The 142,275-nt window shown below is 46.4% G+C and overlaps 3 protein-coding genes and 1 long non-coding RNA gene across 13 annotated transcripts; 1 reads left to right on the top strand and 3 right to left on the bottom strand.

The window, feature by feature from the left end:
* Positions 1-4,243: 4,243 nt before the first annotated feature.
* Positions 4,244-35,362, bottom strand: LOC101084417 (solute carrier family 22 member 5). 6 transcript variants are annotated; one of them, XM_023254993.2, is made up of 11 exons: positions 34,763-35,337; positions 27,261-27,364; positions 20,572-20,726; positions 19,399-19,570; positions 18,072-18,198; positions 16,264-16,364; positions 14,388-14,602; positions 12,038-12,220; positions 10,873-11,008; positions 10,398-10,508; positions 4,244-6,481 (listed from the first exon to the last, which is right to left on the bottom strand). In XM_023254993.2, exons 1-10 carry the CDS (start codon positions 35,153-35,155, stop codon positions 10,421-10,423), a joined length of 1,674 nt encoding a protein of 557 aa, XP_023110761.2. In that variant the 5' UTR covers positions 35,156-35,337; the 3' UTR covers positions 4,244-6,481; positions 10,398-10,420. The 6 variants fall into 6 exon arrangements, 5 of the variants coding, with proteins under 5 accessions (XP_023110761.2, XP_044914664.1, XP_006927754.4 ...); XM_045058729.1 differs by lacking the exon at positions 4,244-6,481 and having other exon boundaries at positions 9,076-10,508; positions 19,399-19,461; positions 20,553-20,726; positions 34,763-35,341; XM_006927692.4 differs by lacking the exon at positions 4,244-6,481 and having other exon boundaries at positions 9,076-10,508; positions 34,763-35,335.
* A 13,372-nt stretch (positions 35,363-48,734) lies between these two features.
* On the bottom strand, positions 48,735-92,225 carry LOC101095395 (solute carrier family 22 member 4). Of its 2 annotated transcripts, XM_006927585.4 has the most exons (10): positions 91,622-92,225; positions 79,580-79,683; positions 77,984-78,138; positions 69,091-69,262; positions 64,594-64,720; positions 60,538-60,638; positions 58,692-58,906; positions 55,933-56,115; positions 52,780-52,915; positions 48,735-50,649 (listed from the first exon to the last, which is right to left on the bottom strand). In XM_006927585.4, the coding sequence occupies exons 1-10, from the start codon at positions 92,012-92,014 to the stop codon at positions 50,574-50,576; spliced, it is 1,662 nt and encodes a 553-aa protein (XP_006927647.2). In that variant the 5' UTR covers positions 92,015-92,225; the 3' UTR covers positions 48,735-50,573. The 2 variants fall into 2 exon arrangements, with proteins under 2 accessions (XP_006927647.2, XP_019687317.2); XM_019831758.3 differs by lacking the exon at positions 55,933-56,115.
* Positions 92,226-92,348: 123 nt separating this feature from the next.
* LOC109500470 lies at positions 92,349-128,107 on the top strand. Of its 3 annotated transcripts, none has more exons than XR_006598777.1 (4): positions 92,349-92,909; positions 93,879-93,983; positions 117,496-117,658; positions 127,497-128,107. It is a non-coding gene; the product is annotated as an uncharacterized LOC109500470 (long non-coding RNA). The 3 variants fall into 3 exon arrangements; XR_002158025.3 differs by lacking the exon at positions 127,497-128,107 and adding an exon at positions 125,218-125,759; XR_006598780.1 differs by lacking the exon at positions 127,497-128,107 and adding an exon at positions 118,589-120,534.
* Positions 105,969-120,664, bottom strand: PDLIM4 (PDZ and LIM domain 4). Of its 2 annotated transcripts, XM_003980749.5 has the most exons (7): positions 120,532-120,664; positions 115,030-115,181; positions 111,844-111,922; positions 107,248-107,429; positions 106,880-107,043; positions 106,426-106,543; positions 105,969-106,284 (listed from the first exon to the last, which is right to left on the bottom strand). In XM_003980749.5, exons 1-7 carry the CDS (start codon positions 120,622-120,624, stop codon positions 106,080-106,082), a joined length of 993 nt encoding a protein of 330 aa, XP_003980798.2. In that variant the 5' UTR covers positions 120,625-120,664; the 3' UTR covers positions 105,969-106,079. The 2 variants fall into 2 exon arrangements, with proteins under 2 accessions (XP_003980798.2, XP_003980799.1); XM_003980750.5 differs by lacking the exon at positions 106,426-106,543 and having other exon boundaries at positions 106,214-106,284.
* Positions 128,108-142,275: the final 14,168 nt, after the last annotated feature.

The following is a 142,275-nucleotide window of genomic DNA, read 5'->3' as shown; positions in this document are numbered from 1 at the left end:
GACCGCGAGATCGTGACCTGGCTGAAGTCGGACGCTTAACCGACTGCGCCACCCAGGCGCCCCTATAATTTAACTTTCAAAGCGCAACTTTGTATCCCAACTCTTGGGGGGCAACTCACTTTCTTTTCCTTCCTACCTCCCTAGCCTTCTAACTCTAGAATAAAATCTTGTGCTACAGTAAGTTTTGCAACAAGCACATTATCCAGACCTGCAGTGCTCATCAGCGAAGACCCAAAATCCAAGTCCAAGGCCAGCCCTCAGAGATTTTACCATGGGCGAAGGGTGGGAGTAGACGTGAGGAGAGATCATGCAACACAGCTGGATAACAATACAAAGGGAAAGAAATAGAATTCGCTGGTTAGAAAATAAAACGCTTGGAGTGACTCAGATAAAAAGGAAAAATTATATATCAACTAACCCTTTTAGATACTTCCTTTATTCAACAAATATTTTGTTGCCACTACAAAATGCAACCACTTTGCTAATGCTGGCAATGCAATAATGAGCAAAAATACACATAGTTTCTGCTATCAGAAAACACACTTTATAGTGAAGTAGTCAATCAGATAATTAGTCAAATTTAGAATACCATCCTAAATGCTGCAAAAGTGCATTTAATTCACTTATGAGAGAGAATGACAAAGGATTTGGATTTGTGTGAGGGTCAAAGAAGGCAGAAAGAAATGATATTTGAACTGGTAGCAAAGGAATGAGGGTTAGTTAACTGAGTAAAGGGGCATAGGGTTGGAGAAGAGATGGCTGGGAGAGGGAACAACATATGCAAGGGTCCAGAGGCAGGAAAGAACTTGGAACATTTGGGGAACTGGAAGCAGGTTAGATTGTCTCTCTGATATCTATCAGATATCTATCTGATGCTCAGAGGGAGCAGAGAGAGGAAGGACAACCCAAGTCCACAGGAGGCTAAAGCTGTAACAGGGCCTTGAAGGTCATGCTAAGGACTTAGGTCCTTATCCTATGATCACTGATGTTGTTTAAGCAGATCTGATTTGTATTTTTTTTGTTTTTATTTATCTATTTTAAGAGAGACAGAGTGAGTGGGGGAGGGGCAGAGATAGAGGGAGAGGGAGAATCCCAAGCAGGCTCCACACTGCCAGCGCAGAGCCTAATGCAGAGCTCCATCTCACAAAACTGAGATCATGATCTGAGCTGAAACCAAGAGTTGGAAGTTTAACCAATTGAGCCACCCGGCTACCCTGATTTCTATTTTTAAAAGACTGTTCTGGGGGCGCCTGGGTGGCTCAGTCGGTTAAGCATCCACTTCGGTTCAGGTCATGATCTCACGGTCCATGGGTTCGAGCCCCATGTGGGGCTCTGTGCTGACAGCTCAGAGCCTGGAGCCTGCTTTGGATTCTGTGTCTGCCTCTCTCTCTCCCCCTCCCCTGCTCACAGTCTCTCTCTCTCTCTCTCTCTCTCTCTCTCTCTCTCTCTCTCTCTCTCTCAAAAATAAACATTAAAAAAGAAAAGAAAAGAAAAGAAAAGAAAAGAAAAGAAAAGAAAAGAAAAGAAAAGAAAAGAAAGATGGCCACCAGATGGGAGCAAGATGATGGTGGTAGTGGTGAAGGAGATAGAAATGGACAGACATGAAGGATATTTAGGAGGTAAAATGGTTAGGAACTTGCCAGTAGATTGGGTCTTAGAGATAGGGATAAGATAAGAGTCATGACTCCCAGGATGCATATTTGAGTGAATGATTGTGGTAGCTGTATACTTATACAGATCACTCTTCCAGAGAACCTTCTACCAAGAACATAGCTGAGAGCCACTGGTCGCCACACCTTTATTTATTTTTAAAAAATTTTTTTAATGTTTATTTATTTATGAGACAGAGAGAGACAGAGAATGAACAGGGGAGGGTCAGAGAGAGAGGGAGACACAGAATCTGAAGCAAGCTCCAGGCTCTGAGCTGTCAGCACAGAGCCCAACGCGGGGCTCAAACTCACCGACCGTGAGATCATGACCTAAGCCGAAGTCAGACGCTTAACCGACTGAGCCACCCAGGCGCCTGGGCCGCCACACCTTTAGCTGTGCTGCAACATTCACACAAGGCTACACGCTCTCTGGCTGCTCCTAGCCAATGAATGAACACAGTGGGGGTACCAGAGCCAGGCCATTTCTGCCCAAGGTGGGCCTCCTCTAACAGGCAATCTGTACTGCGGGAATTTCCATCAGTGTGGTCAATAATTTCTCAGAACTCATCTGCAGTTTGAAGCTCTTGCTGTCCAATCTTCCTTCCTTCCCTTTCCCTTTTCACAGGAGACAGACCTGTGTCATAATCTGAGTCTGACTATTCCTGTTCGTTCTCCCCTTCACCCTTCATAAACATGTTTCTCAATAAGTTCTTGCATGTTGAATCCCATCTTGGCATATGCTCTAGGAGGACCTGAACTGACACAATGACCCCTTTCTTTGAGCTGGAGAACTGTGTTAAAGGATCACATTTTGCAGGGGTTCGATTCTGCACATCTTGGATGAGGTGTCAGGTGGACAGGGAAATTCCATGTCTGCTTTCCTACTGCTGAGATGTGTTTGTGCTTTGCTACTGAACTATCCAACTATGTCCTCTGCGTGAGCTCGTGTCTGGTCTTCTTTGTAAAATGCTTGTTCCACGGACAGTCTCCAAACCTTAGTTTAGAACTCAAAACTAAAACTGTTTGCCTCTGGAAAAATACAACCTACCACTAGCAAAAATATCCTTTAAATTTCTTATGGAGGAGGAAAAAGTAAACAAATAGAAAGAGAGTGGGCAATTGTTCTTAAACAGTTAAAGGTGAAGATTTCTGCTTTGGGTGGCCCTGGTTTCCTGTGAAAACGTAGTCTTTCATAAGTGTTCCTAAAGGAAAGTACTTACATATTTGGCAACACCGATGGAAATCTGTCTTTCAGTGAGGAAAAGAAGCTGGGACTCCGAAAGGCACTCTTACTTTGATGTCTGTCTCCCTGAGCAAGGTGCCCTTTGAGAGCTGGCTGCCAGAGGATGACCCTGTCATGAAGACTGCAGTCCCCAGTAGCTTGCAGGAGTAAAGAGTGATAGGGCAGATATGTTCAAGTCCAACATTGGTTCATCCTGCTGACCTCAGGCTTGAACAGAAATCATGACTACAATATGAGTATTTGAACACTGACCTCTCTGATAAGTCAATGTTTCCTTCACTAAGTACAGACCCCAGACAGCCCATACCCATCTCATTGTGAAGTGTGGAGGCTGATAGTAGATGAGATTACCTTTTCTCTTCTCCTCCTCCTTCTTCCTCTTCCTCCTCCTCCTCTTCCCCATCTCCTTCTTCCTTTTTTTGTTATTTTATTTTTTTTAATGTTTTATTTTTGAGACAGAGAGAGACAGAGCATGAACAGGGGAGGGGCAGAGAGAGACACACACACACAGTCCGAAGCAGGCTCCAGGCTCTGAGCTGTCAGCACAGAGCCCGACGCGGGGCTCGAACTCATGGATGGTGACATCACAACCTGAGCTGAAGTTGGGTGCCTAACCGACTGAGCCACCCAGGCACCCCATCCTTCTTCCTTTTTTTAAACCAAGCTTTCAAGAAGCCTAGATACCATTAGTTTGCTTGGACTAAAAAGAGGAAGAAGCAGGTTTGGGCATCATGAAGTATGTTTTCCTGAGGGCTCTGGCTTTCATTAAGGGATGAATGGGTAAAACTATTTCTCCCAAAGGTGGTTATAATTTCGCACATGGAACCAAATTGAATTAATAAGGACTATTTGTAGAGCTAATGATTGCTTTAGGGAGGTCTGGAGGAATAACAGTATTATTATCGTCAACACAAATTTATTATTGTTGAGCACTTTACATATTATGATCTAATTTAATTCTTTAAAAACCCCAGTGAGATAGATCATCTGTTCTATTATAGAGGAGGAAACCGAGTCTCAGAAAGATTAAGTGACTTGCCTAAAGTCATAGAGCTAGTAATTGGAGAAACCTACTTTTGGGCCCGCTGGACCGCACATCTGCTCCAGCAGTGTCCCACTGTGGGCACTTAGCCAATACGCTCCAGTGCCGCCCAAGAAGAGGATGTGTTTGAGCTGAACCTAGAACATGGGTAGGACTGGGAAATCAGAGATAAGGATGGATGCAGGAATGTGAAGGAAAAATGCAAAACTGGAAGTGTGCTATTTCAAGAATCAAAATACACTAAAAAATAGGTGATGGTTTGGGAGAGGGTTGAGGGGTGGTTAAAAAATACTGAAAAGTACAAAGAAGAAGAAAAAATTCCTCTTTATTGTCATCTTGCATATTTACTTCCACTTTTATTTTTTAACTAAAACCACTTCAAAACTTATACATGCTCATTATAAGAAATGCAAACACTATACAAAGTATAATAAATGCCTGAAAAGCTTTCCTAAATCTTACCACCTAAAACATTGCTATTAATATTAGAAAAATATTCTATGCATTTCTTTGCATTTATACAGAGAGGAGGATAGGTAGGTAAAAATGATATTTCAATATTGTTTTCATTGATGAAAAGACTATCCTTTCCCCCTTGAATTATCTTGGAACTTTCTTTGCAAATCACCTTCTTGACCACATATGTGAAGGTTTATTTCTGGACCCTCTATTCTGTTTTATTTGTCTCTATGTCTGTCATTCTGCCAGTACCACATTGTTTTGATTACTGTAGCTTCTTCCTTCTCAACTGGCTACCTTTTGTTTCTTTTTCTTGCCTAATTGCTATGGCCAGAAGTTCCAATACAATTCCAGGAGTAGCAAGTGGCTTCCTTGTCTTGTTCCTGATCTTAGGGAGAGAGCTTTGTTTCAACAGTGAGTATAATGTTAACTATAGGGTTTTCACAGGTGTCATTTATCATGTTGAGGAAGTTCCCTTCTATTTCTAGTTTGATGAGTGTCTTTTATCATGAAAGTGGGTTGAATATTATCAAATAATTTTCTGCATCAATTGGTATGATCTTTATTTAAACCTTCATTTTATTCATGTGTTGTATTATGTTATTAATATTTTTTCATTGAACTATATTTGTGTTCCTGGGATAGATCCCACAGGTCACAATATATAATCCTCCTAGTATGCTGCTGGATTTGGTTTGTTGGTATTTTATGGAATATTTCACATTTATGCTCATAAGGGATATTGATGTATAGTTTTCTTTTCTTTTGAAGTCTTCGTCTGGGTTTGGTCTCAGGGTAATGCTGGCCTCATAGAATGAGTCAGGAAGTATTTTCTCCTCTTCTATTTTTGTGAAGAATTTGACAAGGACTGGTATTAATTCTTCTTTAAATGTTTGGTAGAACCATCTGGTTCAGCATTTCTTTTTTGGGGAGGTTTTTGATTATTAATTCAATCTCTCTACTTCAGTTTGTTTGGATTTTCTGTTTCTTCCTGAGTCATTTTTGGTAATCTTTGTGTTTCTAGGAATTTATACAGTTCATCTACATTGTCGAATTTATTGGCATACAGTTGTTGATAGTATTCTCTTATAGTCCTTATTATTTCTGTAGGGTTGGCAATAATTTCCTCATTTTCATTGATTGATGTCTTTTATATTTACTTAGGTTGTTCACTTTATCCATGTGCTGTATTCCTTCATGTGGATTTGAGTTGCTGTGTAGTATTCTTTCATTTCAGCCTGAAGGGCTCTCTGTAACATTTCTCATAGGGCAGGCCTCACTTCTTTCAGTGATTAGCCCCATTATCCACTTTCTCCATTTCATCTATTTGTTTTCTATAGCAGTTGCCAAAAATCTTTGAAGAGGGAAATAGAGGCCTTCATCCAGTCTGCTGTTGCCCAGACTTGGGAGGATTAGACTTCCAGATGTTGATGAATTTTTAGTATGGCTAAAGAGTTTAGGGGTTATTATGTTGTATTACAATGGTTAGAATGTAGATACAATGTTCTACATTGTATACAGTGTTAGAATTTTCTACTTCCTTTCACCAATTTTTAAAGTGTGTTGTATATCATGCTGCTTTCTTGTTTGGTTAATGACATTTGGAATTTTCAGAATTATTTTGTTCCTAATCAAAGGTTGCATGGTAATTAAATGTTTCCAAGCTCTTCAGTAGACAAGCCCTGGGGAATGCTGCTACCATTGCATGCACTTAGTACTGTATCCTTGATGCGTGCAGCCTATTCCCACACCCCCACACATTCATGAGAAGAGCTTCTCATATGAGACTTCCTCTGAGGTAAAAAGAGCTAATCCGGTGCCTGGCTGCTGCCCTTTGGCTGGCCCAGCAGAGAGATGATGTTCCAGTGTCTCTGACAGCTTCTTGAGCAATTATACTTGAGTTAAGTCTCTTCTTCCCAAGGTGAGACTTTCTGGGGTGGGTCCTTCTGAGACTCCAGGAAGACATGTGACTTCTGAGAAACCTCTCAATTTGTCATCCTATATCAATCTCATGGGCTTTTTATAAGGATCAAATGAGAAAACAGGTGTATAGGCATACCTTGAGATACTGCAGGTTTGGTCAGACCCCTGCAATAAAGCAAATATCACAAAAAAGCAAGTCAAATGAATTTTTTGGTTTCTTGGTACATAATAAGAGTTATGTTTACACTGTAGTCTATTAGGTTTGCAATAGAATTATATGTAAAAAAAATGTTCACACCTTAATTTAAAAATACTTTGTTGCTGTGGAGCCTGGATGGCTCAGTTGGTTTAAGCATTCAACTTCAGCTCAGGTCATGATCTCACAGTTCGTGAGTTCCAGCCCCACATTGGGCTTGCTGCTGACAGCACAGAGTCTGCTTTGGATCCTCTGCCCCCTCTCTCTCTGCCCCTGCCCTGCTTGTGCACATGCTCTCTGGCTCTCAAAAATAAAAAATAAACATTAAAAAAATACTTTGCTGCTAAAAAACTGCTAACCGTTGTCTGAGCTTTCAGCCAATCACAGACAGCAGCTGACTGATCAGGATGGAGGTTATTGTAGGTTGGGGAGCTGTGGCAATTTCTTAAAGTAGGACAACAATGAAGTCTGCCGCATTCAGTGACTCTTCCTTCCCATACTGTTTCTCTGCAGCACGTGATGCTGTTTGATAGCATTTTACCCACAGAACTTCTTTTGAAATTGGAGTCAATTCTCTCAAACCCTACTGCTGCTTGATTGACTAAGTTTAAATCGTATTCTAAATCCTTCGTTGTCATTTCAACAATCTTCAGCTTCATGGCATCTTCCCCAGGAGTACATTCCATCTCAAGAAACCACTTTCTTTGTTCATCAGCAAGAAGCAACTCCTCATCCATCAAGTTTTACCAGGAGATGGTAGAAATTCAGTCATACTTTCAGGCTCCACACCTGATTCTAGTTCTCTTGCTATTTCCACCACAGCTGCTGTTACTTCCTCTGCTAACATCTTGAACCTTCAATTTGTAAAAAGCACAACAAAGTGAAGTTCAATAAAACAAGATATGCCTGCATTTTTCCAACCTGATTTTAGGGCAATGGCACACAACCTCAGGTACTGCTAATACTGTGTTGCGTCCAGCCTCCATCAACCTAAAAACCTTTTAGGAAAAGCAATTAAATGATAAACACTTAGGGGAAAGATTTCTTGCACTTACTTCTTGACAGAGAACAGGGCCCTCTGCCCGACTTCATTCACCATCACTTCGACTAGGTGTTAAGTAGAATAATTCTCTTTGGCAAACATAGCCCTTCTGGAATTTATGAGAATGTTTAGGGAACTCTGAGAGAGAGGAGCTATTGCCAAGAATAAGAAAGATCATAGGTTTACTCTTGCTTTCATCTTTATCTGTGGTAGAAAAGTTATTATTTTTAAAATCTGAATTGCTCATTGACTTTGTTTTGTCCTTTGTATTTCTGTGGCGATCCTGGTTTCTAATTCTTATGGGCTTTAACTGAGCACCAATTGTCCCTGTGACTTCAGATGATGCACCCCTCTCTCCTTGAGAGGAGGTCCCTGGTCAGGATAACTTGCTTAGTATTCCCAAAGCCATTGCTCTGATGGAAACAAGTCCAGCAGGCCCAGAGGGCTTGGATTTTCAGATACTTGGCTCAGTCCTGGAAGCAGTGACATGGGCTATTGCCTGGCCACAGGAAGAGCTCTAAGCGTTCAGGTAATTATGATTTTTGTCTGCAGAAGGCCACAAATGATTGGGATCAGTGGCATGGAGAATAAGAGAGAAAACTTTGTTAATCAGGAGTCCAGCCCAGAACCACATTTGAGGAGGGTGGAGAAGCCAGTAGGATTACATGAGATGAGCTTCCTTCCTTCCCACTGGAATTTGATGCTACTTGTTATGTTATGCAACAGGCCTTTTGAGTTATCTGTCCAACACTGGAGCTTTTTCACCCAGATCTATCTACACGTTCTAGCTCAAATCGCCCTGTGGCATGTTTTACGTATATATGTATTATGGACTGTGCCCAACCCACAGTCTTCCTGGCCCCACCACTTACTCCAGCCACTCTTGCAGTGACCAGTTCACACAAGCTTTGACCATCTCCACTGAAGTGCAACCTGACATTGCCTCACCTCGGGTCTGCAATATATTACCTCTTGCTTTCTAACCAGAGGAAAGGCCCTGCTCAGGACTCACACATGTGCAACCTGGAAACCTGGGGGCCTGACACCTATGGGGCTGCCTTTGATGCATGTGGAAAGGAAGCCGATGTATACATGCTTCCCCCTTTTATCCACGAGGCAGATCAGATGGTTTTGAGATGCAGAGGGCTCCTCAGAAGTTCTGGCTGGCTGGAGCAGTGCCTTTGGTGGTGGCCATCCTGAGCGTGCATCCTTGTACTGGGTGTCCCTCCTTCCCTGTTTCCTCCCCCTTGGAATCTTGTTCCCAAATATACTACCTAACTGCACAGAAGCACTGGTCTCAGGCCCTGCTTTCAGGAGAACCCAGGCACTTGTGCAAGAAGGCTGGCTCATTCCACTGTCAATTAATAAAGTAAAGGTTTCCGGCACACAGGGATTAAATCTTAGCCTGAGAGACTAATCACCGATCACTGCAACAACGAGCCCAAGCTGACCCAGACAAAAGTCAGGCGGTGGTGTGGCATGACTCACCAAATTGTGGAAATAAAGGTTGTAGGCAGCAGCTGTTATTTAAAAAATCATTTTATTTATTAAAACATCTTCATTTACCAAGGCACTTCAGTAGCTTTCACAAAAATATGGTTTTTATCCAGGTGAAGCATCTGCTTTTGGAGTACCGTGGTAACATAATCATAAAAGACAGTTACACTGAACACAAAATATCTCCCAATGTTACACGACTGAAGTGAGCAACTCTGAAAGACTGTGAACACAGTTTAACTTTCTTCTTTGTAATTTTTTCCCATGATTAGGTATCACAAAAGGAACTCTTATAGTGACGTCATTTTTGGCACTCAGAGAAGTGCTTGTGGCTAAGGCTGATTTCTTTGCACAAAGGGCAATGGCAGGCCATCGCCAGAGTGATTCTGGGTTGGAAAAAAAACAACAAAGACACAAACCAGGAGGCTGAAGAACAAGCCTTTCCTAAAGTCTATTCTGAAGGGCAAATAACTTAAGCAGAAAAAGACATAACAAACAACAAATGAACAAACAAAACACAAATATACAAAATCTACATTATAGTTTTGAGAAAAGAGATGAGTTTGCTTGCCTCTCTTTCTCACTGATACACTTCCTTCCAATCATACATCAGAAACCACAGAAGCTAAGAGATGTGATTCACACAGCAGTGGAAAACAAGAATAAAAGATTCAATGATGCACCTTGTATGGGCCTGGACAAGCCCAAGGCTTTGATCAGATGTAAACAAGTCAACCCAGTAGTCACACTGAGTGGCACCAGAACTCACAAATCAATGCACTTGCCCTTCTTCCATTATCTGCTCAGTTCCCTCTGTATTAATTACCTTTAGGTTTCCCCAGATCTGTGCTCTCCTGCCTGGGGGAGCAACAATCCCACTTAATACCCCTTAAGACTAAGAAAGTGTGAGAAAGCAAACTCTGTGCAATTATTTGTTTTCCTCTAAAGTGCACCACTAGAGGGAAATGGGGAGAAGATTTGGGGGGATAATTAGACCTCCAGTTTTGTCAGGAGTCTTTTCAGGTGGCCTGAAATTAAGATGTAAATTTAGCATGTGCCTCTCTTATTCTTCCAAGTCCCATTGGTTCTGGCGAACAGTTAACTTCTTAGGGAGTGCCAAGTCCACCATCCACCAAATCCGGGAGTTAAGATGTATCTAAATTTGTCACTCTGGAGGGAAGGTAATGCCCTAGGGCCACATGCAACCTCTGAGTCTGGGTGTCCAGCCAGGAGCAAGTCAGACACAGAGGCAAGAGCATGAAGGGTGGAGATGTCCACTGCTGAAGGGCTCAGTGTCTGCACAACAGCACAAGCTGTTTCTGACAAGACCCTGTCCCTCTCCTCACCTTCTCCCCCACTGGATGCTGTGTTATAAGGCTGTACTTTTAAGCACTTTGGAGCTTTCTTCACCATCTTTTAACATCCTTGTGTGGCTTGGAGTTTGCCTGTACTTTATCCTACAAAAACAAACAAAACTAGTGTTAGCAATGAATCTTTAAAAAAATGTCTACCAGTCTCTGAATAGTCAAACAAAACCCAGAACTGAGATGATCTCACTAAGGGGGAAAAAATCTTACAGCAGATTCTAAAAGGTTTCTCCTGGTCTCTTGCTGTCCCAGAGCTTCTGGGGTGGTGGAGATGCACATGGTGACACTGTGGTCTGTCTCAGACCAGACAGGACAGTCTCTAAGCACCTTGCCATTTCTAACCCTCTGATGGCTAAACTAGCCCACGGTGTCTGGGAGAGTTTGTAGGGAACTCTCAGCCAGGCCTGGACCCAGTGCATCAACACTGCAACCCAGCAACCCAGCACAACCTTACCCTTTGACCCTCAGCATCTGGTCAATGGTGTCTGGGAGAGGGGTGCCAAAGCTCTCTGGGAGGAACAAGGTGAGAATGGCTGTCAGGATAGTCAGACTTCCCATGAGAATGTAGGGCAGGAAGCGGTCGTAGGCACCTATGGCAAAGACAGAACTCTAAGCGAGGGATGCAGTCAGACTTGGCCTCCCTTCCTCCCTTTGTGCTCCCAGGACTCTAAAGGGGACCACGTGCCTTCTCAGCCTCTGCATCTCCCACAGTCTGAGCTACCAGATTGAAACCTGGCACCTGGACAGGTCTCAGAACCCAGAGTTGGCACAGACGTGCCCAGAGGTCCTGCAGTGCCTCACGGTACAGGGGAGGGGTGCGGGCCGGGAGGAGGGCACTATTCCTATCTCCCAATGCTGCATTTCCATGGAACTCGAGGTTCTCATCCAGGTACAGCAGTAACTCCTCCACCTCTCTAGATATGTCACAACCCGCTCACTTTGCCTTAAGGCCAGATAATGTGTTTCTGCTTGTCAGGTTCATGTAGCATGTTCACAACATGTTCTGGGTACTTTCAAGGCGGCCGCCAACCCTCCCCAAAGATGTGCAGGCTGGGGGTGTGCAGGAGGGAGAAGCTGCCATGGGGAAATAATTCCAAAGAAGAGAAAAATTATGCCTTGTTACATAAATTGGCACAAGGCATATCTTTACACAGTATAGAACCATGGTGTAAAACCAAAGTGTTCCAAATTACGGTAATTCTCAGTTCATCCATCAGACGTCTTGAATGGACATCCTTCCCTCCATGTTCCTTTTATACTCTGATTCCAAGAAGAAATTTCTTCAATTAAGTACATGGGCTCCCTATACCATGCTGCAGTTTCTTAGGACAAGGGAACTAGATTCTTTGATGGAAGGCCTGGGATAGCCAGAGCAGAAACAAAACTCTACTTATCTCACTGATTTCTAGCTAGTGCGTAGGTCGTTTTCTGTTTACAAGTGAGTGCCTCCTCTACAGTGTGCCTGGACACAGGCCCTCTCTAGGCATAGATCTGGTACTGGACGGATCCCATCTGCTGTGTGTGCCTGCTTTGCTGTTAACAACCCACCAGAGCTCACATTAAAGGCAATCAGTGCTTCCACGCCACGGCTCCTGCATGCCCCAGCCCACAGGACTTACCGAGGTAAACAAAGTAGGGGGACAGGATGCTCCCCAGGCGGGATGCTGTGGAGCTGACCCCCACACCCATGTTTCTGACCACTGTGGGATACAGCTCGGCTGTGTACACGTAAACCATGGAAAAGGCAGCAGTGATTCCAAACTTGCCCACCATCACCAGGACAGTGGCCAAGTAATACAAATCTGGAAAGGCAAAGGGAAGGAAGTAGAAGGCACCAACCCACGGTACGCTGCTATTAGGCATTTTGTATCTTTTTTCCCGAAGCAAACATATTTTCTCCTTTCTGGAATATGGGGGACAGTTTCTCTAATGACCTTCTGTGGGATAAGAAGCTGTAGCCAAGATATCCCTCCAAGTTGCTTCCTGAGAGGAGGCTGGGACCCACAGCTCTGTGAGGACATGCCCTTCTCAGCCTATAGACCACCGAAGTGACCCTCTCAATAGCCCAAGTAAACCTGCTCTAGTCCAGAAGTCACTAAAGACATGCCTGGCGAGGGGTCAGGTGGCACCCCAGAACCGCACACTGCAGGCACTGTGGAATCAATGAACGACCTGTGGATGAATGGGGTTCCATTCTAACTCATTTCATGCTTTCCCTCACATAGACCTTGACAATTCATAGGACAGCAGATCCCTAGGAATAATCCTATCTATCCTGCTCGCTGTACCAATGAGGCACAGTGGCCTGTGGGTCACCCTGAGCTCTGGTGTGAGCTCTATGTATATATGCCATGCCTGTGCAGAACAGTGCCAGGCTCAGGCACCCACAAACAACCACCAGAGGCCCCCGTATTCATGTATCTGGATACCATGATGGAATACGAAGGTCCACACACTGTTCTGTGAATTCTGGAAAAAGGTTGCCTCCTTATCCCATCAGTAGGATACCAAGATGGTTTTAAAAATAAAATCCACTTGAGGCACCTGAGTGGCTCAGCTGGTGAAGCATCTGACTTCAGCTCAGGTCATGATCTCATGGTTTGTGAGTTCAAGCCCCACATCGGGCTGTGTGCTGACAGTGCTGAGTGCTGCTCTCTCTTTCCGTACCCCACTCACGTGCATGCACATGCTCTCTCCCTCTCTCTCTGTCTCTCTCTCTCTCTCAAAAAAAATTGGGGCTCCTGGGTGGCTCAGTCAGTTGAGTATCCAACTCTTGGCTTTGGCTCAGGTCATGATCTTATGGTTTGTGAGTCTGAGCCCCACATTGGGCTCTGCACAGATAGCATGTAGCCTGCTTGGGATTCTCTCTCCCTCTCTTTCTCTCTTCCACTTCCCCACACATGCTCACTTTCTCTCTCTCAAATATAAATAAGATAAACATTAAAAAAAAAATCCAGCTAGGGGCGCCTGGGTGGCTCAGTCGGTTAAGCTTCCAACTTCAGCTCAGGTCACGATCTCACGGTCCGCGAGTTCGAGCCCCACGTCGGGCTCTGGGCTGATGGCTCAGAGCCTGGAGCCTGCTTCCGATTCTGTGTCTCCCTCTCTCTCTGCCCCTCCCCCATTCATGCTCTGTCTCTCTCTGTCTCAAAAATAAATAAACGTTAAAAAAAAAAAATTAAAAAAAAATCCAGCTAATGGCCTGTGAAACCCATGCGGTGCCTGGCCCGTTCCTTTTCCATCCCTTCACCTCTTACCGGCTCCCTCCTTCTCAGACATACCAGAGTTATTCCCTCCTCAGGGTCTCTGCCTCTGCTGTTTCTTCAGCCTGAAATGCTCTATGTGTAGACCCTCTCACGGTCTTCTCCATCATTCCATCTACGTCCTTGCTCACTTGCAAATGCCTGTTCTTCAGGGACACTGTCCATGACTGCTCTATTTAAACTAGCTCTCCACTGTCTTTTATTGTTATTATCAAAGGTGACCCAGTCTGCACCATATTAACCATTTTATTTACTGGTTTGTTGTCTTCACAACTAGATTGCAAACTCCAGGAGGGCCTGGGGTTCTGTCTGACTTGTTTAATTCTGCGTCTTTAGCCCCAAGCACAGCACCTGGTCCACAGAGGCACTCCGGAGCTACTTATTGAATACATGATTAACATAGGCCCAGGTTCAAGAGTAATGGGGTTGGCTCTTTCTTCCCCCTTACTCTGCAGAGGACACATATGCACACCTTAACTTGGGAGAGTTAATGCTCACCACCAGCTCTCACCACTCCCCCAAAGCCCAAGCCATGATGAGTGTCTGGTCCCAGGAGACACTTTCTCTTGATTTTTTTGATGGAGGATGCAGATATGCAAGTAAGCTGTTTCTGCGTGATTTCATTTTCTTCATTGATGGGGGGACACAGCCTGGTAGAGAATGAGTGAGTCAGCAAAAACTCCAGACCACAGATGCATGTGGCCCCTACCTGGAGGCACCAGCTGCATGAAGAGGAGGACGCTACCGCCCAGGAAGAGGGCAGTGGCCATGGAGTAGCGCCGGGGCAGGTGCTGTAGCAGCAGCCAGGCCAGCACGTATGCCGGGACTTCAACCACTGCCGACAGGAAGCAGTTCACATAGACATCCCCATGCAAGTTAGGAGTGTCAAGGGATAGCCCAAAATAGCCCACTGAGATGGTCATCCTGGAAAAGAGTGCGGGAGAAAGCTGGAGAAATAGCATCCACGTGCCTCCCAACCTCAACAACTTTTAAAGTACAATTAGCGCAGGAAATTTAAAACTATCCTCGCCAGGAGGACAGCGGGTTTAACCCTGAGCCTTATTTCTTAGAACAAAAGATAATTTCCTCCTAACCCCATGTTAACCCTGGACCACACCAATTTCAGAGCATTCCAAATAGAAAGAGTCCCAGCAAAAAGGCTTATATAATTCAGGTAGATTTACTTTGTTGAGAAAAAACAAAAACAATAACCACCTCCAACGTGCTTCTCAGCTTTAAAAACCCTAAGCCAAAGTACTCACAAAAGCTACTTCCCTACCCTGTGACCCCCCCGCCCCTAAATCCAGCAAGTGCAGAAGGAGGGAGAGAATGAGAAAAGAGGCATGTGTCAAGTAAGGTGTGACAGGACTGGAGGGATAAGATAAAACAATCATTAGGTCAAACATTTGGAGAAAGACCTCCTAGCAGACCCGCCATCTGTGGCTCTCAGCCCAGAGGAGGATGGACAGAAGCGGCTGACCGCAGCCCCACTGTACTTGTGGACAAGGGGAGGAGCTCCCGATGGCAGGGCCACATCATCTCTCATCTACAAGCTTCCCAATGTCCCTGGTAGGCATTCTCTCTGCTGATGACCAACACTCTGGCAAACCAGACCTTTAGGCATTAGGATGTTTCGACTCATCTGCATGTTGAAACCACAGCTGGGACAATCAGGAAAAAGGAAGTGTCCAGGAGTCCCTGGGAAATCCAGAGGTGGAAGAGCACCTGGGTGAACCACAGAATAGGTGACTCATCATAGGCTGGCAAGTCTGTGGTGCAGGATGAACACCGGTCCTGTCTGAGGCCAACACAGGTGTGGTGCACTGCCCTGAGGGGTCCTGGGCAATTCCTTGGAAGTGAGTGACTCACAGTATCCCCCAGGGAGCAAAATAGCTGGCTGCCTCAAAACTGACAGCTCCAGTAACAAAGGACACTGAGATGAAGCCTGCTGTTCTCACCCAGCAAGTTCAGGTATTCTACAATCCCAAGGGTCTGGCCACTGAGCCAATGCTACCAAGGCACTAGGCTGTGCCCCCTGCTCTGGTAACTCACAAATGCCCTCCTGACACGCTTGGTGAAATGCCTCATTAAAAGGAGCCTGAGGACATCTTGGCTATGGGCCCTGCCTTCAGGACAATCTGTGAACATCTCAAAGGGAGGATGTTCTGCTTCCACATTCCCAGACAGTACTTAGCAGTCTCTGTAATGGGAAGGACATAACGTTTTCACTTAGCTCCTTCTTAAAGGCCTCCCCTGTCCTCGTCAGTCACTGTCTGAGGTGCAGGGGACAGAAACAAACTAGGGCCCACAGTGATCAAGGATCTGCCTCAGGACCTGGACGGTTTCCCCAAAGACCCCACAGCTTCCCAAAAAGCCCCCACAACAGATTTCATTCTCCTTTTCTGAGATTCCATCAAGCTAAAAATTGTGACATGCCCACTTCTTTCACTGCAAGGCAGATCCCTTACGCTTTCTGATGACACAGGCTTTCAATTTGGTCTGAGACACACATTTGCAAATGAGAGGCCTGACAGCCACTGCCAGAAGCTTTGTCAGGAAGCCTCAGGTAGGTCTCACTTACGCACCACAGAATTATGGACATGACAGTGACCATTCGGATATTCCGGGTTTGAAGCAGATCCAGAATGCTGTGGGACTGTTGTTTCTTGGAACTCAGGTCTTGTAGCTGCAGGAATGATATGACAAGGGTATGGGATGGAGAGGCTGGAGACTCAGAGATTCAATAACACGCCTGAACCCTATCATCTTAGCTTTCTGCGTCTCCAAGTTGGTGAGTGTTTTATGTTTCTTTCTTGAAAAGAAAAAGTGTGCTGAGTGTATCTTACGCTGCTGCAGAAGGCATCCCCAGGCCTTGTTGATGACACATTAGTGAGCAAGAATAAGGAAAAGTAGGTGACCTGTCCCTCAGGGGATGCAGCCAAGGCAGAGGCCCAGGCTGACAGCTCCTTCTCTGCCCCACCCCCAGCCACCATCAGTGGCCACATTCCAGGGAGGCCTCCCGAGCATTCCTTCCTGAGGCTGGCTCCCTGCCCTCTGGGTCAGAGAGAGAAACTGGCTGTGCACTTTATTGATTTGATATTTTTAAAGAATTAATGTTTTGAGTCCTCATACCATGTAGTTATTGGGTTACTTCCAAGGAAAAAAATTTCAGATAGAAAAACAGGAAAATTGACCTCAGCTTCACCCAGAGTAACTTCCTATGAAATTTGGCACAGCCAAGGACATTAATAAACCACACGTCTAAACACACTGATGTTGCTTTCTTAAGCAAACCCAGCTTTGGAGTTTGTTTTTCTCAAGTTAGCAGTTCAACCAAAGGTCAAATTTTGACTTTAATGGAGCCCCTGAAATAGCCTCATTTCCTCAAAGATGCCAGTGGGGCTTATGGGTTCACCCAGACTGACCCCTCACTGAAAAGCCACCAAAGCTACCACACTTAAAAGCCCTCCCTGCCATCTACTCCCGCCCTGCCATCTGTGTGTCAGAGGCCCTTCCAGTACGTGCTGGGTGGGAGCTGTTGCTGGGCCAGCACTTAACTGTGAGGCAGGCAGGGCTGTTGGTGGCCAGCAGCTTCTCTGATGCCTGTAATAACTGGTCTCCCTTTCCTAAGCCCTGGTCTGCACCTGAGTCCTGAGTGTTTCTCACGTTCCTTCTGCACACACTTCAGCATGACTGCTAGTGGCTGTTCTCACAGCCTTGTCTTCCCATCAGATCAGAGACACATTCCAGGACCCCATCAGCCAGCAATTACAACTTCTAACCTCTTGTGGTAGTCATGAGACTAAGGAAAACTGCCTGCTCTAGATGGTGGAAGGAGAGGGAACAGGAGGGAGAATCAAGACCCAGGAATAAGGCAGAGCCAGGAAATTACCCATGGCACATGAGAATAGGGTTTGCAGAGAGGGGTGGCATAGGCGGAAGAGGCGGATATCAAAAAGGAGCTGGCTCCAAGATGATATGCAACACGAATGACTGGTGGGTGGAAGGACACTGGACATTTCTAACTCCAAACCTACTTTTGCTCCACATTTTATGTACTATTTTTTTTAAGATGAGAAACTACCTAAGACATGAGAAACAATAATTTCCCATGATGCCAACTTCATGCAAGTCCTATTACTCAGAGTGTTTATTATTCAAATTAATGGTTTAACTATATGATTGCCTAGAAGAGAATTACATAAGTGTGACAACCAAAGGTGAAGGTGAAGAGATTTGGACAACTGGTACCTTCTCCTCAACATGTGAATTTGAACAGGACCTGCTGCAGGGCAGCTGGGGCTTGGGCAGAGAGAGGGCTGGGCTCCTGCGTGGTGCTGGCCTAAAATCATGGTCACGGACACCCTCTGCCCAGCTCCCTCATGGCGCTTACCTCACTTGAGTCAAAGATAGTTGAGGGTGCAACAATTCCATTGATTTTGGCAGCCCTGCGGATGATGACCTCTGCCTCTTCAAATCGTCCCTGAGAGATGAGCCATCGGGGGGACTCTGGGATGAACCTGGATGTATAAGCAATAATCTCACTGGGACAGTCCTGCCCAACAGACCAGGTGCAGCATAAGTGGAAGTGGGAAATGGGGTTTTAGAGTCTACATTTGGGGAATGTCTGGTGTTTCCAAGCGAGAAGCAAAGAGATGGTTGACACTATACCCACTAATGACCTGAACTGTGAGCTTTTGAGTAACCTCAAGAGTGCACAAAATTTGGAGGGTCCTGCACACCGGGACGAGATTCCTTCTTAGGCTGGCCACCTCCATTTCTAAAGAATGGTGGTGCCACCTGCTGGACACTGAGGAGAAAGGCACAAGATAAGTTCCTGAAGCCTGGCTTCTGTCCTGGGCCTGGCCCAGCCCAGACTCTTGCCCTGTTGTACTTTCCTACTTGTCCCCAGCATCCACGGAAGCTTCTGCACTGGCTTCTTAGCCTGTAGTTTTTCCTCACTTCCCACCCCTGCTGCATCCAAATGACTTGTCAGATCCCCTGCCTATGTTTATCAAAGCACCTGGGACTTTAAGACTTTATGGATCTTATTTTCTACCTCACCAAATGGACTCTGCCCTTTGGTCATGACCAGGAAGGACTCATGCTCTGCTCTGTGTCCTCTCCCACTATGCTCTGTAATGCTCTCTGCTCTAAGGGGAGCAGTGATCTCACCAACCCCACCTGCAAGGGGCAATTCCTGCCTCAGCCGCTCTGCTGTGTTCCCACTCTTGGTATGGACAGCCTCCTCTTTGCCTGTCCAAGTCCTCTATCTTGGAAGCCCATATGGAGCCTGGCTTCCTCCGTGTAAGCCAGGGGACTCTCACTTCCAGTGCTCTCCCTCTTCTCCCAGTGCCTGTGGTGTGAGGTCTTGGCAACACACAGCTGGAACCAGGGCCTAGGCAGTCTTGTCAGTCTGATAACTTCCTGAAGCTCATACTAGACCCCATCGTCTCCCGGCTACAACTTCTTCCTCTCCTTGCGCTTCAATAAACCCAGCACAGGACTGAGAACAAGTCTGTTGATGTCTGGGGATTTTGTTTTGTTGCCTTTTTGGCTTTTCCGGTAGGGAAAAAACATTCTGAAACAACTTACAACTAATTTACACTCCCTGTCTCTGGGAGCCCAAATAGGGATTTGTGGCTTGCTGCTGCCCCCTAGTGAAGGCCAGGTGGAAGACATCCTGCGGAAGGGCACCCCTGGGCACAGGCGACACTCACCACCAGAGCGCGGCACACAGCACCCCCGGCACCGTCAGCGCCAGCAGCAGCATCCGCCAGTCTCTGATGAAGTAAGCAAACAGTGGCAGCAGCATGTAGCCAAATGCATAAAATATGCACACTCCTAACGTGGAGAATATAATACGAACCGACTTGCCAAGGATTTCTGTTCCTGTTCAAAACAAGGGAGGAGTCATGTTAGCACTTTAATTTAAGTAATTTCCTTTTTGATTTTCTCTTACGTAATTTTCAACAGAAATGGAAGCAGCCACGCCCTAGGAAACGGTGGGATTCTGAACCCCGTGCAGTCTGGGCGCCCACTGGGGGTGCCCCACGCTGGCCTCTTAGGCTCCTCAAGGACAGTTCTACCTTGAAAATTTTATCACTTCCCCAAGCTGTAAACTAAAGATGCCATGTTAGGCCTCAAAATGTAATCCTCATGTGAGGAAGAATTTATTAAAGGGGACGTCACTATGAAGGATGCACATGGGGGCTTAAAGGAAATATTTTTAAGAAAAGATTATTCTATTAGACGTGAAGAGAAAGAAATAATCCTTTCAGCATACAACCCAAGGAACCCAAAGACCAATAAGCTAGAGTTGGATTCCTCCAAACAGTGAGAGTGGGACTTTCAGTGAGAACAGGCCAAAGTACTGCAGTGTGTTCTTGGAATTAAAATCCTAAACATCACGAGACTAAAGTCCATTCATATCAATTCGTTCTTTCCAGTCAGTTTCCCTGGACACAATGCTTTACAGAAGAGGCAGTTTTCTTCCTTGGCAAGCCTACCATTCATGGCCCTTGCTCCTCACATCATGTCTCCATCTTTCCTTAGCAACCTTAGCTCTGGGAAGGCTCTTTTTTTTTTAACAGATGATCTTGGGTGAATTCTAGTAAAGTGGCTATTGAATACTAATGGGGCCAAGGTCCACATCTCAGAGACCAGAAAAGAACTGGAATTCAGCCTTCAGGCTACCATGCTCCTAGTGACTCAAGGGTGGGCACTCAGAGGACTCAATTTCACTGCCTACAAAACTAGGTTCAAGCAGTGCTGGTTGGTATTGCTAGAGACCACTTCCCCTTGGGGGACATCATAGCTATCTCCAGAGAGTGGGTGGTGGGATGATGGTGAAACACAGGATCAAGTACTCAACTCCAACTTGATGGCCATACCCAGGACAAATGCTGCCACATAGTTGGAGATCTGGCCCATGCCCACAAGGACAAACAGTACAGCAAACATCTCAAAGTTCTTCGAGAAGACCTGTAGGAAGCTGAAGCCTGTCTGCATGCCCATGGTCACAAACAGCACGTTCTTCCGACCAAACCTGGGAAGAGAGTGACAGAGATCCAGCTGGGAGGAGGTGGCAGAAATGGGCTCCACCAAGATGGGCTTCCCCCAGAGCTCTCCAGGGAGGGGCTGTGGACAGTGCTGCTAGGGTGCAGTACAAGGACAGTCCTGGTCTCCAGTCCCTGTGCTGTTACTTGCCCTCCCCACTCCCCAGGACCAATGTTCAGCCCAGGCACCAGGACTGCCCCCAAGGTAGTGCCAGAAATATGATAATGATTGCAAGGGATTGAAATGTATTCATTATGCTTACACCCATACATTCAGAATGTAGCTTTTTACAAGAGAACTGGTTTACTTTGGAGGATGATGGAGAAACAAGTCATTTTAAATGAAGACTGGTAAATAAAGGAAAAGAAACAATTGTCACATATCCAAAGAATGTCAATAGGAACCAATAATAGGTGAGGGGAAATATCATTTTATGAAAGTATTCCAACTATTAAATGAAAGAGAAGTGATAAAATTAGAATATCACCATATTATAATCTTTAATAAATGGACAGATTTGGGAATTATGTTTCAGTGACTGCTAATAGTCTTTTTATGAAAAGATAACTGAATATTGCATGCATGATTTCTAGTCTCACTAAAGAGTATGAACCTGAATCTGATCAAGTCTCTATATCCAACTACCAATATGCAAGAGACACAGAGAAAAAAGGAATATGCTGAAGTGCACCATGAGTATGCAATCAGCAAAATCCAGACGAGAAAATTCTACAGACGAACAATCCAGAGTGCAAGAGATAAAATATATGGTAAAGAAAAGGATGGAGGCAGAATCCCTTAATCAAAGTAGACTAAAAGACATATCAAAAACTTTTTAAGTGGCCAAGACTAGACTTGTGTTTAAGGATGCACATCGGGAGGATAAAACTACAAAAAACCCACAAGGAAGTAATTAGTATAAAAGTCAGGCTGAGGGACACGTGGGTGGCTCAGTCAGTTAAGCATCTGACTTCGGCTCAGGTCATGATCTCACGGTTTGTGAGTTTGAGCCCTGCATTGGGCTCTGTGCTGACAGCTCAAAACCTGGAGCCTGCTTCAGATTCTGTGTCTCCCTCTCTCTTTGCTCCTCCTCCACTCATGCTCTGTCTCTCAAAAATAAATAAATGTTAAAAAATTTTTTTAAGTGAGCCTGGTGGTTACCTATGGTGGAGAGAGGCTGTTGTACTTGAGACGGGACATGTGCATGGGGGCTCCTGGGTGGCCAGCAAGGTTCTATTTCTTGACTCAGTGGTAGTTACAAGGTTATTTCCCTGGAATAAGTCATCAATCCACCACACACTTGTTCTGTGTGGTTTTCTCTATGTTCATTTAAAAAAATTTTTTTAACTGTTGGTTTTTTGGGGGGTTTGTTCTGTTTTAAAGATAGTATCACAGTCAGAGAAGAACAAGTCAACGTATTTCAACCAACCTAGCAGGTTCAGCTGGAGTCTGGCCAGGGCTGGCTGATACCCATTTTCATTCGATGAATGTTTACTTGAACCTCAATTATATACTAGGCACTAGGGATACTTCTGGATTATAAAAAAAAAAAAAAAATTGTTGTTTCTACCCTCAAGGGACTTACAGTCTACAGTTGGTGGGACAGACAGTAATCACATTCTAATCAAACAACCACACTACTGAAAGTACAATTACACATGGACACAAGCGCACTGAATGATCACCACTCAGGTTCACAAGGGATACAACAAAAGAAACTACTCTGGCCTGGGACTAGGGGTTGGGGATGTGGGCATTCAGGGAAGGGATCCCCGATGATGGGGAGCTGATGAGGCCCGAAAAAGAAGTTATTACTGACAAAGGGAAGTAGGCAAAAGGGACCAAGCATTCACAGTATAGTGGAGGAGACCAACATTAATCAGATGATAACACCTCTTAATTACCAATTTCTGACCAGTGCAATGGAGAAAAGGCACAAGGAAGCATGAGTTGGCCTTCATGGTTGAGGAAGGTTGGGGTGATTGGGGAACACAGAGAAGAGCATACACAAGTGCAGCTGGAGGAGACAGGAGGACATGCGCAGCCAGCAGCCAGCCTGAGTGGCGTCAGCTGTTCAACAGAAGGCTGCCGGGGTCGGTGTGTGTGGGGGGGAACCAAACCGCACAAGGCCTTGGTGCCATGTTAAAGAGTTTGGTGCTTATCTCCAATGAAACAGGTTTAATCTTTGTTTTTGGTGCTAATGGCATCCAGTAGGTAGAGGCCAGAGATGCTCTAAACATCCTAAAATGCCCAGGATAGTCTCCCACAACACAGAATTTTCTGGCTCAAAATATCAATAGTGCCAAGGTTGAGAACCTCTGGTCTAGAAGGAGACCATCTCCCCCTGCATTGTTCCATAACAAGAGTACCCTACACACAAACCTAGGGATGGCCCCTTCCTATAAGGAGACAGGGATAACCTTTACCCATGCCTTCCCTTCCCATGGGTTCCCTGGGATGGTAGGGAAGAGAAAGACCCAGGGAATCCTTACATAGCACCAGTTTTTGGCAGTTCAGGGCTGGGACCAGAAATGCTCGCTGTTAAACTCTGTCAACAAAATGTCAACCACACATATGTTAGAAAACCAGGAAATATCTGACTACTTCTTTCTAGGGCTATGCCCTCTTGTAATTCACACACAAGAAGGTAACTCGGTATCTTCAGGTAAAATGCTGCGACAACCCAGGATTATTTTAACTGCTCTTGAATTTCAGGCTTATTAACATTCTAGAAAGGAGACTAAATCTTTGCCCTATACAAAAAGTTACTGTTGATACTCTAGACAAGTTGAGGGCATGAATCTACTGCTCTGAGGTCATTTCTTTGGCATGAGGTCACTTTTTTGAGCCAGCTTACTTAGAAGTAATGAGATCAGAAACTGTCCATCCCGGCGAGCCTGGTGCCTCCCATAGGGGTGCAGACAAACTTGAGAGGTGATGCTAGGAGCTGAAGGCAGGGCTGCACCTACAACAGCTACACTTTTAGCTGCTTCATTTACTTGACATAGATGACCCTACTTAAAAGAAGTCTGCTCACATTTTTTACGTTTTTAAAATACTGCACTTGCCGTTTCGAAGGCTAAGGTAGTCCTCAATGTACTCATTAATTTTCCTTCTACTGTTTGCTTGGGATCACATCTGTGGAACTTGAACACTTTCCTCAGTCATTCATGGTGTTCCTGGTAATCAGGTTCTCAGGCTAGCCCACAAAGATCTACTTAACCCATGACATAGTTGACCCAGAAAAATGCACTGAGTTTCAACTTTGAACTTGGGGTACTTCCTCCTTGATTTTTACATCAAGGAAATTCCTCTGAGTCTTAGCTGCCACTCAACCCCGTGAGAGGAGATTTCCTACCGACCAGCCCATTTGGAAGGTCTCAAAGAGCAGTCCTGGGCAGCCCCTGTTCTCACTCTACACCCTTCCCAGGCAATCTCCTCCACACTTGGGGGCTTTGCCAAGGGTTCTGCGGAGCTGACGATTCCCAAATGTGTTTCTCTGGCTCAAACCTCTCATGGAGCACCATAGCTGTACATCCAACTGCAGGCTCATTTCATCCACTCAGGCCTCTCCCAGTCACACCAGATTCAGAACACTCAAACTGAGCTCCACTCTTCTCCTACAGACATGGTCCTCTTCCAGAGTCCTTTGTTTCAGAGAAGGGCTCTGTTGTACAGGCCCCAAATCTTCCTTCTTCTCCTGCATCCAACACACAGCCAAGGGCTGTTGGTTGGACCTCCTACCTCTCTTCTCCATTTCTACCACTGTCAGCCTGGTCCAAGCCATCATTTCCCACATAAATACTGTGACAGTCTCTTATGTGGTCTCTCCACAACCCCTCTTTCTCCCTTTCAGTCCTTTCTCTGCAAAATTATCAGATAATCGTAAAAAAAAAAAAAAATACAAATCTGATTATACCACACTCCTGTTTTTACAAAACTCTCAGCTCCCCACTACTCTGTGACTAAAGCCCAAATTCCTGTCCATCAGCTAAGCTTGGCCTGCTCTTCTGCTTGGGCCTCCATGTGTCACGCTTCCTCTTCATACCACTCTCCACACATCCACCAAAGAGGACTTTTTTCCAGGTTCTAAAGTGTGCCGTCTCTTCTGGAGTCTAGGCTTAAGTACAGCTCTCTTTGCCCAGAGTGCTCCTTCCTCTCTGCACCCCTTTATCGCTGGCCAGTTTCTACTCCTCTTTCAACTCCCAGCACATTGTCATCTCGTCGGGGTAGCTTCTCCTGGCCTCCTCTGTCAGACTCTCTCTTAGCTTCCTGTACTACTTCTCTGTATTACTTACACCACAAAGGACAAGTACATGCCTCAATTAGTTGTTTAGTACATTCTGCCTTGATAGAAGGCAAATTCTGGAAGAGCAAGGCCCGAGAACAGTAGTCCACACAAAACAGAGCATCAAGGCTCTAAGGGCCCAAATCCTAGCTCTGCCACTTGCTGGCTTTGTGACCGTACAAGCGATTTAACTCCTGTGGGTTTCATTTTCCCTGTCTGTAAAAATAAGAGTAAGAATACTTCCTACTTCATAGGGTTATGATGAGATTATTTGTTCTTTCTTTTAAATTTGTACAGTGCTGGGGCGCCTGGGTGGCGCAGTCGGTTAAGCGTCCGACTTCAGCCAGGTCACGATCTCGCGGTCCGTGAGTTCAAGCCCCGCGTCAGGCTCTGGGCTGATGGCTCAGAGCCTGGAGCCTGTTTCCGATTCTGTGTCTCCCTCTCTCTCTCTGCCCCTCCCCCGTTCATGCTCTGTCTCTCTCTGTCCCAAAAATAAATAAACGTTGAAAAAAAAATTTAAATTTGTACAGTGCTTATGAGAGTGTCTAGTACATCTTAGGTGCCATGTATTTGTTAGATAAATATAAGTAATCAACTGATGCTTGCTGCTAGATTAAAGATCTAGGGAAGCAAGGTCTTTCCTCCAAAAGAGCAAGTGTCTCAGGCTCGTCTAGAATTGTCAATCAGTGGTCATGGCCCACCTGACTCTTTAATGCTCACTGGTGACTGCGGGAATTTGATCCTTTTCTAATTTTTTTTTTAACTTTATTTATTTATTTTTGAGGCAGAGACAAAGAGCATGAGAGAGAGAAGGGCAGAGAGAAAGAGAAGGAGGGAATCTGCACTGTCAGCACGGAACCGGATGTGCTCAAACTCACAAACCGTGAGATCATGACCTGAGACGAAACCAAGGGTTGGACACTCAACCAAGCCACCCAGGCACTCCGACCCTTTTCTAATGGCTAGATGACACTTGGAAAACACAAATCTAGTGAGAAATGCATTTATTTCTCATGAAGAAAGGATTCTCAGGTAAAAACAATAATCTAAACATGCCAGAACACCACCCTGAGTTTGTGCTATGGGACAATATGACTTTGTTCTTTAAAAAAATTTTTTTTTAATTTATTTTTGAGACAGAAAGAGACAGAGCACGAGCAGGGGAGGGGCAGAGAGAGAGGGAGGCATAGAATCCAAAGCAGGCTCCAGGCTTGGAGCTGTCCGCACAGAGCCCAACGTGGGGCTCGAACACATAAAACATGAGATCATGACCTAAGCCGAAGTGGGACACTTAACTGACTGAGCCACCCAGACACCCCTGACTTTGTTCTTAAGGTAGGATGACATTCTCATCCTGAACTTCTCTATTAAACCCCAACCAGCTAGGAGAATGCTGGGACTCCACTGGGTGATCCAGTACAGCCAAGGACCTTGGGTGAAGGCTATTCTTCTCACTGTGGACTTCTCCAACAGACCTTGGAGCCCTAGAGTAAAAAGACAGGGTATAATGGATCCCTCTGAGGTCTTCATGGAAACTATGGACCTTCCTCCACAAAAAAAATGCTCATATACAATCTCTAAAATTTTGCACATAATTTCAAGAGTAGGTGAACTCCCTAAGCCATGAATGGAACTTGAGTTAAAAACCTTGGAATTACACAAATAAGCTGCTTACGGGCCAAAATAGCACATTTTCTGCTTGTTGTGAAGTAGGTAAGATAACCAAAGGTCTCTTAGCTAAGAGGCACCATCCCCATGAACCCAAGAGTTCTGCCTGTTATGCCACTACCAGCTAGTGAGATCTCCTCTCACCATGCAGAGAGAATGATGGTTTGGAAAATACAGAGGTGGTCATTCATTGTAGGCCTTAAGATCTACGAAAAATTCATCTGCAGGTGTGTGGTGTCTACCTCTCCAAAGCTCAGGGACACGAAAGAGTTACCTAGGGAAAGCCAACTAGGCTGGTACAAGAAGTGAATTATGGCATATTTCTGGTTCAGTGGGATCATGGATATAATTCGCTCAGATTGTTCTGCTAAGCAAGAATTAGAGAGGAGGTTGTTGGGTCTCTTTACCTGGTATGGAGTATATACTATAGACACAGCTTCCTCTTCTTTTAAAACACAAGGCCCTGGGCTGAGAGACTATCATATGAAGTCAAGCGCCAGGCACGTACATGCTCCTTGCTCGGTCCCATGGTCCCCTGCAGCTGCAGGAGACAGACACCCACCTTACCTGTCTGAGAGCTGCCCCGAAATGAAGGAGCCCACCAGCACACCCACGAAAAACAAGGAGACCGTGAGTGGGGCCTTCCAGTCGTCCTCACACACCAGGTTCCACTGTAAGGGAGCAAAGGGACATATCACTCACTTCTTTTGTTAAATGTTTTAAATTTAAGACTTCTTGTTAAATTAAATGAGAATATCCTGCATCCCTGGAGGTTCTGTTTACATTACTGCACCGGTGCATGACCTCATTCAGGCAGGCAAAGGCTCATGTGGGCAGCGAAGCAGAGAGGAGGTTGCCCCTCACAGGGAGAGTGGGCCCCTCCCATCCTGTTTTTCATGGCTTTCAGCTCCATTGTTTTGCTACCAATTTGAGGAGGGGGGGACAGGTAGGGAGCAAATACTGTGGCCTTTCATGGTCACTTCTAAGAATCTGTGGATGGGGCAGGGTACTCTTTCAGTGGGGTTGAGGCCATTAGGATGAATGGCACAGGAATGGGTCTAGAGTGGGACTCTGGGGCTCTAAGAGTCAAGGCATCCAGCAAAGGACTGAGGCCAGAGGGCCCGGAATGCATCATGTGGATCTGTTCTTGCAGCTGGACCCAGGTCCCCACTCTGGGCCAGTGAGCCCTGGGATCCTTAATGCTGTGCTAAAAACACTAGGCCAAATTACAGCCAAGAGCTCTGAGCTGGGAATCAAGAAACTGGGTTTAGCTTCTGCTCTACTGTTAAGTGGTTATCCAATGTCAGGTAAGATTTTCCTCCCTCATTGTGCCTTAATTTCCCCATGTGTAAAACAGGGATCGAGGTACCGAACAGGCTGCTCCGTTTGAGTTTCCCAGCTCCCAGTGCATAGTTCCATCTATAGTTACCATGAAAAGAGATCTGCAGGCATGGGGAAGCAGCTGAACATTCATATGGTGGGTTGCCCCAGCCTAACAAGGAGCCAAAAAAAAGAGAGGAAAGGACAAAACAAAAAGCTTAGTGGTTCCCAGAAAAATGTTTCCCAGAACAGAGAAAGATGGTGCTCAGTAATCACCAAGAAGGCTGCCCTCCAGGAATGCAGACCCTTGCCTGTCTGGTGCCAGGCTGCTGGCCTGCCCTCCATGGAGCCTGCTGGCTCCCCAGTAACAAAGGGGTGGGGCGATGTGCAGCTTCCAGGAAAGCATTTCTTCCAGGCCAGTGACAGGGGGAAAAACAAGTCTGCTTCCCTGCCCCACTGGGCATGTGTGCACATAGCCTCCGGGCACCTCAGAGGGGTGTGAGGCAGTCCATGAAGAACCCCCACAGCTAACAATAAGGGTCACTTGGCCACATAACTGGCTCTCCACTCTGGAATAAGCATGCACCTTGGATGGGCTGAGAATGGTGTGGTGATCCTCACTGCAAGGAAGAGGTAGCAATCTGAAACTCAAATCTAGAGAAGTTTAGGGGCGCCTGAGTGGCTCAGTTGGTTAAGCATCTGACTTTGGCTCAGGTAATGATCTCACGGTTTGTGAGTCTGAGCCCCCCTTCTCTCTCTCTCTCTCTCTCTCTCTCTCTCTCTCTCTCTCTCTCTGTTCCTCATGGGATTCTCTCTCTCTGCCACTCGTTTACTTGTGCGCGCTCTCTCTCTCTCTCTCTCTCTCTCACACACACACACACACACACACACACACACACACACACACACACACAAATCTAGAGGAAGTCCAGATTAGCAGCAGGCAAGAATAGAGGAGCACCAAGGTCCAAATACTCAGGCAGCCCTCCTACCCCCGCAGCCTCAGTGGTGCTAGCATCTAGATACCATCTCTCTTCTAGGAGGGTGAGTGCTCCCAGGGCAGTCCTCATACAGACACGGCTGCTACAGTCAGGATGGGAGTGACCAGGGAGTGAGAGCTGGGGGACTCGGTAATGGGGTGCGAGCCTCTGGCTCTTAGGTGTTAGAGCTTCAGGGGCCAGATTACGACTACCACCGCAGCTCCTGACTATGATGGGCTCTATTCCCAGCCAGCACGCATTACTTTTGTAGCAATGGAGATGCAAAACTGAAGAGTCAGTAGCTGCTTCTCAACAGGATTCACATGAGGGGTGGGGACTGATACAGGTGAGCTAGACTGGAAATCCACAGGGGCTTCTATAGTGAGTTCTGGAGCAGTAGACCCCTCCCCCAACAATGTCAGGTCTCCTGATATAGGCTTATAGGGAATTCTGTGCTGACACGGCCAGGTGTTACCTGAAACCAGGTCAGACTATCCCCTGCAGGAGACAAGGTGTCTGTCATGCTCATCTTGGGATAGATTCCCAGGGCATCTCTCCAGTACCTGCAGCCTCAATCCCGCCACTTGGTCCAGGCTGTCCTTACTCTGGGCAAGTGTGTAACTCCTTGGAGTAACTGGGCCCTTTATCCACCACTGAAGATTCTTAACAATCCTCAGGACCTGGTTTTGGGCCTCCAAAAGCAAACCTGGGTTGACACTTCCTTCATACTGGCCACAGACAGCCTATGAGTAGGGTCAGGAAAGATAATAGGTCTCAAAAAATGAACACAAGGGCAGCCATGGACTAGATCCTACCCAGCCAACCCATTCAGCCAACCCAACGTGTCAGCCACCAGGATTGCAGTGGGCTCCAGGATTTGGCTTGCATCCTCTTTAGCAGAGGTGGGCTGAGAAGCCCTTAGAGTCCAGGCTACGTATCAAGATTTGTGTTTGCAGAGGAATCTAGTGTTCCTGTCCTGAGCTCGTGGCTCCCCAGCCGTGACTAAAGCAGCTATAGACTAGCTCATGGATGCTTCCTCTTGGTTCGTGGGATAGGCTGGTACTGGCTGATGATAGTAAGTCTCAGTGTTAGAACTAAATGTGTGTTTAAGATTCAGGTCATGAGTCTAGCATTGTGACCCCTCAGCTGGGTGAGCTGTGAAAACAGACAGCCTGAAAAAATCTAAGAGCCACTCTGGCAAGGGTCCAGACTTGCCATCCTTCCTGTTCAGAAATGTGCCTCTCTACTGGTGATAGTTTCATGGATCTCTCTCTCTCAAAGCTTTTCAAATTGTACACTTTACTTATGTGCCATTTATTTTCTGTTATTTACACCTCAACAAAGCTGTTAATGTTTTTTTGTTTTAATGTTTATTTATTTTTGACAGAGAGAGACAGGGCATGAGCGGGGGAGGGGCAGAGAGAGAGGGAGACACAGAATCCAAAGCAGGCTCCAGGCTCTGAGCTGTCAGCACAGAGCCAGATGTGGGGCTGGAACTCACAGCAAGATCATGACCGCGAGATCATGACCGCAAGATCATGACCTGAGCCAAAGTTGGATGCTCAACCAACTGAGCCACCCAGGCGCCCCAAAGCTGTCAATGTTTTTAAGAAGAGAGAGAACTGTGTCTCTTGTATGCAGTATATAATTATAGCTGCTTCTCAGTTATGGGAAATAGAGATGTGATGTAGATCCCTGGGACTAAATGTTCTAACCTGTGAGTTGGCTGGAAGGGAAAAAGACAGGGTCTGTACCCATATGGCAGAAATTCTTCCTGTGATGTACCTGGCCTGACTGCATCAATGGTCAGACACGCTATGCTGGTAAGCACCACCTGTTACTGAATGCCATGTGTTCCTACACACATTTCATCCTGCCTCCTGCTGCAGTTAATGGCAGATCCTTGCCCCAAGGCTGTCTGGGCAAGGAGACAAAGAATTTGCTGCCATATCTTCTATAATGCCTGGCAGTGCTCTACAGAGGAGAGGCTATTTGGTACATAGTTGAGTGAGGGAATAGATAAATACAAGGGCTGTTAACTTGTAACACCACAGTATCTTTTGGGCTTGGACCTTAGGCTTGGCTGCTCAAGGCCCAGATGAACCCTGAGCTTCAATCTCTTGAATTTTTTTTCTTTTTTTTTTTTCTTTTTTTTTCTATTTAACCCCCTCTCTGTGTCAGCTCTAAGAACTTTAACCTAGGGTGTCGGTTCTCAGCCAGCTAGAGCAGGGCTCAATCTGACCACTCATGTCTAGATGGTTCTACTAAGACTGTGTGTACAGGGGCCTCAGGGACCCAACAAGTAACTTCTCTGGTTGCCAAGAGCTCCAAAGGCAGGGCTGAGGGTCTGCTCACTCACTCTCCCTTGAGTGAGACATGTCAGCAAAGACCTAACAGTGAGGCACAAGCTCTGGGTCTTTCCACACTGAGTCAGCCCAGCCCTGCCTCCCCGGTTGATGTGGTTTTTCCTTCAGGCAGGCTTGTAGATAGCAGTGAGGGCTGTCCTATCTTCCAAGACTTGGTACCTGAGATAAGACTGACAGAAAAGCCAGTCCAGAGGAAGAGACTTTCCAGGACAATAAGGAGTGAGTCAAAGTATTGCCATGGGCTGGGGCAGGAGGCTTCAGAGAAGCAGAGAATGGCCAGAAGCAAGGAAACACACATGACTCCCAGGTCTTAGCTGAAGACACCCTAACTGATGGGTGCCAGAAGAGCTAGAAGTTTCTCAAAGAATCTTTCTGGCTGCTAGCTGGGCTAGAGAAATATCAAAAAGCAGGTGGGCCAGGCAGCCTGAGAAATCACCCAGGTTTCAGAAGAGGGGTAGTTCTGAATCAAGAAGCACTCAGATATTGGAGCAACACTGCAAGGTGGGGTGGCTGATTCTCTAGTACTCCAGGAATGACTGAGGGGCAGGGAAGAGGCCAGTCTAGAAGCACAGGGACCACCAAACTATTCCCGAAACATTCCCTTTCATCGCATTCCTTTTTACCTCCTTTCCGCCAATCCCAACACTTTGTCGCAGATCCATTTAGGGGCAAGCCACAGTTTGTGGGCTGGGAGGTTACATTTTCTTTAAAATATTTTGGTCAATGCTTTCTGACCACCTCCAAGTTTCCCTTCTATGAATTAAACTGTCCTTTCCTTCTTTAGCTCTCAAACTTTAGACAACATTTCTTAAGTTGTTCATTAATCCATTCACCAAAAATTTCCTTCAGTACCCTGTCTATATCCAGCCTCATGTCAGGGAGATGCAAAGAGGTAAATCTACCACAACGTTTAGTACTACATGTACATACTTGATAACTTCAACAAGGAAAAACAATTAAACAGGAGACCTATGGTCTTCATCTTCTGTTGAAAAACAAATAGGAATTCAATACCAATGTACTTATAAACACCTCTATGTATGATTTGGGGCTGAGGGCAGGCTTGAAACTTTATCAGACATGGAACTGGCTGCAGTGATCAGCAGGCCAGGTCCAGGTTGGAAGAAAATGGGTCTTAGAAAAATGGAGCCATCAGAATGTTAATGCAATAGCTTCCAGGGGTGACTGTTCACCTAAGAGGAACAAACAGCCTTGGGCTTAAGAGTCAGACATTCCAGAATCCCAAGACAAAGGGCTAAGTAATGTATTAACCTTGTCTCCTTGCAAAGGTTGAAAATGTATATGTAGGTAAAAGGGCAGGCAGCTCTTATGAAACTGCCAAGACAGCTAAATAAATAGGCTAAATACAAAAAAGGAAAAGACTGACAATGGCAGCAATGTAGGTCAAGGACCCTTCCACTATAGCCGACCTTTGGGAGCTCATCAGTGCCACCACCAGTCTTAGCCCAAGACAGGATAGGGGCAGTGAAGCAAGAGCAAATGAGTAGGGTAAGCCAAGGGACTCTAGAAGTCAGGGTAAAATCCAAAGAGATGCCATGAGCTTCTCGTGAATTCACTGCTTCCCCTTTCATTGGGCAGCCAGAAGCAGAATTTGCAGGGACTCCTGTGTCATGAAGTATGGCTTCCCCTTGGTGGCCTCAGCAAGCAACCTGAGGGACAGCCTCTGCTTTCACAATTCACTGGCTTCCAGGGGTGTGACAGACTTGCTTGTGACGCTAGGAGCGAGGACTTGTAATGACTAGGAGTTTTGATTCTCTGTAGACTCTTGGGTCACAAAGCACTGTCAGCTACCTCCATTCAGTGCCTCTCTTGTCAAGTATCAATACCTCAGGACAGTGGAATGATATCACTAGCTGAGAGATCCCAGTGGGGCTCAGATCACACTCCTATTACATATACATGGCAGTAAGGAAGCACAGATGCTGGGGACATCAAACATCCAAACATACAGAGCACAAGCGTGCACATCCATGGACACAAGAGGCTCAAGGCAGTGATCAGACTCCCTTGAAGGGTGACAGCCTCCAGAAGCAACATAAAAGGGGCCTCCAGAACCCCTGTGGGCTTACAGGAGGGTTTGATGCCATATCAGGACCTGTGCACACTCCCTTTTAGAACTCTCCCTGTGAACCCTGCCCTCCTTCCAGGTTGTTTCCAGCTGTTCCAGACTGGAGCTAAACATTCCAGATTCAGCAAGATGCCATTGCCAGGAAGCTTTCTCTCATCTGTGAATCCCTGATCCTGACACTTTGTGAACCTGGGCACCTAGGTGCCTATGGAGGACTCTTTTCACTGCTCTGCTAGTTCATTTCTGCTTGAGACCCCAGGGAGTCCAGTGTCTGAATAAGATGCAAAGCACATCTACAAGCATCCGTTAACGTGATGCCATACATGTAGTACTAATGACTGCAGGGTCACTGGGAGAGACAAAGCTACCCAAAAAGGAAAATCCAAGGGGTTGGGGAATAAGAAGCACCCCCCCCCCATGCTTCCTATGAACTAAAGTTGTATGCTTTAAATCTGCCCAACGACATGGCCTTCGAATATTCTAAAGCATTCCAGGTGAACAAGTCAACCTGAATCGATGTTCAGATGAATGGGTCCTATAATTCTGGTAACTAAACATAAGCAAAAGGTAAACAATCTCTGATAGGGTATGACTAGACCGACATTTTGGGTGAGGGTGGGTGAGGAAAGAGTAACTGGAGAAAGGAGCACCGTGACTATTTTATACACATGCTTCCCTTAGTTTTACAAGTTCTTTTTTTTTTTTTTTTAACATTTTTATTTATTTTTGCGACAGAGAGAGACAGAGCATGAATGGGGGAGGGGCAGAGACAGAAGGAGACACAGAATCCGAAGCAGGCTCCAGGCTCTGAGCCATCAGCCCAGAGCCCGACGTGGGGCTCCAACTCACAGACCGTGAGATGGTGACCTGAGCTGAAGTCGGACGCTCAACCGACTGAGCCACCCAGGCGCCCCTACAAGTTCTTAAGAAAGGAGTGTTTCTCTCTGAACAGATGCCAAGAGGCTAGAGAAAAAGCGGTGACAGCCCCTTGGCCCAAGCTCTGAATTTGCTCAACACCCCCATCTCCATCTAGAAAAAGTCTTTGATTATTCACGGTCTTAGAGTATCTTAGGGACCACTGTGGCCTTCTTGGCACCCTCTTCAAGGTGGCCATTAACAGGCGGCTAATAGGACACTCGTGCTGGTAGGGGCATGGTCTGGTTGGAAGTCACTTCTCAAAGCGTTGCCTGGAGGATGCCCACTTTGAGGTGGATAGTGTATTGGGGGAGAGAGTGTGACCGCATCCAGCGCACACCTTGTGGGGTGCAGTGCGAAGGTCCTCCCCACGTCCTCGGCCCCGGGGCTAGTACGCACCTCAGTCACGATGGTGGACAGGTAGATGTCCTGGCTGAACTCCCAGCCATCCAGGCAGCTCTCCTGCTCCAGTTGCTCCAGATCCAAGTCGCGCCCCGGCTCCAGCCCCAGTGCCGAGAAGTTGGCGATCGCCGCCAGCCGGTAGCGCCGGCAGCTGTGAGGCACCTCGCGACCGTCCTGCAGCCGCAGCGGGATACTGTGGTTGCGCCACGCGCTGCTCAGGTTCGCGGTGTCGGGCACCCGGCAGCGGTGCTCCGGGGTGGCGGCCAGGAACACGACTGACATTCCATTGAAGCCATTGGGGATGATGCTGGCGCTGAGCAGGAAGAAGATGAGGCGCTGGAAGGGCCCCCACTCGCCCAGGAAGGCCGTCACCTCGTCGTAGTCCCGCATGCCGCCTTCAGCGGCCAGCGGCGCGCTGCCCCGGGTCGAAGGACGCGGGGGCGCGCGGCAGCGCGCGGGGGCGGGGGCGGGGAGGTGGAGCGTGCGCGTGCGCGCCAGGCCCTCGCCGCGCGACCCAGAGAGGGAGGGGCGGTTTGTGGGCCCTCTGACTGAACGGGCTGTCGCGCTCCAGACGCCATAGCGGCCTGCCTGCAGAGACCTGCTTTACATGGAGCTCGAGGCTGGGGCGGGCTCTGGGCTTAGCGGCGCAGACGGAGAGGCGGGACTGGGTCTGTGCGTGACGGCGGGTGGGCGGGCCCCAGCCGCTGCGTGCACCGGTGGCTCTCACGGGGCGCAGATCTGGGGTCTAGCTGGTTGGCGCCGGACCTTTGCAGGAACAGTCTTGGTCTTGCAACCCAGGTAGCCGTGGTTCGGCTTAGGAAGGCAGTGAGACTCGACGCCTTGGCGTCTGGCCCAGCGCGGAGCCAGGGGAGGGGATGGCTAGACCACCGGAGTGCGAGGGTCAAGTATAAAAATACCGTCCCTCCACCCCCGCCAACTTTTTACTGACTTCTCTTGAGGGACTGTGACTGGCCCAGAGTCTCCCTGCCAGTTAACTGACCTTGACACCGCCCATCCTTGTAACAGTGGCAGGGATTGTTTTGAAAGTGGAACCGTTAACTACCCTAATGGAGAGGCTGGGAGCAATGACTTTTAATTCTAATCCGAATGCCCTTTCCATACTTTGGTCTGCGTCAAGCCACTTTGTTGTCCTTTAACTTGTTAAAACAAATGTAAAAATTTAACTTCGAGAGTATTGACGATCCCAGTCTAGGATTAAATGTTCCTTCAGATTAGGTGTTTCTGCACAATTGGCTCAATAGCTGGTAAAACAAAACAAAACTAGATGCTTCTAAAGTTTCACTGTCCAATAGATTACGTTTATAATTTAAGTTTTTCTAGTAGTCATATTAATAAAGTTACCAGCTTTAGCAAATAAAAATATAAGATACCCAGTGAAAATTTGAATTTCATTTAAAAGAGGGATAATTTTATAGTGTTAAAATATAAGCAGGAACATACGAAATTCACATGTAACTGGGTGTCCCATGTTTTATCTGGAAACACTACATATTAAGAAAAGTAAAAAGGAATGGATGAAGTTAGTTTTAATAATATGTTTAATAATATTCAGTCTGAGATTTCCAACATTATCATTTCATCATGTAATCAACATAGAAATTAATGAGATATTTTATATTCTAATATAAAAAATCATTGATCTTACTTTTCTTTTTCATACTAATATTAAGAATCCAGTGTGTATTTTACGGCACACTTCAATTTGGATTAACCACATTTTAAGTGCTCTGTAGCCACATGTAGCTTTAGTGGCTATCTTATTGGACAGCACTGTTATAAAGCCTTTAAAAATTAGGGCTGCTAAATTTAACATTGCAGCATATTCCTTTTTTTATAACAGTGGCTTGGTGATAGAGAACTAAATGTATATTGTTTAAATGTAATCTCTTGGATAAACACTCTTTAATAGTGATTATATTCTAAATTGAAAATAAAAATAGAGGACAAGCCAGCATGTTTTATGCAAGAAAATATAAACATTTTCCTAAAACATAAAAACATAGATTTTTAAAACTTGAGATAAGAGTGTTAACACAGATACTAGTCATTTTGTTTATATGTACAATATTCCTGCCTCCTGAAGATGTCTGGCTTTGCCTTCAAAAGTGCACTTAATCCTTTCTAACATCTTATCTCAAGTAACAGTCCTTTTCTGGAACTAACTGAAAAGGAAAACCAAGCTTCTTGAAAATAAACTTTTTTTGTATCAATTCTCAAAATTGTTTCAATATTTCAAAATAAACTAAAGCTTCTCTGAGAAGAATGCTGACCTGCGCCCAGACCAAAAAAAGTGAAAAGGTCTTAACTTAAGAAATATCACTTGGACATCAGAAAACACTCCTGAAGGGTCTGAAAACAATTCAGTAGGTTACCAAAAAAGATTTTAAGAAAACAAATCTTTTGCCAAAAAAGGCTTGTCTATGTGTACAAAGCAAAGAGCAACCTGTAGCAGCGGCTTCCAGTTCTAGGTGGGGCAGTGATTACTTTCTGAAGGTTATTATTATTGAAACTGCATCTTTTAAAAGAGAGGTTAAGAGGCATCTGGGTGACTCAGTCAGTTAAGCGTCCATCAGGATATCACTGGTCACGGGTTTGAGCCCCACATCGGGCTCTGTGCTCACAGCTCAGAGCCTGGAGCCTGCTTCATACTGTGTGTCTCTCTCTCTGTCCCTCCGCCACTCATGCTCTGTTTCTCAGAAAAAAAAAAAATGTTAAAAAAAATACACAGATTATTAAATAATGGATTAAAATAAGGAAGAATAAACATCTATAACTCCTTGATTTATCTTCTATTCAACAAGATAGAATTTTGGAAACTTTATAATTACTTCCAGGTTAGGAGACAATACAGTGCATTAGTTAAGAGCATAGTCTCTGGGTATAGCTGTCAGCATTCAATTACTGACTCCTTCAAGTCCTAGCTTGTAAACGTGAGCAAGTTTATAAACTTTCCAAACCTCAATTTCCCAGATGGTAGTGGTGAGCTCAGTGCCTAGCTAGCACATGTTAAGTGTGAAATAAGTATTAGCTATAGTTATTTTTATTTTTGCTTATTGACTAAAGAAACACTTTTGGAACTACAAGTTCTCCATAGATTCGGAAGTGTTTACATTAAGTGAGCTGAAGCAGGCAGCCCTTAACTTGCCTGAGGAAGGAGAAGCCTCCAAAGAAAGAACTCCTCTTTTGAGAAAAGAGAGGAGGTCCAGGCTTAGTCCAATGTTATAGCTTCATTATCGGAGTGAAGGATGATTCAGAGGGTCTGCCCAGGTAATGCTGTCAATTCCACAGATTGTGTACAGATTTTATAGAAAGTGAAATCTGGAATAGCTATTTTTTTTGACAAGATCTCTGTGACATTTCATTTGCCTTCGCCTCAGAACATCAGAGTATGACTCAAGAGTGGAGGAATAGGGGTCTATCCCCCTCATCAGACAACATCCCAAGTAGCATTTCATCACCCATGCCTACCAGCGCTTTGGGTACAGTAGAACAGCTGCAGTTGAACTTGGCATAGCAGGACTTCATTTGTCAGTGGGAATGCAGTACTTTTGTGCCACTGGTGCCCTGGTGTCCACTGCAGACACACCTCAAAAATAATGACAGAATAGTCTATATTCATGGGCCCCACTGTGGTTAGAGGTTTGACTTTGAAGGAGTTTGGGTTTGCACAGATAGAAGAGGCAGAGAAATCACATTTGTGCTGGTATATGGTCCTGCCTTTTAAGTCCCAATTTATTTTGTCCTGGACAGATAGATAACTAACCGTGAAGGGAATGAACCGTGAAACATTCTTAGGACTAGAAAAAGTATGTAATGAAATACTTTGAACAAGTTTTCAAAGACTTAGATGTCTGGAATTTTACTTTGAACAAGTGTAATTTCCAGTGTGAAAACCTACAATCTGGCTTCAAGAAATACAGGACAATTTTTAAATTCCAGGTAAATAATTGCACATTGCTACACACTTCAGCAACAGTAGGAATGTAAACTCATTCCCCTGAGGGTATACCTGCATAAAATGAAATGTCAGATATGTTGCTTGCCTTTTGAAGACTGGTTACCACATTCTAGAATAGATAGAAAAGATATTGGTGATGGCTAATGTTAGAAATATCAGTTCAGCCAAAAGGCTTTTATGTCTGTATGTGATATAGAAGGAAAATTGAGTCATTGATGTTACTTACTTCTTCCTTCAGTCAGCAAATAGGATGTAATGTGCCCAACAGTGTTCTGGGTTCTGGGAATCGAGGAAACAAACAAGGTATCTATTCTCACAGAGCTCACACTTTAGTGGGGGGGGGGGGAGATGGTGGTGAAACTGACGATAAACTTGTGAAAACAAATATGAATTTCTAGTAGTGGTAAGTGCCAAGAAAAGACAGAAGAGAATGACAGTGTAAAGAGTGACAATCAGTGGGTGGCTACCTTAGATTGAATGGTAAATGAATATTTTTCTGAGAAGGTGATAGCTAAGCTGAGACACAAGGCATCAGAAGGAACCTATCACGTGAAGATCTGGGAAGAGAGTGTACCAAGCAGAGGCGCAGCAAATGCTAAGTCTGCAAGGAAAGGGCATGTGCTTGGGGGTGTTGGAACAACAGAGGGAAGACCAGCGTGACTGGAACATAGTGATCAAAGCTAGTAGTGATGGGACATAAGGTCAGAGACATTGGAGGGAGGCCAGTTTGTATGGACACCAGATCATCTAGCGCCCTGTAAACAGTGGCAAGGAGTTTGGATTTTATTATAGGTGCGATGAGGAACTATCAGAGTATTTTTAAGTAGAGAAAGAAAAACGGGTGGTTTCTACCATAAAAAGAGCACTCTGGTTGCTATACCAATTGACTGGAGAGGACAAGAAAGAAAACAGGTCAACTGCTTAGGAAGCCAGTGTGGCACCACAGGCCAGAGCATATGATGGCCTGAGGTATAACAGTATCTGTGAAAGAGATGAACGGATAAATTCAGAATATATTTCGGAAGCAAAAGGTTACATGACTTACTATTGGATATGGGCAGGAGGGGAGGAAATTAAGGACAAATCCTGGAGTTTTGGACTAAGCAACTTGGTGCCAATTTTTAGAATGAGGAAATTGATGGGGTGGGTGGGGGTGTGGGAAATTACAAGTTTTACTTCATTTTAATTTTTTAAAAAGTTTATCATGGTAAAATACACATGACATGAAATTATCATCTTGACCATTTTAAGAATAGAGTTCAGTGGCATCAAGTACATTCATATTGTTGTACGACCATTCCTGCCATCCATCTCTAGAACTCTTTTGATGTTGCAAAACTGAAACTCTGTCCCCATTAAACACTAACTTCCCACTCTCTCCCTCCCCCCCCCAGCCCTTAGCAACCATCCTTCTACTTTCTGATTCTATAAGCTGGACCACTCTTGGTACCTCATATAACTGGAATCCTACAGTCCTGTGTGTCCTGGTATGACTGGCCAATTTCATTAAGCACACTGTCCACAAGGTTCATCTGTGCTATAGCATATGTCAGAATTTTCTTTCTTTTCAAGGCTGAATAATATTCCACTGTATGTATAGACCACAGTTGGTTCTTTCATTTACCTGTCAATAGACACTTCGGTTGCTTCCATCTTTTGGCTACTGTGAATAGTGTTGCTATAGGAACATGAGTATATAAATATCTCTTCAAGTCCATGCTTTCAGTTCTATTAAGTATATACTAAGAAATGAGATTGCTGGATTGCATGGCAATTCTATTTTTATTTTTTTTGAGGAACGGCCATGCTGTTTTCTATAGGGAACTGCACCATTTTCCGTTCCCATCAACAGCACACAAAGGTTCCAATTTTTACACATCCTCACCAACACTTGTTATTTTCTATTTTTCTTTAATAGCAGCCATCCTAATGAATATGAGATGATGTCTTATTGTGGTTTGGATTGGTATTTGCTTCATGATTAGTGATGTTGGGCATTATGTTATGTGCTTACTGGCCATTTGTGTATTTTCTTTGAAGAAATGTCCATGAAGTCCTTTGCTCATTTTTTTTAATTGAGTTGTTTGTTGTTGTTGTTGTTGTTCAGTTGTAGGAGTTCTTTATATATTCTAGATATTAACTTCTTATCAGGTAGGTGACTGCCAAATATTTTCTCCCCTTCCATGGTTGCCTTTTCACTCTGTTGATCATGTCCTTTTATGCACAAAAGTTTTAAATTTTGGTGTAATCCAATTTATCTATTTTTTCTTTTGTTGCCTGTGCAAGAGGTATACTTTAAATATAAAAATAAACTTATATGTAAGTATATTAATATTTTAAACTTGTATTTCAGTATAAGTTTGGAGATAGTTGGATATATGAATATGAAGTTCATAGGAGACCTCTCATAGGAGAGGTCAGAATGAGATATAAATCAGGGAGTTATCTTCATATGGATGGTATTTAAAGTCGTAAGTCTGGAAGAAATTAACCAAGAGAAAAGATACATAGGAACATTTCGTCTCCTTATGAGATAAGATGGGATATGAGTCATATTGGAGTAAGATTCCATAGGAAGATATAAGGAGACTTTGTTAAATTTGGATAATATAAGTTATTGATGATCTTAATCTTCTGAGCTAGATGCCAAGTTAGGGTGGAAATTAGTCCTGATCAAGTATCCATCCTCTTTGCTGTTGCGATGTTACAATAATAATAATATCAATAGCCCGTGACATCATTTAGTCCTCACATCAGTTCTATGAGGTAGATATTCTCATTGTCCTCACTTTACAGCCAAAGAGAAGTTCAATAATTTATGCAGTTGCTCTGGTTAGTATGTGACAGGTCCCAATTAAAACTCTGGTGGGTCTGCCTCCTTGCCTACACTTTTAATTATTAATGCTACATCTCATTATGTTTAAAACTGAAATCTAAACTTTTGCCCATGCCAAGTGACCGCATTCAGCCTCCTCAGGTTTCATATCAACATGGTCACGTCCTTGGTGAATAGTCTAAGAGAGATGGGGCAGATTCTGACACCTTGGGCTGATCTGCACTCTAGCTCTAGATCTTAACACTGTGCCAGGTTCTCATACACCTTAAATAAAGAAAAAAAGTGGATGGACACAGCATGCTAGCACAACAGAAGTTGTCATGTTTTTTTCCCTTTCCTCTTGAATACTATGGTCCTTTGGCTCAGTCAGTCTCAGTTCCTCTACTATCTTGTCATTCTGTTCACCTGAACTACAAACCCCAAATCCAACCAGGTGTGCATTTCACTCCTACCCTGGGATACTGGAGAAAAATCATACAACCATGTGAATTGGCGTCTCTACGCATTTCCTTTTCCAATCACAGCTGGACCCTCAACCCATTTGTCACTCTCCCAGCCGACACGTTCCTCCAACCCATCGGTGATCTCCCCTCTCTTGTATCTTTTTTTAAGTTTATTTATTTTGAGAAAGAGAAGAGAAGAGAGAGAGAGAGAGACAGAGAGAGGGAGAGAACCAGCAGGGGAGGGGCAGAGAGAGGGAGACAGAGTCCAAAGCAGGGTCTGCACTGACAACAGAGAGCCCAATGTGGGGCTCAAACACATAAGCCACAAGATCATGACCTGAGCCTAAGTCAGACACTCAACCGCTCAACCTTCTGAGCCACCCAGGTGCCTGTCCCCTCTCCTGTATCTTAATTCAGCATCTTGGATTGAGAGTGAAGAGTAAAATGGTTTGAGTAAACAAAAGGCCCAGAGTTAGGTGACTGAATTGAGGGGATCATGAAGTATAAACTGGAAGCAAAAGGAACCAAGGTCAGAACTGAAGGGTTGTGAGGAAAACAAAAGGTACTGGAATGAGGCAGAGTTACTGTGATTGTTGACAGGGACGAGGGTGTGTCCTTGGCAGTGAGGGACTGAAGTACGGGTAAAGGTCAAGTACCCTGAAGCTGAGGTAGGTGTAAGATTACTCATGCTCCTGAGCACAAAAGTCATCAGTATCTCAGACTGGGTTCCAGAGAGCTCACAGAATGTGGATAAGCAACTGGGCAGATTGTTGGTAACAGCAACCATAAGGGTACAGCATTAACCTTGAAGGAGGTATTTCATGTACGTGAAGGAGAAGGGGTTCTAGTTTGGAACCGCCAGTGAACATCTAGGTAAATGCCGAGAATTTACCTGGCTCTGAATTTCACAGGAAGTGGGAAATAAATAGCCTCAGTGAGACAGGACCAGAAAGGAAGTGGGGTGCTCAGGGGGAAGCTAGGTCTCTGTCAGGGTGAGGATGTGGAGAAAGCACCCAGAGATATACTTCAAGGAGGACAGATGTTTGTCCAGAGTGGAACAGAATGGCAGGAAGGCAACAGAGGGAGCGTGAAATGGTGGGTTTTGCAGGGACAAGAGCACAGAGGGAAGTTAGAAGGAGAGTGTTTGACAAGGAAGGTCAAATTTGCAGCATTAGATAAAAGTCTCACGGTTCTCAAAATCAGGTTGAAGACTTCTGTGCCAAACTGAGACACTGATAGTTCACATCCTTATAATTTTTTTTCAAGTCCTCATAACTTTTTATAAGCCATTTGGCGGTCTGTTAAATAGAACCCCAGTGATAAGGTAATTTGCTTCAGCAGAGCAAGTGTGGCTTGGTGAAACCAAATCAGGGTAGACGTAGGTGACAGCTGCTCAAGCAGAGAGGAGAGGTATAAAAATGCCTAGGTCTGGGGCACCTGGGTGGCTCAGTCAGTTAAGCGTCCAACTTCCACTCAGGTCATGATCTCACGGTTTGTGAGTTTGAGCCCCACGTCAGGTTCTGTGCTGACCACTCAGAGCTTGGAGCCTGCTTCTGATTCTGTGTCTCCCTCTCTCTCTGCCCCTCCCCTGCTTGCACTCTGTCTCTCGCTGTCTCCCGAAAGTAAATCTACATTTAAAAAAAAATTTTTTTTTTTTAAAAGCCCGGGTCTGGATAGCAGAAAATGACTTTGACCTGAGTTTCAGCTCCACAGAGATCAGCCCCAGGTCAGGGCACTGGGCTAGCTGCCAAGGCCACACAGACTGGAATTTATAATTTGGCTAGACTGAGCCCACTATGAGCAAGAATTTTGTATTCTTCATGTTCTTCATCTTTGGTCCCTGAGACCTCATACTTAGTTGACACTTAATAAAAGTTTATATTTTTTAACTTCTTTATGATTACAAAAGTAATATATTTGTCAAACATTTGTGAAGTATGGAAAACTACAAAAAGGAAACTAAAACAGAAGTCATCTAAAATCCCCCACCCAGACATACTTACTGTTAACACTTTGAAATATTTCCTTCTAGTTGTTTTTTTTTGTGTGTGTATTTTACACATATTTTGTTCAAGCATGCAATCATTATTTGGTTAATACTATTACATACTATTTTTTAATACTTGCATTATATCACAAGTATTTTATCATATTATTAAAAATAGTTCTTAGGGGCACCTGGCTGGTTCGGTCATGACAACATGTGACTCTTGATCTCAGAGACATGAGTTTGGGCCCCATGTTGGGTATAGAGATCGCGTAAATAAATAAGACTTGAAAAAAAATTCTTAAATACTGTTTTTAAATGCTGAATAATATTCTTTCAAAAAAAACACACCATTACTGATTTATTTAACTGTATCCAACTTAACTTTTTTTTTTATTGTGGTAAAAAAACACATAACATTAAATTTTGCCATCTGCACCATTTGTAAGTGTACTGTTCAGCAGTATTATGCATATTTTCATTGTTATGAACAGATCTACAGAACTTCTTCATCTTGCAAAATTGAAACCCATGGAACGCTAACTCTCCCTTTTCCCTGCTCTTGTTAACCATCTTTCTACTTTCTGTTTCTATGATTTTGACATTTTAGATACTTTATGTGAGTGGAATCATACAGATTTGCCCTTTTGTGACTGGCTTATTTCACTCAGGATAGTGTTCTTGAGGTTCATACGTGTTACAGCATGCAGCAGGATTTCCTTTTTTTCCCCCAACGCTACATAATGTTGCATTGTACATGCACACCACATTTTCTTTATCTATTCATCTGTTGATGAACATTTGGGTTGCTTCCAGTTCTTAGCTTTTGTAAATAATGCTGCATGAGTGTGCAAATAGCTCTCCTAGAGTCTGCTTTGAACTGTTTTGTTGAGTCATATTGTCATTCTATTTTTAAATTTTTGAGGAACCTCCATATTGTTTTCCATAGTGGCTCCACCATTTCACATTTCCACCAAGAGTGCACAAGTATTCTAATTTCTCCACATCCTTGTCAACCCTTGTTTTCTGCTCTTTTTATAGCAGCCATCCTACTGGGTATGAGATGGTATCTCGTGGTTTTGGTTTCCACTTATCTAATGATTAGTGACGTTGAGCACCTTCATATGCTTGCTGGCCATTTGTACATCTTCTTTGGAGAATTGTCTGTTCAAATCCTTGGCCCATTTTTAAATCAGACTATTGTTTTTGTTGTTGAGTGTAGAAGTTTCTTTTACATTCTGGATAGTGATCCTTTATTAGATATATGATTTGTAAACAAGTTGTTTCATTCCATAGGCTGCCTTTTCACTCTGTTGCCTTTGACACTCAAGTTTTTAAGTTTGATATAGTCCCATTTGTCTATTTTTGCTTCTCTTGCCAATGCTTTTGGTGCCATGTCCAAGAAACCATCCCCAAATTCAGTACCCTGAAGTTTTTCTTCTTAGAGTTTTTTAGGTCTTACATTTAGGTCTTTATTCTCAGTTAATTTTTGTATTATAGTGTAAGGTATGGATCCAACTTTTTGCATGTGAATATCCAGTTTTAACAAAGCCATTTGGTGAAGAGACTGTCCTTTCCCCAATGTGTAGTGTTGACACTCTTGTCTAAAATAATTTCCCCATATAAGTAAGGGTTTATCTGGGATCTCTATTCTCTTATGTTGATCTATATATCTGTCTTTATGCCACTACCACACTGTCTTGAGTACTGTTGTTTGTAGTATATTTTGAGGCTGGAAAGTGTGAAGCCTCCAACTCTGTTCTTTTTCAAGATTGTTTTAGCTGTTTGGGTTCCCTTGAGATTCCACATAAATCTTAGGATGTTTTTTCCTAGTTCTGCAAAAATGCCACTGAGATTTTGACAGCAATTGCATTGCATTTGTAGGTTACTCTGATTAGTTGGATGTTTTAATAATATTTGAGTCTTCCACTCCATGAGCACAGGATATGTTACCATTTATTTATATATTCTTTGATTTCTTTTAGCAATGTTTTGTATTTTCAATGAATAAGTCTTTCACCTCCTTTGTTAGGCCATACTTAGTTTTTTAAAATTGCAAATAATAATGTAATAAACATCTCTGCATAAAGAGTTCATATATCTCTATTTCCTAGTTGTGGAGTTAATAAATTAAAAAAAAATAATCCAGGGGTGCCTGGGTGGCTCAATCGGTTAAGCATCTGACTCTTGATTTCAGCTAAGGTCATGATCTTGTGGTTTGTGGGATTGAGCCCTGCATTGGGCTCTGCCCTGACTGCACAGAGCCTGTTTGGGATTCTCTCTCTCCCTCTCTCCTTGCCCCTCCCCTACTCACTCACACACATGCTCTACCTCTCTTAAATCGAATAAACTTAAAAAAAAAAAATCCAAGCATTCTAAGGCTTTGGAAATGCTTTGCCAATTTATTTTCCAGAAATAATAATCCAATTTACACTCCCACCAGAAGAATATGAAAGTATATCTCCTCATACAATCATTATTATTGAACACTATCATTTTGTAATCTTTGTTAGTTGCAAAATGGCAGCACATTGCTACTTCAATTAGTATTCTTTCAATTACTTGTAAAGCAGAATGCTTGTTTGGTATGTTTATTGGCCAGCATTTTCTTATTTGAAAACTAGTAATTACATTTGCCAATTTAACTATAATAATGACCATAATATATTTATTCATTATTGATTGATTGATACATTTATTTTATTTTGAGAGAGAGAGAGAGCACGAGAGCAGGGGAGAAGGGCAAAGGGAATATCAAGCAGGCTCCACACTTAGCGCCAAGCCCAACATGGGGCTCAATCCTATGACTCTGGTGGCATCATGACCTGAGTCAAAATCAAGAGTGGGACTCAACCAACTGAGCCACGCAGGCACCCCTATTTATTCATTTGTATTTTTTTAATGTTTTTTTACTTAAAAACTTTTTTTTAATGTTTATTTTTGAGAGAGAGACAGAGTGTGAGTGGCAGAGGTGGAGAGAGAGAGAGAGAGAGAGAGAGAGAGAGAGAGAGAACCTGAAGCAGGCTTCAGGCTCTGCACTATCAGCACAGAGCCTGGCGCAGGGCTCGAACCCACGAAACGTGAGATCATGACCTGAGCCGAAGTCAGATGCTTCACCGACTGAGCCACCCAGGCGCTCCTATTTATTCATTTTTAGACAAATATTTTATCAAGTACCTGCTATGTGCCAACCACTGTTCTAACTTCTGGGGATACAGAAGTGCCCCTCATGGAATGTAAGCTCCAGGAGGAAGAAGAACATTTGAAAAAATGAAGAAGTAAATTAGTTAGGATGTTAGAGGGTGATGGGAACTATGAAGAAAAATGAAGCAGGGATGGGTGAGTTGAGGACAGACAGAGAACAGGATGCAATTTTAGACTGGGTGGTTGGATAAGTATTTAGGAAGCAGGTGACATATGAAGAAAGACATAGGGTGGGGACACACAGAATATGGCCCTATCAGTTGGTGAGCATATATAACCCCCAACTGGGAGCTATATATGTTCCAAACTAGGAGCTATATATCCAACTGGAGCATTTTTAGCATGAAAGGTTGTGGGGGGTATTAATAATCACCCTGGGCCAGCTGTGGCTCCTCTGGGAAAACTGAGACATGTAGTCGTCCTCTGTATAGATTATTGTAAAGACTTTGACTTTTTAAAAACTTGACTGATGTGGGACATAACTCACATAATAAAAGTATGTGCTGTGGGAGCATAAAGGGGGGAAGAAAAGCACCTGGCTGAGAGGAGAAGCTACTGGAAGGTTTGGAGTAGAAAAGTAACATGATCTCATTTAAAAAAATTTTTTTTAAGTTTATTTTGAGAGAGAGAAAGAGTGTCAGCAGGGGAGGGGTAGAGAGAGAAGGAGAGACAGAATCCCAAGCAGGCTCCCTGCTGTCAGCCAGGGAACCAGATGTGGGGCTCTATCCCATGAGCCATAAGATCATGCATGAGCAGAGGTCAAGAGTCAGATGCTTACCTGACTGAGCCACCCAGGTGCTGCAAGACATGATCTCATTTAGATCACCCACACTGCTATGCTGAGGATAGATTCAAGGAAGACAGGAGCAGAATTAAGGAGGAGGGACTAGTTAGGATGCTAACAGAATCCAGGCAAGAAACTAGATTCTAGAACATGTGGTGTAAGATTGGCTGCCAGTCTGAGATTGCTATTCATAAGTGCAGGATAGTGCTTTGTATACCTAATTTTAAAAGTAGTTTCTAGAGGCGCCTGGGTGGCTTGGTCGGTGGCTTGATTTTGAATCAGGTCATGATCCCAGCATGGTGGGATTGAACCCAGAGTCGGGCTCCATGCTCAGCGTGGAGCCTGCCTGAGATTCTTTCTCTTGACCGCTCCTTCTCTCTCTGCCTCTCTCTCTTTCTCTCTCTCTCTACCAAAATAAATACATAAACTTAAAAAAATAAATAAAAGTAGTTTTTAAAAATCAGCAATGCATCTTCAGTTTAATCAAATAGTATTTGGGCATGTATTGATCTACTTTATCTTTGAACTACCGAAGAGATAATCATGCCTGTACTTGTTGCCTTTATATAAACAGATTTTCAGAAGACATAAAGCACCTGCACAAACAGCAATAAAAGGTAATTATAAAATCCTCACTTTTCATACTTAGAAAAAGCTTTGAGAGCATTTTTGATATACACATTTAAATTTTTTAATGTCTATGTATCAAACATATTCACCAAGCTAGATTTACAAAGTTTTTCAACTAAAATATTTATTAATGCTTGCTAAATGCAAGAAAACACTATGCTAAACAGATCTACAGAGGATAAAAAGACAAACAAGGTAATGCCCCTAGCCTCTGGAAAGCAATAAGACAAGAGCCCAACTGAGTAAGGGTAACAAGTACATGAGGAGCACAGAGGAGGGAACAGCCACTACCAGTGGGAAGGAAGTTCAAGGAGAGCTTCTTGGGAGAGAGCGTGACCTGCTGTCTGTGGGACAGGCTACCTAGTGCCCAGCAAGGTAGGTGGAAAAATTATCCAGACAGGCTGCATCCATGGGGGAGACAAAAGCACTGGCTGGATGAAACTGTACAAATGACATGACATAAACTATTCTAGGATATTCTAGTGGATTTTAAAGTAACAATCAAAAGCTAGGATCAGTGTGTCATGAGGATATAAAATATGTGTTAGAAATACAACAATAAAGGGAAAGAATTCAGGGTTAATCAGAAAAGTTCAAGATAAGGAACTTGAAATCCTATGGACCATTTATTAAAGAAGTTATATCAAAATTTCCTCTACAAAATATTTAGTGAAAATTTAATCTTGGGGATAAGTATTTTTAGGAGATGATGCCACCAAGCATCATATAAAAAACCAGAGCTACCTCCTTCTCTGAGCACACCGTAGTGCTGGGGGTGTCAAAGGCTCAGTTGCTTTTCACTGTGCTGCTGTCGCAGAAGCCACTTTCAGAGAAAGCATGCTGCCTCAGTCTCCAGGATTAACTCCTCGATGTGTTATCATCTCAGCATGCCTAAAACATGCTAAGACAGAGACCTGACATTTATTTTCTGAGCTTATGATAACACATTACCCCATTAGTGACCATTATTTTTTACACTGCTCATTCATGGAACCAGATGCACCCCTGGTCAGAGAGAATGTAGCTGCATACCGTGCTTAGGAAGGAATCTATTAATGGAAAGAACTGTTTTAAAAGTCTTTCCAGATTGTTGGCTTGGACAGCCTTCTTCCTGAGTGCTGATGTCTCTTGGCCATGGGGCATACAAACCATCTTTACCAATCTAACTGGTTTGTGGCTTTCCTGATTATCTGTTTACTAGCAAAATACCTTTTCAACCAGTCTTAAGAAACAGAAAGTTCAATCATGCGCCTCAAAAGATCACAACAAATACAGACCATTCAAAACACTGTGAGTTACAGCCGCTGAATTTTAGCAGGGAACTGTCTTGGTTTCCTTCGTAAAGGCCAACAGGTCATATGAGCCACATATCAAGGTTTCTTGATCTCTTACTGTGTTTCACTTGTAAAACACTATTAATATCTGCCATCAATTCCCCTCAAAGGATTGTATGAAATTCTCTGGATAGGAATAGTGCATATAATCATTTAGTTACAGAAATATATAGGTTCACTTCAAAAATTACTCTAATTTTGAATGTACTAGTTCACTTATACACATACACACATATACTGTTATCACCTAATAGTTGTGTTAATACAAGGACATTCTTTTTATTTGAATAGTATTTGTATGTTTGAAAATGAAGGTTCATCTTTGTGTGAATTTACCAGTCCTTGACCAATGCATTTTTCAAAAAAATCTTATGAACCCATTTCATTGAATTAATTAGGAAGGTGGACTATCTAGAAATGGTTTGTTTTTAAAATAAGGGGATTATCTGGAAGAGTGGCTTGGAGTTTGCTATGTGACAAGCATTTCTCAACAGCAAAGTCATCTTAGTGTTAATCCTTAGGGTTGGTCCATTTCATCAGGAAAGACTTTGGTTTCTTCATAGAGTCTTATGCATCTGTTTTTCAGGTCACCAAATGGGGTGGAAATTTTATCAGAATGAAGTTATGAGAACTTTGGGATTTTCTTCTTTCTCCGTTGAATCTCTTGTGTTTTTCCTAAGTCTGAACCTGAAAATAAGATAAGCACTAAAGAAAATTAGTCAAGACTCTTCTCCTTAAAATGCTAGAGTGATGCTGAAAAACATTAATCCAGTCAATGGACATAACTCTAGTAACAACTCAGGAGTCTAGAGTTTGTATTCTATAATTTTACAATTCTCCTCAGGAAAGGATCGAGTGGTAAACATGAAGTTCTGGGCAAGCTAAAGTTAATATTGAAATAGTCCTATCATTAGAAGAAACAACGTTTTGGGTACATTTTGTTGTACATGTTCCTTCAGGGACCAGAATCTACTCACATACAGATTTATGTTTTTCATGGCTTGATACTAAAGTTACTTTATCTTATGTAAACTCACAACAGCCATATGAACTATTCCTGTACAACAGACGCAAATACTGAGGTTCAGTGAAAGTTAAGTAATTTTCCCTCATTTATGCAATAGATTTGGGATTTGAAGCCAGACATTTTCACTCTAGAATCTAAACTTCTCCCACACTACCACTCATCTTTAGTTGTTTGCCAGTCTGTGATATTGTATAAAGATATTTGATTTTTGTCCTTGGTTCCTGACTCAGCGCTCCTAAATCCTTTGTCATTTCCTGAGTGATAGGGGTAATAGGACTGTCTTGTCTTTTGTTCTAATGAGGCAACTCCTGGTGGGTCAGTTGATAGCTTCAGGATGGAGACTGGTCACCAGAAACACTAGGCCTTGGTTAGCAGCCTGGAACTTTCGGCCCCACCCTCCAACCTCCAAGAGAAGAGAGGGGCAACAGGTTGAATTAGTTATTGATCATGCCTATGTGATAAAACCTCCATAAAACCCTCTGAACACCGAGGTGTGGAGAGCTTCTGAATTGGTGAACACATCCATGCTCCAAAATGGCAGTGCTCCTCAGCTGCACAGGGACAGAAAGTTCCTGTACCCTGGACTCTTCTGGACCTCACCCTTTGCACCTCTTTGTACCTCACCCTTTGTACCTCACCTCTTCATCTGGTTGTTCATATGTATCCTTTATAATAAACTTGAAATGGTAAGGAGAGTGTTATCCTGGTTCTGTGAATCATTCTGGACAATTACTGAATTTGAGCACAGGGGTTGTGGAAACATCAGACTCTGAAGCCAAGTTGGATAGAAGTGTGGATAATCTGGGGACCTCATATTTATCACCAGCATCTAAAGTGAGGGCAGTCCTATGGGACTGAGCTCTTAAACCTGTGGATTCTGATGGAAACTCTGGGTGGTAAGGGTTGGAATTGAATTAAATTACAGGACACCTAGTTGGGTAAGAAGTGGTTGGTATCAGGGGAAAAACTCTCATAAAATCTCACAGACAAAAAAATATATATTGAACTATTTTATTTTGTATCTCTTTATAAATATGGACAAGTATTGCTTTTCGTGTATGTATCTGCCATTGAAATTTCCTTTTCTGTCAACTGCTTGTTGATGACCTTTGGCATTTTTCCTACTGAGTTGTTGGTCTTTTTCTGACTGACTGCTGAGAGTTTCTTGTGTATTAGCTATATTAGCCCCAGGTACCTATTGTGTGTTGCAAATATTTTCCCCCTGGATTTTTGACCTTTGTTTTTAGTTATGGTTTCTTTTCTTGCTGTGCCAACAATTTCTAAAGTTTCACAATCAGACATAGCAATCTTTTCCTTTATTTCTCTTTGCTTTTCATATCATATTCAGAAAGGCCTTCTCTAAGGTTATAAAAATATATATCTTTTCTTCTGGAACATTTATGATTTTACATTAATTGCTCTTCAATTTATCTTGATGTATTTTGAAGTAGGAGTCAAGTTTTTTTATTTATACAACATAGCTAGCTGAGTTCTCTAACACCTTTTACTGAATAATCTAATTTTCCTCACTGATTTTGAATAGCTACTTTTTAGCATATACTGACTTCTCATATTTTCTTGGATTTAATTCTGAACTCTATTCTATTCCAGGGATTTCTATCCTACACCAGTATCACACTGTTTTAATTACCTTTGCTTAGTAATATGCTTTATTATCTGATAGAGCTACCTTCCATTTACCACCCTTCTTTTTCAGAAACTTCCTAGCTATTCTTGCATGTTTATTCCTTCTGAGGAATTTTGGTATCAGTTTTTAAAGTTCCACTTACCCTTTCACTTTCTGCATCTGCTCTAAGGTCTCTGGTAGAGTTACTCCAAAACTTTCAGGGAGAAAGAGGGTGATGATTCCAATCAAGACAGTCAGGCTGCCCATGAGGATGTAGGGCAGAACTCTGTTGTACGCACCTGTAAGGAACAAGAACATCAATTACATATAGGGATTTTTCAGATGCTTTTGGGAATCCTTTTATCATGGTGAACAATGGTATTTGAGAGCAGTTTTAAATCTGAACATTGACAGAAGGAAAAAGATATGTAAAATATCACAATCACAGTTTCTCTTTGGCAGATGTCATTGCCTTCATGATTTCCATACTCATTTACCTACATGATGCTGCATAAGGTCTTTCATGCCAGTTTCATTCTCTAAGCCACTGTTTAACCATGTATGACACATGTTCCTTTGATGGAACTATTTGCCTACCAAGTTTTCCCTCTTACGGTGGAAGAAATTTGAGAGGAGGGATGAGAGGACATCAAGGAGAGAAAGCATATTGCAGGGACAGATACTAGCCATTATGACTGGTGTGACAAGGTGTGGCCTTTGCTTTTGCCTGCAAAAGTGGGCTGCAGTGGACAGCTAGGTCCAAAGAGCCATGAGACTCTTCTTTTTTTTTTTTAATAATATTTTTTTTAAGAGAGAGAGAGCATGAATGGTAGAGGGAGAGACAGAGAGAGAGAGAGAGAGAGAGAGAGAGAGAGAGAGAGAGAGAATCTTAAACAGGTTCCATGACCAACTCAGAGCCCAATGTGGGGCTCGATCTCACCGAGCCACCCAGATGCCCCTAAAGAGCCATGAAACTCTTAAAGAGAAAAAACCTAAGTAATACGTTCAATCCAATTTCAATCACTAAATGTCAGGCACCGTGAATGCATTCTGCCTGGCTTTGGTTGCTTTCTGCAACATTTGCATGTCTTGGTTTTGTATGTAATTGTATGAGCCATTCCACCTCTTCCTTATCAGGCATTCCTTGGACAGGAGAATAATAGATCCTCACCTTGCTTCCCTTCTGCATACAGAGATTACAGAGGAACAACACACCCAAGAATTTTATTTGACAGAAAACGTTAAACTTGAATCTTCTGCGAGGTGTCTATGTCACTAACAGGAGTAGCTATTGTGGAATAGAAAGCTCTGTCTTGGATTCCTCTGTTTCTTAGGCACCAATGCCTAAGATCTAAAGGGCACCACCCTTTAGACCAAGTGAGCAGGGTTTGAACGTATAGGGAGGAAGAAAGGAGAAATGACACCATTCTATATAATAATGTGCTTTCTTAGGTGTTGTTCAGGGCAGCCATGTAGAGTATGTTTAAGACAAGAAAATGCTTTATTTTCTCTGTGAAGATTTAGAGTGTACCTTTCCTGAGGATTAATATATAGTCTTTGTGTGTGTGTGTGTGTGTGTGTGTGTGTGTGTGTGTGTGTTTGAACCAGTAGGTAACCAATGGATGACTAGGAAGAATAAGGAGGTATATCAACATCTCTCACCATCAGTCCTCAGTGGGATCTGACTTGGAGGGCCAGATCCTACATCCATTGAACAACCCACTGAAGCCCTCTGTCGTGTTATTCCAGATTGAGAATTTTATTATATAAAAACTAAAATTTCCTGCATTACAAAAAAATATTATTAAGTAAAAAGTGAAGGATAAACTAGTAAAAATATTTACAACATATATACAAAGGGCTAGTTTCTTTCAATTACAAAGAGCTCTTACAAATCAAAAATAAACCATTCAAAAGATGAACAAGAGACATGAACAGTCAGGTCACTGAAAAACAGATGCAATGTCAATAGAGACACGAAAAACTGCTCAACCTTATTTATAATTAAAGAAATAGAAATGAAAGCAACAATGATATCCATTTTTCAGATAACAGATTATCAACGATTTAAAAATTGGATAATCCCCATTGTTAGTGAGGATATGGAGAAATAGACACTCTCATATACTGATAGTTGGATTGTAAATTAGTACAATGTTTAGAGGCCAGTTTGGCAATATCTGTGGAAATTTTAAATTGTTCCAACAATACATAAATCTGAATGTATGTACTTAAATGAACAAAGGGGCATAGGGGCATAGATGAATGTTCATTGTAGTATTTGTAATAACAAAAACCTGGAAATGACCTAAATGTCCATCCATTGAGCCTAGTTAAACACATTTTTATGCATATACGTACATTAGAAGACTATATACTAACGAAAAAGAAGGTAAGAGCTATATATACTAATAAGGAAAGGTACTGTGATACAATGTTAAGTTAAAAAAGTTGTGAAACATACAAGGTATTTAGACAAGGGATACAGGTATGCTATTTTGAAGGGGCACATGTACCCCAATGTTTATAGCAGCGCTATCAACAATAGCCAAAGTATGGAAAGAGCCCAAATGTCCATTGATGGAAGAATGGATAAAGAAGTTGTGGTATATATACACAATGGAGTATTACTCGGCCATCAAAAAGAATGGCATCTTGTTATTTGCAACTACGTGGATGGAACTAGAGGGTATTATGCCAAGCGAAATTAGTCAGGCAGAGAAATACAAATACCATATGACTTCACTCATATGAGGACTCTAAGATACAAAACAGATGAACATAAGGGAAGGGAAGCAAAAAGAATATAAAAACAGGGAGGGGGACAAAACATAAGAAACTTAAATATGGAGAACAGAGGGTTACTGGAGGGGTTGTAGGAGGGGGGATGGGCTAAATGGGTAAGAGGCATTAAGGAATCTACTCCTGAAATCATTGTTGCACTATAGGCTAATTTGGACGTAAATTTTAAAAAATAAATTAAATAAAAGGAAAAAAAGTTGTGAAACAGTATGTACAGTTTTTTTTGTGTTTATTTTATGTGTATGTCTGTGTATACTTTGTGTGTGTGTGTGTGTGTGTGTGTGTGTGTGTGTGTGTGTGTGTATGTTTTGCAATAAAAAACAACAGAAGGGCTATTCACTGAAGTGTTAATATTAGCTCCTTTTAGTTCTAGGGATGCGATTTGGGCTGCCCGAGAGTGAAGAGGTAAACTTGCCCTTTTTCCAGTAACTTTTATGCTGTTAGCATTTTTCACAATGAAAAAGTTATTCCTTTATATTTTAAAAAAAGAACAAATTGACAAGATGCATCTCACCGAGGTAAACAAAGTAGGGAGCAATGATGCTGCCCACTCTGGAGGCCATGGATGTAACCCCCACAGCCATATTCCTGACCAGGGTGGGGTAAAGCTCTGCAGTGAAGACATACAGCATGGAGAAAGCAGAGGTAATTCCGAACTTTCCTAACATCGCCAGACCAATGGACAAGAAGTTGTAATCTGGAAAAGAGACCCAGTGTAAATAGAGGTGGTGGGGATTTGGGGTGATGGTGGGGGTTCAGAGCTGACAGCCAAGAAAGAATTCTTGAAGACATCTTGGGTACAAAAAAGTGATTTTATTAAAGCATGGGGACAGGACCTGTAGGCAGAAAGAGCTACCTTGGGGTCATGAGGAGTTGCTAGTTACATATCCTCAGGTTGGGAGGGGGTTAGGGATAGAGTAAGTCTCTAAGGAATTTTGGAAGCAAGGTTTCCAGGACCTTAAGGGACTGGGTGTTGTTACGAAAATATGCCATTTATTACCATTTAGTAAAACCTGAGTCATGAGACGCTTCATATGTATATCAGGGGGCCATAAGCTTGGAGTATGATTGCCAGCATATATCTTGGGGGTGAAATAAAGGAAGTTACCAAAGGAATTTAAAAAATCTTTTTTAATGTTTATTTATTTTTGAGAGACAGAGAGAGACAGAGCAGGAGTAGGGGAGGAACAGAGAGAAACGGAGACAGAATCAGAAGCAGGCTCCAGGCTTTGAGCTGTCAGCACAGAGTCTGATGCAGGGCTCGAACTTACGAACCGTGAGATCATGAGCCGAAGATGGATACTTAACCAACTGAGCTCCCAGGTGCCCCAAGGGAATTTTTATATGTTAAAGTAGACTTACAGGACCCTGGGGTGTGGGGTGGGGCAGGAGAATGTTAAGCCAAGATTCCCTTTTGCTCCTAGCAAAGGGTCATCATTGAGGCAGCTCCTAGAGGAAGGTCACTGCTGGTTTCCAGGACTTGTCAGTGGGCTGTAGGCAGTAAGGGAATCTAACTTTTCATTTGGCTTAGCTTCCTTCATCACCATGGTAAGCACTTAAACCCCTTTCCTTTGTTCTTGAGTAGGCAGGAGTGTCTGAGGAATATTACACATATCCCATCCTGGGGTGGGTAGGTTACTGTTAGTCTGTACTTTGCCCTCAACTTGCCCCACACTCCCTCCTCAGAAGTGGTTTTAGAAGTGAGATTTTCTTAACTCAGTTGCTTTTGTTGTCCTTTTTGCTTGTTTGGGGATTAGTTTTTATAGTATAAAGATATTCCTCAAGTAACACTTTTTCTTTAAATATCTTTTTATTTTCTTTCTTTCTTTTTTTTTTAGGAGAGCGAGAGAGAGAGAGAATGAGAGGTAGAGGGAGACAGAATCTTAAGCAGGCCCCAAGCCCAGTGTGGATCCCAACATGGGGCTCAATCTCATGACCCTGAGATCATGAACTGAGTTGAAATCAAGAGTCAGACATTCAACCAATTGAGCCCCTCAAATATCTTAATAATTAGACACAAACAAAGGTGGAGAGTGACAGGTTGCTTCCTGTTTTTCTGTACTGTTTTTCTAGATCATTTATTCCTTCAGTGACCTTTGTCCACTTTTATGTGTAACAACAGTTTCAGAGTAAGTTGTTAGCATGCTAATATAGTTAAATTTAATCCTCAAAGGGAAGAACCAATCCTTTTTATCCTGTTAATTATTAAGAAATATATATTTCTATGTATAATACTATGTATCAATGATCTATTGATAACATTTTAATATGATAAAGGTTGATATAAAGAGAAAAAAGAAGCAAATGTCTTTATGTGCTCTTTAACAACTTAAAGATTACAGACCATAAAAATCACTGGCCTAAGGGCACCTGGCTGACTCAGTCAGAAGAGCATGCAACTCTTGATCTTGGAGTCATGAGTTTAAGTCCCACTTAGAGATTACTTAAAAATAAAATTTTAAGGAGTGCTTGGGTGACTCAGTCGTTTGAGCATCTGACTCTTGATTTCAGCTCAGGTCATGATCCCTGGGTTGTGGGATTGAGCCCCACATCGGGCTCTGTGCTGACAGTGTGGTGCCTGTTTGGGATTCTGCCTCTCTCCCTCTGCCCCTCTCCCGCAGTTCATGTTCTCTCTCTCTCTCTCTCTCTCTCTCTCTCTCTCTCTCTCTCTCAAAATAATGAATCAAATCAAATCTTAAAAAAAAATCACTGACTTACACTGGACCTGGCAAGTACTACAAACTACAACACTGGAATATGTGCCTCATATAAAAGTACCAAGGGGATGATTGACAGTATTGTTTTTCCTCTCAGTGACTTCTGATTCTCTCAGGCTGACTCCTGTTTGGGGGGGGGGGAGTGTTTGTTACGAACACAGGAAAATTATGTAGTTGTCTATCACTTATCTGATTGGATTGAGTTATGAAGAACTTACGATCTAAAGGCTACATAACAACAGGGCACAGTGACAAATGATGAGTTTAGTCAAGGTGTGGAGCTTTTCTAGTAAGCTCTTTTTTTTAAAAAAATTTTTTAAAACATTTTATTTATTTTTGAGACAGGGAGAGACAGAGCATGAACAGGGGAGGGTCAGAGAGAGGGAGACACAGAATCTGAAACAGGCTCCAGGCTCTGAGCTGTCAGCACAGAGCCCGACGCGGGGCTTGAACCCACGGACCGTGAGATCATGACCTGAGCCGCAGCTGGCCTCTTAATCGACTGAGCCACCCAGGCACCCCTCTAGTAAGCTCTTAAAATTGGTTAACTTCTTACCTTCAGGTACCAGTTGAATTAAGAGAAGCACACCTCCTCCCAAGAACAGTACTCCAGCTATGATATAGCGTCTAGGCAGGGTTTGCAACAGGAGCCAGGCTGTAATGTAGGCTGGAACTTCAATCAAGGCAGAGAGGAAACAGTTCAAATAGGCATCTCCATGTAAATTAGGAGCGTTGAGAGACAGAGCAAAGTAACCCACTGAGGTAAGCATCCTGCAAAACCACAGAAAAACACAAAAGTGATGAGAGGATGACCCGAACCACTCAATAATTCCATGATGGTCAAGAAATTGTCTAGATCTTTCTGTCCTACAAGTAGCCACTAACCACATATGGCTATTTAAAAGAAAATAAGTTAAAATTAAATAAAATTATAAATTCAATTCTTCAGTGATACTTGCCACACTTCAACCCACTTAATAGCTGCATGGGGCTAGTAGTTACTAAAATGGACAACTCAGACGTAAAACATTTTCATAATTGTGGAAAGTTCTATTGGATAGCCCTAGTCTAGATATACCAACATTCAACAATACCTACCCTGGTCTAATGAATTTCAAATTTCGTTATTTCCTGAACAGCTTGTGTACATCCTCATTCCCTTACAACTATAATTTGAAGAAAGATTGTCAGTCACGTCAGTGAACATAAAATCCAGATTTCATTCTTATCAAAAAGAAAAACGAAGATACATAGGTAATACTATGGGATTCACTTACGGTAAATTCCTATCAATTTATTAAAACTCACTTTGGGGAAAAGAATGAAAGTCCCCATAATGGTTCAAAGTATCACACAGTACACAGCCCATATCCCATCATTACAGTGAATTTCCACATAACCGTGAAGCTTTTCTGTGCAAAAAACAACTGCCCTTTAAAGACTCCTCTGTGCAGAAATTTGCTTATTATTGACATGACCGAAAAGCAGAGGACATTTGAAAAATGTTTTCAGGAACAATGTCGGATCTTTTTATACATATTCTACTGGGTTGGGTAGCACAAGGGCTAATGCAAAACAAAAGAAAAAATGGAACGTTATCAGTCTGAGGATTTTCGCGATGGTCGCATTTGGTAATAAGTACAATGCAGGCAAAACTAGTGACTAGTACTGGTTCAGTAGCACTCGAGATACATTTGCACCAATGACATACGCTGACATAGAAGAAGTAAGCAGGTGTAGAGTGAGGAAAGCCATGTGCTTGTGACACACTTGCTGTATCAAGGGGCACAACTCTGTCATTGATTTCTTCTAACTGCAAAACAGGATGGCCCTAAAAGCAGACTCACTGCAGTCTCTGAACCTACAATTTCTTGTGTTGCCACTGTCGGGTAGGCAGGTCTTCTTTTCCCCTTCCTCACTTCTTGGTAGATACATCATCAAATCTAGCCTACAGAGTCAATTCATTATTTCTATGCCTGAAAAATCACTGGGTAGTCTGCTATTGGCAAGGGTGAAAAGCTTATCAGAAGTCCGATGCAGTGGGGATGTTGTGATGTCACTGGTCAGCTGCCAGTCCAGCTTGGAGAAGCAGGAGCTGAATTACCCTCTCAGTCTCAGGCACCAGGAACATTAATGGTCTTCATCTCAACTACCCTAGGATTGGCAGACCCTTTCCATGTGGACCACAGGACTGCAGACCTAAAGATTATCCCTTGTGACTTTTTTTTCAGCATCCAGTTCTGTGAATTGAATGGAGACATTTCCAAATGGCTTAGAATTCTATAATTTTTATTTTGTCTCAGGAAAACTCAGGCCATGCCCTGATGTTCCCGGTGGATTAAAGAAAATCAATTGTACACTTATGGGCTGCATGTCACATTTCTAGATCACTTGTTACTTACCACAACATCAAAGACATAATGGTAATTGTGGCAATGTTCCGAGTCCTGAACAGGCTGAGAATGAGAATTTTCTGCTGGCTTGGGAGTTTTAGTTCCTGTAGCTAAAATAATGCAAATAACCAGGAGATGAAGAGGTTAGTAAGGAAGTATCTTCAACCATGACAGTGTGGGAAAGACTAATGCTTGTAACTCTGCTTCGCCTTGAGTATGCTCAGAAGTCTGGAATTTGAGGGGAATAAGGGCATCTACATATATGATGCTTATTCTAACACTTTAAAATACTTGTGGTCCATTTTAGACAGAAGCCTTTGAAATATGTAACATTGGCTTCACTGTCTCTTCATATAAAGCCTGATTGCTAACAGCCTTTTCTTGACTCATGGTCACATCACTGTGGTGACCTTAATCACACGGAGCTGTGATCCTTAGGACCTGTGCTCCTTAGGGCCAAGCAGCCCCTAACTGCCTTGGGGTTCATGTCTGCTTTTTATATTTTTCTTGTTGTTGTCTCAGAGTCAGAACGGATTTGGGCTGACTGAGGGACCTTGGGCAAGTGACTATTCCCCCTGAGCCTCAGTTTACTTGTATGTTAAAAAGGTATAATAATTGGGAGTTGAGAAGATTACATGAGATCATATATATGTGTATAAAGCTTAGCATAGTACTTGAACCATAGTAGATACCCAATACATTTTAACTATACTTATTGCTACTACTGCATCACTGAGGAAAAGGTGCTATTTGGCTAGTGGCAATTTCTTACTGCTGTCAATGGGCTTCCCTCCTTTATTTTTAATTTAACTAAAGTGAATTTGCCATGTGTTAGGAATCTAGATAACCAAGCTCAGTGGAACTTGTAAAAAAGTTACAAGGCCCTGAGGTGGGTAATCTTTTTGGGATAAAGTGCGAGCACATAGAGTGCATGTGCAGTAAGACGCTGAGGGGCACCTGGGTGGCTCAGTCGCTTAAGCGTCTGACTTCAGCTCAGGTCATGATCTCACAGTTGGTGAGTTTGAGCCCCGTGTCAGGCTCCCTGCTGACAGCTCAGAGTCTGGAGCCTGCTTCGGATTCTGTGTCTCCTTCTCTCTCTCTCTCTCTGCCCCTCCCCTACTTGTGTCCTCTCTCTCTCTCTCTCTCTCTCTCTCTCTCTCTCTCTCTCTCAAAAATAAATAAATAAACATTAAAAAAAAAAGATTTAAAAAAATAAGAGGCCGAGGAAGGAGTGTCTACAATGAAGGAGTAAGACTGCCAGACTGGCCATTGTAGCAAGCGTTCCCCAAATATGAGCATCTGTCTTCCCAAGAATAACCACACTTCCTCCTGCAGTTCGCAGACATATCGCCTTTCTTCTTCTACAGTATTTGGAGTGTGCAGCTCTAGAACATGCCCCTGGCAGTAGAACCCTGTTATCACAACAAAGCAAAGCCCCTGCATAAACTAGTGGGAACTAGAAGTCTTCATGGGGGTTCTGGAAGTGGTGCCATGCATGGATAGGACCTGGGCACCAGGTCTATGCTAACACTTGGTGCTTTATGAAAATGCAGATCGCCAGGTCTTACCCTGGCCCTGCTGGATCTGAATAGTTCCTGTGGGCCCTGAAGCCTAGGATTCTGTATTTTTTTAAAACAATTTTTTTAATGTTTATTTATTTTTGAGAGACACGGCATGAGTGGGGAAGGGGCAGAGAGAGAGGGAGACACAGAATATGAAGCAGACTCCAGGCTTTGAGCTATCAGCACAGAGCCTCATGTGGGTCTCGAACTCACGGACCATGAGATCATGACCTGAGCCGAAGTCGGACATCCAAATGACTGAGCCACCCAGGCATTCCAAGGACAGTATTTTTAAAGCTCCTTGGGTGATTTTGATGACAGCCAGGTTTGGAAACCTCAGGACAAGAATATTCTTATATCCAGTGCTTGACTCTGTATGGAGTCACCAAAATGCCCTTGAACCAGACTCAATGAGCAGGTTAAAGGTGCTTGAGAAGGAAAGCCAGAGAAGCCCCAGATCACTTTCCAAGATGATACTACTCTGTATTTTTTCCTGTCCACTGCCTCTACCATGAGATAAGAAAGCACAGTGGTGAAGAGCATGTACTTTGGCACCAGACAGCTCTAGTGAGACTTCTAGCTGTGTAATTCTAGGCAAATTACTTAACTTCTCTGTGCCTCAATTTCTTCTCCCGAAAAAAAGAGCCTAGAGTAGTATCCACGAGCTATGGCTTGAATGAACATCAAATAATTTGAATACCATGCCTGGCATCTGGTAGACTCTCCATTATCATTCTGAGCAGGCCGCACTTGCTGACGTAGGTCTCTGTGGACCCTCCTTAAGAGGACTCCTCTCCACTGTCACCGGGAGGTGAGCAGCAGAGATGAACACTGGCTCTCTTTCCTCCAGCAGGCTTGTCCAATTCAGGCTCCAAATGCCTCATGGTAGGAAGAAACAAGATGCTATCAGAAGCATGTGTTTTGACACTGGACTTTATTCTTATTTGCCTCTAACTATCTCTTGTAAGTCTGCCTTCTACTACTACACTGTAAATTCCTCAAACACAGGAATCAGATCACATATCCAATAAATATCAACAAACAACCACCACAGCCCTGAGATGCAGAAGAGTTCACTGGACACTCCCCATGTCCAATAAATTATCTAAGGCTGGGAATGAAATTCTTTTTTTAAAACATTTTTTTAATGTTTATTTTTGGAGACAGAGAGGCGGGGGGGAGGGGCAGAGAGAGCAGGAGACACAGAATTTGAAGCAGGCTCCTGGCTCTGAGCTGTTGGCACAGAGCCTCATGCAGGGCTCGAGCTCACAAACCATGAGATCATGACCTGAGCTGAAATCAGATGCTTAACCAACTGAGCCACGGGGGGAACAGAATTCCTGATGTGAAGAGTGAAGTATTCAGCAATCTCTGTCCCAGCAGCCCTCTGGGACCTTGGGTTCCTGGCACTGTAATTAACTCTCCAGCCATTGCCAGGACATCTGCTTCTGACAGAGGTGCCAAAGGCCAGGGACGGAGGAAGCCCTTGGGGTGGAGCAGTGGTGTGCCCACCACCCTCTGAAAGTTCTGCTTTCTGTGGAAGCCAACAGTGCGGACTTCAATGTGGGCAGGCATACTGTTGCTGCAGCTGCCCTAGTCTTCTTTGGGTTTCCTGAGCAGACCCCTACCCTTCTCCCAGCCAGGATAGCCCTGCTCCATTCTTTCCATTCATCTAAGGGCCCCCACCCCTGGTTCAGACCTGCCTCTTCAGCTCTGAGTCTGTCTGTTCCCTTTCTCTGCTGGCACACAGCATCTACTCCTTGGATACATAAGCATTTCCTCCCTCCTGGCATCATTTATGTTTCATCTAATCTTGGTGACACTCTTAGCTACATGCTATGCTCCTTAAGCATAGGAACTGTATCTCACTTTCTCATTTTCTCTAGGATGTGGCACAGGGCATGAATGGGGACACTGCAAGTCTTCACTGACTGTCAGGAAGTGTGGCTGCCACCATGGAATATCTTTTTCGCATGGTCTCTTGCCTTCAGGGGTGAACCTTCGAGCCTTTTGGGGTGAACCCTTGAGCCCGTGCTTTCACACCTTTAGGTTCTAGACACGACACAACAAGACTAAAGGCATATACAGCTTCCTCAGCAACTTTGGAACGATTCAGAATACAGTGGGTAAATCCTGCGTGGAATTTCCCTCAACTACATTTTTTTCCACTTAATGTGGACATTTAGATTATGTGATATGCAACTGCACCAGTGGTTTGGAGCAGTACCAGTAAAAAGTTGGAAGTAAACTTGCCAAAGGAAAGGGAATTAGTATTTAATCAACACTTGCTCTATGCTAAGCAGTTTACATACATGATCGCACCTAATTCATACACAGCCTTTTGACGTGGGTTTCATCTCAGAACTTAATCATCACTATGTCTCTAAGGACGCATGCAGCACGTGGTACATAGTGGGCACTCAAAACACATCGGATTAAATTACATTCCATGAAATCAAGAATGTATGGCTGACCTCAAGAGGGCACATCTGCAAATGTTTACCTCCATAGGATCAAAAATCACCACCGGGGCCGCTTTGTTGTTCATTTTTGCAGCTTTTTGGATGATATTTTCAGCCTCTATAAATCTTCTCTGGGATATCAACCACCGGGGAGATTCAGGAATAAACCTGGAATAAATTTTTAAGGGTTTATAATTTTTCAGAATACAAGCTTTCATAGTGTTCACCACAAGTTCCCCCCAAATGATTTTTATTTTGTGAAATTGTAGTGTGCCTGTTTAAAGGAAATCAGGAAGGGGGGCACCTCATAAGATTTCCATTGATAATAGGAATAAACAAAAGCACCTCCAAGTTTCAAAGTCTTGATCAAACCATAAGACCAATCATCATCAGTTGTACTTGAAGCCAGAACCAGACCATAAGGAGTAACATTAACTGTGGGTGCGTGTAAGCCAGGGCAGTGGGAGAAAGTCATCTCAAATGTAATAGCCAGGGTGGGTCATAAAAGAAACACAATCTAGTGTCTTTTTAGTGTCTCCATCCCTTGAAGAATTCCTGGGGCCCCAGATGACGAAGCTCAAAAGTTTATCAGGTAAAGGGTGGCCAAGGCATCTGTGCTTTCTGGGCTCTTCTTACAGTCAGAGGAGAAGATGTACATATGGACACCCTCCGATGGGCTATCCCTGTGGCTCTCAACAGACTCGCCAGTGAGTAATCAAACCAGTTTTTGGGAGACAGTCAATGTTATCTTTTTTTTTTTTAACCATCTAGAAACTTTTCTTATTACACACACTTGACTTCTATTCTTTCCTAATTTTTCTATTTCTATTTATTTTTTCATACTTTATTTATATTTTCTGTTCTTTTCTACTTTTTATTTCTCAAAATCTCTTAGCCATTCTTCCGCCATTCTTCTCTTGTTTTTCTCACCTATTTGTCAGTACTCAGTTATCCCAGAAAATAAATCACATGTAATAGGTATAGGGGCCTCCTATAATTGCATGTGCCCCTCTAAAGCCTCAATAGGAATTAATCTCAGAGCAAAACACAACTTATCAAATGGTCAACCCTCAGCCTCCTCCCCCAGCCTATTAGCACATGAGTTGAAAAATGAACCCAGTTTATATTTTTTGGAATCTACTCTTAGTTGGTCCCTGTAGCAACTGTGATGTTAGGTCACTGACCTTCAGTAATTGAGCTGTGCTGTCCAAGAGAACTTTCTGCAGTGTTCTATAGCTGTTTTGTTCAATATAGTAGCCAATAACCACATGCTGTTGAGCTAGTGTAACTAGTGTGACTGAGGAAATGAATTTTTAATTTTATTTATTTTTAATTAATTTTAATTTACATAGCTGCATGTGGCTAGTGGCTACTGTGTTAGTGCAGAATTTGAGGCCTTACTTCCCAGCCACTGTATACTTCATGTATATATACATGTATGCTTTACTTCTGATTCTGAGCAATGTCTTTCCCCCACCAGGTTGTTGTTAGAAATACTCTACCTTTCCTTCCACAGGCTTTCAGGGCCATCATCGACCTCAAGTTCCTAATGTTTAGTCAGCTAGATATTGAAAAGCTTCTATTAGTTCTTCAAGTTGCATCTATTGGCTCTTTCTCACCCCCTATACACATACTCCATTCATACCTGTAGTCACTTCTTGCCAAACCTTTTTAAAAATATTTTTTTTTAACATTTATTCATTTTTAAGAGACAAAGAGAGACAGAGCACAAGTTGAGGAGGGCAGAGAGAGAGGGAGACACAGAACCCAAAGCAGGGTCCAGGCTCTGAGCTGTCAGCACAGAGCCTGACGTGGGGCTTGAACCCACAAACCGTGAGATCATGATCTGAGCCGAAGTCAGATGCTCAACCAACTGAGCCACCCAGGTGCCCCTTGCTAAACCTTTTAAAGGGAACTTGGGACAGGGTTGGCTGGGTGGCTCAGTTGGCGACTCTTGATTTCGTCTCAGGTCGTGATCTCACAGTTTGTGAGATCAAGTCCCATGTCGGGCTCTGTGCTGACAGCACAGAACCTACTTGAGATTCTCTCTCTCTCTCTTTCTCTGCCCCTCCCCTGGTCGTGGGTGCCCCCCACCCCCGTCTCTCTCTCTCTCTAAATAAATAAGTAAACATAAACAAACAAACAAAAAAGGAACCTGGGACATAAAAAATTCCCCAGACTACCTGCAGGGCTCTGCATGGGTTTACTCCCATTTCCAGGCCACCATACTCAGGGCTGCTGTGATCTCTATTTTTGGATTGCCATGGCTTTTTACTGCATGGAGAATTAAGTCTAGCTGATTATTTCAAAATTTAATGGAGTACCATATGAGGTTATACACCGTAGCCTCTCTAGGTATTGAATTCAAGTTGAACAGGAGAAGGGCATTGCTAGAGAGTCTCTATCATACATTGAGCAGACAGCAGGAAGTGCAGCAGCCCTAACCTGACCCCCCAATCACCCCAACCCCCCTAGACTGATGAGTATGGCTTCCGGAAGTCCCACCCTCAGGGACGAGGCATTCATAAGAAAACTATTCTGTTTTTATAGGGGAATGATAAGACTGTTGTTAAACTTTCAGCATAAGCACTCAGCTTTGTAGTGCTGGCCCAGGGCTGCCCTCTGTCTAAGGCAGTCCTGTCCCTGGTACAGTGTGCCTACAGCCGGGAGCATTCATGGGTCAGCCCATGGGCAACCAACAGAAGCAAGAACTCTCCTTAAGGCAAGAGTAATGCAGCTCCTCATGGGATGGACCTCCTCAGCTGGAAACCGAAGGGGCTGACCTACCAGAGTGGTTCCTTGCTGCTGTATCTGGGCCTGAGGCAAAGGTCCAAGCCCCAGAAATTAAAATCCATACTAATCTCTAATGGTCAGTCAGGGCCCTTCTATTTTTATTCCCTCTCTCTCTCTCTCTCTCTCTTATAGGAGCACATACCAATAACATATTATTATAACATATTTTAGAAGTACTGGTGTCTTATGCCAAAACAGCAACCAGGAATCATAGATTATTAACATCATTTGTGTGAAGAGGCAGAAAATAACCTTTGAATAATCTTGTCTCGTGTCTTGAGAGAATCTCTGGTCACCACCATCTCTTATAATAAATTCAGTTAGCAAGGGAATTATCGAAACAGGGACAGAAGATGTGATGAAGGTAATGTTGATGATAATGATGATGCTGGCTCTCATTCCAGGAAATTGCCCTTCTCTTGTAAATCTGGGGTGCTTCCCTGGAGACAGAGCTCTGTAGTTAATGGTCTGTCCTTATTTCCCATAAGCTTTCCTGACCCTCAGACTGGGTTCCAGAAGAAACCTCCAAATCAGAATAGTAGCTAACCTTGAAAACAGTGTCTCTCAAATTCCAGAGAAGTAAGGAAAAAAAGTGCTTTCTCCTCCCAGGCACATGTATGCCAAGAATTTACACTGAAAAACATAGCAGTCTTAGAGGTGATAAAAAGACAGTAGCTTGGAGTGGTCCAACCTGAGCTATCCAGTCCAAGGAGGCCAAAATGTGCTGTCAGTCTGTATGGCTGTCTAACAATTGCAGGAAGATAAAAGACCTTCTGGCAACTTCCTAGGCTGTGTCCACAGGACAGGGAAACCATAAGAGCTAGTCTAAACCATGAGTTTTTAAAACTGGTCAAAGAAACTTTCATTGTGTGTAAGCAGGCACAGATCAAGCAGTTTGGTAAAACCTGTCACTACGGGGAGATTTGATATTGATAACCTGAAACCAAACCAAGAAGGATTAACGAGAGAGAGAGAGAGAGAGAGAGAGAGACCCACCAATAGAAGAAATCCCCTTTCCTCTTACTTAAATATGGGGGGGGACCCAAAATACAAAAAAATGGGGGAATCCCCAAAAAGAGGGTGCAACTGGAACCTTATTCCATGATTCTAATCTCTTCTCTCACCTGAAATTTCCCACATAATCATGTTGGGTGAAACTGGGACCCAGTATCTCCAAACTTGGTTATTCCCACACCAATGTGTCAAAATTGGGTGGCAGGATTATGGAAGGAGAGAACATTTCTCTAACAACTTATTAAACTAAAGTAATTCTTTCGCCCTTCAAGACAAAGCAGATAAATAGGAGCAACGTACATGTTAATCACCTTGTGATAGAGAAGCCTGAGGAAATGACACTAGATGAATCCATAAGGAGAAAGAGATTTCCTAGAGACAGACAGTGTGGAAAGAGCAGGGTGGGACAGAATTGGAAACAACAGAACCCCACAGTAACAACTCCACAAGCAACATCAACAGCCAACATCAAGTTGGGTGAGCCTGTGGCGGGGAGCCTGTTGGGGGGGGGGCGTTTCCTGAGAACTGTGCTTTGCGGGGACCATGGAGAATCAAACCCCAGCACACAGGCCCACCCACAGCGAGGCAGACACTCTACGGGCTCCAAAACCCCAGCCTCAGCCAGCCGCGCTGAGGTCACACAAGCCCACGCGAGGAGGATCCACACCAGGCTCTGGCTCCAGGCATGCTGGCCCGCAGCAGGGGGCTGTCTGGGACCAAGCCACACTCACCACCACAGGGGGATGCACAGCACCCCCGGCACCGTCAGCGCCAGCAGCAGCATCCGCCAGTCTCTGATGAAGTAAGCAAACAGTGGCAGCAGCATGTAGCCAACTGCAAAAAATGTGCACACTCCTAACGTAGAGAATATAATACGAACTGACTTGCCAAGAATTTCAGTTCCTGTTCAAAACAAGGGAGGAGTATTAGCATTTTAACTCACTTTAATATTTGCTGTTTTACATCAATTACCTGGCAGTTAGAGTTCGAACTGTAATTACTTGCAAAAGGGAAGAGGCACTTGTTTGCCGTGTGGCCCAGAGGAGGCATGATCAGGGTGAAGGAAAGCAGGAAGTGACCCAAGACTTGTCACCTTAGAGAAGGATGAGTTTTCATGAGATTTTAAAGGAGCCATAGATTTATCTTTTGAAGGCCATCTCATGTCACAGAAATATCATGCCCAGCCCTGAGGGGTAATCTCTTCTGAGAAGGCCACATTTCCAAAATGAGTGCCCCAGGTTGAGGAGCCGACAGGGTGCTCCAGGAGACAGTTGGGGCTCTTCTGGGGGTCTCTGTGGGGTCGTGATGCATGGAGCCTTTCCCAGAGTTCTGCACTATAAACAGACGTGGGGTCTTGGGAAACAGTGGGAAGTTCATAGTTAACTGAGTCGCATTAGGACACCTTTAGCCACCCTTGAGCCCTGGGAAGTGATAAACAGGGTCCAGCTGGCTCCTGAGGTACATAGGGAAGGCTCCAGCATCCAGGGCTGAATTCCCCGCAGCCACACTGTGTCCAGAGATCAGCCCCAGGCAGAAATAGTCTATTCAGACCATGGAAAGAAAAGAAGCAGCTGATTTACTGGCCCAGCAGGCGACAGGCAGCTCTGCAGCTGGCCACACACCCAGGGAACTTCATGGAGCCTCCCCAGAGCGCCACAAAGGGCCAAGACTGCTTGGCGTTGGGCCCTAGTTTGGGGAGAGGACACACAGGTGGCTGTTGGCTCTTGCTGTGCTCAGTGCCACAGGTCTTCCAGAGACATTGCCTGTCTCTTGGAGCTCTCAGTTGATATGGGGGAGTCTGAGAAGAAGCTCCTTCTGTTGTCACAGAGTTCCAGGCCCTTTCCGGAGTCCACTCTTGGTCCTCTGCCCCGAGGCAGAGATCTGGCCAATGGCAACGGCTCTGCCTTTTATTTGAGATCTGCCCACCAATGCAGAAAAGTAACCCAGGAAACACAAAACAGCATTCAAAGGACCGTTCAGGCTTGTCTTTAAAGAGATATTTTCTCAGATGTGTTGATATGCCCTGAGCCCAGGCTAAGGAATTAAGGGCTAATTCCAGAGAAGCAGTACAATTACTACTGTTGACCCTTGAGCAATGGGTTTGAATTCCATGGGTCCACATACACAAGGTTTTTGTTTTTTGTTTTGTTTTGTTTGTTTTTGTTTTAGTAAATAAGTATGGTACTGTAAATGTATTTCTCTTCCTTATGATTTTCATAATAACATTTTCTTTTTTCTAGCTAACTTTATTATAAGAATACAGTAATAATATATTCAACATAAAAAATATGTTAATTGTGGGGCCACTGGGTGGCTCAGTCGGTTGAGCATCCGACTTCGACTCAAGTCATGATCTCACGGTTAGTGAGTTCGAGCCCCACTTCAGGCTCTGTGCTGACAGCTCAGAGCCTGGAGCCTGATTCGGATTCTGTGTCTCCCTCTGTCTCTGCCCCTCCTCCACTCATGATCTGTCTCTCTCTCTCAAAAATAAATAAACATTAAAAAAATACATATGTTAATGGACTGTGTATGTTATCAGTAAGGCTTCTGATCAATGGTAGGCTCTTAGTAGTTAAGTGTTGGTGGAGTCAAAAGTAATACATGAGATTTTCGACTGTGTGGGTGAAGGAGGGGTCAGTACCCCAACCCCCTTGTTCATGGGTCAATTGTATTTGGCTAGTTTCCCATTCTCACCACTTGTTCCTTATCCCCAACCCATTTCTTCCTCAGCATGACTTAGAGGTTTGCCTCAGTGGTTCCCTCTTGAACAGCCATTGCTAAAAAGCAGACTGTTAGAAATGTGCGCCTCTCACATCCCAGACTGCGGGCAACAGCCCTAACCACCTGGGGCCTGTTATAGCCTCTCAACTAATTTCCAAAAATAGGGCCTGACTTCTCTGAAGATCATGAGTGTTAATTTCAGGTATTTTCTTACCTCACTAAGGACCCTCCTACCACTCCATAGGCAGACTCACCATGCCATGTTTCTAAACACTTCGGCTGTAATTATTGTGATGTGAGAATGGATAGGGGGTGCTTTATTCCTAAGCAGAGATTCAGAAGTGAAGCAGCAGAGGATTTGGTTGTGGAAAAGAGAAAGTGCACAGGACCAAGGGAGAATCTTGCAGAATTGTGAAGCAACGGAGCTCCCCCATACTTCCACGATCCTGATAAGAAAGAGAAGCGACACCACTGGGGTTCCTGGATAATCTCTGTCTCTAAGCTCGAGTGTCAGGGCAGAACAGAGTTGTTCTGACTTTGCAGAGTACCCATGGGACACAGAGCTTTTTAAATCTACCTCTCTGCCTTTCTGTGGAGCCACATGAATGGCATGAACCTGAAGAGTTCCTTATTAGCACGACTTCCTGCTCTGTGACTTTTAGACCATCACCCCTCTGTAAACATTATCATTGTCCTCATCATCACCATCATCTTCACACTAGCATTTATTTTCAGCCGGCACTTTGAGTCAGGTTCTAGACGAAGTGTTTACATCTATTATCTCTTTGAAGCATCACAATAATTGTGCAAAAGTGAATATTACTTCTGTTTTACACATAATCAGCTGAGACTTAAACAGCTGAAGTAAATGGTCTCGCTTCACAGCATGTATAAAAAATCACCTGGGGTCAAAGCCTGGGCCTTCTCAACCAGTCCTTCACCTGAGACTCCTAAAGGAGACATTCACGGGAGATGGGTCAGGCCACGGTCTCCTTTCAAGAAGCGAGGATTTGTGTTTTCCCTTCCTGGGCTGGTCTTCGAACCAACTGGAGGCCAACCAGCCCTCTCAGAGGGAGGAATGCTAAGAGAGGAGCCTTGGTTCCTGCAGACCTTTCACAGGCTGTAGCTGCCCCACAGGTGACAGCAGTGACTTCTGGTTCTCCTGGCTGGGAATGCCTCTCCTGGCCTTGTTTACACCCTAGGTTTTTGCTGCTAGTTGGTCTTGGTCTAGTTGGTTCTTGGAGTGTCTCTTGGGAGTAAGACTCTGTCATCTAAGCCAGAAGGGCCTGTCCTGGCCAGGAGTGTTTGCCTTTTGCCTGTCACTACCCCCTGAAGCTAAGTACTCTCTCCAAGAGGGTACTCTGTCCAAGTGGGTGACTCAGGGAGGGCCAGGCTCACTTCTGCATTGATCAAGGCCCTTCTGTGGGAGTCATCCCAGGAACCACTGAATCCATTCCACATGGAGGCAGGACATGCTCTTCCATGAATGACTAACACGGGCCTGTGGCAGACCCCAGCTCAAGAAATAAGGTGGGGCAGTTGCCAGAATCAGGAGTAGGAGGCAGGGGCCCCTGGGTTGTGCGTACAGAAACCATATGCAGAGTGGCACCTGCAGAAAGCCTGGGCTCCTTGACACTCGCTTACTACTAGAGAAATTTTGATAAGTTTGATAAGAACTTCATGGAGTTCTTATTACAAGGACTGAGATACTGTGTGTAAAGTGCCTAGTAGAGCATCTGGCATATGACAGGTTCTCAGAAATAGCTAATTCTTTTATCCTTGTCAAACAATTGAAATATGCTGGATGTCAGAGGAATGATGGGAAGTATGGTGCCTTTGATCAAGAGGTCAGACAGTAGAACCTCTCTTTGCTCCCTGGAAAATACTCAGAATTCTCTCCAAATTAACAGATATTCCCCTACTCAGGGCTACTTCTCTCCCTTCTATGAACCTAAAGAGATCATTCTAGTTAAAAGTAACATTTCCTATCCCTGCATATATCCAGCATATAGCCACCCCTACCTCACCCATGTCTCATGTCCTCAGTAACAACTGCATTGACTGCCTCTGTTGACCAGATGTAAACTCCTTGATAAAACAGACAAGCATGAGTCCTTGCTCCTCCCTGGGTCCCTCCAGATCTTTCTTCACATGATGCAGTGCAAAAAAGGGGTGACAACAAATTTCTGCATCTTTTTAATGTATTTATATCCCATCTCATCCCTTGAAGTCTTTGAGGTAGCTAATAATTTGAATACAATAAGAAAATGGTAACATTAAAGTAAAATACAAAGAAAGGTAAAAGTTATGCCTCGGAGAAAAGAACAAAAAATATGCAACTGATCACTTTGAAAAACACTATGGCACTTCCTTAAACGGTTAAACATAAAATTACCATATGACCTGGCAATTCCACTCCTAGGTATATATACAGGAGAACTGAAAAACACATATCCACAAAAAAACTCTGTACTCATATGTTTGATAGCAGCATTCTTTTTGATAACCAAAAAATGGAAACAACCGAGATGCCCATCAACTGATGTATGGATGAACAAGATGTAGTAAATCACTCAATGGAATAATGATTCATGCTATAGCATGGACCAACCTTGAAAACATCAAGTGAAGCAAGTCAGTCACAAAGGTCACATATTGTATGATTCCACTTATCTGAAATGTTCAGAATAGATAAATCCATATGGACAGAAAGTAGATCAGTGGTTGCCAAGGGCTAGGAAAAGAGGAAAATGGGGAGTCCCTGCTAATGGGTACAGAGTTTGGGGGGAGGTGATGAAAAAGTCCTGGAGTTAGAAAAAGCTGATGGTTGTACAACTTTGTGAATATAGTAATAACCACTAAAATACACATTTTAGGGGCACCTGGGTGTCTCAGTAGGTTAAGCATCCAACTTGAGCTCAGGTCATGATCTTGTGGTTCATGAGATCGAGCCCCATGTTGTGCTCTGTACTGACAGCTCAGAGCTTGGAGCCTGCTTCTGATTCTGTGTCTCCCTCTTTCTCTACCCCTCCCCTGCTCATGTGCTGTCTCTCTCTTTTTCTCTCTCTCTCAAAAATAAAATAAACACTAAAAAGTTTTAAATACACATTTTAAAAGAGTGCATAGTATGGTATGCAAATTACACCTTAATTTAAAAACAATTTAGGGGGGCGCCTGGGTGGCGCAGTCGGTTAAGCGTCCGACTTCAGCCAGGTCACGATCTCGCGGTCCGTGAGTTCGAGCCCCGCGTCGGGCTCTGGGCTGATGGCTCAGAGCCTGGAGCCTGTTTCCGATTCTGTGTCTCCCTCTCTCTCTGCCCCTCCCCCGTTCATGCTCTGTCTCTCTCTGTCCCAAAAATAAATAAACGTTGAAAAAAAAAATTTAAAAAAATAAAAAAAATAAAAACAATTTAGGGGTGCCTGAGTGGCTCAGTTAAGTGTCTGACTTCTGCTCAGGTCATGATCTTGTGGTTCGTGAGTTCGAGCCCTGCGTCAGGCTCTCTGCCATCGTCAGCACAAAGCCTGCTTTGGAACCTCTGTCCCTCTCCTTCTCTGCCCCTGCCCAGCTTGTATGGGCACGCACGCTTTCTCTTTCTCTCTCTCTCTCTCTCTCTCTCTCTCTCTCTCTCTCTCTCTCAAAAAAAAAAAAACAAAAAAAAAACAAAAAAAACCCAAAAAACCATTTTAAAAATATGTGGCTAAAAAAGACTGCACAATTGATATAGTGAAATTTCAATTTTGCCTGAGCTTTCTGGTAGCCAAAGTTATAAAGGAAGATGCCATCAGTTACATACTTATGAAAAGGAAAAACACATGTAGACACCAGAGGAAGCAGAGTTTTAAATCGTTCGGCATGCTGGCACAAATATTGCATAGGAGGTTGAAGTTAGGAGTACTAGGAAAATACTGAATTAATGGATTGGTCAAGACAGGAAGGCAGTTAACTGTGCAAAATAAATTTGGACAGGTAGTGATGAGGGATAAAGGAGGAGCCTGTGGCATTTTACCCAGAAGGCTGTGGATGGCTTGAAGGCATAATTTCTGGGAAACAGTGGGAGACGGTGGGGGGCAGCTAGAGTGTAGAAAGGGTCAGTGTCATTGGTCCTGAGTGGTCATTTCCTCCTAAACTAGCATGGTTGTGGCAGTGCCCTCACTTCCAGGGGTATCCACTTCATGTTCCTTTGGCTAGCATTGTTCCTTCCCTTCCTTTTCTTGTCTCCTGAGATTCTGCCAGGTTTTACAATTTTTAAAAGGTCCACTTCTGCATCGTTGAGAATGGGAGCAATTCAGCTTCCTGAATTAACGTGAAGCCTCTTAAAATGAGATTATCATCACAGAGTCTTGCCAGTCCTTCCCTAGAGCCAGAGGGCAAAAGAGAAGGCCCAGACCCCAAACTTCAGTTTATTTTTTTTACTTGAAACCCGGAATTCGCTGTTTTAGCCCTGGAACACTAGAGAGCGCCGCTGTGCTGCAGGAGAAGCCAGCCTCCACCAAGTGCTCGCACTCCACGCCAACCATGCCACCTGGCCGGCCCCAGGCACTGACGTGAGTCCGCTGCTCCAGGGGGCACATTGGTTTTCAGTGATGTTCTTAAATGTGCATCCAGAGAACCCAACAAAAAGGGTCTCATACAAGGATACAAAAGTCGGCAGTTTCCTGTAAGTGCAATGAAAGCGCAATAGCCAAGGAGGCTCTGGGACCCAGGTGGATGGATGGGGAGCCTGTTGCACCCAGCATCCAGCTCACTGATTGCTGGCTTGTACATGTGGGCTCTGATTGATTGTACATGATCTTACTTTCCCCTTGGCCCTGTCACTTCTCTTACATGGGGACCAGGGAGGGGAGTAGGTTGTAGTGTCAGGGCCAGCTGGGCAGGATTTCCCTGTGGGATGCTCTTCCAGCCTCATCCACTCACACAGGGGAGGTTCCAAGGCTCCAGAAGCATCCTACGCCCCTGGAAAGGCAGGACTCAATATTGGCCGTTCAGTAGAACCTGGGGGACACTAGGTCTGGGACAAACCCCACCTGGCTCCCAATCCCAATGATAGGGTTTCTCTGGCTTCACCATGATTTTCTGCCCTTCCCTTTTAGATGGTCTTTTAGGCCCTCCTTAAAGGAGTCTGCCAATCTCAGGCAGAATCATCTGCTTTGGGGAGACCTGTTTAGTCTCTGGTATGTGTCTGGCCCAAGTATAGCCACAAATTGGTCTTTTTGGACCTAGGGAGGATCACCCCTAGGAAGATGGATTCTGGGAGATTTTGCCCATGAGAACAAATAGGCTTTATTCAAGAGCCCTGTGTCCTTGCAGCCATGAAGCATTAGGAGGTTGCAATTTCATCCTAAATTCCTCCAATTTCTCATTTCTAGTACTACTGGCCTGAAGCTGTGTGTCCTCTACACAAAGGACCTTCTTTAAGAACACCTGGCTCTTGGGGCACCTGAGTGGCTCAGTCAGTTAGGCATCCAACTTCAGTTCAGGTCATGATCTCACGGTTCGTGAGTTCAAGCCCTGTGTCGGGCTCTGTGCTGACAGCTCTGAGCCTGGGGCCTGCTTTGGATTTTGTGTCTCCCTCTCCCTCTGCCCCTCCCCTGCTCACACTGTCTATCTGTCTGTCTGTCTTAAAAAAAAAAAAAAGAACATCTGGCTCTCCTCTTTCCCCACAAGGAAGAGGGAGGCCCCCCTCCTGCTGGGGCCTGCTGAAGAGGGTGCTAACTGCCAGGACCATGTGGCTCCAGCATGCTCTTCCCTTCCCCCATCTTCAGACACCTTGGCTGTGGGAGCTCTTCACAAATCATTAAAGGAGTGGAATGTGAGCAATTCCATCTTAACAACCTCACAGAGAGTGTACACGTCCGCAACTAAGAGAGCATAGCATCTCCAAATCCAGGGAGTCATTCAGATTCTTAAAAGCAATCAGACTCCATCTTACCAGACGCAGCAGGAAGAATTGTTAGACTTACATTAAAAGGGCGTGTTAATAATTACACTGTGACAATAGGGGCAAACTGGGTCAGCAATGAATCAACAAGGATATATTGTCAGCCTAGAGATTATAGGAACTGTTGTCTATTGTTCCAGAAGGGCCCCTCATTTCTCCTCCTCTCAGCTGGTCAGAGTCAGCAGGTGGGCTCAGAGAGCATGTTGGGGTGCTTGCTCTCATGGGTGACCCTGGTCAGCCTGCTTGGAGCTCACCTCACTTCCTCTCAGGAAATGCTGGTGAGGGCCCTGGGGGCCTCCTCATGTCTTTTAGTTTGTGTGTCCCACTCAGCAGCCTGAGACTACAGAAGTAAGGCTGTTGTTAGGAGATAGGACTATTATCAGCAAGACTTCATCCTGCACACTGCTGATATGCTCTGGAGTGAGCTCCACCAGACCTGCCCAGGGATGGCAGACTGGCACTGAACTCCTGTCTGGCACATGCCTGCCTCTTCTACCTGTGTACCGGCTACACCATCTACCCTAAGTTCTTCCACAGGCCATGCACAGCTGCCAGGAACACTTTTGCCCTGACACAGGCAGACGTCCCAAGCTTTCAAAACTCAAGTCAAAGACATCCCCAGCACCCCAACTTTGTGCCTTTGCCAAGCCCCGTGTTGCTGAATTGTGCTCAGCTATTGTGTGGCTGGTTCCTATCAGCTCCAGCTTCTATCTACCACTACATTCCAGAGCCCAGCCTTGTGGGTGCCTGCCTTGCCTGTGACCAGATCAAAGAACCTGAGGCTTCAGCCCCCTCCCCAACACACATATGTCTGAGGCTGATCATGCTTTAGAAGCACAGCCCATGGGTTGAGGAGCCTCCTGCTGTCCTAAGAGCACTCCCCATGCTCCTCTTTGGTGGTCCCTTCTTCCTGGCCTCTCAAAAGGTTTGAAGGAGAAGGCCTGAGCATCAGAAAACATTCTTACCTAGAATGAAGGCCACCACATAGTTGGAGATCTGTCCCATGCCCACGATGACAAATAACACAGTAAACATTTCCCAGTTGATGGAGAAAATCTGTAGGAAGCTGAAGCCAGTTTGCACAGCCATGGTCGCAAAGAGGATGTTCTTCCTGCCAAACCTGTAGAATACAGCACAGCACAAAAGATGGCATGTGCAGTTCACAGCTGGGCATGTGGCAAGCCCTGAGTCAGGCATCACTGCAGACTTTGTGATTTGTTTGTTTGTTTGTTTGTCTGTTTGTTTGTTTTCAGGGCTGTGTGACAGACTTTTCTCCCTGTCTCATCCTCCCACTTCTTCCTTGGTGAGGTCTTGGGCATCCATCTACCCAGGAGATGACTTCTGAGATTCAAAACCTTCTGTAAAGGCCCCATATCTTGAAATCACAGAGTGGCTCATGCAAGGACCACATAGAATTCTGCTCTTTAGAACAAGCCACAGGAAGAAGCTACCACCACATTTCTGGCAAATTGTTAAGTACAGATTACAGATACATCTATCAGCAATATGGGAATTGTGTCAATCCAGAGTGAAGACTCCCTTTATGGCAGTAGTCTTCAACCTTAGCTGTACTTGAAACCCCCTGGTGCCAAAAAAATGCTCGCGTCAGCATCTCACCTCCTAAGATTCTTATTGTCTAGGGTGCAGTTTGCGTGTCAGGATTTAAAAAAAATTCCCAGATGAGTCTAATGTGCAAACAAAATTGCAAGCCAGTTCTCTATGGGAAAAGTAGCTGTTAACAGTAGACATGCTGAGAATTGGCTTAAGCCTTCACTTTGCTTTCTGATAGTGACCAATGAGTAGAATGGAGCACAGGCGTGGGCAAAACTGTCTCCTACGTCATTTTCCAAAATCAGATCTCAGGCTGTTGGGTTTGCTGTTCCTTTGGACTTGGTAAGTGGCGGAGTGATAGGCATTCCTCTGGGAAGCCTTCTCAACACTGCCGTTTAGCATTCCCACCTTCCTGCTCTGGTCCCCATAGAACATTCAGGGGCCAGTGGGGCACTTCTCCTGGAGCTGCAATGCTGTCTCCTCTAGATTGAGATCCAGGAGGTCCACAACCAGCCTCGGTCAGTCTGTGGCCCTGGTGCCCTGCATAGCAGCGATGTGGGCACTCACTGTCTGGCCCTTACTCTGACTGATGGCTGTTTGTGGACAGATCATCTGCCATCTGAGAGTTAGGGATAGGATGAGGAGGCAGTGGTGATGCCAGCAGGGTGTGTGTGTGTGTGTGTGTGTGTGTGTGTGTGTGTGTGTATTCTTTTTTTGAGAAGTTTGGTGATATAAAGACTCCAGTCTCCAGTGGGACCATTGCCTCCTCCCGACCTTTGGGCAAAACCCTGGAAGTGCAAGGCTGGGAAAACTGAACAAAGTAAGGTTCCAATAAGTAAACGAGGGCAGGGAAGATGTGAGACATTAGGGCTCCTCCTTGCACTGACTTGTTGGTATGAGGGGCCTCTCTTTCTCTGGGTAGAAATACCCAAAATTCAGTTCAACTCCCAGACAGATAGTGAATGGACAAGGGGCTCTATCCCACCCTTTCTCCCTCCCAGCCTCCTTACCTGTCTGATAGCTGCCCGGACACAAAGGAGCCAAAGAGCACACCCAGGAAGAACAGGGAGGAGGTGAGGGGCGTCTTCCAGTCATCTTCACACACTAGACTCCACTGTCAGAGAAGACAACATGAAGTATGGACCTGGCCCTCCAGCAGGCCCAGTCCCAGCCCAGATCTGAGGGAGTAGCATGGCAGCTGGAAAAGGTTCTCCTCCCCTGTGACAGGCTGTCAACTTTGTGCTAAGGGCCTAGGTCTCACCCTGGGGTTGACTCTTGACTCTAGCACTTACTGGGGCAAGTCACTGCCCTCCCTGAGATTCACCTTCCTGTTCTCCAGGTAAGGGAGGGTAATGCCTTGGCTCTTCTTGCGTCCCATAGCAAAAAGCTAGCCGAGGCCACGGCTGTGACCGGTGACCCCTCAGCTGTGAAGCAGTATGAAGCAAGGTAGTATTTCTGCTTCAGAAGGCATCCAAGCATGGAGGGAAGGTGTTTGAAACTCCCCAGGGGCAGGGAAGAGGGCCTGGTCCCTTGGTCCAGGCATAGAAGTTTCCTCTGCTTTGTTGAAAAGTGCAAGTGGTCTATGATTATATTTTCTGAACAGACTCCTCCAGAAAACCCTGTGTTCGCTGCTCTATTCACACCATAGGCTGAGTTTGGAGCCTAAATTCAGGACCCACTGTGTGGTGGGGGGTGGGTATCTATACCTCCCCAGCACCCCTTATCTCCCCTCTACACTCCTCCACACTCTTTCCTACCCTTCCTACCCAGCCTTTCCAGAAAGGTGGTTCCTCCAATTCCCCAGGGCCTGTGGGCTGTCACACCCCTAACAAGTCCCTGCTGGTAGATCCATAACATGAGGGCTTCAGCAGGAATTTCAGCTCCCAGCTCTTCAATTTAGTCAAGTCAGCAAAATTTCAAGGGAAGTTGCAAAGATTTCAAAGTGTGCTCAGTGAGCTTTCATATATATATATATATGAATGAAATATATGTGTATATGTATGTATATATATGTATATATGAAATATATATACATCCATATACACATATATACTGCAGGTACCCATAGGTATTTTGGGGGCTCTGGGTCAAGGGACTGCTATGTGTGGCAAGATGATCCAGTCTACAGGAAAACCTCCTGCCTCCTACCCAATCCCCCCTCCACTTGGTGGTAGAACTGCTTCCATGACATTCATTAAGCAGTTCAGTTCTTAATCCTCACAACTTCCCTAAAATAGATTTAAAAATGAATTCACATATTTATATCACACTTCAGTCTCCAGCAGGACGCATCCAAGAGAAAAGTGTAAAACAAAAGGCTAAGGAGTCAGGGCACACAACAGAGGGGAGGAAGGGTTGCAAAATAACCAAGCCAGGATTAGACCCACAGCCAGCTGTCCTGCCCAGGGGCCTGCATGCTTGCCAGAGACGCTCTGAAAGCCAGCTCTGAAGATCCCTGTGGCTCAGCTCGCAGGATCCCCATAGGCAAAGTGATATACTCGTTCTGCAGAATTTAGTTTTTCTAAGTACTAAGACCTGAGAGAAGTCTCTCCTGTAGACTTCCTTCCACAAAGGGGTCACGCTGTGATGTTGAGGATAAGGTCCTTGAGAACACTCCCGTCCTAAAGACAATAACAAGATTCATGAGGCCGCCTCTCCTGGCACCCACGATCCTGGCTACAGGCAGAAAGCCCAAGCATAGCTCTGCAGAGGAAAAACAAAGTGGGCCAGGAACTTGACTCTCTGTCCCCCAGGCACAAGCAGAGGATGAATCTGAGACCACGTCCAGAGTACAGTTTTTCTTCAACTGGGGTTCCTGAATGGGCTTCAGGGGAAAGGGCACAAACCCTCCAAAACTGTATGCCTGGATTCATGTGCCCTGTCATGCCATGGGTTAGAAGGCATAGACAGGACATACACCTGAATTAGTGGCCACCCACTTCTGAAAAATCACTAGCCAAAGTGTCAGAAAAGAGCTTGGAATCTGCCCCAACACACAGATTCATAAAACTGAGACTCCAAAGCCTCCTAACATGTTGTTTTGCCTGCTTTGTGTAAGAGTGAACTGAGGTTCTGAGACTGGGTTTGTCTGAAGTCATAGCAGTAAATGGGCTTGCTAGATACCAGCTCAGGCTTGATCTTGTACCAACCTTGCACCCATGTCATGCTTTGGACAAGAACTCCAAAGGTCAGGCAAATGAGCTTATTAAATACCATCCCCTATAATTCTTCATGGAAGACACTAGGACCAAGGGCAAAAGACCTCTACCACAGCCTTTAGCGCTGGGCAGAGCTGAGAAACTCTCAAGTGTGGTAGGGGTATTGATGTGTCTATTGTTCACTGTCACCATTCCATCTGCAGTCAAGCAGAAAAGCTCTTCAAAGAGAATGTGCTCTCCTTTGTGGTTTTTGAGTATTTTTCTGTCAGGATTTTGCCTTAGAGTAGGATAAATAAGACTTAAAGACAGGGGCGCCTGGGTGGCTCAGTCAGTTGAGGGTCTGACTTCAGCTCAGGTCATGATCTCACGATTCATGAATTTGAGCCCCATGTCGGGCTCTGTGCTGACAGCTTGGAGCCTGGAGCCTGCTTTGGATTCTGTGTGTCTCTCTCTGCCCCTCTCCTGCTCTCTCTCTCTCTCTCTCTCAAAAATAAATAAACATTAAGGAAAAAGAAAGACTTAAAGACAGAAAGGAAAGAGGAAGACTGTTATATGTGGAGCCAGGGATTACATGGCAAAGGTAGCGCGAGCAGGATTGGCTACCTGGTACAATCTGAAAATGCAAGACCCTTTGTTCAAAAACTATGAAGAATTTCAAGATGTTAGTAGCAGAGCATTACAAACAACTTTGGAGCCCCATATGACTGCACAGTTTGCATGCCCATAAAGAAGGCCTGGCAGTGGGTCGAGCCTGGTCCATTTAGGGAATGGAGCAGGACAAGTTCTGAATTGGGGTGCTGGGAAGGATGGGTTAAGGGTCAGCTCCCCATTGCTCTCCTACTGGAGCCCACACAGCCATGGCTCTAGGTCCCCCTTCTTCCCTGAAGAGGGGCCCAAGAAGCCCTATCAGCATCATGTGGCACAGGAGGTAGTCATGTGCACACAGCATCCACCTGTTGCAGGTTCATGGAGGGTGTTTTTGGCCTTTGGAACTCCTGCTCATACCCAGCAGAGGAAGGCAGCTGGACATCATAGCTACCCATGGTTCATTCCAAGGTTGGGCCCTCTCTTGAGAAGTTACTATGCCCAGAAAATCCGTTTGGAAAGCTGAAGCAGACCTAGTAATAGGATACAGGATTTGTAGACAAAGTTCCAGCTGCAGCTCATGAGACTAGAGTCCTAGAAATCAGCTGCCAGCCTAAAGAAGGGCCCTTTTCTCCATGGGGCTATCATGGAGGCCAGGCCCTACCTGTGACCAGCCCCTTGGGACTTGAGGGGTGCATCTTGGTGCCCCACTAGCCAGAGCCCAGGGAACTCCTGTGGTTAGCAATGACATTGTAGGCTGAGTGGAAGATAGTCTTAAAAAAATCTTTTTAATAAGAAAATGTTTATTTTATTTAATGTTTATTTTGAGAGAAATTTTTTAAATAAAAAATTTATTTAAAAATTTTTAATGTTTATTTTTGAGAGAGAGAGAGACAGAGAGAGAGAGAGCAGGGGAGGGGCAGACACACACACACATACACACACACACACACACACACACACACAGAATCCAAAGCAGGCTCCAGGTTCTGAGCTGTCAGCACAAAGCCCAAAACAGGGCTCAAACCCACAAACTTGGAGATCATGACCTGAGCCAAAATCAGACGGTCAATCAACAGAGTCAGCCAGGAGTCCTGAAGAGAGTCTTTTCTTAAATAAGACAGAACTGTCCCTTGGGTCTCTGCACATATGTGTACATACATGTACATACAAACATGCATAATGTGATTTGCTCAGAGACTAGTGGTGGATGGTCTGGTGAGGAGCTAGCTGGTGTTGCTCTGGAGCTGTGATTTCAGGTCAAGCACTAAAATTTCCAAAATATAACCCCCTCCTCCACACACACACACACACACACACACACACACACACACACACCACATTGGACACAGTGTAATGTAGGAACTAACTGGCCCAAGCTGTGTAGGGTGGGGGCACCAGATATGCCTTCTCAGGGTTACCATGTCTGCCTCATCCCCAGGGTCTTAGACCTCAGGGTCTTAACATTCCTTAACATAGCAGAGTGAGTCGTTGTAGCTGGGCCACCTTTCAGCTTTGCTTTAAGAAACAAAAACCCAGGTCACAAGGTAATAGAAGACGGAAGGCCACTCTTGGCATAGAAACGCATGTCTCTCATGCCCCTTCACAGAAACATTGACTATAGTGTATTGGGTGCTCATTGTGTGCCTTGTATTATCTCATGGGATCTCAAGGTTGTCATGTGAAATGAGTACTCTCTTTATCCCTACTTTATAAATGAGGAAATGAAGGCACAGGGCAATGAAGCAACCAGCTCGAGTTCTAGTGGATTGGTAAAAGGAATTGCTTAATTATTTATTCAACCGTCATTGAGCACCTGCTCTGGGCCAGACTCTGTGTGGGGCACAAAACAGACATGGTTGCTGCCTCCACAAAGCTCAAGGTCAAGCATACTTTATAGGACAGATCAGGTGTGCATATGTGCATGCATGAGCCCAGTAGTCCCGGGCAGGGCAGGCTCTGTTCTGGGCCACTGTGCCCTTGATCTCTGGCTAGAGAGAAAAAGAGACACCCCTTCCTCATCCTCTTTCAGATGGACAGAGTTCTAAAACCTGAACTCAATCAGGTAATCATTTTAGATAACTAACACTTGCACCAGGCTAGGCAAATGGTGTATATTCAACAAATTGTTCATGAATGAACGCTGAATGCTGAACAATCAGGTGTAATGGAAAATGAGTTTGGGGAAAAGCATGGTATCACACCCTGTCCTTTGAAAATCACCTTTAACCTTGAACTGTGAAAGTAGCCAGTCTAGCTAGCAGTTTTACCCTTTACCAAAGCCATAAAAGAACATAAAGATAAGAGTATCCCTGTGACCTCCATAATACTGAGAACTCCAGAAGGCAGCCTGACGTTGAGCAAAGAGCACAGGCTCTCTTGGGCTCTACCACTTCTGGTTGTGTGACTTTGGGCATTCATCCACCTCTATCAGCCTGCTTTCTCATCTTCAAAGAAGTAACAAGAATACCCCTTCCTGGGGTTGTCATGAGCACAGGAAATGTAAGTACAGTGTTTAACACAGTGTCTGACACATTTCAGGCCTCATTAAATGGTCATTCACTTTCTACTAAGCTCATGCCTTTGTTCTCACAGCAAAATCGTGACTTAGAACAAACAGTATGAATGAATAAGTAAAGCAGGTTACACTTAAACCTGACTAGCCAACAGAGATTCTTGGATATAAGAACTTCTTCGTCAGTGACCGAAAACCAAAAAAGCTTTTACCAGAAAGCATAAAATCCTTTTATAAATGGATATCAATCTCAGAGATTACTGTGAATGAAAAGCTAGCAATAGTCCATTTAAGAATGAAAAATAGGTTTCCATTGTGTCATCTTACACTTTTCATTCCAGGGGAAAAATAGGAAGTAGTAGTTAGTTAATAACAGAATACACATCCACTCCAATTTCTTTTTCATAACTTTGTTGTGACTAAGCTAGAAATTTCCCAGCCACATGATGGGGATGGGGGTGGGGAAATCTAGATTTTTTTTGTTCTTTGTGTTTATAATAGCTTCATTGAAATACAATTTACATACCATAAAATTCACTCTTGTAATGTGTACAATTCAGTGGTTTTCGGCATTATTTGAAGAGTTGTGCAGCCATCAGCACTATCTAATTTGAGAACATTTTCAGCACCTCTGAAAGAAACCCCATACCCATGAACAGTCACTTCCCATTCTCTTTCCTCGGCCTCTGGCAACCACTAATATATTTTCTGTCTCTAAGGATTTGCCAATTCTGGACATTTAATTTAAGTGGAACTATACAATATGTAGTATTTTGTGACTGGCTTCTTTCACTCAGCATAATGTTTTCAAGGTTCATTCATGTTGTTTTAGCATGTATCAGTACTTCTTTCCTTTTTACAGTTGAATAATATACCACTGTATGGATAGACTACATTTTACTTAGCAGTCATCAGTTGATAGACAATGGGGTTGTTTCCACTTTATGGCTTTTATGAATAATGATGCCATGGGGGTGCCTGGGTGGCTCAGTTGGTTAAGTATCTGACTCTTGGTTCAGGTCAGGTCATGATCTCATGGTTTGTGAGTTTGAGCCTTGCATCAGGCTCAGCTCTGATAGTGTAGAGCCTACTTGGGATTGTGTCTCTCTGACCTTCTCCCCTCCTTCAAAAATAAATAATAAACTTAAAAAAACATTAAAAAATAATGATGCCATGAATTTCTGCAGGCAAGATTTTGTATGGATATATGTTTTCATTTTTCTTGGGTATATACATAGGAGTGGAACTGCTAGGTCATGATAAATCTACATTTAACCTTTCAAGAAACTCCCAAACTATTTTCTAAAGTGGCTGCACCATTTTACAATCCCAACAGCAATGAACAAGGGTTTCAGTTCTCCATCTTCCTACCAACACTTGTTATTGTATGTCATTTTAACTCTAACCATCCCAACGGGTGTTAAGTGTCTCATTGTGGTTTCAATTTTCATTTCCCTTATGACTAATAATACTGAACAAATTTTGTGTTGAATCTATAGATAAATTTGAGGAGTGCTGCTATCTTAACAATATTATGACTTCTACTTCATGAGCAGAACATGACATGTCTTCACATTTATTTATGTCTTCCTTTTTTTTTTTTTTAATTTGAGAGAGAGAGAGAAAGACAGTGCATGTGCACACGTGAAGGAGAGGGCAGAACGAGAGAATCCCAAGCAGGCTCCATGCTCAGCACAGAGCCTGACTTGGGGCTTGATCCCACAACCCTGTGATCAAGACCCAAGATGAAATCGAGAGTCAGTCCTTTAATGTACTTAGCCACCCAAGTGCTCCTATTTATGTCTTCTTTAATTTCTTTCAAAGATGTTTTTCAGTTTTCAGATCTTAAGTTGTTCATTTAAAAAAACTTATTCCTGAAGAATAAGTTGTGAAAACTTTCTCTCAGTTGTGCGTTTTTGTATTGGGGAATATCTTTACTTCATTTTTGAAAGATAGTTTTGCTAGAACTAAGATTCTTGGTTGACATCTTTTTTCTTTCAGCATTTTGAATATGTTACCCACTGGCTTCTGGCCTCCATTGTTTCTGATCAGAAGTCAAGGGTAAACCTTATCAGGCTTCCCTTGTATGTCACAAGTCATATTTTCTTTGCTGCTTTCAAAACTTTACCTTTGTCTTTGGGTCTCAGCAGTTTTACTATAATGTATCTGTGTGTGGAACTCTTTTTGTTTCTTCTACTTGGAATTCTTTGAGCTTCTGAGCTGTGTACATTAGTGTTTTTCTTCTTCAACTTCTAACAAATGCAGTTATTTCCCGTGGGGACAGCTTCAGAGCTCCATTCTTATGGCCTACCTGTCCGCCTGGACAAAATCTCTGAGCCCTTGCTCCAGAGCCGGTAGTAGGAAAAGTGGCCCTCAGAATTGGATTCTGGGCGAGGATGGTAGCCTCTGCCTTTTCGGCTTGACTCTCCTGGGATGGAACATCTTACCTTACAAACAATCTGGGACAAGCACAACCAGGGCCCCAGTATTCTCAGCCTGTGGAATCTGGGCTTGAGCTGCCACTATATGAGTAGGAGCCAAGTAGAGGATGGGATTCCCCAATCTCTTGGCTGTACTCACCAGGAATAAAGCCTCTACAACTCAGAGCTCAGGGGATAGTGGTGGGGGGGGGGGGAAGGGGGGCACTAAACCTTAAAATGTCCTCAGTATCCTTCCTTCTTCAGATTACAAGTAAAGAAAAAACAACCATAGGTGGGGAGGCCTCAGTGGAGAGCTCTGTGGTCACTAGAGGCTGAACCAAAGCAAAAGTTTGAGTGGGGTGGTAAGGATGGGAGTGGAGGCACCTGAAGGAAAGAGAAGGGGACTCAGAGACCCGGCTCTCCCCCGTGCAGCCTGGCATCGGATCCACCACACATCTCCTAGGCTCCACTCTGGGAACAGAAGTGAGTGAGATGGGGTCTGTATCAGCCCTCCAGCACTGAGGGGAAGCTATGGAAGGTGCCACTGTGAACCTGACCTCCAGTCCTACAAATACACAGCAAAAGCCGCCAGCCTCAGGCTATCTGTGGCCATCGCTAGGGCATGTGAGTCAACCTGGCCCTTCCCAAGAGCCTCCAATCTCTCTCCACCATCTCTACTCCAAATGTGTGCTTTTCTTGCTCTTCTTTTGGGCTCCAGAGACATACTTAAAACCAGACCAAAGTTTCAGATAACAAGGCAGCCCTGCATTAGCCCGGAATATGAAGTGAATTTAGCTTGCTGCCAGGACGAAATTATCGTCCACTCAGAGGCATGTGCAGCTCCTGTGACCCACCCTGCCAGAGCCTTGTTTATGTCAATACACCACCCTACCTCTTGGACTCTGTGTGAGCGTTCTGTTGTACACCAGGAGGGATGGACAAAGTTTGTTTATCCAGAAACTTGGCAGGAGATGTGGGTGAAGAAGCCTCCGGACAAAAGCACATTCTGAGATCCTGGTGGCCATTGTCAGAGGAGCACAGCTGAGAGGCAACGCACAAACTGTTTGGGGTGAGGCAGCTGATAAACAAACAGGGAAGCAATTTCAGATCAGAGCTAGGGGAAGCCCCTGAGTCTCTTTTATTTGTTTTCTGTGCAAGATCTTTCTGAAAATCTCGCTGGTGTTGGCTGGAGGCGTAGATCCCATACCTTGTCCCCTCTGGAATGTGACAGAGAGCTAGAGTGTGAACTTGGTTAATAATATTCAGGCTGTCCTGACAGCCAAGCTGCTAGTCTCTACACTCACCAGCAGCATTTCCTGGTAGCTTCTAGGCCTGACAGAAAGAAAACTGCATAAGCCTGCCTACTGCTCAAAGTTTTCACCTTTGCCAGAGGCCACCCAGGCCTCAGAGGAGGCACATCCTGTGGTATGTAGTCCCATGTGGTAGCAACCAGATATCAACCTTAGTCTATTTCATCGTCCCTCCTCTGCTACTCCCAATGCCTCCCATAAGCGCCCTATTAGCAGAGGATGAGGCCCTCATGTTCCTACCTCATACTTTTGGGTTATGGGTGGAGAATCAGTGTGTCCTCCTCTGTCTGTGCCCTGACCCCAGGTCCCAGGAAAGATGGCACGAGTCTAGTGCCCCTAGAGGCCCAGGCCCTTTGCTGGAGGCTGTATCATGCTCAAGGGCATAGCCACCAGCAGCTCCACCCACGGATTCCTAAAGGATGCAGCCAACTTCAGGAGAGGACAGAAGCCTGGATGATGGAGCAGCATGCCCGCCTCAGGCCACTGGCGGCCTGCCACAGAAAGCTGGTCCTTACCAAAAAAAGGCTCTCACAGGGCCTCTGGAGCATGGGGCCTAGGGGAAGTGGTACCCAGCTCAGAAGTGACTGCCTAGTTTTCCCAACTTGTAAACTACTTGTAATCTTGTGAGGAACTCCCATACTGTTTTTCATAGTGGCTACACCTTTTTACACTCCTACCAACAGTGCACAAGAATTCCAATTTCTCCGTATAACAGCCATCCTAATGGGTGTGAGGTGATATCTCACTGTGGTGTTGATTACATTTCCTTACTGATTAGTAATGTCGAGCAGATTTTCACATGCTTGTATCTCCTCTCGTAGTTAAGGAAACTGAGGCTTTGAAAAGTGATGTAACTGCTGAAGTCAGCCAAATGGCTAGGGGTGGGGTCAGAACTGGCCCTCCAGTCTGACTCCAGAACTTCTTCTTGTGTCACCATCTCTCTGTGGAGAACCACCTCCCCCTACTCACCTACTCAGAGGTGCTTCTCCTCTCCTTCCTCCCAAACACCAGTATCCATTTGTCTTTTATTTTACTCTTCCACCAAAAAAGAAGCAAGGAAGGGAAAGCCTGCTGAGAAAAGCAAACCCTTTTCCTGCGTGTGAGTGTGTGATGATGTGCATCCCCAGAGGTGCCCACAGGATCCTTTAGTAGGGCACAACAGGGGGAGCTATGGCGTTGAAGGTGAGCAGCTACCCACCCTTCACACCATGAGGTCAATGACACCAGCGAGGAAGAGAAAAGAGTTCAGATCAGCTTTTAGGGGGGCTCCAGCTAGTGGGGCCAGCTTTAGCTCAAGTTCCAGGAATTGAGGTGGAGTGAACTGATCCCCAGTCTTAGATACCCCAGGACCAGGCTGTGGGAAGGGGGTGGGCACTAGGAGCCCCTGCTAGGGGATCAATGCCAGAGAAGCACAGTCACTTCAGGGTCCAAGGTAGGCCTGGTGGCAATGCTGGGGGATCCAGAGGTGGGTCACAGGCTGAGCCCACTTTCCACAGGTCCTATAGATCCTGTAGCCACCACCCCTGGCTGGCCACCAGTCTCTTGCCAAGGAAACTCCCACAGATTCCTCACTGGTCTTCTTGCTTTTCATAGCAGCTAGAGTAAGCTTCTGCTGAAAACCCAAATCTGGCCATGTTACCCCTTGCTTAGAACCCTTATTATTTCCTCACTGCTCTCAGAATAAAGTCAATTAGTCAACATTTTTACAGTGACCACTGTGAAATGATCTCTGTAGGCGTATCTAGCCTCACCTGTCATCCCCTGAACACCAGCTGCCTGGATCTACGGGAATTCCTTCCACAGAATCTGCCATGTTCTTTGCTTGGGCAAGTTCTACTCATATTTCCAGACTCAGCTCTAATTTTATCACTTTTTCTTGGAGTATTCCCTCACCCTGTTATCTGCACAGAGACAGTAATATACTGCTCCAGGTCACATAGCAGGTCAGCCAAACTTGAATTTAGGCTCCAGAATCCTATTACTAACCAGAGTTAATGTTAGCCCTCTCTGTAACCTGGCCAGTGTGCCCCAGGGGCATGTGAGTTTTGAAAGCAGCCCCTACACCCCAACTGTCTTTAGCCTAGTGCCCAGCATAAGGCCAGACATGGCGTCTGATGATTGCTACATTGTTCTGAGACAAGAGGATTAAGGACTAAGAGGGGCCACACTGGGGTTTTTCTTGGGAGGAACATAGAGCAGGGGCAGGGCCAGAAGCTGGGAAATCCTACCTGTCTGATCAACAGCAGGAAACTGGTCTGGGTATGCCCCCCTCAGAAGGACGCGGCATCTTGTGGCCCATAGCACATGTGAAGCAAGAAGTGTAAGGGACAAAGTATGTGTGTAGCCTGACTCCTGAAACAGAAGACTTGCCACCAAACCACTTAGGATCCTAAGGTGCTAATGGCATAAACTGGAACCCCTGCTGGCCCCTGCATCCTATGCTCAGAAGAGTCTCTGAGTCAGTCTCTTTATCAGTACGTTGGGGCCAGAGTTATGGCTCCTGTGGCCCCTGTAGCCAGTCAGCATCAGAAGGTCCTCTGCTCCTTTTCAGAGAAATTGGAGCCTCAAGATAGGACCCCAAGCTTCACCAAAATGTGTATGGCAGAGCAGTAGACCCTTTGATTCTTCCAGACCTCTGTGGCCAGGAAACAGGTCAAACCTGCCCACAGCCTGCCCTGCAACAAGGCTCTTCTCTGTGTATGCACTTGGGTTCAGCAGAGATCCCCACACCCCTCCTCCTGTGAGTAGCAGGAACTTGAATCAGACTGTACATCTGAGCAGCCTGGGACTGGGCCTCTTGGGAAACAATTTCATCTGTTGTGAAACTCAAAAAGGGAAAGACAGTTGGCGACAACACTCCCTGCTCCATCCCCTCCATATTAGACTGGACCGCTCAGGAATAAGCCTCACTCGAGCCCTGCTCATGCGCAGCACACACGTGTTTGAGAAGCATAACCCAGTTGCTTGCCAGTCAGGTTTGATTGCAAGTGGGAAACGCGGACCCAGGCACTGCCAGGGAGTCTCAAGGGGTATGAGGCAGATGAAGTATCATTCACACACCCACCTCAGTCACGATGGTGGACAGGTAGATGTCCTGGCTGAACTCCCAGCCATCCAGGCAGCTCTCCTGCTCCAGTTGCTCCAGATCCACATCGCGCCCCGGCTCCAGCCCCAGTGCCGAGAAGTTGGCGATCGCCGCCAGCCGGTAGCGCCGGCAGCTGTGAGGCACCTCGCGACCGTCCTGCAGCCGCAGCGGGATACTGTGGTTGCGCCACGCGCTGCTCAGGTTCGCGGTGTCGGGCACCCGGCAGCGGTGCTCCGGGGTGGCGGCCAGGAACACGACTGACATTCCATTGAAGCCATTGGGGATGATGCTGGCGCTGAGCAGGAAGAAGATGAGGCGCTGGAAGGGCCCCCACTCGCCCAGGAAGGCCGTCACCTCGTCGTAGTCCCGCATGCTTCCCACCGTCGGTCTGCCCTAGCAACAAGCGGTGCGAAGAGCGGTCCCCGTACCGAGTCGTGCAGCAGAGAGCGTTCCCCGAGGGTGTCAGAACGTTCTCGGAGTCGTGGAAGGCTGCGGAAAATTGGGGCCCACGACCGGGGAGGGTTCCCGGGAAACAGGCTGCGTGCGTTGGAACTCTCCCGGTCGCAAAGCTAGACGCCACGGGAGGCACTACGGACCACACGCCCATCTCGGCAGGGGCGGGGAGGGGAGTGGAGGGCGGCCGCGCGGGAGGGGTGGGGCTCCCCGCCTGCTCCGCCTGGTGCTCCGCCCCCCTGCCCTTGCGACCCCGCGCCTGAGCCGCCCTGGCCTCCCAGCGGCCCCGTGAGGCAAAGCTCCGCTCCCTCGCACCCTAAGTCGCCCGCGACCCCAAGTGCGGAGGTCCCAGGCCGAAGCTCCGAAGGGGAGAGCGGGCGAAAGGCAGGAGCCGAGACCGGACAGCGAGGTCTTGGAGAAGTCGGCCCTTGGCCCTCTCCGTGGGCGTCGCTCCAGGCCTCTCCTGGGGCAGGGGTCTCTCCGTGCGTGGCCCTTCCAATCCTGGTTCCGAGTTCAGGTGTCCTCGGGCGCCGCGCGGACGGCGAGTCCGTGGAGTCGGTGCTGAGGAGAAGCCTCTGTGAGCGCGAGGGTGACAGGAGTGCGACCTCTGCGCTGGCACCAGGCTGACAGGGCGCTCACTCCCCACCCGTCCGAGGACGAGGACGGCCGGACTCAATCACCATCCCGCGCTTCTCCGGAAAGCGTCTTCTGGCCAGCCTGGAGCTTCACCTTAAGAAAAGGGGGGAACAGGCCCAGAGCCCGGAAGGGATGAGCAAGGTCACACTGCGTCAGAGACAGGCGCTGAGGAAGGGAGGTAGGGGACAGGGGCTATCGGGTCGGTCCAGGATCCCGCTGGGGTTTCTAGAGGACTTCAACACGAAGTCTGGCCCTGTGTGAGAGCGCAGTAATGGAGGCGCTCTTGTCGCCACCTCTGGGGTCTGATTTGGATCTCTTCGTTCTCCCCATGCCCCCGGGGCTCTTTATTGGGGCTGACTGCCAGAGCCTTCTTGGACTGGAAGGCCTTTGGGTTGCAGAAGGGACCGCCCCCAGTCCAGGAACGGAGAGAGGGAGGAGGAGAAGGTCTAGTTTGGCCAGATCTGGCCGGGAAACCAGAGCAGGGGCCTCAAATAGTTCAGTGCCTGCCAAAGGCCCCCTGCTGTTGGTGTGAACTAGCCCAGGGATGTGGTCTGAGTCCTGGGGTGCAGAAGGCAGGCAGATGAGGTTGACAGGTTCAAGGTCCTACCTTTTTGGAGATTGTGTGCAAGTGTGTTTGCTTTCCAGGTCCTGGTTAAGTGGCTGAGGGACATTTCTGCCTCAGTTTATGTAGTTTTCAGTCTAACCCCTCCTCTTAGGCTGGTTTCTCATTCCTTTTCTCCCTTAGAACCTGTTTCCTTTCCTTTTTTTTTTTTTTAAGCTTATTTTTTTGAGAGAGAGAGAGAGAGGGACCAGGTAAGGAGTAGAGGGAGAGGGAGAGAGAATCTTAAGCAGGCTCCACGCCCAGCATAAACCTAGTGCAGGGTGCAGGGCAGGGCCCCAGCTCAGTACCTGTGAGATCATGACCTCAGTAGAAATCAAAACTCCCACACTTAATCGACTGAGACACCGAGGTTCTCCTCCTGTTTCCTTTTGTTCTGATGTGCTAGGACAGGTCTGATTTATGCATGCTAATCCTGCGAAATTATTAATAGCACATCCCTTTACTTCCAAAAGTATCCTTTAAATAATACTTTATGTGGCCATTGTGTTACTTAGCTTGAATCTCATCCTTCCTCCTCTCCCTCAGTATAAAAGCAAAGCCTGAGATAGGAATTTATGTGAAGATGGTTCATTTTGAGCAATGATCCCAGGAAAAGGAGTGAGGGGCTCAGAAGAGTGAATAGGAAAGAAGGTAAGGCCAGAAAAGACTGTGTAACCGAGGGGTTATTGGCACCAGGGTCAGTGATTATGCTGTGCTGGAACATTGGATCCTGAGGCCAAAGGAAAAAAATTAGTAATACTGATCCTAATCTTTACTTTGATCATGGATTTTTATATTGATTTTGATTTTTTTAAATGCTATATTAAAATATTATTTCTTTTGATTATGGAATTTCTTGGTGCCCCCTTAAATTTTCCATCTGACACAAGTGCCTCACTAGTTTCACATTTGCCTCAGCCTTTCCCCAAACCTCACTGCTATGGGTGACAGAGATCCCAATGGGACCTTCCAAAGAGCCATATGGAATGAGGAGGCATTTGTTTCCCAGTTCTGGCTCCATTAGTTAACTCCTCTGCACTTCTAGATTGCACATGTGTGACAGCTGAACAGGTTCCACCCAAGTAAACTGTTTGACACTGCCCATCAGCAAATGTAAATCCATACCTTGAGCCATTTTGCCCCCCATACAAAATAAATGCCCAAGCGCACTACTTAAAGGTGCACCCACTGAAAGGATTTCCCTTCACCACTGTCTAGGGCCAGAGTGGGGCTTTGTTTCAGTAAGGATCCATTTTTTGGCTAGCATCGAGCTAACCTGTCTGTGAGTGAGGGCTGAATATTTTTCGCCACTATTATTTGGTTGTAGAGAATCACCCCCACAAGACCAAAGTTTGAGCTGAGGGGAAAGGACTGGTATAGCTGAGGTAGGTGTCATAGGAGTCTGAGCCACTTGTTCGTAAACTTACATGAACACCGTGGACCTGCTCAGTCCTGTCACAACGCTACCATTTCTATTACATGATGAATTGCCAATGTGCCTGCTCAACGTTGTAAGTTGATAGAATTTGGCAATACTCAGTTAACATTAGACATCTCTAGCTGTACAGACCCTTGATGTCCCACTGCCAAGCATTTAGTTTTTTACTGTGGCCAAATAGCTGCTTTTCTAAAGACAAATAGCTTTCTGCTGCAGAAGACATGACCTTGCCCTGGAACTCTAGAGATCTGTACTGAAACCCTTTTATTAGAGCTTGTCAGAGGCTCTACCCAGCATCCCAGCATTCTTATCACCATGAACACCATTGATTCTGCTGGGTCATATGGACAGAATAGTAAGGAACCTTGTACTATAGTTGTACACACTGTAGAGCTCTCTCTTGCTCTCGGCTTCACTCAGAATTGGGAGCCTTCCAAGGCACTCAATAACTGGATCAGAGTAGTATTCTCACCAAGCACCAAGTCTTTATTAGTGGTCGAGGGTACAGGGTACAACAACTTGACTTAACCTTATAGGGGATTGCCTGGCATACTCCATACTACTGGTTCCCCAATAATTTTACCAATTTGCTTCAAAATACTATGGGATAGAAGAAGCAAATGAGGATATAGGTGAAATAGAATTGGCCATGATGGTGGATCTAACGGTTTATTTTCTAGTTTGTTTATTTTTATGTACATTTAACTCATTGCAGAACAAAAGGGTAAGAGAAAAATGTTACCAGTGTGGAAGGCCCTGAATCTTTTTATTTCTCAAATTCTGGCATGCATGTGTCTTACTAGGACATCTAGAGTACTTGATTATTCTTGCTCATTAGGTCATATTAGCATTATGTGATCAATTATGGACTATCATGATGTTTTAGGGAATATCAATATAATCAAAGTCACTAAGTACTATATTGTGACAGAGAGCATGAGAATTGACATAGTTCAGGGGCAAGAAAGTGAATATGTACTGCTATTCATCCCACAGAAAAGCAAATAGCTTTTGATACCCTTACTGAGGGATTTTGAAAAGAAAATCTTTGGTGTTGGTGCTAATCCTTGCAGCGTCTCCCAGGATGTGGTATTACTTCTGATTTAATAAATTTATCAAAAATGTGGGCATGTTAGAGGCTTCTAGTTGTCCCTACATACCCTAATGGCTCTTAGTTATTAGGGCAGGGAATAAATATTAGGGTCTTGCCAGCTGCTCAGCATAGCTATCCCAGTTATGCACTTAGGGACCACTACACTGTGGATCTTTACATCTATTAGACCTGTATGAATGAGAACTCTGTTTACCATCTGGCTTTCATGAGCCTCCAATCTAACTGGGGGACCATGACGGTGTTTCCCAACCCTTGGCATCAATGCTAGCTCATACTCTTGAATCCTTTGAAAGGTCTAGGACTTTCTCTTTCTCCAGGCCGGAGTTGATCTGGTAAAAGATCACTGCTATGAACTGAACTATGTCTCTCCCAAATTCATATGTGGAAGCTCTAATCCTCAATCATATTTGGAAATGAGCCTTTGGGAACTAATTATGTTTAGATGAGATCATGAAGGTGGGGCCCTTATGATGGGATCAGTGACCTTATAAGAAAGAAACACTGGAGAGCTCACAAGAAGGTGGCCATCTACAAGTCAGGAAGACTCTCATGAGGAACTGAATCCACCAGCACCTTGATCTTGGAGTTTCCAGACTTCAGAACTGTGAGAAATAAATTTCTGTCGTTTAGGCCTCCAAGTCTGTGGTATTTTGCTATGGCAGCCTGAGTCGACTAAGATAGCCACAGATCCTTTGTGGGAAGAGATTAGAGAAATAATTTTCATATATACTTTTGGCAGTATAGGTGGGTTTTTCCTTAAGGAGACTTGGCCTTGTTTTCAATCAATAGGCTTGGAGCCTGTGAACTGGCCTATATCTGGGAAATTTATGAGAAAAAACTATTTTCCATTGTGGCACCACTGTCAGCCTTCTGCTCACTAGCTCTTGATTTTGGAGGTGAGATTGTTACACAAGGAACACCTGGTCATCTTCCCATTTATTTAAGTCCTAGGAACACCATGGTCAATTAGCCATCACCACATAGCTATAGGCCAAAGCATGCTGATTGCTACTTTGGTCTTGTAATGACCTCCACCCTGCCCCTGTTGATTGTGTCACTATTCAGCCTCTGCTATTCTAGAAGCTTATCCTCACTGACACTAGGGGTCCTCACTTGTGCATTGTGTATTGCCTTAGAGAAGGGAGTCACCCGCTGTACTTGCCTTGGGAATGCAGTCTGATGATAGGTTCTCTGGTCTTGCATGATAAATATATGCTCACTCCCCTCAGCCTTCTGACTCCTTTCATAGAGTGTCAAGAAAATTCTGACTTCTCTACCTTATTTCTGTAGGCCATAATTGTGTCCAAGTGTCAAAGAGCCATCTTTGACAAAGGAAATGAAGGTGTTTTTCTTCATCCTTGCTTGGATGTTAAACCCAGAATAATGAGAGAGTGCTCCTAGGTTAATAAAGTCCCACATGTTACCCCTGTTTCCACCCAAACACAGGTCTTGTTTTGTTTTGTTTTGTTTTTCAGTGTGTATGCCGTTTCCTTGTGGATCAGGGATCATACTCTCCCACCTAGGCTGTGCTGAGACTTCACCTTGGTTGTTGGTCTGGAGGCAGTTGGGGGGTGGGGGGTGGGCAGGGAAGGATCTTGAGGAGGATAAGCATCATCTTTGGAGCTACTTGCCTCAGGAGGAGTCTTGGCATGATTCCCAGATAGGAAAGCTACTCTCCTATAGCAAGGGGAAGAGAGCTGCTGCTGTTGACCTTGAAGATTTAGGGAAATCTAGGAATTCAAAATTCTCACGTTAATTTACCCAGATGTCTCTATTCTGCGTTCCAGGGTCCTATGCATTTTCTATCAGGGCCATCACTTTGTCACAGGAGATCCATCTAAACTGTAAAGGCAGCCTTTTGATGTGGCTGTCCTACTCTTACAATTAAATCAGTTTAATCCCGGTTTTGATTTCCAGCACAATCTTTCCTGTGGCTGCAGGAGATGAGGGTCTCTTTAGGAACTGCCATGGAGACTTCCTGGCTTACACAGTGTGCCTTGAGTTTATAGTTGCCTGACTTGGGCCTATCATTTTCTTTTTTCAAGGCTTCTAAAGCACTTAGCAAAAGCTAGTCAACTCTTTGATCCTTGTAATCACCATTGTCCTCATGCATTCTGTGTGCCATAATTGGGGTTTCTCAACCTTGGCACTATTGAGGTTTTGGGAGATAATTCTTGTTTGTTGTGGGGGAGCTGTCCTGTGCATTTTAGGGTGTGTAGCAGCATCTCTGGCCTCTACCTACTGGATGTCAGTAACACTGCCCTTTAGTTGTGATGACAAAATATCTCTAGACAGTGCCCTGGGGAGGGGGTGGGGAGTGGGGGCGGGGCGGGGAGGGGGGTGTCGGGTAAAACTGCTTCTGGTTAAAAAACACTGATACAAGCCAAATGTTTCATTTTCTACTTGTATGTCATTCTAATCTACCATGGGTAGGAGTTTTGCATTCCATGCCGGGGATTATTACCAGCCTACTGGCTAATAGTTAAGTGACTCCTTAACCCTGTTTGATAGGTGAATGTTCCAGTTGTAGAATCCCTCCCTTGCATGTCTGCCTTCTATTTGGGAATGGATCTACGAGAACAAGAGTAAAGGACTGCAGAGGGTGACAGAGGGAAGAAATGCAACTGCAAGCATAGGGGTGTTTACGGTTGTGGGAAACTGGAGGAACGTGTCTCAGAAATGTCTTTCTCAGGTTCAGAAGTAGGCAACATTTATCCATAGGTTTTGATCCCTTCTTGGCTCAGGGGTGCCCCTTCGCCTGCTGAATCCCCCACACTTCCAGATTGCACATGCGTGAGTGTTGGGCAGGTTTCTGTGTGTGTTCCACGCCTGAGTGTCAGAGAAGTCCAGGAGCGCCACGTGAGAAGTGAGATCGGGCCACCTCAGAAAAGCTGGCTGCCGCTTCAGTGCCTGCAGTGAGCAGTGGGCCTGGAGGATCTGAAGCTGAAGGAGGAGGTGCCGTGTTTGGTCATCCTAGTCGGAGATGACTGGGGAGGATGCAACCTGTGCTGCTCCTCGTGGGACGCTGCTCAGGAGCATGAGAAAGGTGGGCCCCGGCTGCCTCATTAATAGAATGAACTCCCGCTTCTGCTGGTTCTGTTCAAGAGGGCCTGCAGTCAACAAATGTGTGTTTTGGGCCACTTCTTGGCACCAAAACAGTCTGAACCAGCTCAGACCCTTGCCCATGTGAGCACTAAACCAGTGGTGGAAGAAGGCAGAGGGATGAGGTTGGAAAGGTTGGCAGTGGCTAGAACATGCTAAACTGTAAAAACTTTTTTTTGAACTTTTTAAATTTATTTTGAGAGAAAGGGAGAGAGAGAGAACTTGCTTGAGCAGGGGAGGGGCAGAGAGAGGGAGAGAAAGAGAGAATCCCAAGCGGGTTTCCTGCTGTCTGCACAGAGCATGATGTGAGGCTCGATCTCACACACCATGAGATCATGACCTAAGCTGAGAGCAAGAGTCAGCCGCTTAACCAACTTAGCCACCCAGGTGCCCCTAAAAGTTCCTAATTGTTACTTGGTGTTTTAATTCTGAGGCCAAGGAGAGTCAGAACAAACCCTAATGAGATCTGTGTTTTAGAAAGTTCCCTCTGGTGGCCAAATTGAGAATGCAAGGAAGGGAGCTAAGGTGGAAGCAGAGACATCAGGGAGAATGTTCTAGGCATCCAAGAGGGTGGTGGTGCTAGTGGCCAAGAAAGATGGATTCTGGAGCTTTTCAGGTGGCAAGGGCAGGGTGACAAGGGCAGGTTTTGATGACCAGCCGGATATGGGCATCAGGGAGGGAGAGGAGGCAGGGAAGATTCCTGATGTGGGGGTAGTAGATGGACAGATTAGCACCCTTCAGAAGTGACCTAGTCGGAGTCACCAGATCATTGGTAGGGCAGGCAGTGCTCTCCAGGGAAGATGAGTACTTGTGGTTACCCTGAGCGCCCTTGCCATCAAGATTAGGTCACTAGTACGTGAGACTGGCAAGTTTCTCAACATTTCTGCACTCATCCATAAAATGAGCATAATAACTATACTTCCTTTCCGGTTGATGTGAGGATTAAAGAAGAGTAATATCAGTTCACTAAGGACTCCGGGATGAAGGCCTGGGACACATCAGCTTTTGTTATAGTTATTATACAACCTGAATCCCTTTCTCTAAGTCTGTGGCTGTGCTCTGGCTTCCCATGAAAACATGCCCTTAGGCCAAACATGCCCTGGAAAGCAGCTGAGTGTCCTTCTACGGCTGCTTTTTTGTCTGTGAGGAAGCTGGTGTGTGGTGCAGTGATTCAGCCTCAGAACTTGAATAACCGTGGCTGACTGGGGAGACAGACCCCCTCACAGGGCTGGTCAGTCAGGTTTCTGAGCCCGAGTGGCTCAGGCTGACCCCAGACCCTATGGGAACAGGTGGTGAGGCCTCTGGCAGCCTTTCCTGGGATTTTGAGCCTCTGCCTTCAACCACAAATGGTTGCAAATCGTATGTTAGATAGAAGCAAAGAAGAAATTTGATTTCTGTGGGGACTCAAATAGAGTTTCCCACTTGTGGTAAAGGGGGCACAGGAGGATGGTCGTTGCTTGTTAGAGAGGCCCCTTTATTACCCTCAATCCTTGTTAGACTTCCAACTCCATTCAGAGGGGCTGAGGAATATTGTGTGGAAAAATACTGAATAGTATGTGGGAAAATGATAAATCAGGAAATTATTCAGACTTGTGAGGAGCAAGTCAGGGTCTGGCCTGGGGCCCAATGGCAAGAGTGTTACCCTGGGTTAAAACGAGTAGTCTGAAATGGAGCCAGCATGCAGGTAAGCTGGGCAGGGAGACCCCAAGGCTGAGGAGGGGGCAGGTCACTTCCCAGGTGGGCAGAGGGACTCTGGGCCCACAGCCTAGTCATCTGGTCATCACAGCGCAGGTCACAATGTCCCCCAACTCAGTTTTTCATCAGCTGTGAGCTCAGGGCCAGGCTCTTGTGCCCTCTGGAAGGCCTGGATTCTTGGCCCAGAGGGAGGGCTGGCGTGAAGCAGCATGTGGGTTTCTCCTGACCTTAGTCCTTTCCTTGGATCTCAAGGATGAAGGTGAGGCAAACAAAGCTTGTTACACAGAGAACTAGAGAGAGGGACTCCATTTTCATTTCAAGCTCCTTGGAGGGTCAAGGAAGGCTGCAGCTGTCTGGAGGAGAGCCTCACGACCTAACCTTTACAGGTCAGCATGACTGCAGTTAGGGCATGAGGTGGGGCTGTCAGCAGGGATCAGCAGGGGACACAGCTTATGTGGCCTTGTGGGCTGGGATTGAGACTTTAGACTTTGTCCTAAGAGCAATGGGGAGCTATGGAAGTTTTAATAGACAGGAGTGACATAATCAGATTTGCATTTTAAATAGCTCCCTTTGCTGTTGTGCAGAGGAAGAATTGAGGGGCCAGACAGAAGATAGCGAGGCCAAGCAGGAGGCTATTGTAGCACCCAGACAAGAGATGGTGGGGGCCTGGGCGCTGGCCAGAACTATGGAGGCAGAGGGAAATGGGTTAGTTAGGGATTAGTTAGGGATGAATGCAGTCATGCCTACTAACTGGTCTCTCTGCTTCCACCTTTGCCCCTTACAGTCTATTCTCCACAGAGCAACTAGAGTGATTCTGGTTAAAACATAAAAGTCCAGGTCATGCCACTCCTCTGGCTTCTGATCTCAGCATAAAAGTCAAAGTCCTTCCTGTGGCTTACAGGGTCCACATGGTCAGCTTTCTTACCCCTCATCTCTCTGATATCATCTACTACTCCTAGCCATATTTAAAAAAATTTTTTTTAATGTTTATTTATTTTTGAAAGAGACAGAGCATGAGCAGGAGAGGGGCAGAGAGAGAGGGAGACACAGAATCTGAAACTGGCTCCAGGCTCTGAGGTGTCAGCACAGAGCCCAACATGGGGCTTGAACTCACAGAGTGTGAGATCATGACCTGAGCCCAAGTCAGATGCTTAACAAACTGAGCCACACAGGCACCCCATTTCTTCACTGTTCTTAGAACATGGCAAGCACGCATCTCCTCCCCTGCCCCACATAGCACCTTTGTATTTCCTGCCCTCTCTGCCTGCAGTGCAGTTTCCCTGGATACCCGCACAGATGCTCCTTTATCACCTCAGGTCTCTGCTCAAATGTCATCTCTGTGAGATCTTTCTAAATTCCATATACAAAGGGATCGCTAATTCTCTACTGTAATATCTGATTTATTTCCTTTGTGGCAGTGCTTATAATCTGTACTTACTTTATATTTGTTCAAAATGTTTTCCATATATGAAGCACAATGCCTGGGACATAGTAGATTCCTAGTAAATAATTGCTTGAATGAGTGAGTTGAGGCTGAGAATGCCAGAGGGAGGCTGTGGAGGATATAGAAGGGATCCAGGACTTACCTCCCCTTGAAGGTTTAGGAAGAATGCCAGCAGAAACCAGGACAGCAAGGTGAGGAGGAAGGTGGTAGGAAGCAGGGAGGCCACAATGTGTGTGTGCATGTGTGTATGTGTGTGTAGTGGGTGGGGAACAGGGTGTTGGCCCGAGGGTTCCTGTGCCTCTCTGTACCTGGCTTGGGGTCTAGGCAGAACGGATTAGGTCTGGGGCAGGCTCTGACAAAGGAGATAATAGGTCATGCCAGAAGCATGGAGCAGGAATGGACAGGGTGGGGTGGAGGACATGTGGATGCAAATTACTGACTCTGGGTGGGGGGGATGGATGAGCCAAGGCTTTGCTCTAAGAGAGGGGACAGTGGAGTTGGGCCTTGAAGAATGAGTAGTAGTTTGCTGGATGGAGAAGAAAGAATAAAGGCATTTTGAGTCTGAGGTAAGATCTGAGAGGTATGAAAAGGCAGGACAGATTGGAGAATGGTGGACTGTCTGGTGTAGCAGAGGAAGTGAGACCAAGCAGTCAGCAACATAGGTCAGAGAGGCTTTATTATTTTTTTTAATTTCTCTTAATGCTTATTTTTGAGAGAGAAAGAGAGCATGAGTGGGGGAGGGACAAAGAGAGAGGGAGACACAGAATCCAAAGCAGGCTCCAGGCTCTGAGCTGTCAGCACAGAACCCAACACGGGGTTCCAACTTGTGGACCCTGAGATCATGACCTGAGCCAAAGTCAGAGGCTTAACTGACTGAGCCACTCAGGTGCCCCTGGTCAGAGAGGCTTTAAATGCTAAGCCTACAATTGATACACCAGGGATTCTATCCTGAGGGCTCTAGGGCCATGAAGGTGTCCATGAGACAAGGGAGTGAGAGAATGCTCCAGCTGCCCTGAAATAGGCCCCAGAAACGGTTAGGAGGCAGAATGCCAGACACAGTGATGGGTAGGATGGGATGGTTGGGGTTAGGATACAGAAGATGATATCCACATCTCTGGTTTGAAGGCCTCTGGGGTAAGGATCTGAGAGGGGAGCAGGTTTGGGGTCAATAATGAGCACTCCATCTGGGCCAGGTGGGCTGGGGCACTCTGAGTTGGGGGTCCTGGGTCTGTGTTTCCTCCTGAGAAGGCATCTGCTGCCTTATTTCAGAACTGCGATCCTGGGTCACAGAAATCTTGTCCTTGCAGGGACCCTGTCCCACCATGATGGACTCAGTCAGGGCCCCTGGGCACAGAAGGTAGTTGGGCGACTGGGCCCTGAAACCGGGAGAGGATAAAGAACCCCCGCAGCTCTGGGCAACACACCTCTTAGCTCCTGTCCCCGCAACCTCTCTCCAGGATGCCTTCCCAGGCAAAAAGGCTGCTCTCATGGCTGCAAGCCCTGCAGGGTGGAGATGTTGGTCTTGGGGGAGCAGAAGATGCCACCGCGGCTCAAGGGCTTCTCAGTGTGAGCGGGTAGTCCTATGGGGTTTGGGGGTGACTGCGCGTCCCAGGACTAAGGCTAGCCGAAGTGGCTGCGGGAGGCACAGAGGCGGGTGGGAGTGGGGACCTGAGTCTCCAGGGTTTGAGCCTGGCCTAGGGGTGGGGGTTCGGTATTTTTCCGCCCGCTCCTGCTCCGAATGGCTTCCCTGGCTGCCGAATGGCTTCCCTGGCTGCCCGTCATCCCTTCGGCTCCCGCCTATGAGAGGGTGGGACGGGGACCTTGTCTGCAGGAGAGCGGGGTGGGGAGGAAAGCGGCAGTCTCCACCAGCCCCACCCTACTCCCATGTGGCCTACGAGTGAGCTCCTGCGTGCGGCCCTGCGGCCCCCACTCTCTGTCTGCTCCAGACCCGGTCTGGCTTCGAGCTCAGTGTTGACCCCTCGCGGCGCAGGAGACGCGGGCGAGGCGGAACCCGGGATCGTCCGCAGGACCAGGACTCTGGACTCCAGCCCTGTCTCTTTTCCCCTCACTTTTCAGGGGGCACCTGTCCGCTGTCCTGGCCTGTGTTCCCTCAGGGTGGGGAGGAGGCGGCGGGAGAACAAATTAAAGCAGGAACACAATGTCTACAAGAAGTAAACAGAAATAAAAATTTACGAGATTATGTACACCATGCCTGAATAAATGCAGGGTAAACACGGATTACAGTATCTTTCAGGACAGGACTCTACCTTTTACACCAGTTCTTGCCAAATGAGTCTGGAGGGTCAGGGTCACAGTTCAAAAAAGTTTGTTTGTTTTTCCGAGTCTGGCATCCTGAGTCTAAACCTCGATAATTAGAAATGTACAAGAACAGCCTTGACATGTTTGTAAAAACCAGGAACAAGGAGAGATTGGCATATTACACTCTACAACAGTAGTAATTAAGTCAACGTGATAGTGGAATAAAGTCAAGTGAAAAAGACCCCTGCAAAAGTATGAAAAGGTCCTATCAACAAGAAGTAAATGAGTCTCGGAAAAATGAGTAAAGGGTTTAGGGCAATTCACAGGAGAAGAAGTCTTGGAGGGAGAAGACCATTCTGTTCCCAGCTGTTCACTCAGCGCCCAACAGCAAACAGAAGTATTTGTCGAATGAATGTGCATCACCGGTAATCAGAGGAATGCAAATTAAAGCAATCAAGTATCGCATTTTACTCATCGGGTTGGCAAAAAATGAAAAGAGAGAGAGATACTATCCTGTGATAGCAAGAGCGTGAGTTAACGGGCACTGTCGTGTGCTGATAGTAAGAGGGGGAAACGATAAATCTTTTGTGGTTTTTGTGACAGTACAAAATTGAAAATAGCACAAAGGTACATTACTGAGGGCTAGCTAAGTAAACGGGGACTCAGCGAATGAGGCTGCTTCCGGCCGGGAGCAAGCTGTGGAGAGCGCAGATCCGTGTGACCTGGAGTCCAGGGCAGTTTGTTGCCTGTGAACGGCCACAACTCACCAACTCTGATATCATTTATATTTTTTAAAAAGCGCCAGTCTGTACCGGCATAAGCAACGGATCCATTAAAGGCTCCAGGTCGCCCCACCACCCGGTAATCAACCGCCAGGTCTGGAGAAGGGGTTGTGTTTACCCTGGGCTTTGGAGATTGGAGCTGCGTGAAGGGTGGGGTCCTAGGCCCTCCTCCTTTCTCTCTCTCCTTCTCCGCCTCCTCGCCCCCCCTCCCCAGTCCCTCTCCTGACTCTCACAGGCCCTCCCCCAACACTCTCTATGCGCGCCCCCTAGTGGGGGGAGAGGTGAAGGAGAAAGAAAAAGGGGTCGAGGAAAGAATAGTGGGCAGGGGGAGGGAGAGACACATGAGAACGCCGAGAACGCGGAAGGTCAGGGGGCAGGTACCGCCATCAGCAGTCCCAGGGATTTCTGCCCCCCCCCCCACCCTTCAGCAATCCCACCTGCAGCTACTAGGGGCTGCCCTCTCTCTGCTGGTGGCCAGAGGAGACCTTTCCCGTCTGTGCTTACTTTTGCCATACCTCTGCATACACGATTCCTCTCTGTATAGTCCTCAGTTGACACCTTCTCTGACTCCACCCAGATCAGACCCCTTGGTGTGACATCAGTCATAGCACCCCAGATCGCACCTCCCTACTAATATAACTGCCCCTTGTGATTTATGTCTGCCAGCCATCTAGGCTGTGGCCTCCTTGAAGACAGCACAGCACCTGTCTTGCTCACCAATGCACCCAGTGCCTAGGACATAGAGGCCACACTCGGGAGTCATGGCCTGTGCTAGAGGGAGGCAGGCCAGGGCACAGACATGTTCAAGGCCGAGCTGAGGGAGTTTATTAGAGAGGCAGGGGGCAAACATATTTACACGGGCCGAGTGGGGGCATTAAAAGCAGAAGCAGAGACTGGAAGTTCCGGGAGCAGCTCAGACGAGTTCCACCTTGGCATTGGGGTATACCGCCACCACATCGTAGCCCTCTGGCGGCTTGACGCGAGCCTTGGCGTGGCTCTCACAGTAGAGCCGCTCGTCCAGAAAGAAGTAACCGCGCTGCTTAAGGTTCAGGCCGCAGTCGCTGCACATGAAGCACTCCGGGTGGTAAAGCTTGTCCCGAGCCTTGACGATGGTGCCCCTGATGGGGAGACGGGGAGAGAGGGCTGCTTCCGGCGACTGATTGACGCATTCGTGAGCGCTCCCATCCGGGGCCTCAGGGCCTCGGGCGGGGCCAAGGGAGTACCCGGGTCAGGGTGGGGAAAGCAGGGTGTGTACTCACACGATGCCATGGCCACAGCGTGTGCATTCGGGCAGTCCTTGCAGGCCACTCAGCGGAGTGCCCAGCTTGCTGGCGGTGGGCTTGAGGTTGCGGGGGCCGCCAGACCCGGGCCGCTCCCCTGAAAGCCGGAGCGCAAGTGGCATGAGCCAGGTGCAGAGGTGAGAAAAGGGAATAACTTCAGTTCTACGCGGTGTGGGTTGGGCCCTGCTTCAGGGACCACCAGCACTGCGACTGGGGACGAGGTTTGGAGGGCATGGGACCAGGGACTGCGACAAGGGTGGAGTGAGAATCAGCACTCACAGTTGCATTGAGCGGTGTGGGAACGCTGGGAGGAGACAAGGCAGGGGCAGATGGCTGGGAGGCAGGGCATGGGGACGCAAAGAGAGGGGGCGGAGCAATTCAAGGCTACTGAGGGAGTGGGAAGGTAGGTGGGGCAAGTTGGCAGGAGTCTTACCGCCCTCCCCAGCCTCTAGCATGCCCTGCAAGTAGCGGAAGGAGCCTGACTGCTTGGGCTCTGCAGTCAAGGGCTCAGCCGGCTCCCGAAGCATCCTGTACACCTCGGAGCCCAGGTCCACTCCGCAGTCTCGGCTCCGTGGGAAGCCTCTGGCTGGGTCAGTGCTGCGTGAAAAAGATGCACCAAGGGACAGGGTTGTGGTACCAACCTTCCCCTCTGCCAGCTCAGGGGTCTGGTGAGGTTTCATGGATCAGAGTGAAACCAGCTGAGACCCAGAGATCAAGTGTCAGGGGTCAAGATGAGATTTGAGGGATCAGGGATTAAGATGGGATCTGGGTGTGGCTTCAAAGGCCATCTCTCTGTACTACCTGTGAAGTGGAGACACATGCAGGGTGCTCATTTGAGTCATTAAGGTAGCCTCACTGTTGCTGCCATTGTGATGCAATGGGAGATGAGATGGCTGCCCATAAGGAGGTCCCAGGCCTGGCCTGCCATCTTCTAGCCCAATCCCAGTGGCTGAGGGCCGCCTGCTGGTCGCCGGACTGCCATCCTACAAGAGAGAGGGGCCTAAGCATTGAGAAACCCTCTGGGGTAGGGTCTCTGGCCATTACGTACACATCCCACCCTTACCCTGTTATGCCAGGCCTTCCTAGATGTTGGCTGGTTACCCTGGCTCTGGCATCTCTGGGCTGTGGTGCCTGGACAGGGAAGGGCTGAAACTTGGGACTGGTTCAACCCCAGCAGAAGTGAGAAATGACCATGGAAAGGCAGACACAAAAATCTGAGTGCCTTTAGATTCAACCTTGGCACATGAACTGTGTGGTGGTTCTCACCACCAGTGCCCGTAAGGGATAGTGTTGGGGCAGGACCATTCCAAGAAGCCTTTTAAGGCCATTGTGACTGGAGCAAAGTGTGTGGCTTCCTTGCAGAGATGGTTCTGGTGCCAAGCCTTCTTACCTGCCAGAACTGTGCTGGGTACTGTATGGGCCCATAGTCGTGAACGTGAAAAACAAACTCCTGTCCTGCAGCCAGGAAGAGTCATCAATCACTGTGTGCCCAAAGCACACAGTGGGAGTGGGAGCAGACAGGCTCAAGGGTGTCATTGTGAGGTCAGCCCCCTTTAGGTCTGTACCTTTGCTTCCATTTCATGTTTCCTAGCACAATATGGGTGGCTTTCTATAGGCAGAGCAGATGAGGGGCAGCGGCTGGGTCAGGGCTTAAGGATCCCCACCCCATCACCCCATGGCCAGCCTGGTGCCCTTGGCTGAAACATTTCAGGGAATGCCTTGAAAATGCCTCCTCAGCTCATGAGAAAAGGGCAGTATCTCCATAGGTGTGGATCTGAATGGGGACTGGGGATCTTTGTCCCGGAAGAGTCCAGGGCCATCTGCCCCTAGCTTGCAGGCACATACAGGTATGCACACTCTCACAAGGACTTTTACAGGCAAACACATGCACGAAGACAACACACAAGTGCCAGCCAGTCCACCAACATACACCTAATCACACATACACAGTCTCACATTCTCAGAGCCAGGGCTGGTCACCCTGGGGATGGCTATAGTAGCCTCCATGGCTGGGATGAGATTGGTGGCCAGAGCAGCCTGACTTTAAGATAAGGAACAAGAGTCCAGGCTATGAAGGTGGGTCTCAGCCTCAGCCTGGGAGATGACATGTAAATTTCTCCTCTGCTCTACAGTGGGGATGGAGAGACTAGATGGTGTGGACAAGATGTTTGTTCTAGGGGGAAAGAGCCCATGCCAGGCAGCCTCCAGCACTGGGGCACAGTGGAGCCTGCAGAGCTTTATCTGGACTGCCCCTGCTTTTTCTGCAGCCTCTGACCTTGGCAGGAGCCTGGGGAATGGGTGGACCAGTCACTGAGTGGGCGTGGTACCCCTATTTCCCCCACCCCAACAGTCAAAGGGGAGGGTCTCACTGCCCAGGTGGGCCCCCATCAATGAGGCAAACAGCAGTAGGAAAGCCCTTATCCCCACTGGGCCGAACAAAAGCCCCTGAGAAACCTGAGCACTTTTGCACATGTGTCTGAAGGGCAGACAGGCAGGCAAGGCTGGCCTGGCCTATAATGGGGACCAGATGGGCCATGGGCTGTGGGGGCAGGGCTGAGCTTGGTATGGAGGAGGCTTCAACAGGAAGGGGAGTCAGAAGATCTTGGAGGAAGGAGGCCCTCACTCACCCAGCAGGGTGTGGGAGTCCATGCAGGGTCATCAGAGCCACTGCCCCTCCCATGGCCTCCCATGCAGCCGCCTCTCTAGGTATGAACTCAGTGGTTAGGATACACATGGTGACCTCAGTCTTTGTTTGAGTCCCAGCTCTATCACCTCTCTGAATCTATTTCTTCATCTGTGAAATGGGGAATGTAATGGTATCTGTATCATAAATTCCTTGGGATAAAATGAGACAGTTGCATACAAAGCACTTCATATACTGCCTGGCACACAGCAAATGCTTGTTGGACGAAGGGCTATCACGGGCATTCCTGAGCTCCTCTTCCTATTCCTGGTTTCCCCCCTCTCTGCGCTGGTGCACTTGGTACCATGTGCTCCTTCTCTCTGAGTATCCGTCAGCTGTTGATTTGGTTCTTGAAGCCTCAGTGGGATAATCAGCAGATTGGGAGTAACTGCCTGCTTTCTCATCAGCTCCCACATGAGTGTGGTCAGAATCTGGGACACTCAGCTTGGATGGAAGTGGGTACTGAATCCAGATGAGCAGGTAGAACTTCCTAGAGGCCAAACTCCAGCTCTCTGCTGGTCTGGGAAGAACAGGCTGGTGTGCTAGGGCTGCCTGCTCTACCTGGCTTGCCTTAACCCATCACCAGGTTCTCAGCTTAAATGGCATCCTCTCTGGGAAAGCTTCCGTTATCATAATCCTTTCTCAGCCCTGGGCTGGACCACATGCCTCCTGTGTTCCCATGTAAGGCCTGAAGGAAGAACGGTCTCTCTCCTATAACCCTGCATGACCTACATGACCTATTTGCACTCGGGGGTGCGTGCCAGGGTACCTTGTGCTGGTCTCAGGGCCACTTGTGGTTTTCTCCTCCTCTGATGGCTCTAGCTGGGCCCACCCGCTCCCCACTGCAGGCGGAGGATGGGAGCACTTTGGGGACAATGAGCCCTGTGTCTGTGTTCCTGAGGACATAGCCCTGTGGGGGCTGGATGGGGGTGTTTCTGTTGCCACCCACAGAGCTCATGACTTTTAAGTACAAGGGGCGGGCAGCAGCTGAGCGGCAGCCCTGTTGCTTGTAGAAAATTCCTCTGACTCCAGCCTGAGCCACTGGCAGCCTAGTCCTCAAGGAGGTCAGAAAGGGAAAGTGTGGGGGCAGGGCAGCTGCTCTTTGGCCCCCAAGCCCACCTGCCCTGAGCCTCTCCTGAAGGACTGAACAGAGCTGGCTTCAAATTCCAAAATTCAGACCCTCTTGTTCTATCCATCCTGCACTCACATGTGAGAGCTGGGCCTCACATATGTGCCAGGGGCCTACACTGTGCTGCTGCCTTCCCCCTGGTCCACGTCAAGTCTGGTCAATTTGTCAACCCCTGCCTTCCCCTGGCACCTCCCCTGAGGTCCAAGGGACTACCAGGGTAAGCTTCAGACACACAAGTGTGGCCATGAATCTCTGCAGGAACAGCTGAGGTCCTGGAGAAAGGAAACCGAGAGAGTCTCTGTGGTTCTGCCTTATCACCTCATCCCTTGCCTCTGCACTCCCACCTAGGAGCTTTCTTTTTTCTGAACCTATGATGCACAATCTCACTTCTGGGCCTTTGTGCTTCCTCATACACCTCCTTTCTCCATGCCCCTTTGCCGGACTTATTCTTCCTAGTCTTTCAGGTCTTGGCTTGGATACCCCCTCCTCCAGGGAGCTCTCTCTGAACCCTTGGGTGACTAATGTGCCTACTTTGGACTCCTTTGGCCCTGGCTTCTGCCAACCCAGAATTGCTAAATGCCTCTCCATTTTCAGAATGGGCACTCCCTGGAATGTAGTAAGCATCTGGCCTCAGAGATTCCAGCAAAAGCAAGGTAGGAAACAAATATCAGAGCAAGATGAGGACTGGGATACGTGGTGAGGGAGAGGCCATAGCGGATCCTTCCTTCTATATAGTGAAGCCTCTGTGGCGAGAAAGTAGAATAAGCAGGCCCAGGAGGCCATAGCCCCAGATGCTGAGTCCCACAGCTCTGGCACCATCAAAGACTAGTCCTGCTCCACCTGGTCCAAACTCTATGGCCCAGAGACGTTGAGCTGGCTCTGGATACCTCAGCCCTGTCCACTTGGCTACCCCTCAAGCCCATGGCAAAACAAGCCCTAGAGCAGCTTCTCCTTGCCCCCCTCCTCCACTTGAGGACAGTATCATAGCTATGAGTCCTGTTATATGCAGAGAGGCGACTGAGCAGACTGAGGTCTGCTAGGTGCAATCACAGGCCGGCCAGGGGAAAACTGTAGTCTTAGATAGGGCAAGGAAGTGCCTTATATTCTAAAGTCAGTCTTCAGGCCTGAGTTTGGCTCTAGCCAGGCATCCAAGGCTAAGATGGGACAGAAGAGAACCTAAATAGTCTGAAGTCACTCCATGGCTCAACGTTTCCCCCCACCCCGGCCCCAAGCCTGGTGACTTCCTCTTGGTCTGGCATCACTAGGCACCAGAGTGAAGCCCAGCTGGGTGAGTAGTAGGCTTGAGTTAAGGCCTGGCCCCGTTCCTGCCCATTAGAGGTCCCTTTGTCTCAGAATCTAGGACTGCCTAGAGTATAGACAGAGCCCCCAGCAGATGTCCATCACCTGGGGAGCACAGGATGGCGTACAGACATGGCCTAGAGAAGTCTGCTGCTTCAGGCTCTGGCCTGGGCATATGAAAGCCATGGTGAAGACATCTAGTGCAGTTTAACCCATGGACCAGGCCTGGCCCCTCTGCCCTGGGCTCGCTCTGAACCAGGCCAGGCCAGGTGGTGTCCGTACATACCTGGGCCTCAGGGTCAATGTGGATCCTCTGTGCCTGAGCCTTGTCCTCTGGGGTACTGGGCCAGCTCCTGCCTTCAGGCCTGTAGCAGAAATTAGAATGGTCAGGTATGTTTGCTTAGTGTGCCTAATATGACTGGGACCAGGTCCAAGAGGGGCTGGGCTCTGGACCCAGAGCCCCCCAGGACCAGGCCTGGCATCGGGCACGGCAAAGGACACCACTGTAGCACTTGCCCCTGCACCAGAATGGTGGCCATTACGGCAGGAGATAGAGCTCCAGGTCAGCCACCACCTAGGGTGGGGCTGTGTGTTCCTTCCCCACCAGCTGCTCCATGCCTTTCTGGTCTCATTCCCAGGGAGGATGCAACAGAAGCCCTGAAGCTTCCCCACTTTTTTCACCCTCTCTGTGGCCTCAGCGTAAAGAGGGCGAGCTCATAGCAGGGCGAGCCAGGCCTCACACATTGATCAGCTAGGAGCCCATTTACTTATCCCCTTCCATCCAGAGCCTCTGGCCTGGCCTGGAGGTCAGGCATCCAGGGGCTCTGGGGGAGGTGAAATAAAGGCTTTGAGGGGTGCGCCTCCCCTCCTGCTGCAGGCAGAGTCATCACCAGTGTCTGCCCAGCCCAGATGGGAAACAGGCCATTAGGAAATTCCTGCTTCACCATAGAAACCAAAAGCCAAACACCACTCAGGAGGGAGAAAAACATCATAAACCTGCCATAAGCGGGGCAGGCGGGGCAGGCAAAGCTGAGAAGCTATGGGCCTGGGGCCCAGTCCTGCCACTCAGTAGCCCTGTGAGGAGGCAGCTCAGGAGGGTGCCTGGAACCCCAGACTGACAGGTGGGTGTGAAATGAGGCAGGTTACACCAATAATGTCCCCTCTCATCTCAAAAGGCATCTGGGTGCCTTCCAAGGTGTCACCACTGGGCCAGCAACTCAACTCTCTCTCTGTCCACCACCCAGTGAAGGATTTTAACTGTCTACACCTGTAGACCACACTTACTCTATATTTCCTCACCTTTGCCCATTCCTTAATCCCCTGCAGACTAGCCTTTCTCCCCCACAGCCTTTTGCAGCCCTGTGGAACCAAAGCTCTGCTGCCCCGAGGCAACATCATCCCCACTGGCATCTGGCCCCAGCCCTCTCAGCCTGGCTCCCAAGTTACTGCCCTAACCCACAGCTCTAATAGGTCCTGGCATAGCAAACAGGCTACAGAGCGGGTTCAGAGGCTTACAGGTGAGATGGTGCCCAGGAAAAGAAATTCTGACCCAAAGGGTCATGGTGGCCTTTGTGATCGCCCAGACTCTGCATGTGTGAGAAGTGGAGATGGGAGCTGGAGGACAGGACCCCAGATTTTCACCCTGAGCAGACCCGGTGTGTCATAAGCATTCAATCCCCAAATCACAAGACAGTCCCATTTTGGAGTTAAGGAAGCGGAGAGCTTTAAGATTAAGTGATTTAAGATTAAATCACTTGCTGGAGGACCACACAGTTCTCAAGTGCAGAGCTGGGGTTTGAACCCAGATCTGTGATAGTAGAGAATGTGCTCTCACCTGCTCCATGGCCAGGCAGCATTTGGAGGCAAGGTAGAACAGATCAGGGGGCCCCTGGCTCCACACATGCTTGGCTTGGAACAAATGAGCAGGGATGAAAGGAAGGAAGGAAGGAAGGAAGAAAGGGGGACCTCCACCCTGCCCCCATGCTGCTGCCCTCCCCTGACATCATTCCCTCTGGGAACCTCCTGACTCAGGCCCCCTATAAGCCTCTGCTGCCTCCCTCACCCCACTACTACCAGGGCTTCCCTTGTTTAGCCATGTAAAATCAAGGCCGGAGGTGAGTCAGGGCCCAGGAAACCAGCCAAGTGGGACGACCACAGAGGCTACTCGTGGGCAGAGCAGTGCTGATGTTTTCCCCAGCCAGACTGTACCTCAGTCTGGGAGAGGGTGATGAATGTGGTCCTTCTTTAGGGAGAAGGAAACCCAGGTTCACAAAGGTCATCTGGTGTACTTAAGGCCCCAAAGAGTCTGGATGAGAACCAGCTCTGCTGAACTTTCAGGCCAGGGGCTCCTTACTTTGGACCAGGTGGAGGGTACAAGGCCTTGGACTTGGAATCAGCTCCAGGAGCACAGTCAGGGGTCCTGACCCCAACCTGAACCCAGACACAAATGGATACTATCTCAGAAGCCTTCCTAACATGTTTAATGACTCTCAGCCCTACCAGCGCTAAGGCATAGTTAGCCGTGTTGTGGTTTGGGGAGGTTTTGCCGACATACATCCACAGGGGGTCATGGAAAGTCCCTGTTAGCAGTGAACGTGGCAGAGCTGAACAGTTATGTCTGACTTCTCTGAATCCAAGCAAGACAGAGGGCAGGGAGATCCCACTCAGCCAGGACCTGGCCAACTGCCTTTAGAGATGAACAAAGACCCAGGGTCTGAGTAAGGCTGTGAACACCCCAGGTGGACTTTGCATCCTAGACCATTTATAGGGTACAGATGGGGCTTGGTGATCCCCAATCCTCCCTTCATGTAGGCTGGATGGCATTACATAGTCTACAATATCCGGATTTAACTGGGGCAGAGGCACGGGCCATAGTGGGGACCGCTGAGGGTAGCCACAGGGTGGTAGGAGTGGTTAGCAGCCACTCCTAGGAGGGAGAGACCTGAGGACAAATTTTGCTTCCTCACTCCCTTGCTGTGTGACTTTAGACACCCTCTAACCTTTCTGAGATTCAGCTATCTCATCTGTAATACAAAGACTATACTAGGTTTTACCTTATCAAGCAGGTTTGAAGGTTAAATGAGGTGTTGGACAAGAAACCACTTTGAAATGGTCATCAAACAGATCACTTGGGTGGAGAGAAGACTGAAATCATCCCCCTCCCCAGAAGCCACCCAAGGTCTTATTTCATACTTGATTTGGGCTGCCTGTCTCCTTCCCATAAGTCCCTCCATGCACTTCCAGCCCTGAGCTAATAGGGAGCTTCTTCCCTTCTTAAGCCACTCCCGTCTCCAAACAGTGCCTGGCAGGCCCCCAGGAAAGCACTACTTCCGAGGACCAGGGTGCCATGAGCTGAGGCAGAGAGACTGTGTGAGGTTCAGCTCTCCCATGACACTGGCCATTTTTAACTTACCCTTCCCTTAAATCCACCCCCCCGCCCCCATGATCCTGGCCCAGCCTGCCCTGTGCATACCTGCTCACGGAGAGCGTGAGATGGTCATGGCAGCCCTTGATGCGGTTCTGCGCCTCCAGGTGTGTCATGAGCTCTGTGCTCTCACCATTGATGGCCTGGATCAGGTCTCCAGGGCACAGGGCGGCCAACGCAGCCTTGCTTCCAGCATGGACCTGTAGGTGGACAAGCCAGATCACTGGGAATTGGTCATTGTGTGGCCTTGCTGCAGTCTCTGCTCTAGAACCCTTCCAACCTCAGAACCTGGGCTATGTGGCCCTCCTGCCAACATGACCTGTGGGTAGGCAAGTCAAGACACTGGTTAAGTTCCCATGTGGTCTGGCTGCAGCCTCTGCTCTAAACACTCCTAATTCTAGCACCTGAAGGACTGGTGGGGTGTGAGTGCATAAAAGAGGGGCATATAAGTGAAGGCATATAGGACTAGGACAGTAGGATGTCACTCTTGTAGCCTGCATATGTGCCCAAGGACATACAAAGGACACACAGGAACACATGTGCTCCCAGATACATACAAAGCATGGACATGTCACAAATACCCTACATAGACAGTGCCCTACCCAGAGAGACTGCACAGAAGCCCCTTGACCTGATATTTCCTAGTGACCTTGTCTCCCTACTTGTTTCCTCTCATCCCTACCTCCCACATTCACTTCTACCTACCCATACTCTGTCCAGGCCAGTTGAATATCCAGGCTACTTACAGCTCCAGATAGTTCTCACCTGCTTCTGCAAATGCTGTTCTCTCCACGTGGAACACTCTTTCCTTTGACCTCAAACCATAATTATCAGCTTACACCTCCTCACCTTCAGGTCTTAGCAGAGAGGCCATTTCCTCTGGGAGCTGGTTCTCTGGACTCTCACAGTACTCTGCGCACCCCCTTTACCATTTTCCTCCCCTAAGTGCCTCATTCTGGGTCTGTGTCACCACCTTTCTAGTCAAGTTCAAGGCCATCTACTTCCAGCTGCCAGTCTGCACTCCTGAGTCACAATTTCACCTCTACTTCCTCTGCAGGATAGACACTCGGGCCACTCCAGTGCCACTATTGACTCCAGTCAAATGGTGTCCATATACGGAAACTCTTACAATACTGGTCCCTTCATGAGAGCCATATGAGGTTGGGGAAAGGCTCACAGGGAGGCCTGAGTAAGGAGTCGAGGGGAATTCAGGCAACAGGGAACCCTTTGCCCTATCCCTGGTTCCACCACAGCCTTTGGAAATAGACTTTAGCCACCCTCATTTTTTTAAATTTATTTAAAAATTTTTAATGAATCTCTATGCCCAACATGGAGCTTGAACTGACAACCCCAAGATTAAGAGTCACATGCTCACTGGAGCACCTGTGTGGCTAGGTCGGTTGAGTGTCTGACTTTGGCTCAGGTCATGATCTCACAGGTTGTGAGTTTGAGCCCCACATCAGGCTCGCTGCTGTCAGTGCAGAGCCCACTTAGGATCCTCTGTACCCCCCTCTCTCTTCTCTTCCCTCGCTCATGCTCTCTCTCTCTCAAAAAGAAATAAACGTTAAAAAAAAAAGAGTCATATGCTCACCAAGTGAGGGGCCCTGTAGGCACCCTCATTCTTACTTAGCCTCTCCAGTGGTGCCCAGTTCTCGAGAGCTGCCAGTGACACTGTTCCTATTGCTGGGGTTGGGCGCTCCTGGAAGCCAAGCTAGGCTCAGCTTATCCAGCTTTCAGCAGTGAGTGGACAAAGCTGAGGTGCTAGCAGCTTCTTGGCTGGAATCTTGATGCGGGGAGTGCCTAAGCTGACCTGCCCTGAAATATTTTTGCCCCAAGGAATATTTTTCTAGAGTATGACACCCTCAGCCAATAGACCACCATGAATGCTCATTCACAGGGCCTGGCACCTATACAAGCCTGTTCTCCTGGGGAAGCACCCACTAGGCATCATTCCACCCTCTACTCAAGGTCCTGCTCCAGGCCCCTATCCTTTATGGATACATGCTCTATGACATGGCCTGGGCTTTACCCATAACTAGTTCATGGCAAACTTTCAACCACCTGGTGAGACAGAGGCTGTTCTCATCCCTACAGATGAAGTAAGGGAGACTTGGGGGAAGGGACACCTTGCCCCAGTCCCCAATGCTGGAGAGAAGTATTCTTCTTCAGGGGGGTGGCTAGCTGCAGGATGACTCAGCCAGCACAAGGGGTGCATTCAGGCCCCTGTGGGTGGAGGAAGTTCTTGAAAGCAGGGGTGGCTGGGTCTCAGCCAACTCCATTAGCTCGGGGAGTTCTGGTCAGAGAGGGCATGAGGCCAGGAAACCATGACTCTCCCAACTGCCTTTATATGCATTGTCTCATTAATCCTCAAGGAAAGCCCATTTCTTAGATGAGGAAACTGAGGTCCAGAGAAGTGCAGGACACTCAACTGATAAATGGCAGAGTTAGGGCTTCATTCCAAGCCAACTGGTTCCAAGTCTTATCTACTAACCACTGTGTGATTTTCTCTTTCAGGGGAGAGACAGTGTCACAGGTAGAAAGATTGGCATGTATAACGGCTCGTCTGGGAGAGAGAGTAAAAGCAGGCTCCTGGGGTTGGAGCATCATTAGTGAGGAGACAATGGAAGAGAAGTCAGAGAAGAAGCAGGGACCAGAACTGCAGGCCTTGTAGGCCCAGGTGAGAAACTGGCATTTCTCCTGGGTGGTCTGGAACTATGGAGGGTTCTAAGCAGGGAAGTCATAGGACACAGATTAATTCAGGCCTATCCCTCTGACTGCTGAGTGCAGGATAAATAGATGCGGGGGTGTCTGGGTGGCTTAGTCAGTTAAGTGCCCGAGTTTGGCTCAGGTCATGATATCATGGTTCATGAGTTTAAGTTCCGCATCAGGCTCTCTGCTGTCAGCATGGAGCTTGCTTTGGATCCTCTGTTCTCCTCTCTCTCTGTACCTCCCCCTCTCACGTGCGCTCTCTCTCTCTCTCTCTCAAAACAAACAAACAGTTTAAAAAAAATAGAAGGAAGGGAGAGGGGAACAGTGACGTCAGCTGGGAGACTGGGGCATGAACCAACCCCCTCACCTGTAGTAGCTACATTTCCAGCCCCTGCTCCACTCTGCCCAGCCTAGATGCTGTGATAGGCTGGGAGTCACAGAGTCCAGTGCCATACTGTCCCATCCAGTCACAGCAAGTTCCAGACAGGTCTGGACTCCTGGCCCTGCTCTGCTCCTCTGGATACACTCACTACCTTAGCTCCTCTGAGCCTTAGTGTCCCCATCTATAATGTGAGGCCGGAGGGAGTCCTTACTTATAAGGGCTCTTGTGAGGACTACCTGAAAGAATCAAGGCAAAAAGTCCCCACAATAGGTTGGGCACATGGTGGTGCTCACTCCAGGCTCTGGTTGCTGGGGAGCTGGTACCAACACCCATTAGGGTGGGGCCTGGAATGCTATGGATGCCCAGCCAAGACCAGCAACCACTATAGTTCACAGAGGAAGAAGCCTTGGGCAGTGTTCTTGGGGGCTCCTTGAAGCTTTGTGAGCTGAGGTTGCAAGGCCCCAGCTCTGCCAGGCACCCAGCCTCCACCCTGTCTGAGTGTGGCTGTCCCCACAGGGAGGTAGGTGGGAGGAGGCCCTGGAAGCATGGAAGGAGTTGGATCTTCAGCCCCCTTGGTAAGGACACTCCCACATATCATCAGTATCTGTAGACCTGCCCTTGAGGTACCTGTTGGGCAAGCTGTGGCCTGTGTTTCCTCAGCCCTGGAGATCTCCCTAGATCCCACTCAAACCCAGGCTCAGGCATCCTGGCTCCTTGGGTCTGAGCTGCTGCTACATGACTTTGGGGGACAAGGGGGGTTCTTTCTGGCAAACCCTCTCCCAGCCTGGCTACTTGCCTGCCTGCCAGGGACCTACATCCCTGTCAGCTCCAAACAAGGCCGCTGCTGCTGCTGCCACTGTGACGTGTGGAGGCCTTTCCTCCGCGGGCAGGCAGCCGCGTGGGCAACAGATGTCTCTGCTCCCTGCCGCCTGTGGCCGTCAGCCGCCGCCACTGAGCCTGTCAGCGGCCTCACGCCTAGGGTGCCTGGCCTGCTGGCTGGCCTAGCACCCCCACCAGCCCGCTTTGGCGGACACACAGCAAGACACACATGGAGACAGACACAGAGGCGTGCGCGCGCGCGCGCGCACACACACACACACACACACACACACACACACACACAGCAGTGTGCCTCAGGGAAGTGGGAGATGAAAGGCTCCCGGATGTGTTAAAGGCCCACCTCACTCAGCCCCAGGAACCTGGTGGCCGTGGGGTAAGGGCAGATGTGGGAAGCCTCCCAGGACAGCTGGGCCTGCCTGTCACCCTGGCCCCCAGAAAAGGGATTCCACAATTCTATGCTCCACCGGGTGCCCACCCCCTCCTAGGAAGTGGAAAGAAGTCTCTGAAAGCCCAGCCAGCTTAGTCCAGCCTCCGCGGAGAGAGGTGGCAGTAAGGTGGGGGAAAGTGGTTCTCAGTTTTCCTGACACAGGCCCCCAAAGATCAGAGCAGCCTGTGTGGGGATAAGGGATGGCCCTCAAATGGGCCCAGGGCCCCTCTGCTCTTCCCTCCAGACTGAGAGCCTTCAATGGCAGGATCTCTGTTTTGTCCTCTTTTGTCCCTTAGTCTGGGACCCCAAAGGGCAGAGTCTGACTCCCCTTTTTTAGCCCTTCAAACTAAGGGACCCCAAGGCTGGGCCAGGATCCTGTCTCGCCCGGATTGGGTACCCCTTCTTCAGGGCCTGAATCCCTTCCTCTGCTCCTCTTCCCTCCTCAAATTAGCCACCGCCCAGGATTGTGCCCCCTCTGCTTTCTCCTCTGTCCTAAGCCTGGGGTAATGCATAGCCCTGGAACCTTGAGGAACTGGGCTGAGGCTATTCTGGCCTCTGACCTTGTGTTGTCTTGTGGGCAGGGGTCTCACATCCTCACAGTAAGTCTCCCCTTTCCCTTCCCCTGGAAGCCCTGAATTCCTCCTGGTCACTTCCCCATAGGACAACTGAGGTCATAGATGAGAGTCTGACCAAAACTAGAGTGAGGAAGTGGATGGCTCTTTCTCTTTTCATATCCAGAGAGGACCCCAGACCTCCCTGGGGTCACCCAGCTCTGCTGGCAGGGACTTTTGTTAGAAGGGGGCTCTGAGTCATTTTGCCCCCAATCCTGACTGGGTTCAGCCTAAGCAGCGTTTCTGGGCCTCTGTCGATGGGTCCAGACCCCTGGCCCACGACTGCGGTCCTTCCCTGGCCTTCAGTCACTCCCCCAAAATGAGACCAGCAGGGAGGCTGGTGTGTGAACAAGGGGGTGGGGATCCTTCAAGGGACAGGGCAGGCAGGCCCAGCGGGAGAGAGGGGGGGCGGTTGGGGCCCCACACTGCCATGCCTGGAAGCCTCTAGAGCCTGTGTGTCTCCCTGGCCATTCCTTGGCCTTCGAACTTCAGGGACGTCGGGGATCAGGGTCTCGAGTGGACCGCGAGGGCAGGGTCTCAGATGGAGGACCTTCCCGCCGCCCCGTGGCCATCAAACTCACCCGCGAGATGGTGAGGGGTGCGCTGAAGTCCCGGCCGCCTACTAGGCGGAAGCCCCAGGGTGAAGGGCCGCGCAGGGTCACGGAGTGGGGCATCGCGGGCCGGAGCCGCAGCCGGAGCCGGAGCCGGACACTGAGGAGCCGCCGCCGCCACCGCCGCCGCAGCCGCCGCCTGGACGCCGCGCCCCGCCCCCGGCCCGCCCGCCCCCGTACTCCCCTCCACCCGGCCCCCGCCCCGGCTCCCCGCGCGCCCGGATTGGCCCCGCGGCCGGCCCGCCCCGCCCACTTCGGGGGGCTCTGAGGACCCGCCCCTCAACCCTGGCGCCTATAGCCCAGCACCCCCGCGGGGTTCGCGGAGACCCCGGGACTGGGGCAGCCCCGACGTCAGGGATCCTGCCGTGGCCTCGCTCTGAGGTCCGCGGACCCAGCGCGGCCGCGGAAGGTCAGGCACAGGCCCTTTGAAGTCCCTTCTACCGGGCAGCGCCCCAGGCTGAGGAGGGATGGCGGTGGGGGCCGGCCCAAATGGGGGATGGGGCCCTGACTTGCTCAGAAAACTCCTCAAGGTCCTGGCAGGCAAGGCTGCCTCCCTGTTCCTCCGTGCCAGGAGGGCTCTGAACAGCAAGCATTGATGGGCAGCCTTCGGCCTTCGTCCTGGCCAGGGACACAGACAGGATGACAGCAGGCGCTGCCTGTGAGTGAGAACAGGAAGGTACCCAGCCTCGTTCTGGGAGGCTAGGAAGTCTGTCTGGAAGAAGTGGGCCCTGACTTGACTCTAGAAGCAAGGTGGCCTCTTGTCCTTCTAGGCGTCTCTGCCTGCCCAGGACACTCCTTCTCCAGCTCCCCTCTTCTTCCAGGCCGTCTCCCTGGCTGCACAGCCTCTTCCCCTCCTTTGCAAGGATTTTTGTTTCCCCAGGCTTCCTAGAAAAGGAGCAGCTTAGGGTGGTGGGATAGTAGCTGCACCAATGCAGGGGAGTGATGTATTTGAGGGGCATGGAATTGTGGGTGGCCCTTCCCTTGAGGCCCCCAGTGCTGGTACTTTCTTCACTCTGAATCATTGTCCTCCAGGGATGTCCGTGAATGGCCTTTGCAGGTATCATGGCTTGGCCAGAGTACACCTACTACCCTCTGGCTCCCCTGGACACTTTGTGTTTGGCTACATCAAGGCAACACTGTTCCCTTCTCCAGGTTCTACTTTAGCCATTCTTGACAACGCTGTGTGCCCTCAAGTTTTGGTAAGGACTCCGCCCTTGGAGGCTAACAGGCTGTGGGGTGAGATGTGTCCATGGGATCTCTTAAAACCCCCAAGAAGGAGGGCCACTCAAGAGGCACAAACTCAGGGTAGTCCATTGAATGGGGGTATACCTTTAGGGTGGAACATGGATGCCTCTCTGGGAGGTGGGGTGCTGGTGTCTGTTCAGCTGGCAGAGAAATGTCAGTGGCTCATCCTGAAATCACTTCATTGCCTTCCAGTTTACTTCCTTTTTAGGGAAGCATATTTCTCCCTTCTAGAAGTAGTCCTCTTGAATATGACTTTCCTAGCCCTTTAACATTTGGTCACTATAATTCATCTCTGAAGGTGTCTATCACAGAGTTGAAGATGCGTGGAGGGTGGGGAGTGGCTCTTCTAGAATCTACATAAACTTGCCCATTTCATTGTGCAGTTTCTGGGTGAGTTCCAGAGTCCATGCCAGTTATCCCCCACAGTGGGTCTTTGATAACATCTGAGTCCCATTTCTGACAGTGCCCTCCACAGGACACAGCCTGGGCAGACTGTGCTCCTAGAGACTGGGGACAGGCCTTTTTTTTTTTTTTTTAAGTATATTTATTTATTTTGAGAGAGAGAGCAAGCCCGAGAGAGAGGGGAGAGAGAGAGACTGACAAGCAGCCTCCACACTGACAGTGCAGAGCCTAACACAGAGCTTGAACTCACACACTGTGAGATCATGACATGTGCTGCAGTTGGGTCAGACATTTAACTGACTGAGACACCCAGGCACCCCTAGGGGCAGACCTTCTTAAGAGCCACACTGTGGTTTCACTCCTGAGGTACCCTGTGTCCTGAGTAGTAGGTCAGACAAGCTGCTTCCAACCCGTCCCTGATACTTCCTCCAGGAAGCCCTCAGAATTTCATTTCACTCTTAATGGTGTTGTTCCTGGGGGGTGCTGTGTTACTGAATCCCTATCATGTAGGGCACCATGTCAAGTGGCAATTATAGGGTCTGGGAGTCCTCTCCAAGGTGGAGATGGGTGGCAGCTGGATCATACCTCACCTCTGCTCTAGTGGACTTCACTTGCTCATTACACACCACCACAGGCATCTGTGTTGGGTATAACCAGACTATTCATTTCATGCATTCTCTATGCATTCAACAAATATGTACTGAGTGCTTTTCATATGCCATGGCCAGTGCCTGCCCAGAGCTGGGATCAAGGCATCCATGGGGGCAGGGGCTGTGTCTATCTTATTTATTTATGTTTCTCCAGCACCCAGCAGAGCACCTGGCACACAGAGTGTGTTCAAAAACATTTGCTATTAAATAGCATTATCATTGTTATAGGAACTATAATCTCAGCTCACCCCTTGGCCACTACCCAGAGAGAAGCAGGGAGGGCATGAGGGGCCAAGAAGCAGGAAGACTTCTGCCTCTGCTGCCCTGGAGTCCACACTCAGTGACGCTGTCCTTCAGGGGCTCCAAGTGGCTCAGGCATTATGCCCAGGTCCTCTGTGAACAGTCAGGTCTGTCCAAGGTCAGGAGAAACCACAATGCTTTTTCCTCAATGGGCTGGCAAGCTCCAGCAGGAGAAGAAACCTCTGGAAGATGCCCTTGGGGCTGAGGTGAGGGGAAGGGGGAGGGAAGTTCTAGGACAAGAACAACCTCAGACTGAGGGTGAGGCCAACCTAGGGAGTGCCCAGCGTAGGAAGCGGACCTGGGTGGGGGTAGAGTGAAGGTAGTGGAGCATCCCATGAGGATACCTTCCTGTGAGGTTGCTAGAGGTTGGTCATAAAGCTCAGACCTTGACCCGCGCCATCCTGGTCCAGTGGCCATAGGTCTCTGGATGGAGTCTTGCCCATTCAGACTCAGCTCCTCAGGCCAATGCATCTCTTCCTGAAGGCCCAGCTCCCTCTCCCCAGTCAATAGTCTGGATTCCAAGGGGATTTAAATCCCTGAACAGGCATCCCCTCTTTACCAGACACCCAGTCCACAGTACTGACCACTGCAGGGCCCCAGAGGACAGCCAAGGAAGAACCTGAGAAGCCCCCATTTTAGGGTGGCCTGTTTGACCTGGCTCCAGGCCCCATAGCTTCTGGTCACCCAGAGGTCTGCTCTCCAAGAGACCTGCTAGTCAAGACCAGGACTCTGAGAGTCTGTAGGATGGAGAGAACAGCAACATGTGGCAAGGCTGGATGAGGAGGGACTGTGCGGGCCTTCTGTAGGGCTAGGACTTGAGCCTACAGTAATAGGGAGCCTGGACAGGCCTGAGGCAGGGTTTGAAGGGCTCTGAAAGGAGCAGAGGCAGCCAGGAGCATGGACAGCAGGCACTATACAAAAGGAAATGTGGGGTTGTGTAGCCTGTGAGGTGAGCTGAGAGCTGAGGTTGACAGGACTCAGTCAAGGAGGCAACAAAGCTGGCCTTTGAGCTGTGTTTGGTGCCACAGAACATGTAGGGGAGGGCGTGCCTGTGACCAAGGGAGTTTCCCAGCTCTAGTTTTGTGCTATTTGATCCCTCAACAAACACTTACGGAGTACCTGCTGTGTGTGTAGCCTAGACTTGATTAACTGGACTTGGAAGTGGGATGGTGACTCCCCACCCTGCTGGGTCTCCTCTGGGGGCTGAGAGCTAGTGTCTCCAGAGGGAGTCAGTCTCTGAGAGTCCAAACAGGGACAGAGCTGACTCTAACAACTGAAGCTGATTTCCTGGGTCTGAGCCAAATTCCACGCCAGACACAAAAGCAGAACCAATTCCTGTTAGGAGACTGAGCCTTGGGGAGGGTGAGTGACCACCTCAAGGTGACACAGCTTCTAAGCAGTTCATCTGGAGCTTAAGACCCTGCCCTCATGGCTTTATGCCATGCCTTTTGCAGCAGGGACTGGATGTGTCTGAGTCCTACTGACAACCTCCAACAGCACCCCTGTCAGACCTGCTTTGTGTCTATTTTCACAGAGAAAACCTGTCTGCTCTGGGTCCCAACAAAGGGGCTGCCAGGCAGCAGGGCAGGGGCAGGTTTACCCAGCTGGGCCCAGGGAGGCCCTGGCCCTGAGGCTTGGGAGTGGAGGGTGTTGGGAGGAGTGGCATCACACACAAGGGGGAAGCAGCAGACAGCGGGAGAGCCAGAGGGCAGCTCAGCCAGCCCAGGCAGGGAAGTGACAAAACAGGCTGTTGGCGGTGGCAGTGAGATTGAGTGGGATTGAGTGTTGTGCAGATGGGGCCTCAAGAAGGCAGCTTATAAAGGCACCATGGTTTTGCTCTGCCACAAGGTTACCTCCATTCTTACCTTCTATCCTACTTGTCATTCAGGCTCGAGTTGTGCAGGCAGCCTGCCCTAGATTACCCAGCCTCCCCTGGCACCAGATGGCTCACTTCTACCTGTATCCTCCATAGAAAAGCCCGACCCAGGGGTTCGTAGGTTTCCAGCTTCCCCTGACAGTTGAGGACTTCTATCAGCCAACCATGCTGATCTCTTTGCAGAGAAGGAGCCTCCTTTTATAAATCAGCTCCTCCAGGCGGAGCAGCAGAAGAATCGCGGAGCATGGACTATGTGCTCATTCTGTGCCTTGGAGACTCGTGGCTTCGGCCTGACCATCACCATGCTCTGGCACAAGCAGGGATGCAGGACCCTCCCCTTCTCAGGTCAGGGAGGGAGACATGGCTGTCAGGTGTGAGTAAGGCTCCACCAAAGGCGAAGGGATAACAAAGAGGAAACAAGCATGGGGTGTGTGGAATCTAGATACTGGGGCTCCTTATACACACACCACCACTCATCTGTCAGTTTGGGACTCACTGCCTAGGCCTGGATTGGAGCCCCGCCCCAGTTCACATATTCACAGACTCATTCAGAAGTGGCCTCCCAGGGCACTTAGATCTCTGGGCTGAGGACCCTCCTCCTCTTCCTGACCTCTAGTGCTGATATCCAGGACCTCTTAAAGAGCTAGAGAGATCCAGGCCACTTCCATATCTCTAGGCTTCCAGAAACATAAAAATGAAAGTAAAGTAAAAATAGTGTTTTAAGAGTTATGGCCTATGTTGTTTATTTTTTAATGTTTATTTGTTTATTGTGTGTGTGTGTTGAGAGAGAGAGAGAGAGAAGGAGATAGAGAATCCCAAGCAGGCCCTAGTTCAGGTCATCATTTCAGGGCTCGTGGGATTGAGACCCAGACTGGGCTCGGAGCTGAAATCAAGCAGCCAATGCTTAACGGACTGAGCCACCTGGGTGCCCCTGCCTGGCCTATGCTGTTTATGCTTTGCTCACTTATTCAACAAAATTTTTTATTCAGTTCTACTTAATAAAATATTCAAATAGTTTTAGGAGCCTTTTATGTGTCAGGTACTGTTTTAGCCCTGAGTACTGCACAATTAAATGTTTGTAACACACACACACAAAATGTACAGCATCATTTGTAGATAACTTCAAAGATTCAAATTCTAGACTTCCTGGCCCACTTCCTCAGGCTAGACCTCCACAGTCCCCATCTCTCATGAATTTTATTTTTCATTATTTTTAAATTTTTAAAAAAGTTTTTGTTTACTTATTTTGAGGAAAACAGGGCGAGCACAAGTGGGGGGAGGGGTAGAGAAAGAGGGAGAATCCTAAGCAGGCTCCATGCAGTCAGTACAGAGCTCGATGTGGGTCTCCATCTCACGAACCATGAGATCATGACCTGGGCTGAAATGAAGAGTAGAATGCTTAACCAACTGAGCCACTCAGGTGCCCCTTTATTTTTTTAAGTAATCTCTACACCCAACAAGGGGCTGGAACTCATGACCCTGAGACCGAGAATTGCATGCTCTACTGAGCCAGCCAGATGCACCCCATGATTTTCTCGTTGGTGTAGGTTTGACTCTGTCCCCTGCTCTGAGGGGTCTTGGGGACCACAATGAGATTAGTGAAGGCAGCAAAGGCTTCATTGGGAGCCCAGCCAGCCTAGGCCTGTCTCCAGCCTGTCCTTCCAGCCCCGTCCTATGACTTATGGCTGCCTTAAAGCACCAGGTCCTTTAGTCACTGATTGGTCTCAGTGAAGTGTCCTGCCAGAGGTACACAGCACTGCCCAGTGGTGCCTGTGGTTCCTCTCGTGGCTGAATCATCCGGCTGGCAGGAATGTTCTAACTGACCTCACCTCCGGGCCTGGCCATAGGACACCCCAGCTGTGGCCACCTGGTGTGAGCCTGGCCGCCTGTGTTGCTGGGAGAGTGGGGACAGAGCTCTGCCACCAGAGTGTAGCAGCTGCCAGCTGGCCCAGGAGTCTGGGAATCCAGGTGCAAGGGGCCATGGGGATTAGAGCAGGAAGAGCTAGATCCAGGCCTGCAAGGGTGAAGCTGGGCTGAGGCTACTCCAGGCCCATGGGCAGTCTCATGTCCTGGGTGGCTATTTTCTTGGCTTCCAAGAATCTTCAAAATCCTTTTCCACTTACTTTCCCTTCCAAGGCTAGGTCCGTAGCCGTGCAGACCCAGGCTTGGCAGCACGCAGTGGGAGGCAGAACCCTCAGAGGCAGGGGCTGCACTCACACCCCACATCTCTCATACCCGCTCACAATGGCAAAAGCATATATGTGACTTGAACCCCCACTGAAAGGACACCTGATCAGATTGTTTGCTGCCTGTGAGACCACCGAATTTGTGGGAAGGCAGTCTTGCCTAAGCAATGGGGAGGGGACATGCCTCTCCCACATGAGAAGCCAGGGTCACTTCAAAAGAACATCTAATGACAACTTCTATGGGCTGAGAATTAAACAAGAACTGTCTCATTTCAGAGAAGAGGAAGAGAAAATGGCAGGTCTGGACTAGGAATGCACCAAGTGTTGGAATGGGCACTGCCCAGAACTCTGGGACCAGCAGACCCTGAGAAGTAGCTGTGTCCAGGGTTAGCTGACCACAAAGGGCTGTGACAATCGGCATTCAAGCATGAAGCACTGTTGGCCCAAAGAAGGAGCACAAACAGTCTCCCTCAGAGAACCGTGATGTTCCAGAGCCAGGCAGAGATGGAGAGCGTCCATAATCTTGTGAAGATCTATTTATTATCCTACCACCAAGATAGAATCCCTGCAAGAAAATGACAGGTCCATCAAATATGTGAATATAACAAACTGGCTTCCATAGTATGTTAAAATAGTTACCAACTTGGTGATTTTCCCAGACTACAAGGTTAGTTTAATATTACAAAATCCATTGATTAATAGTTTAAAAGGAAAGAAAAGAAACCCTCAAAAGACATTTGATTAAATTTACCAATCATTCACAGTAAACAGTTGGAAAATCATGAAGAGAAGGAAATGTTCTTAGCGTTTTATTTTATTTTTTAATTTTTTAAAATGTTTATTTATTTTTGAGAGAGTGAGAGAAAGAGAGAGAACGTAAGCAGGGAAGGGGCAGAGAGAAAGGGAGACACTGAATCCAGAGCAGGCTCCAGGCTCTGAGCTGTCAGCATGGAACCTGACGCGGGGCTCCAACTCACGATCCGGGAGATCATGCCCGGAGCCGAAGCTGGACGCTTAACTGACTGAGCCACCCAGGCACCCCAGCATTTTAAAGAATGTGTATTGGAAAGCAAAAGCCAATACTGGACTCAACACTATAAAATTTCCATTAATGTCAAGATCCAAACAATGTCCCTTTCACTACCCTGTATTGTATTTGCACAGTATTTCTCTGGATATCCTAAAGGTGACAAAAAGGTGAGAAAAAGAAATAATGGTTAAGTAAAAGAAATAATTAATAGAGTCAAAATGATCATTACTGGCAGATGATATTGTGATTGTGCCTCCATAAAATCCAGGAGAATTGGTTGAAAACTATTATAATTAGTAGGGGGATCAAGTCAGGTGGAGCAGAATATGATAAGTTTGTATATGTATATAGATTTTAATAGTTTTTAAAAGTGTCAAGTTGCAACTTAGAAAATATGATGAAAATAATTTACCATTCACACTCACAGTGACTCATGAGAAATATCTAGAAACTCACTTGGACACATGAAAGGCATATAATCTTCGCTCTAGGATAGATATAAAAGAAAAATAAATAGACACATATGTCTGAGGCGCCTGGGTGGCTCAGTTGGTTAAGAGGCTGGCTCTTTAATTTTTATTTTAACGTTTATTTATTTTTGAGACAGGGAGAGACAGCATGAATGGGGGAGGGTCAGAGAGAGGGAGACCCAGAATCTGAAGCAGGCTCCAGGCTCTGAGCTGTCAGTACAGAGCCTGATGCATGGCTCAAACTCATGGAGTGCGAGATCATGACCTGAGCCAAAGTCAGACGCTTAACTGACTGAGCCACCCAGGCACCCCTTAAGAGGCTGACTCTTGATTTAAGCTCAGGTCATGATCTCTCAGTTCAGTTCGTGGGTTCCAGCCCTGCATCAGGCTCCGTGCTGACAGGGCAGAGCCTGTTTGGGATTTTCTCTCTCCTTTGTTCTCTGCCCCTCCAGTTGTGCTCTCTTTCTTTCTCTCTCTTTCTCAAAATAAATAAATAAACTTAAAACAAATAGACACGTATGTTACATGCCTGGAAAACTCAACATTTTAAATTTAATAATTTAAAGCGCAATTCCAATCAAACTTCATTTGGGTGGGAAAAATGGACAAGATGACGCTGAGGCTCAACTGAAAGAGTAAATATGGATGTGTGATATTGCAATTTATAAAAAAAATATATGTTTTGTCATTCAGATTACTGAAATATATTTCGCATTTGTATCTGGTTTTCATCCAGTGTTCCTGGCTCACACCTCCTAGAACCCTAGGAATTTCCTGCAATAAAAGTGATAAATGTGTGTGTCTTTTGTTATGTTAACGAAGGTTACTTTTGCTTTCTACCCAAGGGTGGGGGTGGGGGGCAGAAGGGGCACTAGTTGCTAGGAGGACAAAGTATAGGATTAGAAGACTGGAACCTTCAATTCCACCCCTTCTCCACCTCTGGGAAGCAGAGAGGGGAGAGGGACAGGTTAAAGCAGCCTATGATCAATGACTTAGTCAATCATGGCTATGCAATGAAGCCTCCATAAAAAGCCAAAAGCACTAGGTTCTGAGAGCTTCTGTGTGGTGAACACATGGAGATGGGCGAGAGTGGCGTTCCTGGAGAGGGCCTGGAAGCTCTGCACCCTTTCCCCATACCTTGCCCTGTGTATCTGGGAGGAGGGCAGTCGGATAGGACTGAGCCCTTGATCTGTGGAATCTCATGCTATCTCTGGGTAGTTAATGTCAGAATTGAGTTGAATTCTTGGACATCCTGCTGGTGTCTGAGCATTGCTTGGTATTGTGTTGGAGGGGAATCCTTCCACATTGGAACTGAGTTTGGGAACACAAAAAGAGGATGAAAAACCAAAAATTGGATTAAAAGACTAATAAACTAAGATTTGCCCTTATAGGCATCTAAGTGAGTGATAAAGCTAAAGTAGTTTAGAATGTGGTGGAACCACAGGAAAAAATACATCAGGAGAACAAAAGGGGAGCTCAATGTAAGTGATAAAGGAAACATCTTAATTTAGAGGATAAGGAGTAGTTTATTCAGTAAATCAGGTTGGGGCCATTTATTATCTACACACACAAAAAATGGTTATAATCCGGGGTGCCTGGGTGGCTCAGTCACTTAAGTGTCTGAATTTGGCTCAGGTCGTGATCTCACGGTTTATGGGTTTGAGCCCCATGTCAGGCTGAAAGCTCAGAGCCTGGAGCTGCTTCAGATTCTGTGTCTCCCTCTCTGCCCCTCCCCCACGTGCACTCAGTCAGTTTCTAAACAATAAATAAACATTAAAAAAAGTTTTCTTAAATGGTGATAATCCTACATACTATATACTTCTCCACACTATAAAATGACTTACAAATTGATATACAATATTTCCAATGTATTTTTATAAACTATTTTTTTGTATACTTAAACACATGGGCTGGTAGAAAATAGAGATAAATATTTTTATAATAAACATCTTTTTCATCAAGGTAAACATTTTAAATATATTTTCCTATTACATATGGATAAAAAGTATCAGAAACATACTGTAAACTCTTGATAGTTGTTAGTTGCTGACAATAGCACTTTGGGAAATTTACATTTTCTGTTAAGTATTTTAATTTTGAATTTTGATTAAGTTTTATTTTTAATAGTAATTTTATATAAATAAACTTGTATTGTATTTGTAAGTGGAGGAATGAGGATAATAAAATGGAAAATAAAGGCAAGGAATGAAGGATAAACATTGCTTCTTATATAATGTAAGAACCTTGCAATAACATACTTCCTTTTTTTCCTCTCTTCCTTAATGTTCGTGTCCTGGTACATTAACTTCTACAAATGTTATCAACTCTGTAATACATAGTTACTATTTTTGCTAAGTTTTCTTAAATAATTTAAGAAAAAACCCATTTTATATTTACTTACTATATTTACTAATAGTCTTTGTTCCTTTTTTTAGAGCCAAATTTCTGTTACGTATCACTTCTTTTCAGCCTCAATAATTTCTGGTAGTGCAGGTCCACAGATGATGAATTCTCTCAGCTTTTTTTTTTTTTTTTAATTTTTTTTTTCACCGTTTATTTATTTTTGGGACAGAGAGAGACAGAGCATGAACAGGGGAGGGGCAGAGAGAGAGGGAGACACAGAATCGGAAACAGGCTCCAGGCTCTGAGCCATCAGCCCAGAGCCCGACGCGGGGCTCGAACTCACGGACCGCGAGATCATGACCTGGCTGAAGTCGGACGCTTAACCGACTGTGCCACCCAGGCGCCCCTCTCAGCTTTTTTTAAAATTAATCTAAAAATATCTTTATTTCTCCTTCCTTATTTATTTAATCAGAGGAAGAGAGAGCACGCACACACATGCATGCATGCGTGCACGAGGGGAAGAGGGGGGCAGAGGGAGAGAGAGAATCTTAAACAGGCTCCATGCTCAGCAGGAGCCCCAGGAGATGTGAGGCTCAGTTGCATGACCCTGGAATCATGATCTGAGCCAAAATCAAGAGACGGGGGCTCAACCAACCTAGCTACCCAGATGCTCCTCTCCTTCCCTTTTTAAAGATTTTTTCCCTGGATATGGAATTCTAGGTTGGTTTTTTTTTTTTTTCTTCCTAGCATGTTTAATATTTAATATATCGTTCTTTGTTTCCACATTTTTTGGCATTCTTTATTTCTGATGAAAGGAAAATAGTAATCCTTATCATTGTTACTCTTAATGTAATGTGTTTTTTCATTGTTTTAAAGATGTTGTCTTAGGTTTTAAGATCTTTGGCTATAGTACACCTAGGTGTGGTTTCCTTTGTCTTTATCCCATTTGGGGTTTTATAATCCTAAACTTCTTGCAATGGCGAGTTAAAAATTTTTACAACCAAATTTAGAATTTCAGTTCCTTTTTTTTTCTTTTTAATTTTGCTTCAATCTCTCCTCTTCTGGGACTCCACTTTTATGTATATTAGATGGCTTGATATTGTCTCAATGTCATTTCACTGAGGTTCTCTTGTTTTTTTTTTTTGTTTGTTTGTTTGTTTGTTTTCTGTTTTTAGCTCTTTTTCTTTCTATTGTATATGTTTCCCTGTGTTTCCATTTAGATAGTTTCTATTGACTTGACTTCAAGTTCACTGAAATATTTTTTTCAGTGTCCTGTCTACTCTTAAGCCTATCTAGTAAAATTTTAATTTTCATTTTTCTGCTGAGATGATTCATCTGTATATTTATTATATCCATCTTGGCATTTAAAATTCTTGGATATATTACAATAGCTGTTTTAAAGTCCTCATCCACTAATTCCAGTATCTCTATTATCTCTGGATCTGTTTCTCTTCATTATTTTTTCTCTGGTTATGAATTACATTTTCCTGCTTCTTCATGTGCCTGGCAATATTTGATTGTATTCTGGGAATTGTTGAGAGTCCAGATTATGCTGTCTCCTTTACAGAACATTGAGTTTGTTTTGTTAGGCAGTAAATTTACTTAAGGCTTGATATGATCCTGTTGAGGCTTGATTTTAGGCTTTGTTAAGGTGAGTGTAAAGTAGGGCATACAAAATGGCTAGATTAGTTCTATTCCTGAGACATGGACTTTCTATGATTTTAATTAAATGTTCAGGGTATTCAGCAAAGTCTTTCCACTCTGGCTGGCCAGAACATGTCTTATCACTGTGTGGCTTCTGGAATCCCCATTACTTCATAGACCTATAGTTTTTGTTGTTGTTGTTTTGTTTTGTTTTTTTGTTTTTTGTTTTTTGTTTTTTTTTTAAGTAGTCTCCATACCCAACATGGAGCTCAAACTCACGACCCCAACATCAAGAGTCACTTGGCCCACCGATTGAGTCAGCCAGGCACCACACAGACCCAGAGTTTTTCTTTTAATTTTTAAATGTTTATTTATTTATGTATTTATTTTTTTCAATATATGAAATTTATTGTCAAATTGGTTTCCATACAACACCCAGTGCTCATCCCAAAAGGTGCCCTCCTCCATACCCATCACCCACCCTCCCCTCCCTCCCATCCCCCATCAACCCTCAGTTTGTTCTCGGTTTTTAAGAGTCTCTTATGCTTTGGCTCTCTCAAACCCAGAGTTTTTAAGCCACCAGTCCTTATGAATCCTTTCCCTGCACATGTGCAATTTAGACAAAATCTCAAGACAACTTCTAGGCGTATTTCTAGTGCTCCTTCTCCATGTGGTTACCTTCTCTTTGATGCCCTGCCCCACAAATTCAGCCAATTCATCATCTCTTATCTTTGATATCTGTTTCCTCTACTCAGTGAGACCACTGAACCATTTGGGGTCCACTTCTCTCTACTATAGTTTGGAAAGTGCCTCAGGCAAAGAACTTTAGTGAATGTGGAATTCACCTTGTGTTTTCCTTCTCAAGGATGAAGGCTATTTGATGTCTAATGCCTGTAATCAGTTGCTATAAATGTCTTATCTAGTTTTATAGTTGTTTACATTAGGGAAGTAAGTTTATTACCAATTACTCAGTCATGATTGGAATCCAATAAAAGTTTAAAAGAAGAAGGGAAAGGAAAGGAAAATAGGGAGCTCTAATTCAGGATGTGGATCAGATGCCACATGTGTAAGTATCTAAGATTTAGTGAAAGCAGCTGGGCCACTAGGGGCTTACCTATTTCCAGTTTTTTCTAATCTGTCATCAGAATTATACTGAATAAAGTTTCTATTTCTGGTCATAATGGTAAGCTGTATTAATCCTCCTGCCAAAAACAACTATGAAAATTGGACAAGATAGATAAAACTAATATTTGAGGGCATTGGAGAACAACCAGTATAGGTAAGAATTGAAGGATTATGGTCCTTGAATAAAGGGAATAATGTGCAGTGAGTTCCACATTTACCCTGGCATTTTCTCTGGGGGCGTTTCATACATGGTTGCATGGGTGGGAGAGAAGACCAAGCAGAAAGCATGAGTCTTACCAGACTGGGGATAGGGAGGTTGGAGTTCAGGAATGCCAAACAGACTAGGACTTAGGGACAGAGGACTGTGGAAAGGAGGATATATCAGAGAAGGAGCCCAGTGAACAAATTCTTTTGAATTTATTGGCCTATTTCTAAACAGCAGCTTGAGGGTAAAGAACTGAGCAATAGTTTTAGCAGCTTCAACATGTTAGGGACACCAATTGGAATTCATGTTCTGCCGAGGTGAAGAGTCTTTGGTAAACACCCAGGTTTTCAGCTGAGTCCCTCCCAGAAGAATCACACCCTAGGAGAGAGGGATGCGTCCTAGGAATAAGAGTTATGCACTAGGAGAGAAGAAGAGAAGAGAAGAGAAGAGAAGAGAAGAGAAGAGAAGAGAAGAGAAGAGAAGAGAAGAGAAGAGGAGAGAAGGAAAAAACAAAGGATAAAAATAAAAGGCTAACAATACCAAATATTGGCAAAGATATGAAGTAACTGGAGTTTTCATACATTGCAGCTGGGAGTGTAATTTTGTGCAACCATCTAGAAAAAATGACTGGAAGTAGCTACTCTAGCTAAATATATGCATATCCTATGACCCAGCAATTCCATTCCTGGAATTTGATTATACTCAACATAAATGAGTGTTTATTTCTGCTACAAGACATGTGTGAACATATGAAAAGCAGTTTTATGTAAAATAATTAAAAACTGGAAACAGCCCAAATGTCTACCAACCATAGAATGGATAAATATTCAAACTATAAAATACTACATAGCAGTGACACAGGATGATATACTGTCACAAATGGCAAGATGCATGGCTATCACAGCCACAGAGCTGAGTATAAGAAACAGACACAAAAGTATATACTGTAAAGTTCCAATTGCATAAAGTTCAAAATCTGACCAAAAAATGGTCAAAGTTGATAGAAGAAAGAATAGTGGTCAGCTCTGGCAAGCTTTATTGATTGACGGGGCATAAGGGAGACTTCTGGTATTGGGAAATAGTCTATATATTGATCTAGGTGGTGGTTACATGAATTTATATGAATGTAAAACACACTGAGCTGTGTATTAAAATACAGTTTACTATATCCTAATTATATCTTAATAAGTAAGTTAAAAACAATTTTTTTTAAGTAACCTCTACCCAGGTGTGGGGCTTGAACCCATGACCCTGAGATCAAGAGTTGTATACTTTACCAACTGAGCCAGCCAGATGCCCCTTAATAAGTTTTTACTTTTTTATTTTATTTTTTATTGTTTTTTATTTATTACTTTTTAATGTTTATTTATTTATTTTGAGAGAGAGTAAGTACACGAGAGCAGGGGAGGAAAAGAGGGAGAGAGAGAATCCTAAGCAGCCTCCATGCTGTCAGTGTGGAGTCTGACGTGGGGCTCAATCCCACGATTTCAAGAGCATGACCTGAGCCGAAATCAAGAGGTAGACACCCAACCAACTGAGCCACCCAGGTGCCCCAATAAGTAAGTTTTTAAATAAAAGTTTAAAGTGGCACTGGCTTCCTATGTCATCCCCCCCCGCCCCCCGCCCTTGCTAGTGGGATCTGTGAAGTTTAAGCAGGGGATACTGACTTGCTAGTGGGTGGAATGATACCCTGCCTGGCCACCATAGGCTGCCATGTGAATTAACCATTCCTTCACCCCAGTCTTTGCTCCTTCTGTCTTCTGAACACCCAGCCTTCCCCTTGGCTGAGTACCTGGGGAGACCCACACCCTATCTTCCTCACCTGACCACTCAGCAAGTGACATGCCCCTTTTGCAGACTCCCTCAGCCCAGGGGCTCACTGTCAGTTTCCCTATCTGAGTCCCAGCTCCCTGTTCTCCCCCATAAGATCTGTAGGGGCAGGGCCTTTATCAGACTTATGTCTGTGTCTGTGTTCCTGAGCACCCAGCACTGGCCCAGAGGGGGTGCCAGCAAATGTTTGACTGACTCAACATGGGTGAGTGAGGATGTAGGGCTTCTGAGGACTCAGGCTGAGCGACCTAGTGTTGGAAGCCCTTCTGGAGCAGATGGGCGTGGCTGTTCCTTAGCATGGCTAGGGCAGCTCCAAGACAATCCTGAGGTTAGACAGGTTGCTGGGCCAGGCTCATGAGTGTAGGCTGCAGGCAACTTCCCAAAAGTCCATTTCCTCCCTCTGGCTGATCTTTCCTTGGTACTCCCATTGGTTGGACCCAACTAGAAGTCTCAGGGCAGGAGAACCTCTTGATGTCATCCACGTAGGTCAGCTGCCAGGAGCACAGAGCAGGGGCGAGGAGGAGAGAGAGACAGATCTGAAGGGGCAAGCACAAGTTGTGCAAGTCTGTCAAGTGTTAGTTACACTTGGTACAGGGAAAGTGCTCCATGTGTACTGCCCAATCACAGAAGCCCCTTAGGGCATCAGAGGAACCCAGATACAGACTGCCCATTCCTACTTCTCTAGCTCCTCTCCTCGGAGGGCTCATTTCAACAGAAGCCGGAATATTGTAGGTATGTCCAGAGTCCCGTCAGTCACCTCCCACGTCTCCTTATCTAACTTCATTATGCTACTAGCCTTTGGTTTTTCTTTAGGTCTACTGGCTCCTATGCCTTGAGTTTCCTGTAAAGCTGTTAGTTAACTGGCTCTGAAGGGCTCTGGTCACAACGTGGCTAAGCAAGGGGTTTGGGACCCTCCCAACATCCTTCCTGCCTTTCCCGCCACTAGGGGTCATAGCATTGGTCATTCTTTATGAAAACAGCTGTATCTATCCCAGTTGCTCATGCTTATATATGTAGCTCTAAGCAAGGGTCCTAGTTAAACCTTGTTTGGAGGGATAGGGCACTGGATCAGGCCCTGAGGGGCTTTTTGTAGAGACTGAGACTAACTGCTTCTCTAACTGGGTGTCCCATGGTGGGCTCCAGGCACCCTCTGCTGGCCATCCTCATTTTTGCAGATGGCACTCTCTGGGCAGGACCAGAGCAGCAGAATTTCCCCAAAGGGTTTTGAGGCTCCGTGTGTCTCTGCCTGGGCACGCAGATAACTGCTGCTGTCCCAGGATGGAGCACAGAGAAAATCCCAGATCTTGTTGAGGGTCGGGGAACAGCCTGGCCTTGAGCTGTTGGGGTGAGAGAACAGTTTACCTCTAAGACCACTGAAGCTCCAGAGTGTCTGATGGTCCTGCCATTGTGGGAAAGCCAGCTTTCCACCTTCACCACCTGGATTACTTACTCTTCAACCAGGGAGACTCCTTGTCCAAGCCATTCCTGTTCTCCTTTGGGATCTGATACCTGCAGATGATGGAGGTGGACATCTTCCTGATTCCAAGCCGTACCTGGCTGGTTCAGGATCAGGGATAAGGTCAGATTCTTGTTCAAAGTCAACATCAGGTTCTGAGTCAGAGTCAAGGTTATGGGCAGAGCCAGAGTACAGAGCACAGGATGTTGTCCTTATGTGAGAGGCCAAGTTCCACAGCTTGTGCATGCATGCACATTCCTGTGTGTGTGTGTGTGTGTGTGTGCCTGTGTGTCTAGTGGGTAAAGACCTTCCCACCAAAAGCTGTGGCCAGGTTGTGTTTTTTTTTTTAATGTTTATTTTTTATTTGAGAGAGAGAGAGAGAGAGAGAGAGCGAGCACTCTGGAGCAGGGGAGGGGCAGAGGGAGAGAGAGAGAAAATCCCAAGCAGGCTCCATGCTCAGCACAGAGCCCAATGCAGGGCTCTATCCCACAACCCTGGCATCATGACCTGAGCTGAAATCAAGAGTTGGATTCTTAATGGGCTGAACTACCCAGGCTCCCCTGTTGTGTGTTTTATATGCGAGAGGCACAAGGATCATCAAGCATCTCATAGGTTCATGCAAATGTTGGAGACAGAAAAAAATGTGGAAAACTACAAAAAAGAAAATATAAATACTAAGTGCTAGCAAATGTAGTAGTGTGTCATAGAAACCAGTTCACTGTGGCTTAGCCATGTCCCTGCTGGGTAAGTACAAAATGTACTCATGCTGGGGGTGCCTGGGTGGCTCAGTTGGTTAAGTGACCAACTCTTGTTTTCAGCTCTGGTGTTGATCTCATGTTTCTTGGGATCAAGCCCCAAGTTGGGCTCTGTGCTGACAGTGTGGAGCCTGCTTGGGATTCTCTCTCCCTCTCTCTCTCTCTATCATTCTTACTCTTTCTGTCCCTCCCCTACTCATGCTCTCTCTCTCTCTCTCTCTCTCTCTCTCTCTCTCTCTCTCTCAAAATAAATGCATAAACTTAAAACATAAAAAGGTAGAATGCACTTATGTGGGATACAGGTGCGTTAGAATATGTGTGATGTGTCAGCTAGCCAGGGCCTCTAAAGGAACGGGTGCTCTGGCCTGTCTGTGGTAGGTAGGTCAGAGTCCTGGGCTGTGTCCCATAGGGGCAAAAGAGAGGGCTCCTTAACATGTCTGGATGATTGTGTCTACTCAAGGGACTGGGGGAGAGTCAGAGTCACAAGCAGACCTGATACAGGCAGGATAGTGGAGAGCAGGAGAGAGCCCACAGGAGAGGCTGGGGTCTCTGAGGCAGGTATAAGCAGCCCTCAACCACATGGGTGACTCTGTCTCCTATGATTGATTATATGGATGGAAGTAGATGTACAAAAGCATATGGTGATTTTGTGCATATTAGCAAAGGATACCCCTTTTCATTTCACTTTATTTTTTATCTACTGGAAAGTTGTAATGATTATGCAAATCTATAGCATCTATGATGCAAAGGGAGCCCCAGACTTATGCAGTACAGAATTTGCCCAACTAGACTGAGATAGGGCGACTCACAGGTGGATTCACTGACACCCATCTCACTCCAAAAAGGATATAAGGTGCTTACAAACATCTATCACTATAACAATGCATGCATTGAAAAATAAGGGGGGCGGGGATAAAAGGAACAGGGAGGGGAAGGGCGGCATTAGTGTGTTAGTGTTGAAACCATCATTAAATGGGTGGTTTCCTTATGGTGGAAGGAGTCTGGCGATTAAGGAATTCAGACATTGTGATTAAGATTCCATGTCAGTCTGCAACCTCAAAGTGTGCTGGTGTTCTTACTGGGCAGCCAAGTTGCTCCCTATTCTTGTGTTGTCTGGGGGTGCCGCTGATTCCCTTCAGCAGGGCCTGTTCTGAAAGCAGAGGAGAGCAAGCCAAGGGTGAAAAGCCTTCACCTCACTCTGGATGAGAAGCAGGTCCTCATCCCCAAAAAGGAGCTCAGAGTAGGGTGCAGAACATTTAATAAATGTTTGTTGAATAAATAAATGAGCGAATGTACACAGCCCTTTGTATTTTACCTCTTTATAATGCTTTTTGTTAATGTTTATTTATTTATTTTGAGAGAGAGAGTGTGTGTACAAGCAAGGGAGGGACAGAGAGAGAGAGAGAGAAGAGAGAGAGAGGATCCCAAGCAGGCTCCATGCTGTCAGGGCAAAGCCTGACACAGGGCTTGAATTCATGAACCGTGGGATCATGACCTGAGCCTAAATTAAGAGTCGGAGGCTTAAGTGACTGAACCACCCAGGCGCCCCTCTCTTTATAATTCTTAAATTTACCCACTTCTTGGGGTGCCTGGGTGGCTCAGTTGTTTGAGCGCCTGACTTTGGTTCTAGTCATGATCTCACAGTTCCTCAGTTCAAGCTCGGCATCGGGCTCGCTGCTGTCAGGGCAGAGACTGCTTTGGGATCCTCTGTCTCCCTCTCTCTCTGCCCCTGCCCTACTCATGCCATCTCTCTCTCTGTCTCTCTGTCTCTCTGTCTCTCTCATAAATAAATAAACATTAAAAAAAGTCTGCCCACTTCTCCCTGTATGCATTGCCACTTGTCAGCTCAGGTCACCATCAACTGTCATCTAGACTCTGCACCAGCTCCCTCCCTATCACCTTCAGGCTCTGCTCCTCCTCCTCCCTCCTCCACAACAGACAGCCAGGGTGCTTTTCCTAACCCCAAAATGCTCCACCCAGGTGATCTGCCCCTGAGACTTCTGCAGCCTCACCTTTCATTTCTCCCTACCTTCTGCTCAACTGACTTCCTGACATTTTGACAAGGCCTAAAAAAATAGCAAAACTACTGAACTTTCAGCCTTTTAGTCAGTAGTTAATTCAGGTGTCCAATAGGTATCCCACCCCTCACCTCATCCTCACTCATCCCTAATGTCCACACAGTCTCCATTTGGACTCAAGGCTGGGGGGTGAGGAATGAGGGGCTTCTGTGTTACAATAATAATAACTTCGAAAAGTGTGCTTTATCTCTATATATCAAGATATCAGGATTTGTAAGCACCGTACCTAGCTAACTCCTGGCCCTCCGGGCATTTACACTAGCTGAAGCTTCTTGCCAAAGATAGAAGAAAGGAGGGTACAGTGAGGAGAGAAGCCGAAGTCGAAGCCTGCTGTCTCTATCATAAGGGCCTGCCCTAGACCTGCTGGGTAATTACAGCTCTGAAGGCCCTGGGATGCTTCTCTCCACCCTGTAATGACAGCCCGGCTTGTGCTGGCTCTGCTGTTTTCAGCTGCAGGGGTCCATGGGAGAGGGAGCTGGGAGGGGACATTCTATGGGGCCAGTCTTATTTTTTGCATGCACCGAAAGGACTCAGAGATTTGGGGAGTAGTTTCTGGGGATCTACTTGGCCCTGTCCAGGGCAGGCCACAGAGTCCCGGCGATTCTGCCAGATTCTTTTTCCCTTTTCCAGGGTCATACACCGAGCTGGATGTGCACCAGACTACCTGGGAGGCCCTATTTCTGAAGCCGTAGGGCCACCACTAGGTGGCCCCACTTAAGCTGCACCTCCAGCCTCCTGTAGTTGACCTTGAGTCAAGTACTGGTCAATTGGGACACACCCAGTCTTTCCTCAGTTGCCTGAAGGTAAGAACTTGGAGTGTGGAGGGTGGTGGTCTCAGAAACCAGTGGACAGCTGTCTGCTGAATGTGCTGCAATGCACAGATGTGTATCAACATACGCAGTACCCTTTGTGAAGCATTGGTTGACCCTGGGAGCCCCCGCTCTGGGGAATTTTATGGAAGGATCAGGTGCTCATAAATCCTGGCCAGGCCACCACAGTTGCTGTGGTGGTTGCCAGGGTCTGCAAGAGTCATCAGTGAGACCTCAGCGCCAAGCAGTGGAGCCTACCCCCATCACTTTACCCAGCGATCACAGGTAAATGGGGGAGGTCAGGGGCAGGCTGAGGAGGCCTCTGTTTAGAGGGAAGCAGTGCATCCACACACCGGTCATCCAGTTACCTATCTACCCAGCATGGGTTTTTTAAAAAAATGTTTAATGTTTATTTTTGAGAGAGAGACAGAGTATGAGTGGGGGAGGGGCAGAGAGAAAGGGAGACACAGAATCCGAAGTAGGCTCCAGGCTCTGAGCTGTTAGCACAGAGCCTGATGTGGGGCTTGAATTCATGAACTGCGAAATCATGACTTGAACTCAGGTTGGATGCTTAAGTGACTGAGCCACCCAGGTGCCCCACAGCGTGAATATTTTTGACATCCCTTCTGGAGAGACACTAGGTCCTTCCCTTGGGATGGTGGTGGTGGGCAGACAAGTCTAGTCCCCCAGGTAACATCTGTAATGGGGGAATGTGGGGGGGGGGCAGAAAATAGAAATGACTGGAAGGTGTTCATTTCATTTCCTGAGATATAGAAAATGCTGGAGCGGAAACAGTTCAGGGGTATGGGTAGTGTGTGGGGAGATAATTCACCTATTAAGTGGCTGCAAATAAAAGGCTATGTGAGTCTGGAGGGGGCCTGGGCTAGAGATTCAGAACTGAGAGTCATGGATTTACCCCACAGCCAGTAGTCCCTGGAGGGCATGAGAGAATGTCAGATGCAGTGGGTTGAATGGTGGCCCCTAAAAAGATATGACCATGTCCTAATACCTGGACCCTGTGAGTACGAACTTATTTAGAAAAACTCGACAGATGTAATTAAGTTAAGAATCATGAGGTGAGATCATCTTGATTACCTAGGTGGGCCCTAAATTCAGTACCAAGTATCTTTATAAGGAATGAAGAATGAGTGGGGTCCAGGACTCTAACACCCTGTGGAGGATTTGGCCAGACCTTTCACTACTGGTGTGTGATGGAGCAAGGCATTAAGAAGACACCCATCCCTTCGTATAGTCAGCAAATATTTATTGAGCCCAGTTCTTTGAATGGAGCTGAGAATATGGTAATGGGC

Source organism: Felis catus, chromosome A1 (assembly GCF_018350175.1).
Source record: "Felis catus isolate Fca126 chromosome A1, F.catus_Fca126_mat1.0, whole genome shotgun sequence".
NCBI lineage: Eukaryota > Metazoa > Chordata > Mammalia > Carnivora > Felidae > Felis > Felis catus.
The sequence above is the reverse complement of the archived record's forward strand: the minus strand, read 5'-3'. Positions and strand labels throughout refer to the sequence as shown.

Excerpts from the sequence above, each read along its gene's own strand:
- LOC101084417 (XM_023254993.2), bottom strand. The coding sequence starts at position 35,155 with ATGCGGGACTACGACGAGGTGACGGCCTTCCTGGGCGAGTGGGGGCCC. Across the intron at positions 27,365-34,762 it reads TGTCCACCATCGTGACTGAG|TGGAACCTGGTGTGTGAGGA; the intron begins GTGCGTACTAGC and ends GCTCCCTTACAG. Across the intron at positions 12,221-14,387 it reads CATGCAGCTGGTGCCTCCAG|ATTTGTATTACTTGGCCACT; the intron begins GTAGGGGCCACA and ends TTGCCTTTCCAG.
- LOC101095395 (XM_006927585.4), bottom strand. The coding sequence starts at position 92,014 with ATGCGGGACTACGACGAGGTGACGGCCTTCCTGGGCGAGTGGGGGCCC. Across the intron at positions 64,721-69,090 it reads CTGTGCATCCCCCTGTGGTG|GTTTATTCCTGAATCTCCCC; the intron begins GTGAGTGTGGCT and ends AATTTATTCCAG. Across the intron at positions 56,116-58,691 it reads AATTCAACTGGTACCTGAAG|ATTACAACTTCTTGTCCATT; the intron begins GTAAGAAGTTAA and ends TCTCTTTTCCAG.
- PDLIM4 (XM_003980749.5), bottom strand. The coding sequence starts at position 120,624 with ATGCCCCACTCCGTGACCCTGCGCGGCCCTTCACCCTGGGGCTTCCGC. Across the intron at positions 115,182-120,531 it reads CACCCCTCACCATCTCGCGG|GTCCATGCTGGAAGCAAGGC; the intron begins GTGAGTTTGATG and ends GTCCACCTACAG. Across the intron at positions 106,544-106,879 it reads GCTAGAGGCTGGGGAGGGCG|GGGAGCGGCCCGGGTCTGGC; the intron begins GTAAGACTCCTG and ends TCCGGCTTTCAG.